The 144,179-nt window shown below is 39.1% G+C and overlaps 2 protein-coding genes and 1 long non-coding RNA gene across 7 annotated transcripts; 1 reads left to right on the plus strand and 2 right to left on the minus strand.

Annotated features, from left to right (window-relative positions):
- Window positions 1-19,366: 19,366 nt before the first annotated feature.
- On the minus strand, window positions 19,367-22,521 carry LOC306811541. The gene is made up of 3 exons (XR_013776690.1): window positions 22,468-22,521; window positions 21,397-21,488; window positions 19,367-19,529 (listed from the first exon to the last, which is right to left on the minus strand). It is a non-coding gene; the product is annotated as an uncharacterized lncRNA (long non-coding RNA).
- Window positions 22,522-22,722: 201 nt separating this feature from the next.
- On the plus strand, window positions 22,723-100,516 carry AKAP7 (A-kinase anchoring protein 7). 5 transcript variants are annotated; one of them, XM_079325270.1, is made up of 9 exons: window positions 22,723-23,039; window positions 27,159-27,308; window positions 28,316-28,461; window positions 31,739-31,875; window positions 32,839-32,951; window positions 42,614-42,726; window positions 52,609-52,753; window positions 98,284-98,482; window positions 99,246-99,396. In XM_079325270.1, exons 1-9 carry the CDS (start codon window positions 22,889-22,891, stop codon window positions 99,256-99,258), a joined length of 1,167 nt encoding a protein of 388 aa, XP_079181396.1. In that variant the 5' UTR covers window positions 22,723-22,888; the 3' UTR covers window positions 99,259-99,396. The 5 variants fall into 5 exon arrangements, 4 of the variants coding, with proteins under 4 accessions (XP_079181396.1, XP_079181393.1, XP_079181395.1 ...); XM_079325267.1 differs by lacking the exon at window positions 32,839-32,951 and adding an exon at window positions 35,959-36,119 and having other exon boundaries at window positions 22,727-23,039; XR_013776682.1 differs by lacking the exon at window positions 32,839-32,951 and adding an exon at window positions 35,959-36,119 and having other exon boundaries at window positions 22,730-23,039; window positions 98,284-99,003; window positions 99,246-99,385.
- Window positions 46,833-49,966, minus strand: MSH5 (mutS homolog 5). Its single transcript, XM_079325171.1, has 2 exons — window positions 49,917-49,966; window positions 46,833-49,452 (listed from the first exon to the last, which is right to left on the minus strand). The coding sequence occupies exon 2, from the start codon at window positions 49,449-49,451 to the stop codon at window positions 47,016-47,018; it is 2,436 nt and encodes an 811-aa protein (XP_079181297.1). The 5' UTR covers window position 49,452; window positions 49,917-49,966; the 3' UTR covers window positions 46,833-47,015.
- Window positions 100,517-144,179: the final 43,663 nt, after the last annotated feature.

The raw sequence follows: 144,179 nt of genomic DNA on the forward strand, positions 1-144,179 counted from the left end.
CACTTTTCAATGTGTGATTCTGCTTTGTGCTTCTGTAGTAGAACAGAGCAGTGGATTCTCTCTGACCCCAGATTATGACACATCAGATACAGCCCAAAACAGGAGACAAGTTACATTGCTGCAGTGTGAAGACAGGAGTTTTCTCACAGCCTGGTTGAGGTGCTGACAGGGAGGATAAATGCAGCAATCCCACTCTGACATCTCTTGTGTGGTGATTATAAGCGGATAGATGTAACTGTGGGGCTTTGGAATTAATAAGATTCTGGTCTTGCAGACACTACTGGTTAAGGACTCATTCCTATGACTGCATCTTCTGAACTGCTGAGATTCTTCTTGGTTACAGCTATACTGGCTTGAGGGCTGGCCTCAAGTTAGGACATGTTTCTGTCGATATTCATTGTTGGACCATCCCATTAATGAAAAGAAGCCTGTTTTTTTTTTTCTCTGAAGAAATGGAACATTTTAAGGGCCTTTGCACCTTTTATAGCAATAGAAGTTGTGGAGTCTGGAGTGTTAAAACAAAGCCATAAAATAACAAAAAATCCTGAAGATGATAAGAACGATGTAAGATAAACACAATGATTTCAACTTTTCATTCAACTAGAGAGAAGGGGTGGAGGGGGGGAGGCTGGGGGAAGAGGACAAAGGGATGAGAGAATCACATGGGAAATACACCACGTTGGTCATGAAATTAATGCCCATATGTTATACTTTTTTTTCCTTTAGATTGCCTGTTTGATTTTGTAGTATTGTTAAGTGTCAAAATCAAAGCCACAACATAAATTCCACTGAACAGCAAAAAACAACAAGTAGTTCAAAGTGACTGCTGATGTGAAAAGCCTGTGTTCTCTTGATGCTGCTGCTTGGCATCACTACCGACTGGGTAGTGAAGCGGATAACAAATATTGGCATGGGTAAGTGGCAAGTGTTGCTGAAGACCTAGATTTTGTTTGTAGAGCAAACATCCCACAACAGATGGAAAGATCCAACCTGGCAGGCCAAGTAGGTCTCAAAATCAGTTATGCCTAAAGAAATGTAGTTGAAACATGATTGTATGGTAATAAAGTAGAGCATGAAGGTCTTTAAGAAAAAAATAAGTTACTTATTTCATAGCTGCTCCATAGCAACCAACTCCAGAGGCATCTTAAGTGAAGCAAAGGATGTGTATCTTTTGTAACTTAGTAAAAACATGATTTTTCCATATCTGAGATTTCAACTGCAAAGCTGGTAATTCTTAATTTGTATTAATTAACGTTAACATGTCTAAAAGGTTTCTGATTCTAATATAGTAAGCAGAGATGAAAGCTTCTGGACTCCAGCTGGAGAGAACTTGTGCCATCATCAAGTTTTGTGAGAGAGGGCTGTAGATAATTATCACATTTGAAAGGCATTTTCATGGAGCTGATAAATAGAATTGTGAAAATGTAAACTGGGAGTGATGTTTTTTTATTTATATTGGAGTCTCGTGACAGCTGTGCCAAACAGGTTAAGGTCCCACCCTGTTCCCATTGTCCTCAATGATATAATGGATGTTTACATCAACATCATAGTGTCTGTTGTATACATTCCTAGAATCATCCATCTTAAGATCCTGAGATCAAGATGTGGGAAACCTTGCCACTTAGCAAAGACCAAAGAAACTGGGAGGATTGTAGTTCAGTATAAATCACTAAACACCTTGTAGGAAGACATTATTTAAATAAGTTTTTGTATGACAGTGTCCTGTGGTAGGAAGCCAACCCATTCACTAAGAACGCCTTGGATGTGCATATCACAGTGTGACAGACCACACAGTGAGAAAAGAGGACGTTGGTTAATTAGATGAGTTCCATGCTGACCCCACGACTGAATGGGAGCCTTGGCACCACGACTTCAATAAAGACAAATCAGAATATAGATCAGAATGCCTTTAAAGGAATAAAGTCAATTTTCTGCAAGATTTTTGAACAGAATATTTCTTTACTTTCCAAAAATTCTAAGTTTCTACCTCTCGCTGACTATTTTCTTGATAAGTTTTGAAACTTTCCAATGGCAAAAAGAAAGAATTCACAACATAGGCACAAAATCAAATCAGCAACACCCCCCCCCAAAAAAAAACCAACCACCAAAAATCCCCAAGTAGCAATGGTACTTATCCATTTCTTTTCATAATTCTAGCAAAGGAGGAAACCCAAGTGTGATACCATGAACAACCATTTACCTGTTTTCTGAAACGATAACTTTTTCAAAATAAAAAGCATATCCTGCATCCATATCTTTTTCAGGATATGTGCTGAGGCTGTTCTAAAGCAAGCTTTCCCAGGACAGAGTACTGGTGGCATTCCAATGGAAAAGTAATGTTAAGAAAGTATTTAGTCTTTCCCAACTCTTCCAGCTGTGGTTCTGGCCTTCACTTTCTCTGTGAGGACAGTGCATACAAGAGGCAGTTAAGATACTTATATCTGTCTCATTCCAAGTGCTTAAATAAGATTCCTGACTTTTCCTGGCTACTCCTCCAAGTATCTGGAAGCAAGAAAGCAGCGCTATGCATTCTATCAATTATCTACAGACCATTAGAGAATTGCCTGCTGACCCCATCTTTGAGATTGCTGCTATAGAAAACACAAAAGTTGTGTGTCTGTAAGTGTGGTAATAAATCCACTTCACTTGAGTGTGATGTAGAAATTCTCCAATCATTCATGCTTATCGATAGCTCAGTCCACTGCTATGAAGATCCAGATATTCACAGAAATAAATTTTTCTCATGCATGTTTTTAATAGGGAATGCAGCTGTAGCAGCTGAAGAAGATAGAAATACTAAGATTGGTGTTAATATGTAAAAATAACTTAAAGTTTCCTGATTGGGAGGAAGGGAGGGAGGGGAGAGGCATTTCTCTTCATAAAAATATGTCACTGGAAGTGTAGCATATAATGTGTGTTTTGTGACACTTCATCAGAACTAAGAGATAATTTTTTTCTTCCAAATAATTGTGGGGTTTTTTTCACAGTCTCAGTGTTCCTCTCTCAGTTTATCCACATATTTTTCTTCAATTATGTGTGTTTTTGTAAGCACACAATTCCAATATCTCTGAACTTGCTTCCCAGGGTATGACCCAATCATTAAGGCTGAACTAGTCAAGTGATTTAACATACAAGGATTTCAGGTAGGGTGTAACCGGAGGAGGGAATGCAGCCCACCCAAGTCTGAGACTGTTAATGCCAAGTTCAAGTAAATTTACTAGCAGGCTTTTTCCTTTTAACCCCCCCCCCCCACCAAAACATAAAATCAAAAGGTGAAGAGTTCAGTTATGGAACAACAGGACCTCTTTAAAAATATGTAGCTGGCTGTAGCCAAAGACAAACTATGATGTCATTGGGTGGGAACTTCCCCTCACTGTATGCAAGCAACTTTGGAGTGATGCGTTGCAAGATGTGAATAAAATCACTGGACTGATTTTAGTAAATCAGTGATTTTCTGTTTCATACCTTTGAATGTTCTTCATTTTCTACAGATTGGTGCCCACACAATTTTCCATTCCTAGCCATCCTACACTCATAGGCAGACTGAAAGCTAATCTGATTTGCAAAGTTGTCAATCACAGCATTGATTAGATAGTAGATAATGGTGTTAATGCAATCATTAAATGGCAAGCAGCTTTTGCAATATTTTCTTTGAATAGCTTGTGGGGCCCCATCTGTGTTACAAGCGCAGTTGATTTGGGGAACCTGGCTGTGGACAAGCTACCCTATAGTGAGTGTTAACATTTATATTGATTGGTCCTGCAGACAGTTTGGTACCTAGTTCAGATTTATGTCTATTTGCAGAACTGGAAACTAGTTTTGCCCTCAAGAGATTTCCCATGCAGCCAGTTAGGTTTAGCTACCTTTATAGCAAACTGCTTGAGAAAAGGCTGTATGTGCTGCTGTCACAAAATGTGTTGGAAAAATGTGTTTTAAAGGAAAAATGGTACTTGTGTTCTTATTCTCAGTATTCCATGGAAGATTCCATGGTCACAAAAAAAAACAAGGACAAATCTTGGCTTCACTTAATCACTATAAATCAACCTCTCTTGACAGCACAGGGGGCCTCTATTTTATCCTGTATGTTTTACCCTGTAATATGGCCAGCAGTGTGAATCAGCTGCTTTACTTTTGAGAGCTTAGGCCAAAATAAGTTAAAGTAGCAAATTAGCTTCATTTTTTATCCTACTACAATATGGGTGTAGAATTCTACACAGTCTTCTTTAGAATTGACTATTAGAAACTTTTGTGGTCTGTGGTGAACTACATTATTATATATGTAGTTCAGACATGTAGATCTAAATAAAATATCCATCTCTTCTTCATTTTGCTTTTCCAAAGGAGAATGGAATGAATGCTTCTTTTTTGATCAATTTGACTTTTCAATTTCACTGACGTAATTTTTTTTTTTTATTAACACACTCAGGAAAAAACATTGGATAGATAACAAACAGCTTCACAAGTGGCATTGATTTTCAAAGAAATCTGTTAGCAGTTTTCAAGTACTGTATTCACAAAGGTCAATAAACTTGACAAACTCATTGTCTGAGCCTATAGACTGCTGATGGGAAAATGTGCTTCACAAAGAGCTGATCTCTTTAAAATCATCTATCTCAAGTCTTTGCCTCAGGTAACTTTTTAGCATTACAAAAGCATACCACGTATAACCATTAAATTGCCAAGACATCTGTGATGTCTTATATAAAAAATAATGAATAACTTGATTTTCAGATAATGTAAAATTCACCTGACGCAAAGCCAAGCACTTCACATTCTCCTTTTATAAATGTGGATTATTCATTTTGATCCTTGAAAGGAAGAAATTACCATGAATATCAATATTGGGCTCAAATATCCAATTTCAGTTTTTTAAATACTGCATGTGTTATTAAAATGTTTAATCAGCATGATTGCTAAACTGATATTTTATCATGACACTGACTATTATCCATATGACATTTAGCAGTATTTCAGTTTTATATGAGTAAAAACATCTTTCACAGTTAAAAGTGTATGTGACTGGTCATATTGTTAGTAAGGAAAATTATTTTACTGTATGCAATTCTAGATTATTGTGAATTAGGGAGTGGTATTGTCTTTTGGGTGAGTGAAACAGTCATTATATATATAAAATCAGAAACAATGTATTTGTTGATGTCACTGTTGTTTAGCCTAAAAACTCTCAGAAACTAACTTTTGCATTGCACATACAAAGCAACATCTGTCCATGCCAGCTGTGCTCAGAGCAGGTTAGAATTCCTTGCAAAATCCATATGCACCATATAATTTTAATTTAATTAGGTTTGAAGTGTCTGCACAGAAGGTGTGTGCTAAGTGCTTAAACTGATTCAAGGGAGACTAGGAGTGCAATTCCCAGTTTGGAGCAGGCCTACTACAGCGTTTGAAAAAGAAGCACTAGCAGCATCAGCATGGCTCATAATGTCCTTTGGGGCCAAGCAGAGTGGAGGTGCCCCTGGCAGCTCCTTGCAGTGACAAGCATTCCACTGCACTACAAGTGGAGCAGAGAGTTTGCCCTGAGACACGGCTGAGTTCCCCTCAAATGCCCTCTCAGCCTGTAATCCACAAACCCCACTAATCTGCACTGGGGCTTCCCTGCATTACCGTGGATTAGTGACGTGCTGCTGTATCATATAGCATATTTACGCACTGTTTACAAACCCTATGCAGTTTAACCCGTGACAAGCATGGGGCTGTGATCTCCTGTACTGCCAGCCTTGTTCAGCACAGGTATAAAAATATAGATAGAAACAGTGTTATGCTTACTTCACAGGAGAGTTTTATACAACCTACTGCATGTATCCTTTATAGCCAGCTTTTCACATCCTTGGAAAGGGAGGTTAAGTATCACTCGGCGCATTCAGCCGTTCCTTTGCACAGCAGCAGCCTCTCACAAATCTGTCAGGAGGCGGTGGTGTTCAGGGACTTCGCCTGGATTCCCCTTTACTCCACAACTCTTTTCTAGTGGCTTGGCTTCTAGCCTAGCAGGTGTTACTTATTCTTCCTCTCTCAAATAAAATCTGTAAGCCTCTATCCTTCAGGAAGCCTGACAGCCTCAGACTCCCTGCTCCTGAAGGCTTCAATCACCCTGTTTTTTAAGGTCTACTAGTAGTGTTCTGCCAAGCATGGCTCAGTTCAAAAGTAGTTGTGACTAATTCAAAAGGAGAAGCAATTTAAAGGATGCACTGAGTTGCTTTAATCTCACCATTTGTTTGCTCTTTTTGCTACCCATCACCATTGTCTTGTCTCTTTTCCTTAACTTTTCTGTGATGAGCCAGCGAATGAGTTGCTGTAGCAAGATCAGGAAAATTGCTAGGTTTTTAAAATTACTTCTGGAGTTTCTGTGCCAGGTGCCTGGCACCTAGGGCCATGGCAGCCCTTCTCCTCCCCCTTCCACCCCAGTAGTCCAGTCTCTCTGTGCAAAGCTCCCACACGTAGTTGCCACCACAAATGCAAAAAACCTACCCACAGTCCCTACAGAGGGATTGGCAGCACTGACCTGTTTTCTCTTGCTCAGTAAGAAGGGCCAGAGCCAAGCAGTAGGGTGCAAAGTGCAAGATCCAGTGAGGAGTAATAGGGTGCTGTGAGAAGGACAGAGGGGCAATCATGAGAGAAAGAGTAACCAAATGCATTCCTATAAGTCTGCTTAGAGCATGTGGATATGCATACAAACAGCTCTGCATCTCTGCACCTCACAAACACATTATAAATTCCCTAAGTTGCCCTTCTTCATGAAGAGAAAGTACCATACCTGGAGTTTCTGGGAAAGTCCCGTCTGTCCATTCCTTCAGGGCCCAGTTGGGGCACACCTTTTCCTTTTAAAATTTGCCCCTCACTTGACATCACCTCTCTCCTCTGCAACACGCTCCTTCTCTTCCTTTTCCTATCTGACTGCTGCAGGACCCTGTATTCAGACTGTCCTCTGCTAAAGCTTCAGCAAAATTATAAAATGTGGTAAAAACAAGTGTAGGGGAGATTCTGACACTGATAAGATATGCAAGCCTGAGTCACATGGATGACTACTTTTTGTGGCAACAAACTTCTGACTATTGCTGTAGTCTTCAGTTCTAACACTAATTTCACCATGAACAAGTTGCTGCTTTTTCTATAAAATAGATTTCTTCTCTAGGGATTTTGGTGGCTTGCTGAGCTGTATGTACCATTTTTCATTAGCAAACTTTAAATAAGGCCAAAAGAGATGTATTTTTCTTCTCTTTTAATGTGGATGTAATTTTACGGTTCTTCTTTGGTACATCTTACTTTTTTACCAGGATTGTAACTACAGTGAAGGCAGGAAAAGTTAAGTCAATGAGATTTGTGGCCTATGAATCTCTGGATTACTTCATCAGAGTGTTTGGTGATATCACCTCTTTCTTCTTCCCCTCTCACTCCAACAGTTGGGGTATCTCTATGGTGCACAATTGTCCTGGGAAGCTGGCCTCAGGAACAAGAAGTATATCAGGATCACCCATGTGCAGTAATGACAGAACTGAACTGCATTCTCTTTGAAAAATGTAAAGCTTTAATATGGGGATGCTGTATTTATGAAATCAAAACTATTAATGCCTGTTGAAGTTATCACCCTTATTGAAGCTTTCTTTTTTTTTTTTTTTTTTTGTTTACTTCGTGCAGCAATCTGTTGAATTTTATACTAGATGCAGCATTTGCCAGCATTTCTGAGGAAATTTCTAGGCAAACTGAACTGCAAATTTGCTTTATGTGCGACTCTGGCATACTCTAAGAAACCACCTACTTTGGAGAAGTAGTGGGAGCATTCTTCACACAACATGCATAAACCCTCTTATGATTTAAATGTGAACAGACTATGTATCTTTGCCATGTTAGCTCAATAATCCAAACTTCCCTCGGGCAAGTTGCCTGTGTGTCTAAACAGCACACATCTGTTCTTTTCCACCACTTGTTTACATGTTCTTCCTCTCTGTGTGCCTGCTCCATCCTAATTTTAAAGACATTCCTTAATGCTTTGTTTATTTCCCATGTACATTTCACAACTGCATGCTGTAATAGTAGTATGTGTTGAGCACTGGTTTTATATAATTTATGATCCAGTGTTTGCTTTTTAATGTAATAATGTGCATGAAGAATAACTCCATGAAGTCATTCAAGGTTAAAATCATGCTTTCTGGGCAGCATCATGAAATACCACATTGCATGGTAATGTAACTAATGAACCTACAGTGACACATACTGTAATTCAGAGTAGGGGATTTAGGATAGGAGAGAAAAATCTGATTAAAATTAACAATTTAATAGTGTAATGCAAAACATTAATATGTTCTTTAACTAAGCTTAATTAGAGGAAAAATACACATTGAACTCAGAATAAACATAAATATTTTTAAAATATTGACATCTTCAGTCTTCTGTTCTCAGGTATTAAAGAGTCTGATTTTCAGAAATGCTGAGTAAATATTTGTTCAGTAGCACTGAAAAAAATAATGCTGGATAGATGGGAGGGAAATTCTATATAAAGCCCACCATTTTTGCAATGTTAGTGCAATGTTGTACAAATATCAGGATGATAAAGATGCTTATTTTACCCTACAGCTGAAGTAAAAAATTGCTGCTCTTTGAAAATTGTTACTAGAGCAGCCCAGTTCTGAGAAGTATCTTACAAACCTTACAAACATTTTATGTTGTCTTTTTACTGTTTAAAGTGGTCTACAATTAATAAACCAGATAGCCTGAAGTGGGTTGTTTGTTCCTCTACTGAAATGACAATTGGTACTACCAAAACAAAGCACTCAGCACAGGACTTGTTTACATGTTTAGTCTGCTTGCTTATATTTGAGTGCTGATCAGTGCTGCCTCAGTCTCTTTTCCAGAGTGTCTGGTTGCCAGACTGGAGTAGAGCCTGCAGTGTGGGTTTTTATGAAATGCTTAACAATAAAAGTAAAATTCACAGAGAAATATTTTCCCTTTTTAATGTAGAAATCTCAGCAAGCTTTTTTTTATGAAAAAGTCTATGGCATTAGGAATGGGCACATCTGACATTTCATTCCTGTAAAATGCGCCCACAGACTAACAATGCATCATTCAGAAAAGAAAGCAAGTATTTTCAAGGTAGAAACATAAGCAAAAAGGTATTCCTGTACATAAATGAATATTACTGTAGTAAAAAAAAAGGTTTTTACTGATTGATCTGTTGGAATTACAAAACCCTACTATTGGCAGAACAGAAGATCAGTGTGGAACTAAAAATCAAACACTGAAGAACTCATTGAGGTAATGACTCTGCTCCTAGGCTTTTTTCTTTTTTGGGGGGGAAAGTAACTTAGCAATGCAAGTCTCTTCTATTTGTGATGGCTATTAAAAATGCAAAAATATATTTTGAAATGTGTATAAATACTATTGCATAATGCCATGTTGATCTCTGATCCTTGTGAACGCAATTATTTCCTTTGGACAAACCCCTCTCTTCATTAGCACTGAATGGTATTTGTCAGTCTTTTTCCTGTTTAGATAATTTGTTCAGTGTTGATATATTTAAAAACATTCAATTGGTTGGAATAGTATCTGCGGCTTTCCATCAAAGGAGAGATGGCAGTGGCTGTGGGTCTAAATCTCAAAGCACCACTCTGTAGACTTCCTAAGTGATTAGTGCAGAGTATTATCGCTCTCCACCATCTGGCTATCTAATATGGAAACGATATTAAAGGAATCAGAAGACATATACAGGCTTCGTCACTTTGGACATACAGAATCTCACAGCAAAACTGTGGAAGCCACGTTTAAAACAACAAGAGATATGCTTAAACATAAAAGAATTATTCCCACTTGCAGGGAAGATGTACATCTGTCCTCCCTCCTTTTAATTACTTGCAAGTATATAAAGCCATACATATGATACAGAGATAATGCAGCTTAGCACATATACGCAGGCTGCATGTTTAGCATGCTAGGAGTGAAACCTGTTTAAATTAAGAGTCTTATTTTGGTTTTGATGTCACTACAATTAGTTGATGTGTTGGATGGTTTCTGAGGCTTTGATTCATCTATGCTTTAAAGGTTTTGAAGTTAAATGCTTTGGGTAAGGCAGAATTAAAGAATCATCAGAAATTTCTGTGCTGAAGCCTCAAAATCCAACACATAAAAACTCTTGTAATTCAGTGTACTGTATATCTTTGTGTATAAAAATATCCCTTTATAAGGAAGAACAAAAGATACGCTTCTCCACTCCAGGAACATTACATGGAATAAAGAGCCTCTGAAAACCTCTGAAGCACAGAATGCAAGCTTGTGCTGCCAGACAAAAGTGAAAGCCTATCCTGTTTTCTCTCTCCCTGATGTAGTTGCTGTGTCAGATGAGGGCATCAGGGCAGATTCAAAAGTCAGAATGAAGAAAAGAGAAACAGTGCAGAGAGAAGTGTGGAGAATTCAGTCCTATGAACACCTAGGTTTTTCCTGTGCAAGCCCAGCTGTAGGCTTTTTAATCTGTTTGTTTTACAGAAGTGCAGACAAAGACAGTAATTAAAAATGGGTTAGCAGATTCTACTCATTTGTAGGTGTTATGCTCCGGGCTATTGTAAGCTCTGTATCCGGCAAAGAGGAAAGCAGAAAAAAAAAAAGGGAGGCCTTTTCTCCTGTTTCCTTCAAGCTGTTTAGGAAGTTATTTCTTTACTTCTTTTTAAACGGTTTTATTTTTATCTCACAATGAAAATCAGTTTCTTTGCCTTGCCAGAGAATCCTGAGCTAATGGGCTTTCTACCCCAGTCACAAAAGTGCTGTAGCTGCTTATGAGGAAAAAATACATTTGGCTGAGCAGCACAACTAATAGAGTCTGGTTGGTTAAAGATTTATCCCTTTTGGTCCTGAAATCTCCTTCCCCACTGCAGTGGTCTTCTGTGGCACCTGCTTCAGACAAAAGACAGCATGAACTGCAGCTAACCTGGAGGAAGGACAGCAGCAGAGCTGAGAACCTTTCCCTCTGCTAAAGAATTATTTTCCTTTCTTTTCTTGGTAATTGTAGAATTTTTTAAAAAAGCTTGTAAGGCATTAATTGTCTTTAGGATGACTATCCTCTTGCACATATGGCTGAAATTGGTCACTGACTTCAAATGATAAAGGGCAATGGCTGACAGCAGTCGCATGTGCTTAAGGAAACTATGCTATCAAATCACTTCTAATATGTGTTTTTATATTCTCTGTACTTTTGACCACAGTTCTCTGACCTTTGGTTATGTTTTTCATGATATGCAAAGAGCATAGTAAGTAAGAAAACTCAACGAACATCATATTCTTATCCAAAATTTCATTTCTTAATGCATCATGAAAAGAACATGGCATCTTTTCCCTTTGTGTACAAGTTACTTATTATACACATGAAGGCTGTGGAACTATGCAGCACTGTTTTTGGCAGCAAAGCCAGCTCAAGCCTAGTTGATGAGCTCTGTTTACTGCTCCCAGTCTGATCAAATCTACATTGTACTTTGCATTCACAAAGAAGATGTGTGGACAGAGCTGTCTCTGGACTCCAGGATAAGATGGCTTGTTAAAATGACACACATTAAAAAACCCACAAAATTTTTTTTTTAAGGTTTTGTTAGTCCAAATTCTTTCAACGTTCTCATTCTTGTTTCTTCTGCTTCAGTAGTGCAGGGGCAAATGTGCACTGCTGCAGTGGGGAAAGGAGCTGAGTCTTAAAGCAGATCTGCTACCAAAGTGGAATAATTTTCAGTTATTTCTAAAGTGTGAAATTCTGTTCTGACTGAAGAAACAGCAAGTTTGTCTTTTACTGCAGAGTGGATAGAATTTCATCTTGGGCAGCCACAGCACAAGGGCAAGAATCCAGGCCCTACTGACATCAGGAGTAAAATATCCCATGAATCCAACATTGTGGCACTGAATAAACTCCAATAGTTGCAAGTCTGTTCTAGGAGAGCTGTAAAACCTGTGAAACGTTATCTGTCACTTGAATCTGCCCTGCCATTACAAATTCCAATCATAACTATGGAAAAAGAATTATTAAAGGACCAAAAGATAAAATTAAATTTGCTCCATAGTTAACTGTCCCAATCTTTTCAGAAATTAGGATAAAAATAACTTTCAAATCTATTGCACCTACATTTGCATGCATAGTTTGTGCAAATATTTTATGAGAGTATTTGAAATTTTCTGATACAATTTTTTTTTAAAAAGCTATTGTCAATTAGTACAGATTGTGACTCATTTTCCATAAAATTGGCACTAACAAGGCAGACAGGGGCACAGAGTTTGGCAGTACTAAAGACACAAGTTCCACATACCTAAAAAAATTCAGGTGCTGGTAGAATATACAAGGAGAGAGAAGAATTGTCAGCCTCTGTCTGCAAAGGACTTATTAAATATTCAATTGTCCTCATTGTAGAGAGGCAATATACACATTCCCTTTTTATGGTGTAAATAAGAGAAAGAACATAAAAATGTCACTTTCAAAAAAGCAGATTTAAATATAAACCCCTTTATAAAAATTCTCTAGACTATTCCTTACAGTAAAGCTTTTATTACAGCTTTACATCCTAGATTTCTACCAACATACATGTCATCTCATGCAATTAAATTGGACTATTTTCAATTGTGTTGGATGCAATAAATCACTCAGAAATCAACTTTATTTAATATACCTGGGGGACAGTAAACTTTTTAGGTGATAATACTTTAAAAGATTCAGGAATAGATATTTACAAGAAGACAAGTCTTTTATGACATATGATTTACTGGAATTCTTATGGGTTTTTTTCTAAATTATCTACTAGTAAATTAAAATGAGATTTTAAAATGAAGATTTACGAAGGGTACCAGCTCTTTTGTCAAGGCTTGATACTTATCACAAACAAGAAGTTACCTTGTCCAGTTTTCATTAGACAGATTTTTTTGGTGGTGATTTCTTTAGCTGTGAAGCAGAGAGGCTCCATCTGAGATAGATACACTGGCGTATACACCAGGGAGCCATATGACAAGCATTAAACGGCTTAGAAGATTGTCTTAGTGCATTATTAGTTCAGCAGTTGTAAGGATTATTGCTGTTGTTGTTTGGGATTTTTTTTCTGGCAATATCATAGTAAACAAAAGTTTAAAGGAGAACGACAAGGTAGTTTTGCTGGTACTAACAGCAGTATTTTTCCAAACAGAAGAAGGAGTGCAGGAAAAAAAAAAACCAGATTCCATGTCTGCACAGTACTAACACAGCATTGTCCACAGATATCTGAGCTGCTTCTGAATGACTTAAATTCACACTGAGAGCAGAACAAATTAATTAGTGCAGTATTCTCTTTGGGCTGTTTGCTTGGCTAAGAACCCAAGTATATTCATCCAGATATTCAGGCACAGTAAATACAGCTATCCAGGTCCCAGTACACAAGGACAGTTTTCAAGATCTGGACTCTGCTTCTCTTGAGCTATGTAGGCATACATAATAGCTCCCGTTTAAATTACAAACCTTTCAGAAAAGATATCAACATTCTCAGTATTAAACACAAGATAATTAAGGCAGGCATTAACCATAAATAATAAAAGTCAAGATATCCAAGTTATGTGCTAAAATACAGAAGCTGAGGAAGAATTTAAGATAGGTTACATTGCAAAAGCTGAAATCGTAGAAAAAATTACCTTTCCAAAGACTTTCTAAATTACTGTACAGGGGAATGAAATTTCATTTTTTGAAGGAAAAAAAAAAAAAAAAAAAAAAGTTCCAGTACTTGAGACAACTTCAGACACAAGGTGAAGATCTGGACAAGAATTTCAATAGTAAGCATTGCAGTTTACATTGATAAGACTCTATCTTAGCTAAAAAGTTAAGTTCTGCCTAACACATGACAGATTGAGAGAGGAGCTTTGAGAGGTTTTAGACAAACCTAACATTTATGTGATAAATACTAACTGATAGGAACTGTGCTTCTTAGTGGTTCAAGGAGTATACAGAGTGAGGATGAGGACAAACCATGTTTAATGATGTTGCACCTAGGGTGAAAGCCATACATCCATAAGCAGATGATCAAAGCCAGGCTGAGATCTTAATTTGAAAAATATGAAGGAGAGAAAAATCTGAGAGTGAATTTGATAAAGATGGTAACTTGTTCATTGGATGAAAGACTGTAAGAAATTAAGGGTATACACAAAGGGGTCAAGGAATAAAACAAATCCTCCAAAGGCAATGCGGAAACAGGAGATAATCATGAGTCAATGTTATCACAAAAATCAACTCAGACAAGATTTCAATGGCAGAAATTTGACCCTGATTTGAAAGATGTCAACTAACCACAAAGAACAATTATGGGCCTTGTGTCATTTGAGACTGGAGTGAAAAGAGAGTCAACTGTAAGGCAGACAATGGACTGTAGAACATGCAATTTTAGAAGAACTTAGACAGCAAATGTAAACAGAATATTGACTGAGGCTGGAGCTGAATGGGTAAGACATAATATCTACAAAAGCAAGTACATACAGGGCTATTTTCAAAGGCACAAAGGCCCCTTAGGTTGCCAGATCCCATGAGAAGTCAATGAACTCTACCTAATCACACTCACTTGTTCTAAAATCTCCCTAATCATCATTGTAATTGCATGGATATGACAAATCAACTGTCATTAGTGGTACCTCCCATGAGTCTCTGGAGTCGTGAAAATTCCAAAGTATGGAATTGGTAAAGCCTACTGTAAACCCACACATAGATTTGACACAAGTGCAGCTCAACATATCCTTCAGCAATTCAGTTTTCTTTTTCCCCCCTTGTTTTTCTGCTGGTCCTTCTCCTCATCATTTAAGGGAACTGGTTCTTGCCATACTACATCACTTCAGGAAAGTACACTGAATGTACCTCAAGTGAGGGATCCTATTATAGCCTTCCCAACTGTTACAAAAGCATAAAGCAACTTTTTCTGGGTATGATTTCACCCTTTTAGAAAGTCTCCATGCACTTTACCTGTCTTAGAGAGCTATGTTGTGAGGAAGATTGTTCTTAGGATTGTAGATACCAGTTTGACAAGACATTGCCAAGAAAGACATTTATATGTCCCATAGTATTATTTGTCTACTATTTTCAATTTTCTTGTTATTTTCAATTTTGATGCTTAAATGTTTGCTTAAAATCAGGATGATGTTTTTAGGAATCTGTGCAAATTAGAAAGAGCAGTTAAGTCACTCCATCATGCTATGTTACATGGGGAATTATAGCATTTGGTCAAAACTCAATGCAAGTATATTCATTATGAATATTTTGAACTGAGTATGTGTCAAAAAACTCACTGATTCCCTGGATGCTCACCAAAAATAGTTTTTGATAGAGTGTATTTTAATGTGTGCCTGAGCTCCTTCCTTTCAGTGTTTCAAAGCAACATTGTTGTGTAAGCTTTCATGACTTTTAAGCTGTAGACTGATTCTCTTACATATAAGCAAGTTCAGCTCTCTTAAAATGCAAATCATCCAGAAAGTAAATAAAAACAACACCACATAATACCTTTTTCTTTGCTTCCCTACATGGGTACAAGTTCTTGTGGTAAGACCAAATAGCTGTTTTGATCAGACCAAACGAACTACAGCTTTTCCAGAGTCCTGGGGAGACGTTTTCCCCTTCGTCTCCTCACTTTATACTAGCTGTATCAAATAACTGTTAGTCCACTATCACAGATATATGATAATGGTCACATGTTGGCTTATGGAGACAGACTGGATGCCTGACAAAATGACCTAAACTTGGTTCTTTTCATCGGACTGCTTTAAACATTGTTCTAACTTGGACTGAAAGTACTACTGAAAATGAAAATGTTTTCCTCCCTTTCAGTTACTGCAATTCATCTAGTGTCAGAGTATGAATGTGAATTGAAAATGGCTCACTGAAAGTCTGCAGTATTGAGTTAGAACTGCATGATATAATCTATTAAAGACATAGCAGTGTTCTAAGCTGGAGAATTCAAACGTGTCTCTTTCCCCATTAGTCAGAATGTGTTTTTCTTTAATTGTGTTTGGGTTTTTTTCATGCATGGTCATACAATAATGTGGACATGAGTTAATGTCTTTGATCTAGGTTAAAATCATTATTGTAAAAAGGGGAGCTTTGAACTGGTTCATCCTTGTGATTTTATAAATTAAAACCTTGAGCCTCAAGAAGACGATGAGGAAACTCCACCGTCAGCAAAGAGGTGTCAAATAGCCTCAGAGACATACATACAGATGGATCCAATACCTCTTAAGAGATTTCAGTGACAGAAACTGGATGCCACATCACATTGCTTAAAGTGTGAGTGGTAGCTAAACTAGTGTTAGAATTGTTTCTCTTGAGGTCAGGGGTGCTTTTCTTCTTCAAACAATAAGTTACTCTTTTCCTGAATATCTTTTAGGAAAGGTATTTTGAGCATCATTGGTTTTTTGCTTTAGACTTTAGGTTAAACATAAATAGACATCTTAAGAGACTGCTTATGTGGGAGGTGGGTTTTTTTCATGGTTATACCCAGGAACACCAGGGGTAAATCAATTTCAAAATTCATGTGAAACATAAAACAACACCGCTTAATTATTTCTTCCTAGGTAGGCTCTAACTTGGCAGGATCACAAAACCTACACTGCGTGAAGTTTCCTGTGCACTTGAGCTTTGCAGCATTAGCCATAGCCATCAGCAGGTTCTTCCAACCTGATGAGGGTTAGCATAACAATCAAGAAAGGCTGTTTTGACTCAAGTGTTTCCAGTTAGAGAGCAGATGTAGAATTTAATTATCTGGGCTTCAAAAGGCTTAGCCAGAGCAAGTATTGGGCTAAAGCACAAATATTTTTTCCTAATTCTAAACCAAGTAATAACAAAACTCGGGCCTTGATCCTTTTCACCCAACTTCAGTTTCTAACCACCATGCAGGTTAGAGGTTGTGCCTAAACAAGACACAATCCTGGTTGTTCATGGAGAGAGTAAAGCATCTCTAGAACAACTGTTTACTTATATGAATTACAGTTCACATAAGCCTGTCTTTACTGACTACTGAAGAGTGCTAAAGCACATAAATTCATACCTTAGGCTAAATGAGCAACTGTCAGAAGTTCTGGTAGTGCTTGTGAACTAATGTCTGGGCTGCTCTTAGGAAAAACAGCAGGTGCACATCAGAAATGCATGAAGAGAGAAGAATGATGAACTCAACTTCAGGAAGAATTCGAATACTTTCTGGCAATAAGGAGCATAGATTTGTTTTTTCTTATTTGGACAATGGGCTCTGCAAACATGCAGGAAAGATACTGCCTCAACTCCACAGACATGCTAACTTGACAGAAAATCCATGGATAAAATAATGAAATAGATACAAGGCCACACACAAAGTCTGCATAATGGTGATAAACACAGTGTGTTTGTGCGCTACCTGGAGCTTGAGAAGGTAGGAAGCTAGAGCTAAAAAAATAAGCTTGTGACTGAAGGGAGAGACAGACAGAAGAACAGGAGAGAGGAGACCAAGAAATGGAACAGTATGACAGCGTAGAATCATGATTTTTCAATTTACTAAGTGAATATGTATTTCCCCCACCCACATCTGGAATAATATGAATTCTGGATTCAAAACTGCATTCTTTATTTGCCTAAGACTCCCAGTAAATGTGTCTTTTGCTCAAGGAATGCAGGATCTTGTTAGTGTCTCAGCTGCATGATTTCTGCATGTAGCTGGCCATATTCACTCAAACTTTTTAATTGCAGGCAATGTCTTCTTTTACTTAAACACTTTCCATTCACTTTTCCCCTGCACATGCTTTTTAAAAACCTCTTTTTCAGTCAGGATAAAAGAACAGCCCCACGAAAACTGGACATTCCAGACCAAACCTAACTTGACCTCCAGAGCTAAAAAGTGAAGTGGGTTTAATAAAGTTCCAAAAAGTCAAATCTGCTTTTATTTCAGTGTACAGTCTTTCGTATTGCAGGTGTATGAAGGTTTCCTATCAAACTGAATGTTGTCTTCATCTTACAGACTGGCATACCTAATGGTCTCCAGGACAGGCAACTTTTTGCTTAAATCCACATTATACTTGTCAAGAATAAGAAAAACAAGATTGTGATAATCAAAATCACTTAGAGTTATTTTTTATTTTATAGTTTTGTTTTCGTGTTTATAAATATTTCGTAAAAATAAAGCTGTTTACTCACATTACAAAATATGAACTACTAGAAATATTCCATTATATTATTTGTATTCTAATTACCTTACTTTTTGGAAAATGTAGTGATGTATATCACAGAGATAGAATTTGTGTTTCTGAGACAAAACTAAAAAAATTAATAGCTTCTTTCAACCTGACAATGGAGCAACACAGGGAACACTGGTTTTGTTGACTAGAAAAGGATGACATAACTCTGCTGGAGCAATTATTTCTGGTGGATTTTCTGTGCTGAAAAGTGAAAGAAAGATTAGATTAGAAAAAGTATAGATTAGTAAAGCATGTTCTATGTCTGCTGCTAAAGTGTTGAAGAGGAAATATTAAAACTAGCCAGTGAGATAGAGTTTGCAGGGTGAATGAAGAAATAAATTAGCTTTAATAAATGCTGTGTACAGGGAGCAAAGACTATAGGAGCTCAGGCTAGAGATTATACCTAACAATAACACCCAGCAAAGAGTCCAAGTTGGTAAAATATGTCATGGACCATTAAGTTAGTGCAGATGTGCATCCAGCCATTTTTGCCAAAACTCATCAAGTCCTAGATGCAAGGTTTTACAATTGTCCTTGCTGAATTTCATGTAGCAAGCATCTGCTGTTCCCCTTCTCCAGCCTACTGAGGTCCCCCTAAATGCCAGGCAATCTCTGCCATCATGCTATCCTGAACCTGCTTTCCCATTATCTACCACTACCTCTTTGTCAGCCCACCAACTTTTAGCTCTTCCAGTTCTCTTCCAGTTTAGGTCTGATGGGACTACTTCTCCATCCTTCAACAACCTAGTTTAAAACCATCCTTATGAGGGTGGCAAGCCAGTTGGCAAAGATATCCTTGCCCCACTTCATTAGGTGAATCCTCTCTCCACCCAACAGATGTAATTCTTCAAATATCCTAGAGAAACCTGGAAGTGTCTGGAATACTACACTGTCATTTACAGCATTTGTTTGTCTATGCTGATCTTTAGCCCACAACCCTCACAACAGGTTGCTATCCAGAGGGTAGCAAGTGAAGAACTTGCTGCTCTTAGTAATTGGTTAATTTTTCAGCTGCTTTTCACTGTTCTGTTCCCTCCTTCTGCTTGTGATCAACAGATCATGAAAATATCCATTTATATTATTTTTTCATGTCAGACGTCAATCAAGTACAGTTTCTATTTATTAAGTACATGTGATAGAATCTTCATGCACTTCTTCCTTTTATATCAGTCATTGTAGACACTCCAGACCACTTGCTTTTCAAACTTTGCATGAAATGACCTTATCCTAGGTACTCCTCTACCTCTCATTTTCCATTATCTGTAGTACTGCAGCTCAAATTTTCTTGGTTTCTCTGTCAATCTCTTATTACTATCAGGTCATGGTCTGTTACTCTTCTTTGCTTGTCAGAAAACAAGATGCTGCATCAACAGTGACAGTAATGAAGACTTGTTTTATATCAGTAATGTCCTCCCTTCTTATCACAACAACCCAAGCTTCCCCTACAGCTTCCATGCCCTCATTGCAATAACTTCAACTCCCACCAATTTCCTACACAATATCCAAATTTCTCCTCTAGGCTCCCTGTAACACACCCCATTCCTGCCTTTTCACTACCTAACTTCCCTCAGTGAGTCATGTCCCAAACACTCATGGCTCATAGCTCCCCCATATCTCTTGCTTGACTAAGATAAGACATAATATGTATTGATAATATGTGCCATACCTATAGTGTAATGAGCTGGGCAATACTCATGGACAGCCACTCTTGGAAAAACAGACATACAGCATTGTTTCTTCTTTCCCTAATTTGGGAGCTAAATGGGTCTTTCTTCTAAATCATCCACTTTCAGGAAAGGTGTGGGAATATCATACCTCTAAATCCTCTAACACTGTACAGAATTTGCCTGAAATTAGTGGGTGGATTAAGAGAAGGAAAGGTAGGTAAGAGGCTAACAGGCACTGGCACTACAGTTGTGTAAGCAAATACAACCACAGAGCTGACCCTGCTTCCTCTTTCTGCTAGCGTCACTCAGTTGTCATAATGTGATTTTTTTTTTTCCTTTGAAGGGACAACTGTACTGCTGAGAGGTTAATCAGAAACTTTCTTTAATAAAGGCAAGGCCACAGAAAATTGATAAAAGGGCTGGCTTTAGCCCAAACCTAAGCAGTAGTGAAAAGACTTTCTGCCAGGCACCAGGTCAGTGACCTCTGTGAAAGTTGTGCGGTATTTAGGCAGGCAGAAAAATCACAACTTGTTACTTCATCTTTCCAGTCCTCAGTCAAACATTTCCCTCCAACATCACTTCTGTGACTTGTAGGGACAATTCATAGGAACTGCTACCAGCTCTAGCTAAGATCTCACTTCCTTTTATCCTAGAGGTAGTATAGTCAGGCAGGTCGTGTGACCAAAGAATACATCTACAGGCATAATTTTAAAGCCAGGCTAGTGGGTGCTGGTTACAGACAATTTTAGCTCCATAAAAATGCACTGCATTTTCATTTGTAAAGAGCACTATTAAATGCTACCTTAATTTAAACATTGCATTGGACTCCCCTGACAATTTTACAGATAGAAGTGGTTTTTTCCTAAAGTTTTCTCACTGAAGATTTCTGAAAAAAACCTCAGTGAATTGATTTGGAGCAGTTTCAGATCCAAATTGCTTTCTAAATTCACATTTATTAAAAGACACTTAATGTCAAAAATATCTTCTTCCAGTATTTGATCTATAACTCTAAAATCAAAGTTTTATGGAAGCACTGTACTTGACAATGGAAATGGGCTAGGAAGATGTAACCACTTATTCATTTAGTCTGCTAATGATAGCTGATATTCAAATGAAATGTGAATAAAAACCGCCAGCAGTCTCACCCTAAAGCTTCTCTTGGATCCCACAGAACTTGGACTTCTGCATCACATCCAACCTTTGGCCTCTACAGAAATATGCAAATCAAATTAAAATTCCATATGAATGGCAAACACAGCTCAAAATGGATCAAAGTAACAGCAAAAGGAAGAGCCAAATGCAGGAACTGACCTCATTTTTCACTCTTCTTTCAACCAGCTTCTAGCCTCCAGTAGGCAGGCTGTATCCTCCAACCATCCCATTTTATTTATTTGGTTTTGCCATCTAGGGAGAACCAGACAGGTATGTTTTTGTCTCAAACATTGTGCCTGTTACAATGGGAAAGGTGTGATCTACAGGTGTAGAGGTGGGGCAGCACTGTTCTGATCCCACTTCCTGCTCCACCTTGACACCTGTGCTCAGTGCCCCTGTTCCCACTCACCTCCCATGGGAGGGCTCCAAGGGCTGGCTGTGCACATGTGAGCACAACAGGGCAAAAGATCTGGTTTACATAAGAGGCTCACACCAGGTTATCTATAAAAGAAAGCTGGTCAGACCCTCTCACACTCTTTTCTTTCTCTTTCTCATGACCCCAGCTCCAGATCCTCCAACACAGCAGGACCAATGCAGAATACGAGGATTGATGATCTCTTCCTTTTATTTCTTTCTTTCTCTCCCCCCTTGCTTTGCCTGGACAAAACAAGGCTGTCATATTCTACCTCCCATATTGAACTTTGTTGTAGGGAGCTTTTGGAAGTGTGTTGTGGCTTCCAGGCCAGCACCTTTGACTGCAAACCAGTTTCTTTTGCAAGCTGAGAACATAATGAAGTGTATGGCATAAAATTAAGGACTAGTTAGCTGCTGTGTTTGTGGGAATGTATTGTAAGAATTTAAGGACTTCTAAGCAAACAGCTCGGGAAGAGAGGCTCAACTATGGGCTGGTTGCCAAAGTTAAAAACACAAGAGATCAGCTTGATGAGAATTTACAACTAACATCACTCCTCTACTGATGAGTGATGACACCTTCCCTACTGTATTTAAAACTGAAAACAGGAATCTTTATGTGCATATATATCACCTGCTCCCCAGATCTGGTTTACATGGATAAGCCAATCAGCAAAAGCACCAGGTAGCATTTAGCTTGGCTTCTCCCATCAAACACCCTGACAGGATTTGGCTTCCAAGAGGCACCAAGTCTTTATTTAACAGGAAAGGACCATCTCCCCTTCCTTCTCTCAGACATGCAGCCTCCGGCTCCAGCCACTCTGAGCATCCTTTTATCTTTCTTTGCTAGTTAGTTTTTAGTATCTACTGGGCAACTTCAGGAAAACTCAAAATTTCTATTCTCCATGTAATTTATCACCCTTGAGGCCATTTCCAACACGAGACTGCACAGCCAGAGCAGAGCCCTTAGTGCCAGCGGTCAGAGCGCCCGGGGCTGCTTAGAGCAGAGCACGGTCAGGGCAAGACCGCCAATTCTCCCCCAGACCGCTGCTAAATTACTGATCACTACCGCTTTGCCGCCCTAAACTACAGCCGGTTATTTTGAGGGACGCCACTCCCGCTGGCTGCAGCCCCCCATGGAGGAGAGCGCTGGCGCAGCCACTTTTAGCTTAGACACCGAGCGAAAGCTGCGCTCGAACTGCCGATCTCCGGCTGCAGGCCGCGCCGCTCGCTGTGAGGGCGGCCCCGCCTCCCGCCGTGCCCGCCGCGGAGCGTGCCGGGAGCTGTAGTTCCACGGCCGCCCGGCCCCCGTCCCCGATATTTCCCCGAGGGGCGGCCCCGCCTCCCGCCGCGGAGCATGCCGGGAGCTGTAGTTCCACGGCCGCACGGCCCCGTGCCCCCGCTGCTTCCCCGAGGGGCGCGGCGGCTCCGCCAGACCCGCTGCGGCCCCGCGGCTTCCTGGCGGGCAGCGCTGCTCGCCCCGGCCGGGTATGCGGCCGCTGCTGCAGCGGCTCCTCCCCGCGCTGTGCTCGGCGGCGGCCCGAGCCGTGCTCGGCCGGAGGGCCGTGCCCATGGCGCTGCGGCCGGCGGAGGGAGCGGAACGGGCCGGGGGCGATGGCCGGAGCGCGGCCCCGGAGCACGGTGAGAGGCGCGGGGCGGGGGCAGGGGCCGGGCGCTGCGAGGCCCCGCGCCCGCCTCCCCCTGGGCTGCGGAAGGACGCTGGGGCGCAGGGGAAAACTTTTAAACTTAATTGTGGCCTCTTGTTAATAGGGCTCCGGCGCTTCCCTGCCTGCCCCGCTCAGTCCGTATGCTTGCCGACAGTGTATACATCCGACCTGACCGTTTTCCCCCCTAACTACTACTCATTTTCTTTTTAGTTCCCTAACTGTTTATCTGACCTGGCTGAATACTAACCCCACAATTTTTTTTTCCCACAAGAAACTGTATTATTAGTATTATTTATTGTTATTTTTTCGTTAGCTGTGTAAACTGTAGCGCCAGCACTGGAGGTTCAAAATGCATCGACGCTAAGACCATCTACTTGTACAGCAGCTCTCAGACCAACTGTCTCTAAAGAATCCATTTGTTATTAAAAATATGAAGAGAAAGCAGCGGGTGAAAGCTCAGCCAGAGTCAAGGAGCCCCAACCCTCTTGCCATCAGATGGAGGGGAATGGAAAAGAGTTGCTGCTCTGAGAGGTAGAAGAATCCCCTCCTGGCATCCCCTGCCTCCCCAGGTGCTCTTATGGTATATGTAGGAGGCTCTGGATCCTTAGGGTCAGGCGAACAACAGTGGTTTATCTGGAGGATCTTCCAGACCAATGAAGTCAACCAGGCAGATCACAAATACAGGTATTAAAAAAAAGAGTAGCTGTAGTGGGTGATTTGCTTCTGAGGGGAACTGGGGGCCCTGTATGCTGTTTGGACCCATTGCACAGGAAAGTCTGATGACTTTCTGTGGCCCAGGTAAGGGATATTACCAAGAGACTCCCTGAGCTAATTCTGCCCTCTGGTTACTACCCACTGCTGGCTGTCTAGGTTGACAGTGATGAGGTTGGTGAGAGAAGTATCATGGTAATCAAACAGGACTTCAAGGCACTGGGTTATCTTGTTGAAGGGACAGGAGCACAGGTAATGTTTTGCTCAATTTCTTTGTATCAGGGACGAATGCCAGAAGGAGCAGGAAAACCCATGTGATCAACAATTAGCTTAAAGATGATGCCATTGGTGGAATTTGGGTTTTTTTGATCTTGGGGGGATTTATGCAGCACCAGGCCTGCACCTGTCTAAAAGGGGCAAAAGTATTCTAACAATGAGTTGGGAGGGCTGACTGAGGTTTGAAGTGGGAAGGGGATGAGACCAGGCTCACTGGGGATGAGCCTGGGTGCATGCAGTAGCCCAGCTGAAGTGCATCTACACCAGTGCCTGCAGTACAGGTAGCAAACAGGAGGATCTGGAGGCTATTGTGCAGCAGGAAAGCTGTGATGTAGTCACCATCAGGGAAATGTGGTGGGGTGACTGCCATGGCTGGAATGCTGCAGCAGGTGGCTACAAGTTCTTCAGAGAGAACAGGTAAGGAAGAAGAGGCAGTGAGGTGTCTCTGAACCTCAGGGGATGTTTTGACTGCACAGAGCTTGAGGATAGTGATGATAAGGTTAAGTGCCTAAGAGAATTGGGGTGAAGGCTGGTAAGCCAGATATCCTGGTGGGAGTCTGTTACAGACCATCCAGCTGGGATGAAGAGGCAGATGGAATATCATGTAGGCAGCTGACTGTTTCACAATTACCAGACCTTGTTCTTAGGGGGGGACTTTAACCTTCCAGTGTCTGCTGGAATCCCAGCATAGTGGAAAGGAGTCAGTTTAGGAGGTTCCTGGACCATTTGGAAGGTATCTTGGCACACCTGGTGAGGGAGCTTGCAGGGGCAGTGTCCTGCTAGACCTGCTCTTTAGGAATAGAGAAGGGCTGGTGGGAGATGTGGTGTCAGAGGCTGCCTTGGGCAGTGTAACCACAATGTGATAAGAATTTTCAGTTCTTGGTGAAGTAAGGAGGGGCAACAGCAAAACCTCTACTTGGGCTTTCAGAGGACAGAGTTGGCCTGTTCAGGATACTGATTTAGAGTGTCCCTTGGGAAGCAGATCTTAAAAACAAAGGGGCCAAGGAAGACTGGACATTCTTTATGAAAGAAATGCCGAAGGTGTAGGAGCAGGCAGACCCTGTGTGCTGAAAGACAGATTGGTAGGAAAGAAGACTAGCCTGGCTGAGCAAGAAGCTTTCACTGGAACTTGGGTTAAAAAAAGAGGGTGTATCACCTTTATTGTGATTATCACAGCAATCCCCCATAGCACAGCAGTCTGGGGACAGAGTGGCTGGGAAATGGCCCAGTGGAAAAGGACCTGGGGGTAATGGTTTCGATGGTCAATGAAACATGAGGCAGCAGTTTGCCCAGGTGGCCAAGAAAACCAATGGCATCCTGGCCTGGATCAGCTATAGTGTGGCCAGCAGGACCAGGGCAGTGATTGTCCCAATGTATTTGGCACTGATGAGGTCATGCCTCAACTTCTGTGTCCAGTTCAGGGCCCCTCAATTCAGGAAGGACATTGAGGTGCTGGAGCTTGTCCAGAGAAGGACAATGGTGAAGAGTCTGTAGTACAAGCCTGATGGTGATTCTGCACTGCTAAATTTTGAAGTTTTCTGCCCCAGCCTGACCTACTTGTCTGTCAGTTTCATGGACCTCTGTCTTACCTTTGAGATCTCTTTGGATCCGGATTTCTGTATGCTTGTGGATACCAGAAACAATCTGTTTTGTGTGAGCTTGAGTCTAAATGTTAAGTAATAATTTTATTATTGCTTTGGCATCTGTTTGTTATGCATAGTTCTTAAGTGTCTGCAGGAGGAACAAGTAACAAAGCTAAATACTTTGTTTCCTTTGAATAGCCTGGGGGATAAAGTTAGATGTCAGACTACAACCACAGAGTGATTTATTCCTCCCCACTTTGGCCTGGGGTGAATTAGCATTTAATCAGGTTGTTCTTTTATTTATCTTCCCTAGCATAAAGTGATACGTGTAAGAAACATTCCACAGGGTGATAATCACCCACACTGGGTCTGTAATATCGATTTTATACATGTGTAGCCTTGCATGCCTCAAGAACATAGTGTACACTTTTACTGCTGAATTTTCCTCTTAGGCCAAATTTGGGCCATCTGCACTGTTCATGAGAGGAGCTCTGAAAGTGTGTTGTCTGTAGTAATGAGCTGTCCTGGGATAAACTGCAATTCTAACATACTGCTCCTTCCACTACAGTAATCCTATTGTGGAGTTGTCCCAAAAGAGTATTGCTGGGTGCCTGATTATATGCCCGTTGTTTGCTGCTAGAGAAGATTTTGCTTGTTCTTTTTTTTTTTTTTTTTTTTAAGGTATAACTTAATATGCCAATATTAGAGTTTACTGATGCAGAAGCGTGAAGTAGACATAAGGAAATGACTCATGCTCAGTTAGTACTCTTGGGGAAAAAGAACTTTCAAAAAACCTGTTAGTGGACATTATTCTGTCCTAACTCAAAATATTCTGTGATTGTGGTATTACTCTGGTGTAGAGCTTCATCTGTATCTTTGTACATGCAAGATGTGTTTTTATTTACACTGATTTTCTTTTTTAGCTTAAATACTAAAAGTCAGTTTTCAGAATGAGAAATTCAGATTATTGCTGTCTAAAACATGCTATACTGAGTGGGAGATGCAGGAATAGTAATCATCTCATTCCTGAATGATAGAGTCAGCTGAGAACCCTTTGTTATATGTGCAATGATAGGATTCCTGTCCTACTTCTTTGTGCCTCATTTTTGGTATGTTTACAGTGGAATTAATTTGCCAATGTTTGTCTGCACTGAATTTCATATGTCATTACTGTTATCTAAAATGAACTATGTGATGTCTGAAGGGTTGTTTTTTGTTTTTGTTTTTTTTTTTTGCTCAGTTACAAGTTTGGTGCTTTTTGCAGTAATTTCATTTACTTGGAACCAAACAAGACCATAGGCTATTAAAATATAGGAAGCAAAACTATCCCTATTTGCTATTTCGCATAAAATGTTAAGATATTTTTACTGATCTGTTGACAAAGGAGATAGGATCCTTGTGGGGTTATATGTCAATATTTGCTGATAATTAATGAAATGTTTACTTGGTATGTTGCTTATGTATAATGTCTCTAAGCTATTTATATCAAAAACTAAGACCCAGTTATTCTAAAAATATTACAGATGGGCTGGAAAATGTACAGCACAAGAAAATCTTTGAAGAGAATAAGGAAGAAACACAGCAGAGAGAAGAGTCATGTGCTGCTGCTTCAGTAGACTCTCTAATGGCAGAAATGCCATTTGTGGACACAGATATTGAAGATGAATGTGCTAGTACGTACATTAAACAGAACTAACATGAAAGTGTAGACACATCATGCACCCAGTTCTTGGTCCTACCTGTTGTCATGGACACTTGGGCTACCCACGTAGAACAGTCTCCCTGCAAACAGGTTACAGTCCAGAGCCTCTCTTATTAGTACTCAGTCCTGCAGGATTTGAGCATATTAAGAATTCACCCTTTTGTTAGCCTGTGGAGCAATGAGTCACAGAATTTTGTATTGTCATTACTGTATGTGAGCTTCTCAGGTGATGGGCTTTGTGAGCTGTCTTTCAATATGTATATTCCCAGCATGGGGCTGGAAGTACTTCTAATTGGGTACTGGAAGTCTGTAGCCTGGTCAGCTTATGGGTATGTATCAGGCCATGTGGTGGAAGAGGGTCAGTAAAGGCTCAAGGAAATGAACCGAGAAAAAAACAGTTATGTGCAAAGGAAGAATTGAGGACAGGCACGTTTCTTTCACTACATCAGAAGGTCTCTGGAAAAGGAGGAAGTAGAGTGCAGATCTGGCTGGGATGGTATTTTCTTCTGGGCTGGCTTTGGTTCCTGTGCTATAGGTTGGTCAGTCTACTGCAACTTTTTGCTTTTATAATCCTATGCGTTACTGTGTTTTATATTTCAAAATGCAGAATGCATGGGATTTTTGAAGATTAATATTGGCCCTTCTGCTCAAAAGTCATATCCATGTTCAGGTGTGGACAATTTGCATATGTTCGCTAAGGGAGGCTCAGTTGTTTGGAAGCTGTGTGTCTGTCTATGTTAGCAGCCTATAAACCTTGCTTAGAGGTGTAGGCTGTTAGTTTATGTGTGGTACTTCATTTGTATGGCTCCATTAATTCAGGTCAGAGTTGGATTCCAGTCAGTTCAGAGCATGGGCAGAGCAGGTGAGTGGGAAGACATTTCAGTCAGTTGACTGAAATCCAGCTCCTGTTGGTGTGATATTAAGAGTGTCTTTGTTTAAATGTCTGTGCTGGAAGTAACTTTTTTTTTTTCTCTTCAGTGCATGCAACTTCTGAACTAAGTATTAAGAAGAAAAGAAAGCGGACTACTGGAAGGGAAATTGAAGAAGGCACTGAGAGAAAGAAGAAAAAGAATAAACAATATCAGCCAAACTATTTCATTTCTCTTCCAATTACTAATCCAAAGGTAATATTCTTTATTATGCTAATTTGGTATAACCAGAATTACTTCAACAGCTGCATGTGTTTATAAAAAGAACCGTGCTTGATATTATACAAAGCAATTTTTTTCAGATATTTTTAAAGAAACATTAGCAGTCTATTCAATGACTAATGATATGTTATGTAACATTTTTGTGAATAAAATTGCTTTTCTAAAAAAGACTGGGGGAAAAATACTTACATTTTTATTCAGTTTGTCAGTCTTATGGATGTTACTGAAGCTGGCTGAAATTTCCCCTCTGTAGTGCTACTGTATTGCCTATTTTGTTGTTCACGTAGAATAAGGAAGAGAGACATTCCTATTTAATTTAATAAGAAAAACTCTAGCAATATTTTTAGATTTCTTTATAGATACAAATTTCTATGTGGATGTGTTACTGTTTTAACTTGGCAGTTTGTAGTTTAGATTTTCCAGTAAAATGATTCATGTAATTTAAAATTCAGTAACTGTTTTAGTGAGATGTTGTTCACGTGGATTCAGGAAATGCAAAGAGCTCTTTAAGAAAATGTATTTTCTTAAAATTACATGAGTTGTCTCATTTAGGCAGTAAATGAAAATGATTTCTTATGTGCTGCAGACTGGTACATCTTTGATATCTTTCATGTCTGAAAGAAGGAAAATAGGTGCCTTATGTTTAAAAAGTTTAACCCAGTAGTTTAACCCCATTTGCATTTTGTTCATGGATTTTTTAATGTCAAGAAGTATCTCAGATGAATTTTAACTATCCTATGTCTGTATTATCAGTTTTCTGAAAAAGTAAAAGAAGATTAAGAAAATACAAAATGAGAATAAAATAGGTTTGAAAATGACACTGCAGGCTTTGACTCTTCAAAACGTAATATGTGAAGAAGAGATTGTAAAGGCTGGTTTTGTGAGATCCAGGATAGCTGATACAAATATTGTAGGATATCTTTTTGTGACATCTTATTCTAAAATATCTTCCAGATCTGTTTAACAGATTCCATGATTTAGCAAGTGCAGGAATAATGTGGGGGTTATATAATCTGAAAATTGAGAATTCCTGCTGACAATTGTTACTATGCCCAAGGGTTGATTGGGAAGGTATGCTTAAGTATGCTTGTTTTTTATATGTCATTATTTAGTTATATCATTTATAGAGATAAAGAAAAAACTCTTTAAATTAAATCTCAGAGCAATTGGGAATTCCAGGATTTTGCTAGAAGTTTTGTTTATAATTGCCTTAGAAGTGGAGTTTTTCTGAAAGTAGAAAATATATGTTGGAATTTTTATAGGCAATATTAGCCAAAATTTAGACACCTGGTTTCTTAATAGCTGGAGTAAATCTGGTAATTGCTGGCAATATTTCAGTTGGTAATGAGAGGCTTTTCTTTTTTTGAAGATCTGATTTTATTCCAATGAAGTATTTTAAGCATTATTATTATTTCTTTGTAGTTTATTGGTAATTTAAGCTTTACACAGAGGACATTTGGTAATAAAGGATATTTCTGAAATATTTAATCTATTGTTCTTCTTGGAAAATTAACAGTTTCCTTGGTTTTCATTTTAATTATTTTGAATCTTCAGATATTAAAAGTGTTCCATTAATTTTGAATTTATATTGAACTTGGCATTATTACTTGTGCAAAAATAGTTCAACACACTTCCACTTCTGTACTCTGAAGGGCTTGTACACTTACATTTATATTTTTTTCCTTTGCCAGCTAACAGCTGCATATTAAATTTAGAAACACTAGTTGAAAATTGAATGAAATTGTAATTAGTATCACACTATTTGCTATTCGTTTCTTGTTTTGCTTTAGGTTATAAACTTGAATAATTATTCAATCAATGATTGTAATTAGCAGGGATCACATTTACCAGTTATTTGCTTAAATATGGGTTAAATTCCTCCTGTATCTGAGACAATGATAAGATCAGTTATGACATATGAAGGAAGATGGTCTTATTACAACATGATTTATGATAAAACATTGGTGGAATTTTCTTCATCTGTCCCACACTACTTAAGACACTTGCGGTTTTGTAAATACCATATCCCCTTTTCTGGCGAGTAGCTTTTACCTTCCATCCTTCTCCCTTGCCCTAGCTAGCATTGGTTCCTTTGAGTTATAGTTTAGTTATATGACACTACTAGATATCTATGGCTCATTAAGTTAAAATCCTGCATAGCAAAATTCAGCTTAAGAAATTCAGTCAGAAAAATCTCATTAGATTGTGGGGGTTTTTCCCCAGGAAATTTGTGTTCCTTAACAGAGCAACCAAAATATATCAATGGGCTTTTTATACCCAAGAGTTACTTGTGCTTATCTCATAAAAGTCAAGTCTGTACAGTACATTTGTGAAGTATTCACCACTGAATTTCAAATAAATAAACAAAAAACAAGTGAGACTGGAGTTTTTGGCATGCTTCTTTTAGACTTTATACACCAAAGACGTATAAAGTCTGTATTTTGTCTGTAATGTCTTTGCTCACTGGGCTTTAGAAGTAATTAATTTTGTCAATAATCAGGTTTATTGGACTTGATTTAATTTTCACTAACATACTAAAGAATTGTTGCAAATTTTTGGTGTTTTGTTTTTTAAATTGCTACAATTCAACTAGCATAATGTCAAGCACAGTAAGCATTTTGGATACAATTTATAGAGCATGTATAACCATATAAAGGATTTTTAATAAAAAAATGTAATTCCAGTATTTTTAAAAAGAAATTTTTATTAAATTAGATCTCTACACCTATTAGAAGAAAATTTGTCTAAATACATTTGAAGGTAGTATATACATTATATCTATCTATTGGACAATATAATCAGAATTGCAAATCAGATATCTCTACAAATTATTTATTGAATATTCTGGTTTTGTGTGTCCTGCAAAGATCAGTTTTTTCCAGTCGCTTACCTGTGCCTAGCAGGATAGATGTTTAGCAGAGTGGGCAGAGAAATTCCTTGAAGAAGCTTTTTATTGGTATTACTGGCAGTGTGAAACTGGACGATCTTAATCTGCTTCAGGAGTTTATGATACTTATGGAAAGAAACTCATATTAAGACATTATAGGGAGTGTCCACACTCTATTTTTATCCACTTTGGGTTCACTCAGGTCAATTAGCACAGCTTTGTCAGAGGGTAAAACTTTCCTATGCTAGAATGGTTTTTGCATAAACGTTTGTTTTTAGTTTGTGTGCTTTCTTGTTCACTTGCATGACGGGATACAGAAATTGTTGTAGTGGCTAACTGTTGTTTCTGTGTCTTTCTTCCCAGATTACTGGCAGTATTCAGGCTGTCCAAGAGGCAATAATACAAAAGGATCAAAGGCTTTCCAAAGCAATGGTTCGCTCTGGCTCATTGCATGTCACCATGTTAGTGATGCATTTATCCAGTGAAGAAGAAATTCGCGTGTAGGTATTTAGTGTAAATTAAGTATATATTAGTTTTTTTGCTTGATGTGTTCATAAAGAGACTAGCAGGGGTAACTGACACGTTTTTGTGCCATACACAGCCCTAATTTACTAAGGTTATTGAATAGTTAATTAATGTTGTTTTTAAAACTCTAATCTTAATATTAGCTATTTTCATAACTTATGGTATGTCATAAGTTGTGAACAAAGTATGTGTTTTTCCTACTGTGTGCTGAACTTGCATCCACAGATCTTGTGTTTGCTAAAGTAATTATTTTAAAACAATGTTTTGATATAGGGGACGGGGGAATTAAAAATCTGTTGAAGTGCTCATAAGAAAGTGAGAATCCAAGGTAAAATGTAGAACCATTTGGCAGTCAATGTCATGCTTCTAATACGTAGAAGTATTTTGGCTGAAAGTATTTGACACACCTAAAAATAATGAATTATCAGTATGTCTTAATCAGTTGCCTTGTTTTTACACACTTGTTTTCTTTGAATACTATATCCTTGAGATCTCTGTACTCCTACCTGTCCTGTGAAGATGCAAATTTTTCAGCATCTTCAACAGCCTGATCTAATGGAAGAGAAACAGCCAGGAACAGAGCATAAAAAGGCAAGCAAAGGTTACTAGATCTAGTAGATTCCCTCCCCTCTCCATGTGCCTGGTTAATGAGTAAACTGTGATAGCACCTGCAAATTGGTGAGATCAATCACCAGCTGTTTATGCGAGATTTTTTTTAAGGGTTTGAAGTACAAACTTTAAAAAAAGGAGCATGGGATAATACCCTGAAGTACATGTGCCTCTTCATGACTATTTTTTAAGAGTCCAAAACTGTATACCAAAACAAATATTCTCAAATTCAGGATATTCCACTACTCTGTGAGCCCCTTCTCAGCTTGCACTGTCTGAATGCCAACAAAGCACTGACTTACAGAGTTCTTCTCTGCCTCTCCCACCAGAACTCTACAGTCCAGGCACTCAGAACTGTCCTCTAGTCAGCAACAGCTTCCTCAGAGATTCACCCCTTCCCTGGCCAGATGCTCCTGTAGGTTTCTAGCTCAGCTATCCTCAGGTATTCTAGATTGCATGTTCTTTTAAATGAGATTTTTAAAAACAAATTCATAACTGGTGTATTTTTGTTTAATCTTCTGTGAGATCTCAAAGAGTAAAATGCTAATTTGCCTTTTTTGCTTCACCAATTTTTGATACCAGGTTAATAGAAAAAAAAACAAGATCCAGTGTGTAATGTGTGTAACTCTCAAAAGAAGTACAGCTAGTCAACTGGACATCTGAGAGTTCACAGATCCTTAGGTTTGGATTGATTAAGTTACTTAGATATCTACAGTTTTTTAACTGTGTTTGCACAATAGTGCCTCTGTCTATACAGAAATGAAATGTGTTGAATGCTATTTGAAGTCAGATGCGTGATAAGAATGTACTAAACACAACATTCAATTCAGCACAAAGCCCTTTGTATGGTATTTTAGTACATACAGCTTTCACTCTGAAAATGGAAGATCTGTATTCTAGGCCAATCTTTCTAAAGGAATCCAGACCTGCAATTCCCATGTGAGTTTCATAACTGATTGACTGTGGTCTAGTCTTCATGAATACACTATGCATCTCTTTCTGTACTTCATGCAGTATGACTGTATGAAATCAAGAATGTGAGATTTTGAAATTAGAAAGAAAGCAATCAAGAGTCATGACAGCACTCCCTTCAAGCCAAGAAGTTCTACTTTATGCTAACTGTATGCATAGTTATAGGATCAGGTGCTAGAAATCAGGATACTGCCTTTGCAGTAAATGCCTAATTATGCTATTATAGTGTCAAGCTTTTCTTGCCAGTTTCCTGTCAAAGACTCAGTGAAATCTCACCTTTGCATTACAAATAACAGAACTGATGGAATTGAGTTTGGCTTTTTTCATGCGACTGCTTTTTCTAACAAGTGATCCAAATTGAAACTCAGGAATTTAAAAAAAAAAATTTGTGAATTTTAAGTGCTACAATATTTACATTTCAACAATATACAAAGAAAGCAGGCACTGCTTCTATAATTCTAGGTAGTGTTCACTTAGAATATGCTGCCTTTTTTTTTTTAATTTCCTTTTTTACTTTAGATCAAAGTGGTTGTAAACTTTTGGGGTATCTCTGTGGATTAGTTGCACCAAGTGTAATTATTAGTTGGCATTGTAAATACTATTTGGTATGAATAACAAGAAAATACCACTGTTGTGTTTTTAGCTATTAACTTCAGTGGAAATGTTTGTCCTTGTGCATTATTCTTACAAAGCAATTGTTAGACATTATGAAGTGGTTGATAGAATGCAAAAGGCAAGATAGCTAGAGTGAGTAACTATTTTTCTATATATTTTAGTGTTTGCAATATTATAAATAAAACTAAAAGTAGAACTAGATCTTCAATGCCACAGTGCTAAACTGAAAGAACACTGCACTGTGTGGATTGACCTTTCTTAGAACTCATCGGGCAGACTTAGGCTGGTCAGTGAGTTCTGCAGCAGATCCTACAATATGAAAATATAAATCTTTGTTCAGCTGAGGAACAGAGCCTGTCATGGACATTCTGTGGACTATTTCTCACATGTAAAAAATCCAGAGATGAATTTTAGATACATTAATGTATCAATACTTAAAAGCCCTCTGGAAGCTTTAACTTAGTTTGACACAGTGTATTTGAAATATCTATACTTGTTTTGGACTAATTTTTAGGTTCATGTTGGTAAATAAATCTATGCCTGCTTTTGTGTGAACTAATCTGACAGGTAGAACCAGTATTAGGAGGTATTTTTGAAAGATCTAGAAGTACAGCACATAGGGAAGACACAGGAACAGGCATGTCTAACAGTGATAAGAGGGTAGGTAAGTGAGAGACTATGCTTAAAGTAATATATCTTTGACAAGGAACAAGTAGTGACATTAGTGTTTAAAATGGTTTAAAGGTGCTAAAGTACTTCTAGCTCATAGATTAAAGTCCTCTAAAAAGAGCACAGGAGGGCTCTATCAATGAAGGATATTTTGTCATGTAATCAACCTTTGTGTGTTTCTTAACTTGGCCTAGGTTCCAGTTAATGCACAGTTCACACCATTGTTAAACACAATGGGAATCTGTCGATTCATGGAATTGTAGGCTTCAATGAAATCATTTAACCTTCTGTAGAAATCATAGTGATTGCTTTTATTCAGTTTTGACAGAAAAAGTAAAAATACCTCTTTTGAGTATTTTTAACCTATTACTGCCATCTAGTGTTTATAAAGTCTGCATCCATTTGGGGAATAGATTAAATTCAGGTTCATTGAATAGAATTAAAACTGTGAGATGTGAGACATCTTTTAGCAAACACTAAGAATGTTTATGTGGTTTGTTCAGAATTTGAATCATTTTAAGTGCAGGTCATATAACTGTACATAGACTTGATGTGGCTAATTAAGATGATTATTAAAAGTTTTGTACCCTGTTATTGTGTGCATGCCTCTGTGCATACTTTTACAGAAAGTAAATGTGAATTGCGATAGTACCTCTTTTAATAACAGTTCTCCATGAGCTTAATTGTAATTGCCAAATAATTTTGGCCTTATATATGTAATGTCACATCTGTTTATAATTTAACTAACACTGTAGTAACTTTGACTGAAAAAGAATCTTAATTCAACTGATATATCAGGAGAGGAAAAAATTCATGTAAGAATGGAAAACTAAATACTTCTGAGTAATCATCTTATTTAAATGGGATGCACAAAGTAATAGGGGCACTGTCATATTAGTATCTGGATACCTTGAGGACTGAGATAAACTCTTTTGAGGAATTACACCCACTAAGTCTGTCTTATTATTTGTATGGTTTTACAGCACAGTGTATGAACCACTTTTCCTTTATAAAAAGGTGGTGGTAACAACAGTAAGAACAATGACTGTATTGATAGGAAGTAGTGCAAAAGTACCATACTAGACAATAAAATGATACTAAAAAAGATTTGTTACATTTATTGATATAATGATTAATAGCAATGTTAACAGCAGAAATATATTTGACATTAGTATTTTCTTTCCTTTTGATAGAGCAGTTGGTGCTCTTTCAGACAGCAAGATTTTTGTAGACGACCTCCTGAAAGGAAAAAGAGTGGATTTGTGTTTTCAAGGAATTGATCACTTCAGGAATCAAGTTGGATTTGTGAATTTGGCAGAAAATGATCATACAACACTACTTAAGGAAATAGCAGGTACAACTTGTCAATCTAGTTCAAGTGTTTTAAAGACTTCTCAACAACCTAAATGAGAATAGAGCACAAAGATAAGTCAATGTTAATTTAGTCAATATTAATTTAACAACTGTAAATGCTACATAATTAATTTCCTGGCCTACTTTGCGTATTTCAAAAGGATGTTAGTTACAGACAGTACTGTTCTCTGATAAGTTTTTATTTAGTATATGTAAAAAACATAGCGCAAATTTGTAAATGGGATGTAAAGACTCCATGCTACCTTGTTTTGGTCTCATTTTTATTCGCCTATGAGTCTATACTTAAACTATGTTGTTTACAGATATCTAATAAAAATTCTCAAAGAACAGTACTGTCTGTAATTTGTTGGTGTCCTTTAAAACTATCCCGGCAATTCCAACTATTCCTTGGAAAGACTCCTTGAAAGAGTTTTTCAGTATTGATGAATTATCTTTTGTGCTCTGAGGAATGTGAGGTCACACCATTTTTTAATAGAGCAATAACCCATATAGGACATTTTGTAGAATAGCAAAGACTGCTGCTGTCACACTACCTAGTTGTAATCCAGTAGAAAGGGAAAAATTGAAAAAGTCTTTATTAATACAGTGTTTTCTCTAGCCATTAATTAGTTTCATTTCTGAAGTGCAGCTGGTTTGACCTTTTACAAAGACCTCAACTGAATTTATTAAAGAATCACTGTTTTGCTAATTCAAGGTTATGTATGGCTTGTGCTATGTTCTAAGGTGAATTTTGATTTCATGTTGTTCTTTTGTGTTGTATGTGAATGAAGGAGAAATATTGATAACATAGGCAATAGAAAATACATTAAATAAGTTAAATAAGCTTCTAAATGGTAGGAGATTATTTAGTTCCATAAATTATATAGATAATTGTTTGATAATATCTGTACATGGTCGTTGCATGTCTCCTAATACCAGTGTAAATGTAGGTTTGAGAGAGAAGAGACAGAAGTCCAGGAAAAGCAGAGCTACTGTGAATCTTCTGTTTGTTCAGATTTGCTAGTTACTTCCCAAAAATCCTTTAAAAGACATGAGCATAATTTAATTATCTACCAGGAATCGTGCTAAACTGTTCTGACAGAGGTTTGAGGAGTATTTTAATAACTCTTTGTCAAAGTCTTCTTCGAAATTGTGTGCTTACAGTGGCACATACAATCACAGGACGTTTTAAAAAACTTTCTTTCTTATGCTTTGCTGCACCCCAGAATATTTGAAGGACTGTTGTGGTTTAGTCCCAACTGGCAGCTCAGTCCTGCACAGCCGGGACTCAGTCCTTACTTACTCACTCTTCCCATTTAGGCTATTTATGGGAGAGAATCAGAAGAGTAAAAGTGAGAAAACTTGTGGGTTGACATAAAGGCAGTTTAATAGGGAAAGCAAAAGCCATGCAAAACAAAAATTCCTTGCAAAACAAGGAATTCATTCACCACTTCCCATGGGCAGGCACATATTCAGCCATCTCCAGGAGATGCAGGCTCTGTCACTAAGGGTGACTTGGGAAGAGTGCTTTCCCTAGCACTCTACATGCTGAGGGTGATACATATGGAATATGTATGGAGTACCTCTGTGGTCAGTTGGGGTCAGCTGTCCTAGCTGTGTCCCCTCCCAGCTCCATGTGCACCTCCAGCGTGCTTGCTGGAGAGATGGGCTGAGAAACAGGAAAGGTCTTGGCTCTGTGCAAGTGCTGCTCAGTAGTAACCAAGACATCCCTAAACAATCAAACTTCTGTGCAGTATAAATCCAAAAAATAACCTCTACTAGGTACTATGAGGAAGATTACCCAGCCAAAACCAGCACAAGTAGTAAGTGAATTTTGAAAAGGTAATGAATTGCTTGGTTTTTATTTTTACTTTGATAACTATATTGTAAATGCTGCTTGAAGCTGATAAAAGTGAGTAAGTGGATCCTGTTTTTTACCTACAGGATTTGCAGATGTTGGTGTTATGATGTGACCATGAGAGGGAGCTTGCATTTCATGAACAGAAAAGTTACTCTTCTGTTTGTATATACAAATATTTAATTTGCTTTTGGTCCTTTATTTTTAAGAAATGTTGATTTGTTTCCTTAAATATTTTAATACAGTAAGGACTGTACTGTAATACAACAGTCAGTTAGACTGAGCACAACTAACTTAGTAATTTTACTTAACTTTAGACTAAATGTCATTTATACACAGCTAATCTCTTTGAATTGGTTTCCTAACCGTCCACACTAGAGAACGAGAGAAACAGAAAGTGAGTCATACTGCCCATCTTCTCTAGATGCATTACAGCTTTACTCGAGCATAAACTTACATTGCCATCACACCAAAGCAATCTGATCCCTTTATGCAGCCTCATGGAGAATTCAGCTGTGGTAAAATTAACATTTTTACCTTTGTCAGCTAATTTTTAGCCTATTCAGCTCACCTATGAACTTTACTGTGTAATGTAACACAGGAAGGATAGGAGCAGTGGCAGGCATGGGGCTGGAGTGGAACAGTCTGTTCTGGCAAGAATGATAGTTTATGAGCTTCTTTAAAAATTGTGAAACCACACATTTAGCATCCATTTGAGGGTGAATTGCATTGCCCTTCCTTCAGGCAGCCTAGGGAAATAGTTTAATTCAGTTAATTTAGTTCACTTTAGTTACAGATGGCTGAAGCTGTGATAAATGAATTTTACCTCTTGTCAGTTGTTCTTAGGTCATTTCACATGATGAAAAAATTGGAAACTCAAAGGTATTGTAATTTTCCATTTGAACAACTGATTTGTACAAAGTGAACAAAAAAGTAGTCCAAATTGCTGCTGTTGTTAGGTGAGATTGGAAGTATGATTCTCTGAAATCATACTGAAAACAAAGCAAATGCTTTTAGATTTTAATCTACATTCTTTTTCATATTGTGCTGCCAAAACTGAATTACAATAGCTCTGATAAATAGCTCACTAAAATGAAGCAGTGTTCTTATTGTGGTTTAAAAGAAGGTACTCTTATCCACTTCTTTTCGTGATCATAACAAACTTATAGAATTATTAGAATGGATTGAAGCCAGTATAAGAAGCCAGTTGTATTAGGAAGTTATACTTTTTCAGTTTAGAACCTTACCTTTATATTGTCACTGTCTTGTAAGGCTTACCTTATGTACTGATGTTCACAAAGTGGGAATTGCCTGGCCCAGCTGCTCCATGGATGCCACTCTATGGACAAGCTCATCTTTTTAAGTATGTGTGTGTGGTGATGGAAAGAAACAGAACAACCCATGCATACTCCTGATCAGTGCTTCAAATAACAGTACAGCTTGCTGATACATGGCAGTGGTCAGGGACAGTGACAGCTCACTGAAGAAAAGCCTAACTAATACACAACCAAGGAGCAGTGGAGGAACTATTGGGAAATTGGCTTGACTCTGGCTTGGCTTTTGGCCCATCTCTTAAAAAAACCTTAAGAACATAAGAATTTTAGCACAGCTTAATATGATAGTTCTAATGCTAAGTTATCTATGCTCAGCTTTTCTTCATTTCCAAGTGTAAAGTTAAAAAAAATTCTATAGAAAGACAGAATACTGTTCCTTAATTATCAGCCTTTTAATTGAAGGAACATAGTTTTGAGATAAGCAGAAATTAATAGTCTGGAAGTAAACATACATATGTAGCAGGTTTCTGTATCTAATGACATCTTGAGAAAGAAGATGGCCATTTATATTATGGAATATGGCTCAATATGCAATTTTAACATGAATTGTTCTGTATTGATCTAGTTGTTGAATTTTTGAGCTTTTTCCATGTAAAGTGGTTCTGAGTAAGATTCATATACCACATTTCCATTCTAATTATAGGGAAAGAGTTGTCTAATGGATTCAGCTGCATCCAGTGTAAGAGGAAGATGACATTCAGTAATTTTGACATTATAAAAATGAGGTACAAAATGATATTACAGAGTACTTCAAACTGCATGAAAGGCAGTCTGAAAGCTGTCCAAAAATTTGTTCCAGGAAGTCATTGAGCTTGTAAAAATAGCTTTAACATTTCTAGGGTATACTTTGAAGCTGGAAACATCAGTCAGCCTGAGGCTAATAAAGGAAAACATAGATTTTGTTTGGTTTTTCAGTCTAAATAGTAATGATAATGTGTGGAGGAAAGATGGAAGATACTCATTTGTCAAGACCCCTGGGCATTATCTGTCTATTTTTCTCATCACTGGCCTCTAATTTCTTTCAGTTTAGGTAATCTCCATCATAAACTCTAACTTTTGTGTATTTGCCAGTCAACAAATCCACTTTTATGCTGTTTCACAATTGCAGAACTTTCTCTTGCCCACAGCATCCGTGTGTCCTTTCCAGTTTCTGTTAAATCCATTCTTGTAGCTACTTCTTCAAAGAGGTTCATTGATATTAATAGCATTACATTATCTTGTAACCTTCCTGTGCTCTCAGGAAAACATTTCAGTTTTTCCCCTTCACTTACTCAGATTTAATTCTATTTTAGTTATTTTTGAAGAAGGAAACATTGTGTTAATTATGTTCATAAATTACCCTAACTGTCACACTTTCTGTACGTGTCAAATTCTACAAAACTGGGGCTATCTGTAGTCCCAGCAAGCCCAGTGTCTTGAGCCTGTGATGTTTAATATATGTCTCTGCCATGACAAAGGTGTGTGAGAAGTCTGATGCCTGTAAGAACATGTGAGACACACACCTACACAAATGTAGATCTGTTAAGTTTAAAACTGCAGTCTCTCACTGGGTGCTTTTCTCTTCTGACCCAGGTTTTCATTGTTTTTTTCTTAATTGGAATTGCCAGGTATAAAGAACATTTTGGAAAGAGAAATCGAACAGATATTGAACAAATCTATTTTGCACAAAACAAAGACAGGCAGGCCGGTGGTTCTGTTCAGCAGGGTAAAGTGCAGGTGCTCAGCTGAGCCACCCAATTCCCACACAGTCACAGCACTGTGTGATTGGTCTGCCCTTCTAAGATCCCTGGGCTCAAGTCCCATGATCAGAGGCACATTGGCAAGCTTCTGCTCTGATACTAAGCTCTTACCAGAGTTAGGAGGGGACACCTGGAGAGGTGCAAATCTTCATCAGCACAGATCCTAATTGCAGAGTGTGAGATAAGACTGCATGGACTAACGTGATGGCAGAAACAAAACCTGGAGTTTTCAGAGGGGGAAAAAGGACTGCTATGCACAAGACTGAGTCAGATCATCACATAGTAGTGTAAACCTGGGTCTGATAAGATTTATCCTTTGTTGGAATGTCAACGTCAATAGGTCCCCAAATTGCTCTTCAGAGAATAGATACAGGAGCCAGAAAGTTTAGTGGGGATTCAGTGTAAACTTAGGAATGTCTCCCACAGACAAAATTTAAAATAATACAAGTAGATCAGGTGTACTTGTGTTGTTTGCTTCCCATTGTAATGTTGTTTCTTGTAGGTATCAGAAAAAGGACTGTTAAATATCAAGCAAAAATAAAATAAAATTAAATGAACATACATTGTTTTGTTAAGTGATGATTAAATTTATGTGATAGGATTGATAACTTTTCCCCTATTTTTATTCTACTTTGATTGTATGAGTGAGCTAGACTTGCACCTAGTGGAAGTTGTACTTACAAAGAAAAAAAATCTTAAGGATGTGCAGTTTTTCTGTTTTTCAGCAATAAAAATACTGTTTGCCAGTATTACTTTTACCAAAGTTTTATTTTTATCTAAACCCTTTTTCAAGCAGAAATTTTTCATGTTGAAAGTATTTAATCTAAAAAGAAAACATGGAATTCATAAGTTACACTGAAATTTATGTCCAGGAAATTAAACATTACATTGGGCAGATGAGTTGCGAAATAGTAAATTAGGTCAGTGTTGTAGAGTTTTTTTGGCCCGGACTGTAAACAGATAAAGTAGGAAAAAGTACATTAAAAGTAGGAAATTAGCTCAGAAGACAACAGTGACTCTTTAAAATGCAAGCAAAAATCATCAGCATGCCTGATATGTTCTCTAATGCTGGCATGTAAATTCAGTACCAAAACTTAGAGCTTTCACTTCCAAATCTCCTCTGGTCTGAGTGGGAGATTACCCAAATACAGATAATAGAATTCACCACAGAATATTGTTTTTAAATTGAGAATTCTGTTACATACTCAGAGTTTTCCTGAAGTTTCCCACCCTTCCAGTGAGAGTGACTCCTGAACAATGCTGATGTTGAATTTCTATTTTGACAGCAAAATTGGACAGCATGAACAGCTTTCTAATTGCTGTTACTTAACTGATAACTTCAAATATTTAACACGAAATATTATATCCATTTTCACATGAAATAATACATACCTCTAAAGAATAATATGAACCTTTGAAATTAAGTAGAAATCTCCCTACTTTTTAGTATTCATCTTGTTTCTTTCATGTTAAGGACCCATGACTAAAATTGCATTTCAAAGCACATTTTAAGCATTATATTATGTAATATCTTTGCATTTATACACTTTTCTCCTCCTGCCAGAGACTATGAAAAAGATATTTCAAGAAAAGGGGATCATGACAGGAGAAGAAAGAGCTTTTAAACCACATCTGACCTTCATGAAGTTGTCAAAATCAACAGAGCTACGTAAGCAGGTGAGCTCATATTTCACATAGCTCAGCAGCAGTCTAGAAAGTTTAATTTGGTGATGAATAGTGTTGTTTATGCTGTAGCATCATATTTGCTACTTTGTAACCAGCTGAAGAGATAAGACTTTAATACTTGGTTTGTAAAGAAAAAATTAATTAATGCAACTACTGTAAAAAGAATCCTGTACTATAATTGTACCACTCTTGGTGCAGTAACATCATGATCTTTTTTCTGTTGGAAATTAGGCAAGACCAAAGGATAGAAGGGGTAGATTGTATGCATGCAGTTTGTTTGCTGAGTTTTCTTACTGTATAGGTGAAAATGAGCAAATAAAACAGTGGAATTTTTGTTTGGATTATGCATAATAGGCAGACTGTTAGTTCCCTTATGAATATGCTTTGGTGAATTTCAGAGTAGTGAGGAAAAACTATATTAATACATATATATAACTGAATATATATTCTATATTCTCTCTTGCAGGCAACTATTCCTTGCCTATTTATTAGTATTTTTGACAAAATGCACAAATACATGAAAATAGGATATAACTGTAATTGAAATATATAGAAGCAATACTAGTGTACCTATTTTTTACTTCATTCTAAATTAACTGGAGTACTGTATTATTTAACACAAGGTATAAGTTCATGCATTTTTTACTCGCGTTGTATAGAATGCTTTATGTGATTCTTTAACATTTTGTAGGAGAATAATTTTCAGAAAAAAATATTTTAAATAAGAATTAGAGTACATAAAACATTTAAGTTGATTTTTCCTTAATAGTGGGCATTAAAAAATACTTTAAAGTTAATTAGAAATATCTCCAAAAATTCTGAAGGGGCATGTTTCAAATAATTAATATTTTGAAATCAGTAAAAAGAAGGTAGTGAGATTTGAGATCCATCAAGAAAATTTGAGGGTATGCATACTTGCTGTAAAGTAGAAATAAGGACTTATCCACAGGATACTGGTGGTAAATTATAGATATGAAATTTGTAAACTCACAGAAGCTTTTGCTTGAAATGACAGTTGGGTTTTTTAAAATGCTAGTTTAAAAAAATCCACAGATCTTCTAGAGTATCAGATTTAACTGGGTAAAACATCTGAGACAATCAGGGTGAGGTTTTTGCTATTCTGTATTTTTACTGTTTTTTGATGGTTGGTTGTTTCATTTACATTCATCTACTTCCATGAAATATTAGCCAGGATGCATTCTTTCTGTGTTCTGATATTCACTGCTGCTGACAGAACCAGGTCAATGTCATTCCAAATCATCTGCCTGAGCCCTCCATAATGCTGGATAATGCATATGATCTATTGTATAGAAAGATACTGTGTATTTAAAATCTATACATTTTTCTCTGTCAGTTTAGTGTCAGGCATTAGCATCAGTCTTTACTATAATTTTTTCTTTCATTGTGTTCCTACAGTTAGTTAGGTAGTTTCATGCATTTACAGAAAACAGTAAATAAAAATATGTATCATAAAAGGAATAATTATTTTGCAGCTCATTTTAATATGATGTCTAATTGCATTTTCAGATCATACAACAATATGAAAAGGAAAAAAAAAAAGGGAAGTGGATGAAGGTTGCATGAGCAAGCTTATAAAAGAGCAAATAGTACTGAAGTAGTTGAGTATAGTTCTTAGCCATAGCCTTATAAGGATATTAATTTATTTTCTAAATGTAAGCTTCCTTATTTGAAACAATATTCTGTTAGTCACCCTCCTCTCAATGACATCTAAATTCCACCAAAGTTATATTTTGGGGGGAAAAATACTGAAATATTGAATTTTTAAATTTTGAAATGCATATATTCTGAATAAATTTTAACTTTTCCAAAGTTAAATATTATATTTAGAAAGCAAAGAGTTTGAGAATTCAGAACTAATAAAGATCTCAAGAAACCAGGCTTTCACTTTGAAGGCACATCATTAAGCTAATAATGGTAAATCTAAAACACTTGGAAACAGATACTAATAAAGGATGAAAGTGTGAAATAAAGTGGATTAGAAAAGAGCTATCTGGTTTACTATACCCCCTCCAGCTTCTCAGACAAAAGGATTTATTTACCTACTCAGAAGTGGGACCAACATTTCTCAGGTTAGATGTGCCACTGAAAACTTCCCCAAAACCAGGAGGTACAATGTGTTCTTAGATGCCCTCATGGAAGGGAGACAAAGAGATATAATTTACTTGCACATGTTCAGCTATTTCCAGAATTATCTGAATGATAAGAATCCTGGGTTAGTATCATAATCTTCCATGCAAAGCACCTAATGAAGCATAATAAAAGAAGCAACTGGAGTTTTGCATATGAAGTTAATGTTTCTGTTCCTCCTTCCCTCACTTGCCTCCTAAGTTGCCACTGGTCAGTCACAAGCCCTGTGTTTTCCATGTGTCTAAATTCCTGTTTATTTCAGGATGTGTTGTGAGGCACTGGGCAAATGCTGTATGAGGTTTGAAGTACTAGTATCCTTTGATACCTAGTGCTGCCAGAACTGCAAATGCTATGAAATTAATTTCATAAGTAGAAGATGACTGACAGCTAAATTGCTCTGATGTCATCTGCTTAATTAATATATCCCTATTAGAGTATATCCCTAGCCTAGACAGTGGTTGACAACATAAAATGCCACAATTATGAATCATGAATTTTTTGTATGGTGTGTCTTTAAGATGCTGCATGTATAGTTAGTAAGAGAATATATTATTGATAAAAAATGTTTTTATTTGCAACACTTCAGAGTATTGTTCAAGGCCGGATTTACTGTTGCCATTCACTTCAATAGTAACATCACCATGAAACCAGATGTTACACAGATGGTATTATTATGATGGCACTGGAAATAGCATTAAATGCACAATTCAGGAATTTACTATTGTATTTTTTAATGTAAATTATGTTAAACTTCTGTCACTTTCCGGTTTCATACAGAAATAACATAAGGGACTTATTTGATAATAATAATAATTTCCTTCATCATCAAGGAGGAAATTCCACACTGAAACAGACCCAAAACAGTGTCTCCAACTTCAGATCTTTTTGATGTATGATGATATTCATCTTTTTGCCATCTTTAGACAGATACACCACGTAACATGTTTAATACTGATAATTATGAAGGGATTTAATTTTTTTAATGTAAATTTTTGCTCAGTTTATGTGACATTAGTATTTTTGGCTTCTTGAAATGACATATAGATGACAGATGTTGTATGTCTTTTATTTGCCATAATGTAAGTGGTTAGAGCAAATTTTGGCAGATAATAAGCTATCTAATGTCTCTTCTGTCTTACATAAGGAATCTCAGGCACTTGACTGGCTGCAGAAAAGGTTATTGCTTTTGTAGTATTTAGATATGGCTCTTGCATCATTAATTTTTTAATGAATTTTTCTTGCATACACATACATAAAATACTGTGTTCAATAAAGATCCTCTGCATGGCAAGAGAAGTGAAAGGGAATCCTCCCTTTGTGTGGTATTAATCCTCAAATGTTATTAATTGTAAATAGAACAATAAATGTGAATTTCTCACATTCCTAGATTTGTAATTTTGCCTTTATTTATACCCATGTGCCATAGACACATGGTATGTATGATACAGCTGTATCATAAAGGACCTTAAAGAACAGTTTTCAGTAAAACCAAGGTACTTCTATTTACTAGCCCCCACTGAATCTCACCACCAGCATTCTTTTTGTAATAACTCCTAAGATCTCTTGGCATTTGGACAAAAAAGCTGGTATAAGAAAAGCCACAGAGCCATAAATCCCTCTGCATTGTCACTTATCTGCCTCTATGTCAGGTAAGTGTCAGATAAGCCACTATGTCAGTAGTTTGTTTTGTGGCAACTGTTTTTGTTGAGACATGTATGTATTTGGAATCTTTGATGCTGATCCTAAAATGGCTGAAACCATCGCTTTGGCACAATATGAAACATAAACACATTCCTTTAATAGTCTTCTAAGACCAGTAGAAATGTGTTGTGATTTTTCTACAGTATGTTTTTTAATCTGAGGTTCCAACAACAGGGCAAAAATGCACAACCTGGATGACCCAACAGCTGGAAGAAGTTCTTAAAATTCTTCCTCTTCATACACTCATATGATATACCATATTGCAGGGATATAAGTACTTAGTTTAAACAAGAAGGACAGACATAACTGCAGACAGTTTGTTGTTACAACCTAAATGTCCTGTGAGGTGTTATTTCATAGTGATCATTCTTTAAAGTCCCAGACTCTCCATGGTGGATATGATGCAGTCTGTGCATTGACACAGACCACTGCTACAGGACTGAGGCTGCAGAAGCCAACACTTCTTTAGACAGGAACTCTTCCAAGTCCACTTGGGGATCGTCAAGGTCTATGCAAAGAAACTTTTCCACAATAGACTTGCATTTTTCCATCCTATCATCTTTTGAAGGATGATCAAGACGTTTGATAGGTTTTCCGTTGCGAATCAGTTCTGATACTTCCACCCCTCTTTCAATAATTTTGGCTGGCATTCCTGCTAATGCAGCAATATTGGCAGCATGACTAACGGTGGACATTCCCTCTTTGATCTGATAGAAGAATATCAACTCCTCTCCATCCTGATGGGTCTCCATGGTCAGGTACTCCAGAAGAGGTGTGTCAGGCAGGAGTTCTAGTTGCATTAAACTGTGAAAGTTAGTGGAGACAAAGACCTGTGGACACTGTGTTCCTTGTCTGATCCAGTACCTCAGGACAGCAGCCAGAAGGGACAGGCCATCCAGCGTGTTGGTCCCTTTACCAAACTCATCAATAAGTACCAGGGACCTCTCTGTGGCATTGTTTACAGCCTTGGCAACCTGGTTAAGATCAATCATGAACGTGGAGAGCCCTACAGAAACTGACTCTCTACTGTGGATTCTTGTGTAAATCCCATCAATTATTCCAATCTCTGCCTCTGCTGCAGGGACATAACTGCCAATTAGAGCCATGAACACTATAAGACCTACTTGCTTTAGGTATACACTCTTTCCAGAAGAGTTGGGCCCTGTGATGATCTTTATTCGTCCGGTAGCCTCACCACTGTCCGCAGGATTGGCCACGAAGGTCTTTGCACATAGTTCCATGAGTGGATGTCTTCCGTCCTTGATGTGGAAGCCGTGGTGGTGAGTGAAGCGAGGTCGGCAATAGGTGTTCTCCCGGGCGATTGCTGCCAAGGCTAGCAGCACATCCAGGTGTGCAGTGTACTCAATCACACTGTAAAGCACTTCAGACTTCTCCAAGATCTTTGTCTGCAGCTGGTGCATGATTAGTGCTTCTTGGTCTCTGATCTCAGAGAGCAAGTCACCCAGCAGGCTGTCTAGCTCCTTGGTCCGGGCACTTTTGTAGTACAGTTTATCATCTGACAAGAACATGAAGTCCAAGCCTTCAACTTCAAGGTCAGTCTTATCCCCCATATTTGGTAGGCATGGAATGCAGAGAAGGAAGCCAATCAAAGGAATGTAGGTCACAGAACACATGGTAATATGATTGTCCAAAGCCTCTAGTTCTTTTCGTGCCACTTCTGTAAGGAAGCCTGGCAGTCCCATCAGCTTTCGTTTCTTCTCATCAATCGTGGCATCCACATTGGATCTAACAGTGAAGCGGCTCTCTGCGAGGCTGCCTTCAAAATCTACCACTTTGCTGATTAGGTTAGCAATGTAGTGCAGATCATCAGTGAAAACACGTGAAATAGTCTGAAAAAGTTCAATAGTATTGGGCAGAGAACGACATGTATCTCTAAGGCACACAGCATTGTACGCTATCTTATACAGTGCTTGCCAATCGCTAACTTTTGTATTGGAAAGAGTCATTCTCTTTAAAATAAGAGGCACATTTTTAATATTCTTGAGGCAGTTTTGAAGAGTGAGGACTGTTTCATAGTTCTGAGCCAGCAGGAAGAAGTTGATAACATCCAGCCGTTTGTTCAGCTCTGTCAGATTTCGGGTAGGTCGTGTGAGCCACAACCTCAGCAGTTTTTCTCCCCATTTGCATCTGCAGCGGTTTAAAATTCCATATAAGCTAAATCCTTCTTTTAGTCCACTGGATAGCTTGTACACAGAAGGATGGATATCACTTTTAAATATCTGCAGGACACAGTAAGTGTCTTGGTCCATATCCACAGTATCTGACAGCACAAATTTTTTAAAGGCCAAAATAGGAACTGCTATACTGCTGTCTTCAAGTTCAACTCCAACCCTTCTTCTGTCTAGAAACTTAAGGAGACCCCCTAAGGCTCGTATCATGAGTGGACTCTCGAAAGGGATGATTGAGGACAAATAGAGAATTTTCTCTGTGGCAGTCATATGAGATGGGATAAATGGAAATTGCCTGGACAAAATCCTTTGCTTGCTGACTTCTAGACCAAAATCTGTGTTAGGAAATAGGACAATTTCTGGTTTTCCTATGTCTTTTTCAGCAGCAGTAGCTGTTAGATTGGTCAGGAATTTGGCAATATTCTGGTCCTGTTTTGCACTGGTCACTATGCATTGAGGGTTAAGTTCCCCAATCACTTTTTGCAGTAGCTTGAGGTCTTCATTATCAGGTATCTCAGGCATGAAGTAAACGGAGCAATTTTCTGTATCATAGTAAGTAATTGCCAGCTGACCTGCATACCAGAGAACAGACATATGTGTCTCCGAGCCCTCCTGCTCCTCTTGCTCTGCCTCAAGCGGCGGCAGCAAGGCACAGCTCGAGGCTGATGTGGCACTCATTCTGTTGCCAAGAGGTATTTTTATTCACAATTCATCCAAAACGTCCTGAGAAGTAACTTCAGTTGACAACACTTTTCCAACCCTGTAGAATCTAAGATGCTACCAGGAACTATAAATGTTCAAGTGAAAAGACACGGCCACTGTCAGCTTCCTCGGAAGGTGTAACAGAGCTAACTACCAGCATTAGTTTTACAGTTTTCTTGGTGTCCTTTATTTTTTTTTTACAGTATCTATCTACACCCAAGTACCCATAAATACTGTAACGTGCAGGGACATGTATGTCCATGTACAAATCATCCTCTCTCAGAGGTTCGTGACACGCACCTGCGCCGACCATGGCGGCCTCGCCATCATTTCAGGGGCGCAGCCCTTTATGTATGCTATCCATCACACAGCGCCATTTCTGTACAAGCACATAAATGCAATCCCTGTCGGCACCTCACTTCCAATTGGCTCGCTGCTCACCTCCTCAGCACAGACAGGCAGCTCGTCTGAGCTGCGGCCCCTCCCGGCAGGCCGAGAGCCGTGTGCTGTCCCTTTCCCTTGCTCTCCGGCCGGGAGCGCGGGCCGGCCCCTGCGGCCGGGCCGCGCGCACAGCGGCTGTGGCGGCTGGGGGAGCCGCGGGCCCCGCCTGGCTGGGGCGGCCCGGGCTGTGCGGGGCTGTGGGGTCCGGCACGGCTCCCGGAGCTGCTCGCATCTCTGCTCCCTGCGCTGTCACCGCTGGAGCCTTCCTGCCCCCGGTCCCAAGGCTGACTGTGGCAGTAGCCACGGCGACTGTATGGGATTCAACTGCTGGGATAGCGGGCTGAAGCTTCCCAGAGACACGGGGAGAGAAACCAGACACTGCAGGGCTGCCAAAGACCCCCGGTGCTCTGGCAGTCCCACAAGAGCTCCTCGTGCCGTGCCTCTCCAGGCCCACGTTACACAGCCATGTCCTTTACAGGCATCATCCATTAAAGTGCTCCCCTTCCAGCCCCACACCCTCCAAAGCGGCCTCTCAAGTACTCTTGTTTCTCACCTCCCCCATTATAGCTTATATTTTTTTATCAGCATCGGTACTATTCTCATGTGGTAACAACTTTTCTCTTGCATCTCTACTGCTCCAGACCCTTTCACTTAAGAAATGAGCCATGACCTTCCCATACACCTGCATCACTTCATCCTTTCACATCTCACTGCAACCAGCACTCCAGAAATTGGTGCAGTTACTAAAAATATCATTGTTTTCCCATAGCTGCTTTTCCAAATACCTTTCAGTAATGCATCACAAGCACAACTCAATTCCTGAGCATTCAGCATTTGATTCATACATTACCAACCTGTCTTTGACAAACAACATCGCTGCCTCTTGTGAATGTTATTTTTTTATCGGAGCATGAAGTTGTGATGTTTATCTTAATTTCATTCCAGAAGTACTCAAGGCTTCACATTTTGACAAGTGTTCTCCTGGCCGAAAAGGTCTTTTTTTTATTAGTAATTGATGTCTAACTGTATTTCCAAGAACTGTCAGCCAAAAAGCAAGGAATGATGATTTAATGTCAGAATAACCTTAGTACATAAGGACTAGTCTAGCCGTAGAATATACAATTTTAAGTAATTACTGTGAGGATGGAATAAATGTGGATGCCCAAATTTCAATTTCCTCAAATGAAAAGCATCCACCACTAGATGTCATCATTTCAGAGATTAAGGGTATGAAAAGACATTCAACCTTGCTGAAGTAGACTTTACTTTTCCCACTGATGAGCTGCTGAGAAATCACGCACAACCCTGGGTTTTGCAGCTGTTGGGATGTCCAGCCGAGGGTCCAGGATGTTGGCAGGCTGACTGCAAATGCATGGGGGGTGTGCAGGGGGAGAAGCTGGGGAAGAACACAGAACAGGAGTGGCCAGCAGGCTGCAAAAAGGGCCAGTCTTGTTTAACATGAGGCTGGTGGGTGCACTTGTCCAACTGATTGCCAGGGGCAATGTTTGTATCCTCCCCAAACTGTGTGTGTGGGGAGTGCAGGAGTTCACAGCCAAACCTCAAGCTGGGGCAGCCAGCGAGACCTGTGGGCTCAGTAAGAGGCTGGCAACCTGGGCAGGGGTGCCGGGGGGACAGAGGGGCCAGGATGGGGCTTCAGGAATGCACAGATGTGAACATGGAGAGAAAGTCGTGCATGCTGCCCTGCTGACCTTCTGTCCCTGCCAGGACTGACCTGCACTTGTGTTTGCTGTGAGCCCCATGTGCAGGTGCTGGTGAAGGCAGTGGCATCCATGAAGCCAGCCTTGTCCATGTCCTGTGAGCATGGGTGTGTGTCTCTGGGAGGAGGAAGCAGCAGGTACATCCATCAAAGACTGAGGCTCCCACACACTGGACTGGAGTCCAGCAGCCAGGCAGTAGGGAGCACTGGGCTGGAGCTGCTTGAGGCTCCTCATATTCCTTAGCAGAGAGTGATGATATTTAAATAGCAAACAGCATTATTAGGAGGTAGATTGAAGGAGAAAATACTGAATTTCTACAGAGATCATGCATTTTTATTGACGATACAATGGAATGAGGACCTCTAAACTCTTAAAATAACTACTGAAATTATGTTTTTTGAAAATAACCTAATAGAATATTATGTTCTATTTCATATATGCAAAACTGCATAATAGTTCCAATATTATAAATCCCAGAAAGTTTTTAGATTTACTGAGATAAAAAGTCCAGTGATAGTAAAATACAACCATTTTTTCCTGTGTGCTGATTTTAATGACTCAGAAAACTGCCCTTGATTATCATTTGAGATTCTTCCTTGTAGCAGCATGGCCACCTATGACATCAAGAATTTTTTCCAGTTACACATTCCATGAACACTGTTGCAAACCATTGGAAGTTAAAGCAGTTGTAGCATTGTGGATGTCTATTTGTTTCCTACAGGACAGAAAAGGAAGTGGTAGAAAGGAGGACTAATGACACTTTTATTGTTAACTTCTGCAGTAGACAGTGCTTCCCTAAAACAGAAGATTATGGACATGATTATTTCTGTATTCTTTTTGCATCTTGAAGTAGTTTGCCATACTAACTGTACTTACTGTTAAAATGAAAACTATAGAAAAACTATAGAAATTAAATACGAAAATTCAGTCTCTTAAGTGAAATGCCTAATTGAATTTTATGTTTCTTTTTACAGGTGAAAAAAATTGACTCTAGTCTCTATGAGGATTTCAAAAACCATTATTTTGGAGATGAGATCTTGCACCGCTTTGATCTTTGCTCCATGTTGAAAAAAAAGCAACCAAATGGTTATTACTACTGTGAGTCCTCTATTGTTTTTGGTAAGTATATCTTACTTCTGGTCAGTTGTGTCTCTGAGTTCAATGTGCAAAAAGCCATTTTTTCTGGAGTGTGTGTTAGGCAATTCTTGTAAGATCCATGGAGTGTCAAAGAAGTCTCTCCCTCAGCCTTGGCTCTGCAGGAACTCTGTGCAGTGGTTCTCACTGACAGCTAAATTTTATGTTCAATTATCCATCTCCAGAATCCTGTTCCATTTCTCATCCTAAAATGAGTGTTTGAGATAAGTGAGATGTATCACTCCCCAGAGCTGTTCATCTCTCTGTTGACTTTAAAGACAGGCTGTGTGACTAAGTCAGATTAGACACAGTACTTATAGATGATTAAAGCTAAGTGAAATGTCTCTGGTTTGGCAGAGATGTGACCTTATTTGAATTACATTCATGTACAGACAGAATTTCAGTGGTACCACAAATCTGATAATAACTCTTCTTTTTAAGACTTTAAACATTGTACAGACACCTTGCTAGATTATTACAATGCTAGGAATCACAGTTGTGTCTTCCTGCTTTGTCTGAACAGAAATACCACTGATAGAAGTTAATGCTGGTTTCAGGACCATGTGTAGGGCTTTGGGGATGATTTGGTTTCTGCCTTTTAAGACTTCTTTGGGCCACAGCATTGCTGCAGGAAGTGCTTACTGGTCTTGAGGATTGTTCTGAGGACTTTTTAGTTAAATACTTAAACAATACTTTAAATATGCCAGGCACTTCACAAATTCTAGTTGCTGTTAATGTTTTGTTTGTGCTTAGCTAAGTTAAATTGTTACCAAAAATTCAAAAGCAGTACAGAGGAAAAAATTATGGGAAGTGGCAAAACTATTGCAAAATCTAGATCAGTCGAAATCAAAATTAAATATATTTATACATATTTATTTATCTATATATCTGTTTTATCATATTTATTACCTTGTACTATGTAAGTCTCATAGTTATGTTTATCTTTGTGTATATATAACTATATATAATGTCTTCTGTATATGGTTGTGCATTTAAATATTATTTATATGCATCCAAATGCTTCAGAGAAAGAAAAATTACAAGATTGTTTAACATGGTATAAAATTTTTTGATTTGGGTGGAATTGAGGCTCTGCTATTTACAAATATTCTTCAGACTCTTCTGGAATATGATTAAGGAATTTGGTATATAACTCATTACAAAACTTTAGTAGTATATTTGGTAGATATGTTTTTCCCAAACATTTGTTTAAATCTGTCTTATTGAACTTGACTTCTTACTGACATCTCAGATTGCTAAAATGAGACAGTCTTTCAGCAGTCTTTTGAATGTGAGTCCTATTAAATGGTTTACAACATCAGTCAATCAACCAGTATTCAAAGCAAGAATCAGATGCTTGTTTGACTTTAGCTCAATCCCAGTATGACCATGCATAAAGAATTTATGTGTAATTTTCACAGTCCAAACAAAACTCTGCTTTGAATTACTTTTACATGAGCACTACATCTGATTTTCTCTAGCCATAGAGAGAGTGGATGTTCTTCACTGATACTAGTTTAAGAAAGGGCACTGTTTTTATCTCAATTTTTCTCAGTTCTACATGGATTTAGATTAATCTTGGTGAAATATATGCATTTAATTTCTTGATTTTGTACATGTTAATATGTATTTATTTAAAGCCAACAAGTGAAGGAAGACACTATATTGGAATGACTGTGTTAAATGACTTATTTTTTAATTTCAGTGTAGAAGAAATTGTATTTTAATGAATTTTGAAAAATTCCTTTTGAAGTGTTAAAATGTGATTTGAATCGAGTTTTTTTAATGACTGTAAGTAGCTAGGACATTAAAATAAGAGATAGTTCTATTAATATATCAAAAACAGTGACATTTGAAAACTGCTTAATACAGTTACCTGTGCATCCAGGTCTAGTTCTTCCTACATGTACATGTATGCAAGCACTTATCTTTTCCTTGAAGTACACAGAAATTACAGAAGCAGAATTTCCATGTTGCTTAGAGTTTAGTCAGAGTTGAGTGTTTTGCATTTAAAAAGATGAAAAGATCTGAAAGGGGATCAGAATTAATGTTAGAAATCCATTGACAATGGAGACTTGCTTACTACCATGTCCTGGCAGCCAGGAGGGCCATCCCTGTCCTGGGGGATCAGGCACAGCATCTCCAGCCAGGCAAGGCAGGGGATTGTCCTGCTCTGCTCTGAGGCAGCCTCACCTCCAGTGCTGGAGGCAATTTTGGGTGCCACAAGGTAAAAAAGCCATTTAATCATTAGAGAGTGTCCAAAGGAGGGCAAGAAAGATGGTGAAGGGTCTTAAAGGGCAGCCAGGGGGAAGTGGCTGAGGTCACTTGGTCTGTTCAGCCTTGGGGACCCACTGCAGTTACACCATCCTTGTGAGGGGAAGCAGAGGGGCAGGCACTGACCTCTTCACTCTCGTGACCAGTGACAGGTCTCGAGGTAATGGCCTGAAATTGTGTCAGGGGAGATTTATTTTGGATACCAGGGAAAGATTCTACCCCCAGAGGGTGTTTGGGCACTGGAGCAGGCTCCTCAGGGAAGTGGTGACAGCACCAAGCCTGACAGAGTTCAAGAGGCATTTGGACAATGGTCTCAGGCACGTGGTGTGACTCTTGGGGTGTCCTGTGCAGGGCCAGGAGTTGGACTCAATGATCCTGATGGGTCCCTCCAAACTCAGTGTATTCTATGATTCTATGTCTAATAAGTATTACAGCACCTATCAGCTGCACACTTATTTCAAAATGTGTTTGAAAATAGGAGAACCGAAAGAGATTGATATGAATAAAAGGCAGAAGTACACTACTTGCTGAACTGCATCAGTATGAGCCATAGGTAATTGGGCTTTGACAAAACATTACAGTGCACTAACATCCACTGTTACATCCACTAACTTTAGCAGAGCCTACATCTGCACCAGAAGCTTTCTCTGTGTGCATGCCCCACAGGGTATGTGTTCAGGAGTTATAAGTTGATGTGATAGTGAAGGTAATGTTAAAGCTTAATCTTCAGTTTGCTGTTTAAAGCAAGCAAAACAGCAAGGCAACAGTGTCCTTCTTTGGACCACCCACCTCATGGCAGGTGTTATATGTCACCTCAAATCCCAAAGAAGATGGGTAAATACTAGAATGAGTTGAGCTTTTCAATGTATACTCCTTCACCTGAATGATTGGTCAGTTTTTGATATTGTGGTAAAGATGTTCAATAGATACTCTGACTGTCAGAAGAAACATTATGTAAATCTTATGTCAAATATACCTTTTGCATTAAGTATCTCAAATATTTTCAGGATGTATTAATGAAGATTTTTGTAGATATGGTTCAAAGAAAATTCGTTTGTAGTATTCTAATGTAAAATGAGATTATATACACATTAAAGAAAGTTATCATATGCCAAGCTGTTTTCTGTGATGTTTCTTCTGAGTGGCTTTTAAGAAGTTTATAAATCAAATTTCCCCCATGCTATCTCTGAGGTAGAGAAACTTCAAGAAGTCTATGTCTTGGTCGAAACCACCCAGCAGGTTACTGTTACTTTCTGCACAGCCAAAATTCATATTTCTGAAATGTGGAGGTTAATGTACTCTCACATTCCCCTTTAATCCTTGCAATCTAGCAGCAGCAATATGGAAAACAAAGTATCACACTACAAACGTCTGTTTTATCTGCATAAAAGCATAATAATATGGTAAAAGGTAATGCTTCTTTGTGCTCAAGTAATACCTCAGAGATGCCTTTTTAATTAGCTGAACATTAGTGGATCAATTTGGTTTTCAGTAGGTCTGTGTACAGGTTTGGTGTCCAGTCTGACCTTGTCACCAAGGTCATTCTGCAGTCTCTCTGAGGTGAGAGACACCTGCAGAAAGCTGTTCTTCTGATCCAAAAAGGAGTGTCTAAGGCAGGATCTAAAAAGTGTCTGTGATAACCAAGCTGTGAGTATAGGATACACTGCTTGAGCAGCAGTTAACATTTGCTAATTCCATATATGGGTATATATAAAGATACAAGTTTTAAACAAAATGGCAAGAAGATGCATTATATTTGCAATCTTTAAGTTTCTGAGGGAGATCAATAGCAGTGTGCACAGAACTTGTTGTAATAAAAAGTAATTCTTGCCAATTGCTGATGTTAGGCTATTTAAGCCTTTTAAGTAGCATTTTTGTTGCTTTAATGGACTTGATTAGGCTTTCAGGGTGCAGTTTATATTTCCACATTACATTGTACAATGCTAGCCAGGCAGCTGCTCAACACCCATGTCTCAAATAAAGAGTAAGATGCTTCTTGTGTATGAGTCCTCCAGACTGAAGATGAGTTTGTCAGCAATAGGTTTGGGAATACCCAGAGGGGAGAAAGAATTACAGAAGAAAGAACAGTAGAAAGAATCATCTGCACCTGAAACAAAAAATAGATATTATGTCACTCTATGAACTCTGAATAATACTGAGAAGAAACAGAAGACTGAAAATAAAAGAATTGGAAACCAGTTGATAGTTGGATAGATTATCAACATCCCTCAGTTTGCTCTTGATAAAAATGCACTTACAGTGTCAAGCAAAATCTACAGTAGCATTTCACCTTCCGCATCAAGGACGAAAACGTTTCAAATACAGCATGAAATTTAAAGTATTGCCAGTTTGTCTGAAAGCTTTTTATAGTGGCACTATCTTAAATGAAAGACTGCCATTTGTCTCCTGTAGATGATCTGCTTTCCTGTTTACTGGTGGTTTGACCTCAATGTCGTTGATTTTATTTATATGGCAATTGAGCATTTTCTCAAATTGGGAACAGACATGGTAAGCAGGTCAATGATGCTTTAATTGTCCAGATTCTACACCCAGCAAGATTACACATATTATGGGTTGGCTTCTTTTCATGTTCCTTCTTAATTGCATGACAGTGAATCACTTTTTAAAAATAATGATACATTCTTTAGTTACCTGTTACATGCCTTCTTTCTTCTTTTTAATTTCAAAATACCCTTAGGTTTGTTTCCTCCACTTCTTAATTTTCTTTCCTTGCTAGTCTATTTGTAGCCTAGCTTCTACTTTCTCCACCCTATTAGTTTGTGAATAACTCTTTTTGAGATTCTTGGATATCTATGGCACTTCTTCCAAATTTTAATTAATTATATGGTAGTCATAGTGCTTCTGGATAAAAATGTCTTGGGTGGTTTCCAATGGGTTTTTTCTTAGCATTTGAAATTAGTAATTAAGTCACTGTTTGTGTTGAGTTTATCCAGAACTGCTGCAATCTTGTACATGCAGTGTGCTGAATAAGTATTTGCTTAAACAAAAAGCAACAGGTGTTACGTGCTGATGAGTGAAATCTTTTACTAAAGCAGTGTTTCTTAACTGGGCTGTGGTAGAATATTGACTTATTAAAATGATGCTTTTAAACATGGCAAAGAAAAATTCACATATTGGTTATTAACCTAGAAGCCAGTCTCTTTACTGACACCAACTAGAAAGTAGCAATCCAGGGGTTTCCTACACACAACAAATGTTTTTCAGTTTCCTAATGACAACAGAGCAGTGCCCTGTTGATTCCTTTTCACTACTCCTGCATTAGAACTTGATGGATGGGCTCTAGCAAAGTATCTCATCTTGTATTGCTCCGCTGGGCAGTTGCTTTTGTATTTGGTAATTTTCTGCTATTGAAACACTGATCATTAGTATCGCATTTTTCATAATGAGATAGCATTTTTATATTAGTTTTGTAATACCAGTTACGACCTAAAAGCTGTATGGATACTTACTGTGACTGGATAAGGAGAAGAGGCTAATTAAGAGGGAGGTAAACAATATGGTTTGAAAGTGAAAGTTTTTATTTCAGAATAATATTTCATTGTTCTGAGGCAAATTTTAATGTTTGAGCTTTGATGTTGGCAAATGTATGACAAACTCTTCATGAGACAGTGACAAGGAGCTTCAAAGACAGGACCATGATGTTTGGATTTCAATCATTTGTCTCCCAGTACTGAAAAGAAGCAAAAAGCCTTCCCATCACTTTCTGTGATAATGAGATTTATTTTTTTGTATTTGATGATGAGATTTACTTTATTGTATGGGATAATCTTTGCTATGCTCTTTTTAAAATATCATAATGCAATTCTGTTCAAAAGACTATTTTCCTTTGTTTTTCAACAAAAAAAGTATTTGAAGTAGTGATGTGTTTTTGTGCCAGAGCTGTTGTCAGTAGTTGAAAATAAGTCAAAATAAGATTTTCCAAAATGATTTCCAAAAATATGCGCAAACAATGGGATAAAACTAATGAAGTAAATCTAATGGGAGAGCAAAAACTCCTATTTGATGTGAGATTGTGATTCAAAACTGAAAGTTTAGTTGAGTATATGAAGAAGGCAGAATTGATTTTTCACAGTGTAACATAGTGTGCTATATAAATACAGTTTAATAACATCCAGCAGGATTGTAGTGTCTTAAGTATATTTATGCTTTAAAGATATTTTCCTCAGCAGATTTAGTGTTCAAACAACTAATTTATTTCTAAATTTAATATATTAAAAATACCTTGAAAACACATAAAGCATTGATAGCAATATACCTTAATTGCAAAAGAGTAAACAGACCACTTAGGTGGTGTGGAGTAAACTAAATATGTAATACTATATATTGAAGGGATCAGTAAATATAAAATATTCTTTCATTGAATGGATCAGTAGAAGATAATTAATTTATATTCTTAAAATTTTCCTAGCTAGCAAGGTGCTTTTGTTGATGCATGTTACTTGTATAGTGTTGAAATCAAATAAAAGGTATGTTTGATTTACCATAATCAAATTAAGCTCTTTCTGCAGTTTCTGAGGAGTCTTTTTCAGTAGTTTAAAGGACCTGGAATTAACAGTTTTCCAGTGTTCAAATGTCACCATTTTTAGTTGTTTCTAGTTAGTGTAGAGCTCCTACCTAGTGTGCTGCATGGCTCCACAGAGAGCCTGTAGACTTCCTACCTAATCCTTATGAGGTATTCTAATACAAAATATGGTTACAGATCAGTAGAGGTCTGTACCTCAGGGATAATGACAAATGATGACATAAAAATGTAGCTGTTGGGGAAAAGGGCTTGTTTTGAGTAATACCACAACTTGCATTGTCTTTCACAACATTACTCAGCAATTAATTGAAACAGATGTTTCTAGGATAGAAACAATAGTTTTATTCTAAACTGTACATAAAACATTTTTGAGGCCCCTAGTATTTGTAAAAGTAGGTTCTTTTAGTGAAAATAATTTCAAGATGAAATGTGACAGATTTTAAAGATGCATTGTTAATGTGGCTTGTAGTGTCATTTCTTGTTTCCAAGAAAGCCACAATGTGCTTTTTCTCCTGGAAGCAGTAGAATGTAAGAGCAAGATTACATCAACCACAAGCTAAAACATGACATCATTGTTTCAGCAGTTGCCTGCCAAATTACTTGGTTTTAATCTGTTCTTAAACACAAGAGGGGGTTGTCACAGTACCTGCTATGACAATAGTATGTGATCTATTTTTTAAATGAAGATACTTAAAATCTGCATTAATATTTGATGACACCTAAGAGACCTGAACCACTTCTCTGATTGTAGGATAGTAAGGCAGATATGTTAGGTACAAAAGGTTGGAGATGTCACTCAAGCAATATAAAGACCTTTCTGGGAGGGTGCAACATAGAATTCACAACCTTGTTGCTATATTATGTATGTGAAGAGTTTTCATTTCTTCTTGGTGGAGTATGTCTGAGTCTGCGTGTGGACCATTGTTTGTCAGCCTTCCAGCATTGCACATAATCCTCCTGCCCCACACTTACCAGGGGATGTGGGGTTTTACACTGCCTTTCATGCTAGTGGCAATTCTTACCTGTTCCATTGCAGGATTAACTGTGCTAGGCACCCATGGCATAAGCTGTGTGGTATTACTCCAGTGTTTGATGTACTTGCTCTCTTGTCTTGTGGAAGTGACAGGGAGTACTTGGGATCATGCAGAGATGACAATGCTAAATGCAGCTGTTCCTCCTGCTTCTCAAGTGTGGGTGCCACCACTAAGCTGATGCCATAATGTTCAGCTGTGTTCTGATTTCTGTACCAGCATCAGCAGTTCAGGAGGTTTACATGGCCAAAGCCATGGTGCCCATGCATAGGTTGAACATGCAAACATACTTACCAGACACACTTACTGACATCTGAAGGTAGGCTTCCAATTTTTTTACTTTCTAAACATGCCTACTCTTTATTTTCTGAGACAATGTGGGTGTACACTGCTTGCATTCTAAGCAAATATCTGTGCTAAAGTGCTGATCTTGGCAGTTTCTGTTGGCAGCACAGATTTCTGTTCACCTTGATTTGGATCAGCTATTGGTACAGCAAGAGTGTCCTCCCTAGACTGCATGGTTTTACTTTGGGTAAATAGTTTACTTTCTGAAGTCCCAAGACATTACAGTTGACCCTTTGACACATACTTTTAAAAGCCTCTGCTGTTACTTCATGTTTTGTAAACAGCAGGTTTGTCTTACAGAATTCTGAGTAGCCATCCACAACCTAGGGATTACATCAGAAAGTAATTGCTGACTGAAGACTGTTTGCAAAACCTTTTGCCTTTTAAATCATTTATTTAGAGAAGCAGTGAAAATGCCACTATTGAATTTTAATGCCTAGGCTACCACAGCTCTTTTTTTTTTAATGTTTAAGATGTTTTGAATCTGAAACCTTAGATACTGAACTTTATTGTTTTAATCATCAAGAGAACAAACAAAAGCTTTTTTTACACATATAAATGCTCCTAATTAAATGGTTTTAGAAAGTGGGTCAAGCTGAACAGGAACAAAGCACTCTCTTATTCCAAAATAAGAGTGTTCACGTATGGAATTATTCAGAAACAGTTCTTAGTACTTTAAAATTCCCAGGCAGTGTTAATCTGGCTTATCTTTCAAATGCAGGCAAGCTCTATAGTTTTCCTTCCCCATTCCTATCATATTGCAGACTGAAAACACATTAGTGTTAAAAATTTTCATCACTTGATTAGGTTGTTACACCACTCTGGAAAAAGAGGAGATTTGTTAGTGTGTCTTTAATATTAGAAATGTTATTTTCACATGAAAGCAAGTAAAAGTAATCTTTATTTTGCATGGGATGTACTCTTTCAGATGATTATGTTGAATTCTTTGTAATCTTTATTATTGGTAAATTCAATTTTCTATACATTGCAGTTTCCTTTCCTGATGTATACAATATTTCAAATAACATACCATCCACAATCCAGATTATGATTACACTATTTCTGTCTTCCAGTTGTCTTGCAATTAACTAGTCAGTCATTTTTATTTTCAGAAATATGCAGAATATCTGGTTTAACTTTATTCACAATTCATTAACTGGACTGGTCTGAATGTACTTAGTGGTTATCTCTACTCTTGGGATAGCTTTTCTTAATTTCTAAGAACACAAAACACATGAAGGTATGCTGTGTCTCCAAATGGAGTTTAAAATATTATCGTGCAACTCTTTCTATATAGACACAAAACCCTATGTATTTCAGAGCAAACCAAAATCTATAATTTGAAATACAGATGTGTAAACCCTAATGCCCTAGTTAATTGAGAACTATTGCAAATATTTCCCAGATAAAGAATCATCTGTATTTTTACTTCTCTGTATCATGGTGCCTTTTATTGGCACATACCACCAATTTACACAATGATGTTTATTCAGGTGCTATGAGGAACAAGGACTAAGGTTTTCAAGATTTAATTCTTTCTTACTGTTTATCTGCACATTCAATTTTAAACTCTCCACTCACTTTCAGTCCTTTTCTTCTCTTCTTTCTCTGTTTGGAACTTAAGTAGTACAGGGCCAGTGGTGGTGACGCTCACCTAATATGATTCTAAGGAAAGAAAATTATTTTGGGACAACATTGGTTTGTGCTAGTAGATTTTAAAGGTGAGACTTATAAAGTAGAATGCAACTGCTGAGTACAATTTTTTTTTTTTATTATTTGGATATATCTGAACTGTTTGGTATCCCTTTTGTTTAGAGAAGGGATCTTGTCTAAGTGAGTGGCACTGCTCAAACACATGGAATTAGTCAGCTGCATACGCCTGATAAGTTTCTCTTCTGTAGCAGTAGCTATTATGACTGTTGAATTTTTATTTGAATACTTTTTCTTTCTGGTTTATTTAATATAGTGGAAGAATCTGGAAAGGTTTGTGTTTTGTCACATAGTTACATTTTTTCAATGTAAATTTGCATATGTTTAAATTCAAGTGTAGTGATCTGTCAGTGCAGTTTTATTAGTAGCTTTGTACTAGTAGGGTAATTACAATAAGAAATCAACAGATCTTCAGACTCTCTTTTAAGGGCTGTTTTCCCAAACAAATTTTGATCCACAATGCTGCCCACAGTCTCTTGTGCTGTGAAATATAACATATATACTGAGTGTAGTTACCTACCTAGCTAAAAAGTGTGTTTCATAGGTGTATTAGGTTGAAAAGTCCTTCTGTTTTGTATTAAAGGAGGGGGTTGTTACATATCCTTGTGTATAAATAAAATTTACAATTTAAAAAAAAGGCTTTAGATTAATATTCTTTGTAGTAATTTGGCCCCAGAATGAGATACCTTCATTTCCAGTTGTGTGGAGTCCAGTATCTCAGAGTAGAGTCAAGGAAGGCTGAACTGAATGCTGCATTGAACAAGCCAGGCATCAACACTTCTTTGTCTTACTTTGATTTTTGAGTTAGGCATCTCACCCAACTGGGATCCACAGCCTCTACTTATGATACATGGGTACTTAAATCAGATTTCACTTGGAGGAAATACTTTTTACATACATAGTTTTCTTGCAAATAAAACTGGACATTGGGACTTTTTTTCTTCTCTCACCTTGGGGAAATTCAAGCCCCCAAAGACTAGCAAAGCCACAAGTGGCAGCTTAGCATGGAAGCTGAATGATGCACCAGTGTTCTTCAAGGAGCTTCACCAGAGCAGTGGATAATTCAGACATCACAGAGCCAAAGAATGAGCTCCAGCCCTGCCCCAAATCAGACTCTGTAATCCTGTGATTATTTCCTGGAGTGTCTAGTCTTACAGAGGTCACAAGCACAATGCTAAAATGCTCACTGAACTCTTAATCTTGTGGCTGATTTAGAAAAGGGAGTGTCCAGTTTCTGGATCCTAAGCCTGAGCTGTTCAAACAGATCCAGTTCTGAACATGACTATTTCTGTTACTGGACAACAGGAGAATATGTGGGGTTTATTCAGTTTATTCAGACTTTATTCAGACTTTTCACTCCCGGCTAAAATGCTGTTTGGTGCTTGTCTTTTTGTGCTATTCATTAGAAACAAATTATCAATATATAGGATTCATACATACACACACATACATACATACAAATTGTATTTTTGTCCCTGTCTGTTTGCATGTTTGCATGTAGTGCACATGCATGCTTGTTTACTGTGATGCAAAACTCTGCTTTTAAGCAGCTCTTTTCTTACTGAAATCCTTGTAATCAATTCAGCCACAGCAGTGGGTGATGCTCATGCTCATGCACTGTGCTATAAAAAGCACAGCAGAAAAGCATTGAATACATGTAGGTTTGGACAGCCTTTGTCTATGGGACTTGTATGGTGCCTTGACATATATCCAAACTGCTTCCTACCAGTTGCACAGTAGATGCCCCTGTGATGGGCTTTGGATTTACTGCAGCCCAGATGTTCATTTTCTCATATATTGTTAGTACATATTTCATTGAAATGTTCCTTTTCTTTGCAAACAGTTTAGACACTCTCATACATGTATGTCCATTTAAAGGAACATCTTTTTTGACTGCTGTATATTGTAATCTTTTGTATGTGAGCTTATTTTTCAAGCTATGCTAGCTTTTGCATTCTTATGTTAAAGTTTCATTAGCACTTAAAAAATTCATGTTTAACATCATAATTAAAATGCATCAGTAAATCCTATTTCATCAATTAGTATAAAATAGCAATTTTAAAATCAGCACAGATATTGGAGGTATTACCAGTCTCCAAAAATATTTATCATTACTAAGGAAAAAACAAATATCTCTTTCCCTTCTCAAGGAGTACTGCAGTACACAGAAATTTTATGGAAATTAACAGAATGAGAACAAATAAAAGAAACTATTTTATTTTATCTAATGCCTGCTAAGATGAGTAAATTTTGTAAAGAAATACTTTTCAATACATTGAGGCAAAAAGAAGGAATTTGTTATTTCACTTAGTTGATATTGTATCCTCTTGTTCACAGTGCAGATGCAGAATCACATTCCCTTTTTTATGACCTTTATAAATACCACTGTGTCCTTCGAGTATAGAAATATGTGGGAATGCCTACTCAGTTAATTACATTTTACTCAATATAAGAGTCTCAGTCTCCCAATTCTTAAATTCCTTTTTGAGAGTGAAAATATTTTTCTCAAAATGGCGCAGGTCTTTGTACAAATAGATAATAGGTATTCATATATGAAACTAAAATCCCAGAACACACTTCCTTCATATTTATAAATCTTAAATACTGAGATTGAAAGGCAGTAAACGTATTTCTAGGTGAAGATACAAGAAAGTCTTTTAGGTGTAGTCCTGACTGGCTATTTTTTTGAGAACCTTTCAGTAAATCACTCCTAGCTATTAGATCACTTTTGACTCCATAGTTTTCTAGGACTTTGAGATTATGCACTTTCAGTGTTCCAAATTCTATATTACGGAGATATCACTTCTATATCTTTTTATAGAGATGTGATAGAAAATCACAATGCATAATCTTTGCTTCACTTGTTTTTACTTTACATTTTACTGCTTCCAATTGTGCGTAACATTCAGATTAATTATTATCAGTAATCTTATGTGACCTACAAAGAAACTGATCACTTAATTTAAAAATACATATCTTTTAATTTTAAATCTGTAAGCCTATTCTGTAAATGTCTGAGTATCTTGGGTAAGTCCTATAATTACCTCTACATTATTTTATCTTATCTGTAATTGGACGCCAGTGAAAAACTGGCAGAACTATTTGTTTAAATCAAAATTAGGAGGCTGTTGATCTGTAGCAAAAGAATGACCAGGTTCTAGATGAAGTGTCTATTAATTTTAGGTCAGGACTTGATTTTTTTTTTACTTAGGGGGTTTAGAGAAGAATGTATGAAAGGAATAGCAAGAATCTGTGTATGACTAACCTAAACGAGTTTAGTTCACAGTCATATGAGAAAGCAAAAGCTGGCTGGCATTCCCAGTTCTCCTTTTCTTTCCATTTAGAATGAGTTTTCTGCTTTGGTCTTAAGAAAATTTGGAGCAGAATAGCATAAGAAATGAGTCAGTGTTACTGCCTGTGCTGATCCTTTAGCAGAGTCTATCTGGCACTTCTCTTTGTGATGATAAATCTGGTAGATTCACACACAGGCAGTCATGGCAGTGTAATGCCTTTTGGCTGAAATCACAATAGCAGTTACCCAGCTTTCAATCCTTTGGTGTGTTTATGATGTGTTGGTAGACCATATGCTAAGGGGTCAACTGGAAGTGATAAATGCAGATTAGTCACTACACTTACTGCGAAGATATATTAATAACCAATGCATTTTTTTGCCCCGGTTTTTTAGATGAACATTTCAAATTCCATGCTCTTTTCCCCTTTCTTTTCATAGTGTAAATTAAAACAGTGATAAGAAAAATGCAAAAAGAAAGAAACAGCTTTTTAAAATTACAGTCAGTAAATGATTGCAATATTCAGGAATATGTGAGCTTTCTCCTGAAATATTTTGCATTGTCCAATTCCTGTCTTTTTAGGAAGGTGTGAGAACAAAGTTTTTTTGAAATAAGTTTTATTTTAACTGGTATACTCAGAAAAGAGCATAACAGTTTAGTGCATTTGTTGTCTGCAAAAGATTGTTCTTTGTTTACCAGTTTTAGCTGAACACAGATTTGAGCTTCAGCTGGCATGTACTGCTTTAAGTGACATTGTGCATGTCAGCTGAAAGCCATGGTACTGCACGTTCATCAGACAAAACAATCCAAACAAGAGGGTGACCTGAAGGATCCATACTTGGTTTCTCTATGAAACTCAAGGTAGCAAGCCCTTTGCTGAGGTGGATGGTTTTAGACAGCCCAAAAAGATGATATTCCTGAGGAACCTCACAGATGTGTGGTCAAGTGTGGGATGGGAATATTTTGTTTGCTGCCAGTGGCCAAAACCTGGGCACTGGGGGAGAGTTAACTGCTTGGCAGACCAATCTGCTTTCTCATCTCGTTGGCATGGAGGAAACTAGAATTCTCTGGGCATTGACTTAGGCCTGACTTCTTGCCAATTTTGTGTGTATATGCCAGTCAAGCTCTTAAAATTAAGGATTGATCAGGACTGAACATGATCACTGGTCAGAGCATCCTTCTTCCTCCCTGCTTCATTTACACACCTGCTTTCCACTGTGACTGATCTTTTTTGAAGGAATGTTGGCTATGGAAGAAAAGGCTGTATTTAAGGATTTATTCAAATCTAGAAATTTGTCTTCTAAAAGGTTTTGAGGTAAAATGTGTAATTTCAAAGGACAGGATTAATCCTTTTCTTCCAGAATATTTATTTTCTTTATAATCTGACCAAAGAGATTGGTTGTGTTCCATGTACAGGTTACTGAAGGAAATGGCAGCACACAAACAGATTTCAGTGAACCATACTGAGGTGCAATCTAGCTGATGACTACCTTATTAATCGTGGGTTTTAAATGCAAGTTGTACATGGATTTCTTTTTTCCCCCCATTGATCATAAAAAGCCTTTGATGCAGCCTTAAAAACATAACTGTAATGCACAGTAACCAGTATTGGTCCCTGCATTTATTTTCTTAAACGCTAAGTACTAATTTTCACAGTACCAAATACCTAATTTTCACTGGCAGTCAGGAATAATATGACAAAAAGGTTGAAGAATTATGTAAAATGCAGGGTATTTGTTCTCACTAGAAAGTCAGAAAAAATTACCTCTTACTACTGATTTCCAGAATTTCAAAGAGCCTAGGGCATCTGTCTATTCAACATTTAATTTTTCTTCAGACTGTAAAAATACATATTTAAGGAGCCTTCTGCAGTTGTACCATCAAGTACTTCTAAAATAAATAAAAACTTTTACAGAAAAGACTGCCTTAAGTATCAATTCTGTCTTGACTTGCATTCTTGTCAGTAGTTTTAATAAGCAGGGGAAAAGGAACTTTGTAATTTCTCAGAAAATTAACAAATGGGCACTGGAGTGCCAGATACAGGAGAAAAGCTGCAATACTGAGGAGTGTTGCAACTGGAGTGAGAAGGGGACTACAGTAAGGACCTCCCTGTGAAAACCTTATGCCAGCTAAATTTTTTGGGCATATTCAGTGAGTTATTTATGTATTTAAGGATTCCAAACCCAAGAATAATTTTAGTAAAGAATGGTAAAAGAGCAATACATCAGCAATAAAATACTGACTAGGGTCAGTGGCAGTAGCAGAACAGATACACAAAACTGTGGTGCAGTGTCAGTGCATTTCAGTGACTTGACAGTCTTTGACGGGAAAGAACATTGGTAGTCACAATTAATTGTAATTTCTTGTTTTCCTTTTTAAAAAATGTATGCAATTTTTTTGTTCTAAGTGGAAAACTCATTTCAGTTTTGTTTTGTTTTTTTTTTAACAAGAAATGTTCTTCTCGTCTATGCACAACACTCAGCATTCCAGAAAGAAAATTTTAATACAATGTGATCAAAAATATATGTTCAATGCAAAAAATATCTCACTTCGCTGTGTGCATAATGCATTTTATTTTGAATGTAAAAATTTGTCAATTTTGAATGGAGAACTAGGGAAGGATGTACAAGAACAGAGCTCTAACTTTTCTTTCTTGGTTAGCAGGGTTTTCCAGTTCTTCAAATAATAATTCAGAAACACTACATGTAATCGGGAAAATAAAACATTCAAAACAGCATTTGGGGAAAAAATGAAAGTTCTCTTAAAAAAAGGCGAACAGCATAAAGATAATTTGTTGAAAATTAAGATTTAGCAATGTAGATAAACAGTAATGTCAGAACATAGTCATTAGATTCTTACCACTACCACATCTTACTCGTTTTATTTTTATACACGTGGGAAAACACCTATCATTATTTTCCTATAGTAAATAATTTGAAAGTGAGAGGAATCTTTTATATTCTCCTTTGGTGCCCTCACAGTCAGGTTAACTCTCAGTAAACCATCACTAGACGATAATAGCTGTGTGCAGCCACTGACCTCTTTATAGAATTGAGAGATCACATACTAGGAACAGAACCCTTTTTCAAGCCTTATTATCCCAGCTGTTCAGTTTGCCTTATTTCACAAGGAAAAAGTATGTAAATGCCAAAAATTTTTCCCTTGACTTTTATTACAGTTTTTTGGCCACATGGCATTTAAAAATTTGTATTAGGATAAGATAGTCAGGATTTTGATGGGCGTTTACCTCACAATGACAAATGCATGCTTCAATTTCTGGTCCTCATGTTTTTATATATTCTTTAATCTTTCTTTTCCACAGAAACAGCAGGAATTACCTGATTATTTAATGAAATGAATGCTTAGGAGGTCTCAGAGGCTTAGGCTTGTGAACTGAGCCTTGGGAAGACTCTGAAGTGTGAGGTATACCTTGCCCTGGTTTTTCACATTGTCATTGTCATGGGACTCATCTACAAGTCTTGTATGTCAAAGGGGACACATTCTTGTACTGGCAAGCCAGTACAAAAGTCCCTCTCATACACATCCTCCCAGTGAGGCCCAATCACTTCAGGAATAGATTGGAACGTGTGCACTATAGGTGGTCACATCCACTCTGCAAAGAAGGGTGTCATGATATGTTTGTGGTTTGCACCCAGAAGTGCTGAATGGCTTATTCTAAACGTGGCTCTAAATGCTTTCCTGAGGGGTAACAGTTTGCAGGTTTGGTCTTGAGCCTTGCCCTCAGGTTGCACTTAAAATAGAAGTCAGACTCATTGGTGGCTGGTATCCCAGCCTTTCCTGACAGGTACAGTGTGTTCCGGAAATGGAACTCACAGCAATAGTGATTTGCAGTGAGTAGGAGCAAGATTCTCTCTCTAGAAGGCAGTGTTGTAAAACACATATTAGTGATGAGAGCTCCCTGGAGGATTTTAATGTGCTTTTAAAAAGCATAGCTAAAATATGCACTCCTGTATTATAATGCAACTGCCAACTCATTATCTTCTTCTTTTTCCCTTTTTTTTTTTTTTTTTTCATATAATGCATGTTTCTAGGATTATTCTTAAGCTATTGAAAGAAAATAAAATACATTACATTTAATTTAGGGTCATCATTTAAGCTTTTTCTCCAGAAAAATTGAATTGGAAGTGTTTTCAGAAAGACACAATTGAAGCAATTATTAGAATTATCCAATGCATTGCAAACCAAGTATCAGAAAGAAGTGGAAGCATAGTCTGCACTGTCAAACACAGTAGGAAAATGTTTGTATATTGGCAAGTACAACAGATCATTTGTTTATCCCTGTTTTATCTTCTAAATGGAGATTGTAATTCTGATTTGGTAGGTACTCCCAAAACAAAACTTACAGTGATATGCTGTCTTCTGCACTCTGTGTGTATGTATGTGTGCTTTTATACATAGGTTTGGGAACAGCTTCAGTTCTCAGTGCAGAAATACTTTTAAATTGAAATGCAGATCAGCTTTTCCTCCTCACCCACTTTTTACATAATTTGCACCACAAGCATCATCTAAAAAAAGCTAGGTTCCTTCTGATCAGCTCAACAGTATTCAGGAGCATTAAGAAGGCTGAAATTGCCTCTGCTTAAAATGAATGTATTTTAGTTTCTCTTAGTCTTTGCTGTGAGGAGACAGACTTTCCAAGATTCAAAACGATAATTTCTACTTGGAGAGGCCAATACTTCTGTTTGCTGGTTTTGTTTCAACCACTTTGTTTTGGTATTCTGAACAGCCATCCTTGATAAAGGATGGTATTTTGCCATTCCTTACCTGGAAAAATTTTTCCCCTCCATTTCAATCCCAAGTCCTTCAGTTTCTCTGCCTCAAACAAAATATATACCAGTATCTTTTGAGGCCTGTTCATTTTTAATAACTATTTAGCTGTTTAGGCCTCATGTGGCTAGAGTTATTATAATTCTTTATCCAGCCACATGTGCCTGAAACAGCTGAAAGCTTTGCTGCTCTGCTGTAACTTCTGTCAAAAATGTACTTTGTGTATCTCACCAAAATTTCAAGAGATGTCCAAACAGAACAAATGGCAGGCCTTGAGCTAGCAAAGCATTGAAAATATGATCAGATTCTATTTGTTAGTGAATATCATATTTAAAATATTTAAGATGGACCCTGTCCAATTCTGGAGGTTTCAATGGACTTGATGGTTCCTACCCTCATCTAGGAAGTTGGAATGCATGTAGAATGATGGGGTCAGTGTTAAAAGACCAGGGCCCTCCTAAAATCCTCTGTTTCTTCCTTATATACACATTTGTGCTTATGTATTTTACTAGTTTTGCCTAAAAGATGCCTTATAGATGGATGAAAGAGGTCTACCACTGGTTGTGACTATTCCAGAATTGCTCAATAGGTTATTGTCATCCTGGCATCCATGGATTGCTGGGACTGCTTAGAAAGTGATCAGTGAGAACTGTGGTTATTGCATGTTTTAACAGAAGGATTCTTGGGTTTAAGTTCAAGAGGACTTTGTGCTTCTTAATACTGCTTAGTTAAACACACTTGTGGAAAGATGAGAGCATCAGGAGCTCTGCATTAATTAAGGTACTACGTAGATGTGATCTGTGTATATAGAAGGAGATTATGCTTATGTAAAACTGAAAAATATATGGTAATGTTGTTTTATTACTTGAACATTTTCGACTGTTTGGGTTTTTTCTCTTTAAGTTTTTTTGGTTGAGAATATTTGGAAGGTTTGCCTAAAATTATGTCTGTCTTCTTGTTTTGATCCTGAACAGAATGGAAGATACTGCTCGCTTTTAGAAAAATTTTCTCAGTGCTTAGATGACTGTCTTCACTTATGCCCTGTAGTATTCATGTTTAATTTATTTCTCTTGTAGAATATGGGTCATGTTCTTTTCTTTTTGCTCTGGGTTAGGCTGACAGCAATTCCTCAAGTGAGGGAACTACACAGCTGGAAGGAATTTCATTGAATATAGATCTTAAAAATTGTTACAGTTATTTTAAAAACTTGTGTACTACCCTCATGTTTTGTTTCTGCTAATGGAAGATAATTAATTAAACAGTAGATGATCTAGTTATTGTTAATAACAGAGTAGTAAAGGAAATACCACCTACCAACCTTATGCATTTTGGTTTTTAATATTATGTAGCTTAAAGACAATTCTAATTTTATGAAAAACCATGCTTTACAAACATGTTTAGTATGTTACAGTTGTTCTTCTGAGATAAATTGATTTATCTCTGTAAAAAATTTGAAATATTAATAGGATTTTCCAGTCTGAGATTTACTTTTGGCAGAACAAACATGTAATTTCTTGAATCAAATGGTAGTTTGAATGTGAAGTAGAAGAGATTTTTGTGAAGAACTTCTGCTACTGGTTAAATTATGGGCTTTAAGGAAAGCATATCATATGAATTAGAATATTTTAAAAGTGCAGATTAATAGTAGCAGAATTCATACCTTCACCTGTTTGGTAACTGGATTCTTTACTCATATGTAAGTATTAGCCTTTATAATATAAACAAGAATAATAAAAAGTCGTCTGAGCCTTATGCTTTACTTCATCAGTGTGATGAGGAGAAACTTGCATGTTTTAACATCCTTGATATTAATATCAGATGTTAAGAACCATTGCTGTCACATGCTGCCTGTAATGGTGCTCAGGTGTCAGTGACTGCAGGTATCACCAGAGGAGGTGTGCAAGATTAGGTCTTTTAATGGAAAGTAATGGTGGATTTGGTTTCTTCTGATTTATTTTTACCTCTGAATGTAGAAAAAATTCCTTTCAAAAGCAAATTGAGTGCAGTCATGAAAAGCCAGATTTCAAGTGCACATGGATGATCTCTCAATGAAACACAGTTTTCCTGGATCTCTTGGAGAATTGTGTTGTTGTTTAACCCCAGCCAGCAACTAAGTACCACACAGCTGCTCACAGCTGCTCCCTGTCTACCCCCACCCACGGTGGAATGGGGAGAAGAAGCAGAAAAAAAGTAAAAGCTTTGGATTGAGATAGGAACAGTTGAATAATAGAAATAAGTTGTTGTTCTTGGTGATGATGATGATTATAATGATGATAATAATAATAATAGTACAAAAGGAGAATAATAAAAGCCAAAAGCCACTGGCAAATGGATTGTCAGCCTGCCCCCAAGCAGCCATTGGTGCCTCCCAGCCAACTCCCGCTGCTTCATATACAGGGCACAACATTCTAGAGTCTGCAATATCCCTTTGGCCAGTTCAGGTCAGCTGTCCTGGCTGCACTCCCTCCCAGCTTCTTGTGTACCTGCTCGCTGGCAGGGCATAGGAAACTGAAAAGTCCTTGATTTAGAGTGAACACTGCTCAGCAACAAATAAAACATCAGTGTGTTACCAACACTGTTCTCATCCTAAATCCAAAACAAAGCACTGTACCAGCTACTGAGAAGAAAATGGAACTCTATGCCAGGATAGCATGCAGACTTTCTAGTCTGTAATCCCACAATTTCTATGTACACCTGCATTCCTTCCCTATTAGCCAAATGGTAGAGGATCTGTGGAATGCTTTGCTGATGTGTATATATGTGTATCTGCCCATTACAACACTAACTTTAAAAGTTGCTGGCAAATTTCTAGTAAACTAATCAGATGTAGGAAGCTTGAAATATTCAGTATCTACATCCTGATAGAAGAGAGATATATTGTATTAATTCTCACAATGAAGCAAAAATTGCAGTATGAGTTTGAGTTTTAAGAGCCACATGGCATTAAGGCATCTTGCCATTATGGATGGCTGGCCATCCATGAACTTCAATACAAGTTCATTGGATACAAGAGAGCTTCTTCTCAGCCACCTGTCATGTACATTCCTTGTTGTTTAACAGAATGTCAGCTTGTGCTGACAGCTAATTGCAGCAAAAGCTGGAATATTCACATAGATTTACCCTGCGAAGATGCTTTGATAGCCAAGTGTGTGAGCATCCCAATAGTGTTTGATTCCTTTAAGTTAAAGGAATTTAAGGAACCACAAGTCAAAATAAGTAGAAAGCTGGGTGGTTTTGGTTCTGGTGAGGGGAAGAATACTTAAACAAGATGTATGTCTTTTCATTGTTTTCATTGACATACTCTGGAGGAATAGACTCAGTTTGCCAAAGCCGTACAGGCTGTGTTCATTTACTATCCTTTCTCTGTCTATGCCAAACTTTCACTTCTAGGTGTTTTATCATTTATTTACTTTCAAGTCAATAATGACTATTGAGTAATGTTAGGTCTAATACTAATCCTTGTAGGACTGGGTTTGATTCTTTTTTATCTTTAATCACTAACTAATGTTGCATCTTGTTAGTATTTTATTGCCTTAGAAAATCCTAAATTTATTACATTCACCAGGTGACCTTCATCAGCCACACTTGCAGTACGCCCCGTGTTGAGAAAGGGGGACTAGTAACCTGAAGTGAAGGTGGCCGGCTCTATTCCTTCTGAAGTCGGTGGCAAATCCCCACCACAGCCAGAGCGTTAATCCCAGTTTGTTTCTCAGCATCTCAGGCTAGGGCTGCTGTGCCGCTCCTCCAGCTGCTTGAGCAGCTTTCTTCCTTTCTTAGTCTTATAACTTAATTTTTCTTTATGGGGGGAAAGAAAGAGAGGCCATATATTAACTATAAATACTAATATATATATGTAATGTGGCCTTCACTATATTTTGTCCCGTTTCTCAGCACACGGCTGTGGAGCGCAGGGGAGCAGTGGTGGCAGGGGCGCTCAGCCCCACTGGTCGGTGCCGTATTTAAGGTCGCCAGACGGGTGCCTGTATTTTCTAGCGCCCATTCTTCCCGTAATGTCAGGATGGGAAAGGAAAGATCTGTCTTTCAGCTAATTGAGCGTCAGGGAGACTGGCGCGGGATGCCAGTGATCCCTGGCTCCTTAGGCTGGGGCTGGGGTTTGGGTCGGGATTGGGGCTGGGACTGGGATTTGGCTGGGGATGGGCGGGGGCTGGGGTTTGGGTCGGGATCGGAGCTGGGACTGGGATTTGGCTGGGGCTGGGGTTTAGGTCGGGACTGGCGCTGGGGTTTGGGTCGGGATTTGCGCTGGGGCCGGTTCTGGCGGGGGCTGGGGTTCGGGTCGGGATTGGGGCTGGGGCTAGGGTTAGGGTCGGGATCGCAGCTGGGGCTGGGGTTTGGGCCGGTGTTGGGGCTAGGGTTTGGGTCGGGATCGTGGCTGGGGCTGGGGTTTGGGTCGGTGTTGGGGCTGGGGCTGGGGCTGGGGCTGGGGCTGGGGCTGGGGTTTGGGTCGGGATCGGGGCTGGGGCTGGGGTTTGGGTCGGTGTTGGGGCTGGGGCTGGGGCTGGGGCTGGGGCTGGGGTTTGGGTCGGGATCGGGGCTGGGGCTGGGGTTTGGGTCGGGATCGGGGCTGGGGCTGGGGTTTGGGTCGGTGTTGGGGCTGGTGTTGGGGCTGGGGCTGGGGTTTGGGTCGGGATCGGGGCTGGGGCTGGGGCTGGGGTTTGGGTCGGTGTTGGGGCTGGGGCTGGGGCTGGGGTTTGGGTCGGTGTTGAGGCTGGGGCTGGGGTTTGGGCGGGGGCTGGCGGTGCCGTGCCGGGGGCGGGGCGGGGCGGGGCCGCTCGGTCCCCGGCTCCCGCTCGCTTCCCGGGAGGAATAAGCAGTTTTTGCACGGACCGCCGCCCGACTTGCAGGTTTTGCGTAAGGTGCAAGCAGAGGACGAGGGAGAGGCTGAGGCGGCGGTGCCATGGGCCAGCTCTGCTGCTTTCCCTTCTCCCGAGGGGAGGAGAAGATCAGTAAGTGCGCGGCTGTGCGCGGCGCTGGCTGCCGCTGCCGCGGGGAGGGAGCTGCGGGAGCATTCCTGCCGGGTTTTTCCTTCTGAAATTAACCGATTGCCTTTTAGAGAAGGGGTTGAGACAAATTAAGCAGTATTTCCACTAAGTAGATGAATATTTCTTTCTGATAGAGATAAGTAATCAGGTCTAATTTTGTGAGCATTCTGTCAGTCCATTTCTGCAAGCAAATGTAGCCCGAGTATTTTGATTTTCCTTTTTGGCAAGTGCAGTCTACAGTGAGAGATGAGAAGGTTTTGGTGTTGTTAGCGTGTGCATGTTAATGGTAAAGCTCATTAGCAACAGATAGAAAGAATGGAGATTTGTTCTTGTCAATGTTGACAAATGACAAAGGATTTCCATTTGGGTGTTGGTTGGATGTGTAGTTTCAAGGTGACCAAGTGAGGGAACAGTCACACTTTTTGTATGGATCTGGTAGCGTCTGGTTTTGCTTTCAGTTGAGTAAATATAAGTTGAATCAAAATGAGCATTTCTGATCTCTTGATCCTTTGGTGTACTGAGTCAAGCTAGCTGATTTGACTGGAATGTTGTTTCTGTTAAATTCTGTGCTGAAAATGATGTTTGTCCTAAATTTGGTTACACAATAAAATATTTACTCTCGACTTCTTGCTCAGTGAAATACTTTCAACCTTTCTTCTAGAAGATGCAGCCAAATTTCTGTCACATTGTGTCTGAAATCAGTTCTAACTAAATTCACATAATTCATTACTGTAGGCTAGAAAATCCAGTTTTCTAATCTGGTTTATATTCATTCTTGTTTCTCAGGAAGCTGTCTAGGCATAAATAAAGTGAGAGTTTATACCATAAATTAAACAATAAATGTTAACCAATAGTGCAAGAATCTAGAAAACAGCATCAAGAAGATGAGTTGGCAGTTATTTTAAAATGTTTTTTCTTCCCAGGCATGGTATGAGGATAAATGTTACAAATTTTGCACTGGGGAAATTACTAGGAACATTGTATATTTCAAAACTATTTTTTATCTAGCCAGTACTGAATGTCTTTAAATGAAGAGCAAGTAAGTGGTACATCTCAGTTCTAATATATGACTTGATGAAGATAGAGAACAAATACAAATTGAGATTTTTAATTGTTCTGTTGACAGAAAACAAGCAAAAGAAAAAAAGCATTATATTCTGCATCCTGCTTCTATCAGTCCCTTCACTTCACTGCTTTTTAACTTTTCTTTCTGACATTACCTGCCATGCATCAGCTGTCTTTGTATGTGCTCTTGTGAGTGACTGGAACATACACTAAATATAACATTTAGCACAGCATGACCTCAAACTCCGTGTAATCAAAAAAAGATCATTCAGGAGATGTCATTATGTATGTGCAAAGCCACAAAGGCTTTTGAAAGATGTCTGCTTTTGGCATGTAGCAACTGAAAGGTGTGGCACCCCTTCACCCCTCGAGAATGTGGAAAGGAAAAAATGGGTAGATATAGGATGAGGGAATCTGAAGCAAGGAGAAGCTATGGGTGAGGAAAGAAGGTGGTGTCTGAAATGAAGAGAAAAAAGCAGATATAGCAATGTTTTACCAGTGTTGATGGGGGAGTAACCTGACTGAGCCATCTTAAAAAGGGAAAGAGAGAGGAAGTGTAGGACGAGCATGGTGAATGTGATTGGTTTTTCCCTTCATTCAGCACTGACTGAAGAAAAGGGAGAGAAAGGAAATTGCTTTCCTTTCATCTGGCCTCCCTCCCTCTCTTCTGCCACATCTGTTTCTCCCTCTGTGTGCTGGGAGGAAGCACTACTGGGCATCTAGCATGGCCCTGGTTTGAAGCTGGCCATGATGAACAGGCAGAAGGGAATGTATCTCTCATCCATTTTTCCTCTTCATATCATATTTTCATGGTGACCTCTAAACTAATTGTGTTTAGAAATTAACCCAGGTCTTTTATTGCCACTAAATTATCCTGGTTAGGAAATATGCAGGTGCAAATCACAATCATGTGGCTGTTATACATGAGAACTAAAAAGTACTTTATAAAAGCATGTGCAGTAAACTAGCTCACTGTGCTGCTTGACTCATTTCAGTTGCAGTGAAAATGAAAATGTATGAACTTCATTATGGTTTTCCTATAAGTTTTGTTTCAGCTGAGGTTCCTCAAATGAACTCAGCCAAAGATTGAATTGCTGAAGGTTTGTTCCTTATGCAGTAAGGAAATGTTTTCATTTCCTGTAAAGCATAGTCTCAAAAAGTGTTGTAATTATATTATCTGGTACTGTTGCATAATACATCTTTTTATTGAGTGAGGTGAAATCTCAGTGCTTTCAGGGTGTGCTTTTTAAAATTTGAGTTTAGATCTATTTCACATCAAGTGTGAATTGAATTTCGCTTCAACGAAATCTGCATTGTTAAAAAAAATTAAACTATTTTACCTTAGAAATTAATAATAGGTGCTTATGACTGGAACACACTAAAGTGCTGACAAGTGGAAGCTGAGTTGTATTATTAAGTTTTAACAGCCACTTGCTTACATCTTGTATCTACACAATTAGGTATTTCACATCCCTTTCTATTCTCTTCACATTTAGGTATAGCCATGGAGAACATTTAACCAAGTTTTATGGGTATGGTAAGATCATAAGAGTTGTTGTCTAGACCAGTTTTAGAATCCGTCTCCCTAGCACATGCCTAACAAAGCCATTAGAAAAGGGTAGGTGTGTAAGAAGGTGTTTCCTCAAAATAAAATTTTGATGCTGCAGCAGTTCAAGATTTGTGGACTTGGTGAAGCAGCGTGGCATTTTGATAATCATGAGTGTTTAATTATATTTTCCAGTCTCTTCTTGAATCCATATCAATTTTTAATATCTGTACTATCTTCTGGCAGGAAGCTTTGTGGCTTAAATACGGTTAAATATGCAATGAAGGAGAGGAAAAAGTATCTCTTCTCACCATTGATTGTGGGATAGGCAGAAGTAAAGCATGAGTGGAAACTGTTAAAACTTAGACGTGTAGGACCTTAGGGCGTGTAGGAACAACGTGTTCCTTCTGTTGTCTTAGTGAATGGTCATGTACATCCACTCTAAGGATGAGAAAGCTTTCTACAAGGATACAGACACGCAATTCAGCATAATAAGTTCCAGTGAAGTTGGCTGGTGTTTCAAAATTTGGCTCAGTGTGTTCAAGGAAGAGCCTTTCAAAGACTATATATTTTAAATAAAGACTAGTGTTTAGTCTCACAATTAATTCTTTATATTCCTGAGATCATGAAGCAATTGCCTCCATGATAACCCTGTACTTGCATTGATTTGCTTATGCCAGTGCTTAGTAAGTGTTTTTTCATTTTGGAAATGGTCTAAAATTATTCTTAACTGCTTTTTGAAATCATCTAATTGTAAGTTCATTTTGAGTCTGAAGTTGTTTGTTTTAACTTCACAGCGTGATACTTTTTAATCTGACATAAAAGAAAGCACTTTATAAAATAAGTATTGTTACACCTCATTATAGCTGCAAATGTGGTAGCTCATTTGCTATTTGATAGGAAACCAAGGAACAGAGACTTTGTTATACTGGCCAGAAATTGTTTAAAAAGGCTGTTAAATATTGAATGCATACAAAATTCTTATATTATACAATTACTTATGTGTAGTGACACTGGTCATATGATCAAAATAGAATATGAAACTTATTTGCATTCTAAAAAATGTGATTTCAACTTAAAAGGGCAGAGGATAGCACTTTTGCATGTTTTAATTTAATGAGATTAAACAATTTGTTGTTTGATAGCTGTTAGAAACAGACTGAGAGCAGCCCTGCTGAGAAGAACCTGGGGTGCTAGTGTGTGGGAAACTGGACATGCCACAGCCATGTGCACTCACAGCCCAGAAATCCAGTATCCTGGGCTGCATCCAAAGCAGTGTGGGCAGCAGGGCAAGGCAGGGGATTCTGCCCCTCTGCTCTGGTGAGACCCCAGCTGGAACTCTGCATCCGATGCTGGATGCAGGATGCACGGGAAGGACATGGACCTGCTGGAGTGAGTCCAGAGAAGGCCACCAAGATGATTAGAGGGATGGAACACCTGTCCTGTGAGGAAAGGCTGAGACAACTGGGGTTCAGCCTGGAGAAGAGATATCTTTAGTGTGAGTTTATTGTGGCCTTCCAAAACCTGAACCTGCAAGAAAGGTGGAGAGAAACCTTTTAAAAGGGCATGTAGTGCCAGAACTAGAGGGAATGGCTTCAACTGAAAGAGCATAGGTTTTGATCAGATCAGAAGTAATTCTGTATTGTGACAGTGGTGAGGCATTGGCACACATTGCCCAGAGTAACTGTGGATGCTCCTTCCCTGGAAATGTTCAAGGCCAGTTTGGGTGGGGCTCTGAGCAGCCTGGTCTAATGAATGGTGTCCCTGCCCATGGCAGGAACTAGATGATCTTTATGGCCCTTTCCAACCCAAACCATTCTATTATTTTTATTATTTTATTATTAGATGTTAATACTCTAGTGCATATTTAATATAGAATGGGTAAATAGTAGTGAAAATGAGTAAATAAACACAGGACCTGGGGCTGTGTAGCCTGTGCAGAGGAACCAAGCAAGCTGGCAAGTTCCAACATACAGCTGGGCCAGCAACATGCACTCCAGATCTTTTGGGCCTGACCAGAAATTACCCAGCTGTATCAAATAAGGATTGATTATTGAAGGTAAAGCGAAGTTTAGTGAACAGAATGCAGCTACTGTATTTAAGTCTTAAATTGATTTTGAAAATACTGTAAGTTACATATGCAAATCAATTACTTGGTCAAATTTTCAGTTTGGGGTAAGTTACCATGATTTGTTCTGTGTTTACGTAGCTGTAGTACAAAAGTTGCATTGTCTGGCTTTCTGTCATGAGAGACAGGACAGGTTTGCCTACCACAAATAGTAAGTCATTCCCTGTTGTTAAACAGGTCTTGAACGTTTGCCAGGTTGTCCAATACTGATTGCTCCCTGTCCTGCAGATTGTGTCCTTCTCACTTCTGTTTTGTGAGGTTTTAACTCTTACTTGCTCAAAGTGATACCTGCTGTGGTACTATAAAGACACTATTCTTTTCCCTTCTTCCTGAAATGTGGAAATGTGCTCATAGGCTGAGGTTGGTGAGTCCTACTTATTCTCCATGCTTATGTTCTGTCTTGCCAATCTCCCTGTGTGATGTTATTTCTTCACTCCTACACATACGTTCACACAAGATACACACAAAGAGGTACATGATGTGGATGAAAAAAACAAACAATTTGAAGGAAAGGTATGTTCCTTGAAATGACATTTTGAATAACAGCTTGGTGTTGTTTGTCTTTTTTCCTCATAGTACTTCACAATGCCTGTGATTAGATTGCTAAGATTGTTTCCAATCTCTATGGGAAGAAAAGAAAGAAAATTTAGCGGTCTGAACTGAAAACTAAGTATTCAATACTTACCATGTCAAAGTTGAAAGTTACACAAGTCTTCATCTTCCTGCAACCAACATTGGGTTTAATGACCAAGGCAATAAGTCCAACCAGGGCCTGAAGGCAGCCAAGACTGTCATTAATGTCAGTAGAATCATGAGTATCTTACATGTATGTCCATTCTTGGGTCTGACAGCTGCTGTCAAAAATAATCCCTCAGTAATGCAGCGAGATGCTAAGAGAACACTTAGTATCATTACACTAGTGAAAAAAAATCTAGGAGAGGAAATAAGGTGTTAGGTTCACTTTCACTGCAAGGTGTCAAGTAGATGGATGATAGAAGGACAGGCTTTTAAATCTGAGGAATGACATTTAAGAAAGCCATCAGAAGTGGATGCCTTTTTGTGGCCTCAAAAATGAAGAATATAATATAGTCACCTTGAAGTGAAGAGGATAAAAATACTGGTGACTGTGAAATTAGGAAGTTTTAAAAGTTGTGTTGGATATTTCCATGTGTCTTAGGCAATCCTCCTTGAAATTAAAATGTGTCAACATACTTGGGGTTGTTTGTTGGGTTTTTTAATTAATAACTCCATTTAGAAAATAGGTCCTGCATGATAAGAACACATATTACTGAATTTTCTTTTATGTCTGATCTATAGTAATTTTAGGTGGCATTTGACTTTATTTGAAAAGTGGAATTTAATTTTTTCTCCCTTTGTGTTTGATACAAACATATGTAAGCCCAAATTTAAATCCTACCAGCATATATGGTCTGTGGAAAGAAATTAAATAATTGTATTTAATTTTTATACCAGCTTTTATTTGGGTATAAGGAATTTTGAAACATAGAATTGTATTTTTTAAAAATAGGCTATCTTTTACTATTTCACAAGTATGCATCAGAGTGTCTTGCTCTATAATCTATCACACTGCAAAAGTTGGGCTCCCTTCCACCTTCCTGACAGGAAGTTTTGTGTAAAATTAATTGCAGCTAGAAATTCTGGAGATGGATCAAGTCAAATCTGATTGCTTTGTGATTAGGTTGTGTTACTGATGGCAGGAAAAAGCAGGAGTGTCTATTATATAATTTATTTAGGGGTATGACAGAACTGCTTCTTTTCCTGAAAGGAAACATGTGCAAAGTCAGGGAGTTCTGTGGTTCATAATCAAAAAATGCTGAGGTTAATTTGTAGCTGTTCTAAAGTAATGAACACTGTAAATTCAGCTAAAAGTCTAATGTTTATGTAACATACACTTATGTATGAAGTGAGGCTGTATCTGGGGCTGAAGGCCTTATATGGAGTACTGTTGGCCACAGTGATCCATAACTACACTATGCTGAGAAACTTCAGGAAAAGTCTTAACTAATCCTGTTTGTATTGAAGGACTTGAAGAATAACTCATGAGAAGATAGGAAGAGATTTCATTTCATTTCAGCTGTAGCAAGCAGCAGACCAGAATTAGCTAGATGGAACAGGTACCAACCACCACTTCTCTTGATCCCAATAAGACAGGATGAGACAAAGTGCTGGAGTTCATAAGACCCTGATGAGAGACTTTGAAATGGAGCTGAGGTTGCTGAAATTGGCTCCATGTTGATGGAGTTGGGACTTTAATGAATTTAATGATCACTTGTCATAAAAAGTGTGTCAGCAGAGAGCCAGTCTCCAGTGAATTGTGACTGTGTAGCAAGATGAGAACTGCCCAGGTAACTGTGCAGCCATTCTTATTTTAATATACTGTTTCCTGTCTTCCACTGATGCCAGTGGGAGAAAATATCTGGTTAAGATTTTCTTTCAGTTTCCATTTAGGATATTGTTATGGGCACTTTGCACTGTGTGTTGTATTTAGACTGTCCATTAGCTTAAGTGTTCAAGGGCCATTTTACCTTCAGCTTAATTGCCAAACCATCACTCTGCATAGGTGGAAAAGTAAGCACCATTTTGGCTGTCAGGTGGCACATCATATTGTGCAGAAGTATTTGCATAGATTTGTCCTATGTTATTGAAATTGTATTTTTTTTCTACACTGAGGCCAAGTGCTCTGTCTTCCATTCACATGCTGATATTACTTTACAGTCGATGCCTCTGGAACTGTATTAGGTCCCAAACATACTGGGATAGAGTATCTTTTATATCAGTTTAATGACTGACAGAGGAGAATTTATGTAACATAATTGTTTTTTGCTTTCACCCTCACCATAACCTCAGTCCCTGATGGGGAGTTGTGGGATCTTTGGATAAGACTACTGAAGTGAAAACTGGCCACACTTTTTATAACCCTATCCGTGGGAGGTTGCTACAGGCTGCCATCTTTCATTGTGAGTTCTAGTGAGAAATATGTGATCACGTGCAGTTAACCTGGCTCCTTAGAGATAAATGTTGATAGAAACTAAGATAAGCAAAACAATAATGGTTTTATGACCATAAAACCCTATCCCCTTCTAGATTAAAAAGTGCTGACAGAAGAAGTTGCAGATCCCATGGAATCATTGCTTCCACCACCCCTGCTTGTTTGCACTGTGCACTGGTGATCTGTGCTGTGTAGACTGATCCATAGCAGAGCAGGTTTTATGGGAGTCCTCCTTTAATAAAGGCAAAAACACCCCAGTGAGGGTAAATGCTTTTCCATCATTAGCTGACTAACCTGGGAAATTTTGTTGTAAGTGAATTAAGGAATTCTCAAAAACCTGGAGCAGCTGATGGTAAGGGTCACATATCCACAGTAGCTTCTTCCATTGTGTGACTGATCTAGTGAAGAGTAATGCACAAGAGAAACACACAGCTCAGTTTTGTGAAGTGCTGAGCAGCTTTGATACCCAGTAAACATGCACAGGTGGAGATGCTTCCTACTGCCAGTAGCCCCTGCTGGAGTGGCAAGGAGTGATGTATGTAGAAAGGACTAGCAGAGTGAGAAGAGGAGACATGGACGAAAAAAGCTGATTATAAGGTCTTTCTCAACAGAATATACTGCTGCCTTGGTGTAATTAAAGGGTTTTTACTGTGTTTAAAGAAATGAGCTCTGTCTCTGTGCAGATTGATCCATTGGTACATATGGGTCAAACATTAAATCATATAGATGTCAGATGGGTCAGCCTTCCTGCTAAGTGTAGCAGACTCAGGACAGTGAAATGGTGTCTCTGCACCTGCCCTGGACTCAGATGGAGAAAGCAAGGAAGACTTGGTTGTAGCCAAGTGCTTTTCAGAAACTGCAGGAAAAAGAGCTGGAAGGGCAAAGCTCTGAGAGGTGTATGGACTCTGTATCACCCTCAGCCACCCCTCCCTGTTGTGTTGCTTCATATGGCTGCTGCTCCACGGGATAAAGTCCTGTACTTCTTATTGGTTGGCCAGCTTCCAAGGACCTGTAGCATTTATCATGCTTATATTTCACAAGAAGGTTATCTTTATATTTGTGTGCTTTCCCATCCTCTTCTGATCTGCAGAGCTTTAATTCAGAAATAAGTTTACTGACAAAGAAGTTAATGCCAGTCTGGAAATGTTAAGAGACATGAAAGAAAATTTAAAACTTATGCAAGGTTTTCTGCTGTGAAGGGCATTGTGTGAGCCATCTGTGGATTTTTTAGATAATCACTGTTTAGTCCTGTTAGTACTGCAGTGGATAACTCTGTTATGGGACTTTTCATTGAGTGAAGATGAGAATCAACATTAAAACTGTTTTGTTTACAGCTGAAGGCTTCTCTGCAGATATGGGAAGCAAGCCTGTGATCCCAGTGAGTCCATACAAAGGTCACCACTGCTGGAACTAGCCAGCATGCTTGTCAGGCTGACAGAGGCTGCTGGTTGAGGGGGTTGTGGTTGTGAAGAATTTATTAGAAGTAATACTGTGGTTTTGTAGTGTTCGGAGTGAAAATAAAACACAGGTGATGATGAGTGCCATGCAGTGTTGCTGCTGTTGTGTGTATGGTAAAATGTTTATTTTACTGCACATAGATGCAATTAATTATTTCTGTGATTTGTTTTCTTGATTTTGCTCTCTATTTTAAAATTTGTGGTCAAATAGCATTTTAGTGTACTTGGCTACAAGGTCAGACAGTCTATGTAGAGAAGTAATACACTGGAAAGTTGCTTATATGGAGAAGTCTCTAACCATGACATTAGCCAGACATTTTGTTCATTGTTTCTGGATAGTATCTCATTCAAAAAAGCACATGAATAAAACCAGCAGATTCCAAAGGAACAGTAGTGTTTTCTTAAACTCCTTACTGAGCACATTGATGCTGCGTCAGTTAAATTGATTGACAAAAGTTTGGCAAGACAGGAGGCTTCAGTAGATGCAGAATTGAATCCTGTATTTCTTATGTTATATAGATATTGGTTAAAATTCCATCCACCACAGAAAATTTCCTTGACCTGTAAGGGGGGAAAAAAGGTTCAAAAATATATTCAAACACTCCATTGGCAGTCGGAAAAAAGCTTTATGATGATCTGGAATATGTGCAAATTCTGCTGCAATCACACTGAAATAGCCCTGAGCATTACTGTGGGCCACCAGCTGCAGTGGCAGATTACAGATGAAAGTTGCATTTAAAATTCCAAACTGTGCTGCTTTTTGGTTCAAAAAACCAAACAGACCAAAGAATAGTGAATGCAATTTCTCATGGGGCTAAATTTTTCAAATGCAATTAGGTTTTTTGTAAATCTCTAGCATAAAGTTAGACAAAAAGCTTGAATAGAAATTAATAACTCTTTTAAAATATACTGTAATGAATAATTGCTTTTCATCTTTTATAAATGGGTAATAACTGACAGTTAAGTATTGTCTATCAATTTGCAATATAACATAAATAAGAGTACATGGGTTTTTTGCCCAGAAAATGTATTTCTGTGTAATAAAAATAATTATGCAGGTAATTTTTCTGGTAGTGGTAAAATCTCAGAAAACTTTCCAATGTCCAGTAACTGAATTTTTAATTTTATTAATTTTTATATTAATTAAAAATAATAATTTCAATAAAAGTATACCATTTAGTACTGCAATGCTTGAAAGCTGTGTAAAAGGATGCTTCTCTTGGAATATTCAATTAGAAACAAGCTAACAGTGTTTAAGGATTTTTGCTAAACATCCAAGTAAAACCATGAAAGTGAATCAGATTAACTGGGGCATGAATCAAGTGGTACTGAAAATGTCAAGTGAAACCCTTAGCAGCAGTAAGCAGGAATAGTGCTGATTTATACCAACCAAGGACCTGGCCTGCCAAGTGTCGTGGCTGTGACAGTCCACTGGCAGCCCCTGGAGTCCAGAGCTGCAGTGAGATGGATGAGAATATCAGCCAGCCCATTTAAAAGCAGACCTTCTATAAATAATATCAGAAAGATTGGTTCAGATGGCAAGCCAACAAATTGCCAACTCCATCTGGAATCCTCTTTCTAAGTACATACACAGCAAGGGAAAGAGCCTGGGTAAAATGTTGTTTGTGCAGTCCTGGGCATTAAAAATCAGACTGGTAGTTTGCTCCCTTGGCTCCTGCAGGAGACTTCCAACACAATTTCTTCAAGAGAGAGTGAGCCTGGAAAGAAGATCACTTTTAAGTCTATATTTACACTGGTTTTTCCAAGCAGTGTATCTCCTGCAATTGCATTTTCTTTTTTGGTTTAAAAGGGAAAATAAAGGCCAAAAGAAAAGGTAAATGTACATAAACATGTCATGGGTGAATCAAAGAGCGTAATTTCCTTGATGGCCCTGTATGTAGATGTTCTACTTAAGAGAAAGTGGAACAGATTTGTCATACTTCTATAAGTATGGAGGTTAAACATTATTGCTCATTAGTGGAAAATATGTTTGGTATCCACCCCATATCCACCTAATACTAGATATTTTGTCTTTTAAGCTGTTGAAATTATTTAAAGATTATTTTAATAAGACCATTGCCACAGCAAAAAGAAAACTGGGTTCTCAGAGGAGCTCTGTTTGCTTTGCTCTGGATATATTTGAATAAGGCAAAGGCTACAGCATTATATTTTTATTGATTTTCAGAGGGTAAATTACAGGTCATTGGTATCAGATGATATTAAAAGCTGCCCTGTATTCCCAGTGAATGATATCCAAGTACCTTATTCTGTATTACGGAAGTCCTGTCAGGACTATTTCTCTCCTTCATGATTGCATGCACCTGTCTCAGTTACTGAGATTTGTGTGTACTCTGGCACAGTGCCTCTCTCTATTCACTATACAAGTTGTGTTACTCTTTACACACCAAACAGTAGAAGGAGCAGCATGGTTTTCTGAAGTGCTGCAAGGCTTGCTCTGAAAAGTAAAAAGCATTAGAAGGTCTAAATGTTTAGAGCTATGAATTTTGCTTTTTCATGTCATTGTTTCTGCAGGTTAAATCAGAACTAGTGCAGTCAAGATTTCATTGTAGTAAAAGAGGAAATGGAAATTCTGTTGTTCCCACAGCTTTACTGGAGTCAGGAGCCAAATCCTGTCCTCTGGCACACATGTTGCTCTAGCTACTACTGCATTGCTCTCTGAAACTGTTCTTAGTTCATACTTCTGTTTTCATTTGTGCTGGGCTGCTTTGGAGTTATGATTCAAAACCTCTGCCAGGAGAAATCCACTGAAGTAACTGTTTCACGAATGCAGAATTTGGCTCGATGTACTTCTCAGCTTTGCTACCTACAGACAGCCTGCTCTGTGACTGCTCTGTGCCTTGGATTCCAGTGCACTGCATGCTGGCATGTCTGGGGCTGCACCTGGACACTGGGACTGCCTTGCCCATGCCATCACCCTGGCATTGTTCTGGGCCTGGCAAACATGCTGCAGAAACTCCTGGGCACTGCTTAGCAGTTAACACCCACCTAAGTACTTTTTCAGCAGGCAGTTTGGATCCAGCCACAGCATTTCAGAGGCCCACAAAGCTGGATGGGATGGACCTGAGTTGCTCTGTGCTAACTGACCTTGGAGCAAACAAGTGCTGGCATTGTAGAGCTCACCTATGCAAACATAGGCAGGTGCCTCTGCATGAAACACCAGGTTTCAGAGATGCTTTCTGTGTTACTGTGAGAGCAGGTGTTTGTCTAATGTCAACATAGAACCTGAGCTGAATTTTCCTTCACTGCTTGAAAGTGATCCATAGGCAAATCCATGTTACAGCCAAATAGAAAGTGCAATGTACTAAACATGAAATACCATTCTCTGTTAGTGTATGTGAACAGCTACCCCTTCAATTTAGAAACTTATTTGCTTCAACCTGTTGTCTTGCTATATGCCAAGGCCTACTGTAATCCCTGTGAGTTTAGAGTAGAGCTGCTCACAATGTAGTAATTGTAGCATATGGATGAAACATCTATTACAGAAATAGGATAGCCACACTGGAGAGTGGGAAAGTGTTTGTTGTACAACCAAAATGTGGTAGTTGTCTACTTCTTCCTAAGCTGATATTGTAAATATACTATTTTCCATTTCTACTGTCTGATTTGTGATGCTTAATGTTAGGTAATGGAGTGCTTTGTTTGCTAAGGAGAGTGATATTCCTGGAAGCAGACAGGCATGTTGTAACCTTGATTCCAGAAACCATTAAAAATTATTTTAAAAAAAAAATTACAAAATTGGTCTGCACAGCCTCCATTAAAAATGCCATATAATTAAGAAAGAAAAAAAAAAATGCTTGTTTTATTAAAGGTCTCTAGAAACCAGAATGGACTAAGAATCAGACTCAATTTTGATGTTTCTATACTAACCTGGAGTGATCAGGAAGCTGTATTCAGTCCTCTTTCAAAAAGGGGTGAAAACAGATTTCTTCTGTGAAAAAGGTTCACTTCTGGGAAGGAAAAAACCAAGCCCCCAAACCTATCTCTTTTTTTTCCCCCTCCAGCAGGGTCGTGTGCCACCAGACCTATAACCTTTTGGCAGAAATGGCATGCATGCAGTGCTAGCTAAATCTGTCCTGGGAAGATCAGTGTAACTTTTGTCCTAGAAGCTCACAGAGCAGAGGAAATAGATGTTTGGAGGAAGTACTGTGTTTCCAAAAGAATATAAAGTTTGAAATGTGAAGTAGGAGCCCAGGCTGTGCTTGAGAGAATGCCTGGGGAGCTGTGGAGCTGCATCTTGGGGAGCTCTGAGAGCAGAAGCTGGCTAGTTTTGGGAGGGGGGAAAATAAAAAAAAAATGCTACAAAGCCAGGAGGAAAGAGGAGGAACTGGTTAACATGATTAAGCAACTGTTAGGATAGCATGGGATTACTTCTATTGCATCATGTGAAATAAGAACAAGAGAGAACATTTTGTATATATTTCAGGGAAAGCTTCCTGTCAGTGACAGATGCTGGGTTGCAGAAAGTCTACATTTTGCAATGTTGTGACCAAGATTTTGAGATTAAGGCAGATAAACAAGGAAGGCAAGACAAACAGCAGGTCCTTGGTCAAGTGAGGGGTTGTCCTTTAGATGACATTGGTTTGTTATTATTTGTGAAATTATTATAGGCAAAGTGGAAAATAAGATGACCTGAAAAGTATCACAGTAAGGCATACTGATGCCTTGTTCAGCAGCTGATTATTGATGGTTTAATAATGTTTTATGCCAAATCATTTTCCATTCCTAAAATATGAGTGGCCCTGGTTACATAAGCTTAGAGTGGGGATTAGAGGAATTTGGGGTATATGGTTGTATATGCTGTGTAAGTTAGCATGGTGTCCCTCTCCATGGCAGAAGGGTTAGAATTGGATGATCTTCAAGGTCTCTTCCAACCTTAGCCATTCTATAATTCTGTGGAGCATGAGGTTGGAAATTGTCTTAGTAGGAAAATGGACTGGGTGCAGGCTTGAGCCTTAAGTAGCTAGAAATACACTGTACCAATGACCAATTTGGCATTGCCAAACTTGTACAATAGTCAGTACTTTTAGACTTGTAATTCTGGTGTTGGCATACACAGCTGAACTTTTGTCAGGCTCTTGACCCTGCCTGAATTGTTGTCCTAAATTGGTGTAGGGGAAATTTACATATTTCCTCTGGATCCTACTCCCCAGATCTCAAGATCCACCATTATCTTTTCTGCTCATGGCTTAATCCCTTTGAATATCTGCCAGTCTCAGGTGCATTTGATCTGGGCACTTGCTAAGTTTCCTGTGAGTTAAGATCCTCAGGCGTGGATAATTAATTTCACTCATTTGAGATTGTATCCTTTTGCTAAGAGGCAAATTGTCTTACCCCATGGTCTATTATTCTATTATTCTGTTTCAAATCCTAGCAATAATTTTTTAATGAAATTTATTCAGTCTTTCATTTTGTTGCGAAGCACAATGATTGAACAAAACCATATTAAGACTCAGACATGTTTTCTGTATCCCTGTGACTGAGTACAATCAGCAAATGTACATTTCTTTCTGTCTTAAAAATCCATTGCCATCTAGTATAGCCTAATGCAGTCAAAAAGGTTTTCCTTTCTTTCTCTCTCACATCCTCTTTTGCTTTTCACATACACCTCATTAATACAATGTGAGGGTTTTTCCAGCACATAATGATGAGTTTACTCTTGCAGTTCTGCAAACTGTAACCTGTGATGAGATGAATTCTAGGGATTGAACCACCTTCTAAAGTCAGGGTTTCCCTTTCCCTGTTAAAATAAAATTTACTGTAGTGTTTTTGTGTTTTGAAGCACAGTTGATCCTCTGATTTAATGACATAAATGTTAATTTATGTTGACCCCCCCACCTGTGTGCCCTATTCATACATTGCATGTGTGTTCTCTGCTACAGTTAATCTGAAATATTTGGAAGAGGTGCTTCATGTAATACAGCCCAGATCGTGGAGTCACTGCCTGTAATGCTTGCTTCAGCACAAGTAAATAGCAGTAAGAATTCTGTTTCCAAAGAAGTTCAGTCCTCAGTGCATTGTGCTGATCAATTGTTATATGTGCTGTCCTGTCTCAGGAAATCTCAAAATCATGAATGATCTGCTCTTGAGGAGAGCCATTGCCCATTTCTTTCCTGCTCCTCATCCTTAACAAAATTCTCTTGGCCCCTCTAACCCAGTATAGAAATGGGAGAACCTTTCTATATGGAAAACATAAAGGCAAAGTAAACTAAAGTACCAGCTTTTGACCACACAGTTGGTTCTGAATAGAGTGACAAGAAAGGCAAAAACTGGTTATGGCATGAATATCCACCCTTTATTATTTTTACTCAGGAATTGAGGAAAGGCTGAGAACAATACTGCTTTAAAATAAGAGGACAAAAAGTAGATGAAACTCCAAATTAGAAATGTTTAGCCTGATAGAAATAAAGTCCCAAAAGACCAGCTGGCAAAAAATAAGCAGTCTTCTACTGATGTTATGGGACAGATTTAGAATTACTGGTATGCCAAAGAGGAAGGTGTAGAACTCTGTATACTATATAGGTAGAGAGAAAACTTGGAAATGGAAAAAGGAGCATAAAGAGATGAGATCCATCAGTTTTAAGGCTTGGTAATGAGCAGTTCATTATGGTACAGAGTAAATTGGTAAAAATTGTGATGATTAGTTAAGTTTTTGGCATAGCAGATGTATTTTTCTGATTGATTGATTTCACTGAAATGTTGGTAGAACAGTCTCTGACTCACTGAGTTTGAGGAAATAGAAATATGGGGGAAGAAAGGGAGGGGGAGTTATTATTTTGCTAGAATGCAGTATTAGATCTGTACGGATTTACTCTCATTATAAAGAAGTGTTGCTATTAGGTAGGGAAATAGGTTTTTTAAGGAGTTTTATGTTGTTTCACAAAGAAAATGCTTTTTCAATATTTAGTATAGAAAGGATATGGAAGTAAGGCCCAGTGGTTTAAAACCTGTAATTAGGGCTCAATTATTCTTGATTTTTAATGGTGAAGCAGACTCAAGAATAATGTTAATTTTGATTATTAGGTGCTTGTTTAGCAAATTAGGTTATTTGTTATATTTATAAAGAACATTGGATGGGAAAAAATTAGTACTATCTTCTCATATTCTTTGAATTTTTTCTCATCCTAGATTATAATGTCGGTTTTTTTATGTGAAGGACTGATTGCATTAAATTTAGTTTTATGACATGGTAATGTTTCAGGATTTTTTCATCCACAGATTTTGTTCTGCCATGCTCTAGCAATGATTTTTACATTTCTGTGAATTAGATTAAGTGAACTGTAGTCATACCTTCAACATTCTTAGCTCTTTATCTACATTTATTTTGATTTCATGTCTGAGGTCACTTCCATGGCACAGAACAATTTATTATGACCAAGCACGTGCCTGAATTTCTTGTTTATCTTGTCTTTGGAATATTTTTCTTTGGAAATCAAGAGGGGCTTTTTGCAAGGTTATGTGGTGATAGGACAATGGCTGCAAACTGGAAGAGGGTGGTGAGTCCAGAGAAGTTGTGGATGCCCAATCCCTGGAAGTGTTCAGTGCCAGTTTGGATGGGGCTCTGAGCAATCTGGTCTACTGAAAGGGTGTCCTGTCTATTACATCAGGGGTAGAACTAAATGAGTTCTAAAGTCCCTTCCAAACCAAATCGTTCTGCGATTCAGTGTTCTTGAAAGTGGGTGTATTTGGATTTTTAGAGAACAATAGAAGTTGAGGAAGAGCTTGTTCTAAGGATGATCCAAAACAATGTTTTTCTGCATTCAAGGCCAGAGCATTTAAAGAGAGATCTAAATTTCTATGTACTAGTACTCTCCAAGTATCAAAAGTAAGCTTCATGTTTACAAACCTCTGTGTGGTAAAGCAATGAACATTTATACAGCTACATCTCACAATATCAGATTAAAAACTGATAACAAAATTGTGTGAGGGACTGTGATAACATGAGTTTGTATGGAGCCTTTTTCTGAGCTCAGGCAGAACAACACAGATTCAGCTTGTTAGGCTTCACTTATTAACACTCATTTAACAATCTGTCTTAGTCCAAAAAAGATTGCCTTTTTTAGTATACTTGACAGTAGCATGGAAAAGTCACAGCCAAAATAGCATCCCTTTGGAAGCTGTATAGTAGCACATGTATCCTAAAGGCACAAAACTGAAGTTGCCTTAGACTATTGGAAGGATAGGGAGACAGTCACAAGAGGTAAATGTTTATTAAATGACTTGCCTTGTCATGCTTGTGAGTAAACATTTGATTTTCATGGTGGACAGGTCCATAAGCAGGGACTTTAAGGTTTAATGTAAGCATTAAACTATTACAGGAGTTGGGGAATTTCTCTGTCAACAAGTCTCTTTTAGTAGAAAAATAAACCAAAGATATTTAATAGAACTCCCTCTGTGCCAGAACTACTCTTACATAACTTTTTAAATTTTGTTTGTTCTGGAGGCTCTTGCCTGTGGCATCACATCCCTCAGTGCTTCAGAGGGATGAGTATGTTTAGCAGATAGCATCCCCTATCTTCATTTAAAGGTGGTCAGAAAAGTTGTATCAGAGCATCACAGGGATTTGTGTGAAACAAAACAAACTTTTGCCATGTTTGCCAAGTCTTCAACTCAGAGTATCCTGTGGTTACTCCTGCTGTCATTACTGAATCTGGCAAGAGCACCACTTTCCCCTGAATAGCTGCAACACCCTTAATTTCCTCTGTAGCAGAAATTCCTAACTTTATCAGGTTTGTTCCATGGTGTGCCAAATTAGATAAAGAAGCCTTTCCAGTAAACTAGAAACCGTGTATTCAGCATGAAGGACAGATTGGTATTGCTTTGTAAGACAGTCCTGTATTTACAGAGCAATATATGTAAACCTAAGAAGTTTGTTAGGTGTCCCACATCAGGTGGGAGCATCCAGCAACAGAAATGTTATCATCCTCATGTCATAATGAGATTATAATTTCACTCTTCCTCCCAGTGCCTTAGTTGTGTCAATTTCTTAAGTGATTACTTAAGAGACTTTTCATGATTGTCCTTCTTAATTAACAAGGAAATGTTCAGAGTTGTGACTTTCCTGTCTGTATTTACTGTGTTGATTAGATATGGGCACGTGCTAATATTTGTGTTGATAGAGTTTGTAAAAACTGTATTAGAAATAAGTATTAGAATAACCCAAAAGGCAGATGGAGGCATGTCTGTTACCACAGCCCTCCCCAGGTCGCAGAGCAGAATCTCTGCCACCAAATTTCTCAGCTGGTCTCGGTCACCTATTCTAAATATTAAGGGTCTCTTCTATGATGTTCCCCATGTTATCAGTGTTTTGTTGCCAAGAAGGGTTGTTGAAGGAAAAACAAAGCCCAGTGTGTTCAGGCCACGAGGGAAGGATTGCAGAATATTGTCTTGGAGCATAGCTGGTAAAAGGTTGTAAAACTGGCTTTTCCTATAAAAGGATCCCCTGTTGCTTCCTTCAATTAAATCTGTTACAAAAAAATCACAATCCATGGGCTAATCATATGAACAATAGAGGGATTCAAACTGCCCTGCCTCTCTCCAAATCTGAGATATCTGCATACACTCTAAACAGGCTGTGTCAGGGCCATGAAAATGCTGTACTAGGACCATGATATCTGATTTGTTCCAATACAGTATTTCAAAATTCAACTCACAATCTTCTAATGTGTAGGGGGGGGTTGTAGACTTGGAGAGTAAACCTAGTCCAATAGAAAGATGCAGCAGTGAATTTTAATCCAAACTTGGCTGTGGTTGCAGGCATTTGGTTCGTGTCCATAACTGCTAGCAGTAGGATGTAGGATCATAAAGCCTCTTTTGAATAATTCTGTGGAGCTGATAGTTCCCTTTGTAAAAAATGATGGTCATTTCAGGATAACTGGTATGCTTCAGTTCTAGTAATAAAAAAACACTGCTCAGCATGAATGCATTGAGGTACATTCACAGAGTATGAATTGGTTTTCATATTTTGAAAATTATAGAAGAGAATTCTGGGATAAACAAAATGAAAGGTTTTTTCATTTTTTTTTCTGAGCAATATTGAGGAGAAGACAGTGTAATTTTTTTATTCACAGGCACAGAAATAAAGTAGTGTCACAATATTGATGCAAATACCGTGCTGTGGTATATCTGTTCCCTTTTCAAAACAGAGGAAGTGTGAATTTTTAAATCTCCTTTATGAATCTAAAGCATTCATATCTGCAATGATTTCTACAGATATTCCAATAATCCCAATAATGTTAGACAGCCCACTCAAAGAAGCATTTGCCTGCTGCAAAGGAATTGTATTCATTAAAGAAGCAGGTGAGCAGGAGCTGCAGCATGGAAGGAGAGATGTAAATAGGACAGATGTGTGTTAAATTGTCAAGTAGATGTAGATGACCAATACTCATTTTTATTACATGACCTGTTTCATTTTATCAACAAATTTTCATTTATTCATGAATAGGAATGATAGAGTGGTACCTTGCCAGCCAACTGTGGCATTGCAGACACTCCCACAGCTGCTATTTTGGGAGTATGAGAGTAGAAGCAGAGCACCAGGGAATCATATAGGCCCATGTGCCTGTCTGCCAAGGTGGCTGCACAGATAAATCCAGGCACAAACTTCAGGCAAGATGTGCATGCATTTGCATTCACATGTCAGTCAGATGTGTTTCCAGTGGGAGTGCAGAGCTCTCTTAGGAGGAGCTAGTCTTCACCCTAGACTTTTGATGAGCCATGAAGATCTCAAAATATTAAAAATAAACAAAAAAACCCCACAAGCCCATTCTTCTGTAGCTATATAAACCGTACTTTTAAAATACTCATTTAAGCAATGTGACATTTTTCATGCTTGAGAAAGTACTTCTAAGTGAGCTACCTGCTTATTTTGAAATAATAAACACAATAGTAGCTATATGGATTTTATACATATATCTGTAAATGAGAACTGTTCTGCAGAAAATATTCATGGAGAAGAGCTTTGGCCTTTTTTACGCCATAATACATGATGTACTGCAACTAAAATTATTCTGTGAGTAAATATAATCACTACTGTTGTGTGGAATCTGGAGGCCTCTGTGACTGATTAGTCATATTCTGCATATTAAGCACTACAGGGTCAAGTGTGAGAGTGGCTGAGCACCATATTTCCCATTGATTTTGTTCCCAGTTGCATGGATAGATCATTAGCTCTGTGTGAGTAACAATTTCCACAACCCATGAGTAATTCTGAAAAACAAGAAACTCTGCAACTGGAAACTAGTTTTATTTTAAATAATCAGTAAGTATTTTAATTATTTTTTCTAGTGACTATGTAGACTGGGGCAGCCAACACATTTTTGAACATCTTTACTAAAAGCAAAGGAAATCAGTAATCAAAAGGCTTCATTCAAAGGAGTGTGTGGGATCGATTCAGAAAAACTGTGAGGAGATGCTGCTCATAAATGCCTTGGATACCCTGAGTGAGAAGAGTCTGAATTAAGTCTGTTCTTTCTGTAAGTTAAAGGATAGACTTAGACCCAGGATTTAGAGATAGCAAAGAGTTATGGTAAGCAGTGAGTCAGAGAATGTGGAGTATGTAGCTATTTGGTTTTGGGAATAGTCTCTTTCTCTGCCTCTGTTGCATGGTAGCCTGAAATATTTCTCCTTGGAAATGATAATTCTGTTTTTAATGTAATCTTATATTTACATTCTTATAATGCGTCCTTATAATGTATTCTAATGTTTGGTTTTAACCAAAACTATCCCACTTGACATTCTTTTTAATATCTTTGAAATATTTATCTACACTTTTTCTAAAATGTAAAGAAATGCTTTACCAAAAGGTAGTCTGATGATTCTTCAGGGGGAAAGCAGTTCTTCCATGCCCATACTAACAATGCTCTGAAGAGCTGCTGTTCCAGAGCAGAATGATCAGATTAACAGCTAATAGAGGAACTGCCTCTGAATATGAGGGGTTTTGTTTGCTTCTCTCTCCTCCTTGAATCCCCATATGAATTATGCTTTATCAGTGAAATCACTCCCAGGTTGTGCGGTACATTAGGAAGAGTAATAAAAGCCTTTCATAACTATTATCTAAATGTGCTGGCAAACTTTAATAAATTTACATCTATGAAAAATGAAAAATTTAGGTAATTGAACAGCACAAAGCTTTGTGCTGAGAGTGAACAATAATATCTCTTTCACCAGATGCATGTGACTAAGCAGCCTCTTATTACTGGGTGCAGAATGTGAACACCAGAAGAGGACATGAAATGTATGACCTTTAAATATAGATGGAGGGAAACAGTATTTACCTAGTGCAGGAGACTCTGAAATAGCAAATGGCATGACCAATGAGAATTGGACAATGAGATTTGCTTTTCCTGGAACAAATTCTTTTTGAAAGGATGATTCTGCAGTAGGGTCTATGGTTTATTAGGAAAATGTTTCATGGAAAAGTACCATTTCAAATTGCATGTAATAATGTATGAGAATCTTTCCTATGTATACAGTTGGTTTGTTGTGTGTGTTATTCATAGCAAAACAGGAAGATGTCAGCTTCTTGTTTTTATCAGCAGATATTTAAGAGTGGGCTGCTGGATCACGCAATTCTTTGATGTTAGAGCTTTAAGATAGAAGACAGAAGAGAGGCAGGGAGGGACTATATGGTTTTTCTAAATTTTATGTTTTGTTTAGAAAAATATTTGTAACCTGTGCTTTGAGTGTTTTAGTAATTTTTCCTGTGAGAAACTCCTGAATTAAAAGCAATGAATAAATAGATAGATTTTAGATTTATTGAGCAAAATCACAAAATGGTGGCACCTAAATTTAGGAATGTTGCTAAAGTTTGAATATGCCTTATGCTATATTTGGCCCTGAGATTGGCTCAGAGCACAGGGCTGATAATGCCAAGGTTGCAAGTTTGATTCCCTCAAGGGCCATTTACTTAAGAGTTGGACTTGATGATCCTTATGGGCTCCTTCCAACTCAGAATATTCTGTGATTCTGTGATCTTTGCTCAGATGTCACAGGTGATCGTTGGCAGAAAAAAATAAATTTGCACACTTACTCTTCAAAGCTGAATGAGGGGCCTGTAATGTTAGCCAGAGATTTTTGCTGGAGTGTTATAGGAAATATGAGCAGTGAAATATTTTTGATCTAATGCGCTGTACACATCTTTATGGAACACTTTTGGTTTGGAGGTTGAGGAGGGAAAAACTTATTTTTTACAATCAGGAAGAGGCAGCTAATAAGTTAGAGTCCAGCTCAAGTCAGAGGCTCCTGATAGAATCACAGCTACTGTCTTTGCATGGCAATGAATTCCTTCTCTTGTCTGTTGTGACGCATAGGTGAAAAACAAGCAGCAGAGCCAGACGATGCAGAGCTGGTGAGCCTCAGCAAAAGGCTGGTGGAGAACGCAGTGCTGAAGGCCGTGCAGCAATATTTAGAAGAAACACAAAACAAAAGCAGGCAGACTGATGGGAGCCCTGCAAAAACTGAGGAAGCGGCGAGCGGCAGCAAGAATGGGAGTGACAATGATAACAGCAAGTGAGCACTGTGCACAAAGCTTGGGAGCAAATATCCCACCAAGAATAACTACAAAACCACGTTCCGCTCCCTGCTGAAGTTTGCAAAGTGGTGCTGGTGTCAGGCACTCTGCTTTGTGAGTCTCCCATCAAAAGTTTGTTCTGAATTGAAGGACACTGTCTACTGGTTTAGTTAGTGCGTGCACTGCTGAAAATCTGTCGAATGCTGGGGGGGATGGACGGTGGAAAAAAGACAAGAGTGGTGAAGCAGGCGGCTCCGGTCTTCACTGGCTCACGATACCAAGGCTCCCTTCCTTGCTTTTGAAGAGAAACTGAACATTTTGCATTTGTCATTTGGACTGTCGTGGATGGCTGTGGATGAGGCCTTGCCATGAGTGGAAGCGATGCCCTGTGCCCCAGGGTTTGGCAGCGCTGCAGGGCTGCTTGCTCTGTGTGAGAGCACGTGCTGTTTCCTAGTCAACAGCAGTCAATACCAGGCTAAAAATTGCCACTACAGGCACCCACCGCAGATACTATTACACAGTATGTAATAAGACAGGAGTTTCCCTTAAATGTGATGCTGTACTGTTCTTTACATTTTGGTAGCATTTGTTGATGTAAATTATATTTTTTGATGAAATACGTTTTTATATAAAATCAGTATGGGCGAAACACTGAGCACTTACTTCTGTCCAAACCCGATATGATCTCTTTATCTCTGTACAGTAACGATTCTAAATCACATTAGTTGTTACAAAATGTATTATATTGTTGTTTTCCTCTAGGAAAGAGCCATGAAGCAGACTTAGTAAAGGAAGCTTTACGCAGAGAAACGCAGGCCCTGTTACCCAGACTGAATCAGATAAAGGAGCTGTTAACGAGTCCTGAGATCCGCACAAAAATTAGCAAAGAGCTGTTTGAAGACAGGCACAACTCTAACAGTAAATGGAAAAGTTGTATTGACTCTGAGTCTCCAAATGCATGACTGTAAATTGCCATGATGGAAAATCTCATCAGGTTGTTTAAAGACAAAATATTGTGGCAAGAAATTTTTCAGGTTGGTTTGTTTGGGTTTTTTTAACTGAAAATGTGAATGGGTGTAAATGGCTCATGAGATACTTGCACAAAGGATTATATTTCATAATAATGAAGTATAGCCACTTCTCAACAGTGCATTGAAACATGTTTGAGTGTGCAGGTGTATGTCATGATTCCAAAGTGGAAAAATACTGGTTTCAAATAGATCTGAGCAAACACTGTGCCCTTCCTTTATCATTGTAAATAACTCAGTTTTTTCTCATATATTCCTTCCCTAACAATGATGTACAAGTACTAAAAAATTGGTGGTTTTAAATACTTCAAAATGTATATTTGGGAAAAAAAAAATCCTCTTTTAATTATCTGCCTTTTGTATATGTAATGGTATTTTGGGTTAGCATTGTATGTTTTTTATTGTTTTTTTAAACAGCACTTGAATACTTGTATAGATGCTGACATTTAGTTTCTGCTGATGTTTACACTAAAGCAAGAATGTTTTAAATTTCAGTATGAAATTCAGGCTCCACTCATTGATCTCAATGGCATACTTTCATTGGCTTTAATGGAGTCAGGATGCTGCAATTAAGATTTCTCGTGCAAATAATAATATTCCTTGGGATAATATTTGCCTTCTTACTTTTGTAGAACAGTGTTTTTGTCTTTTGTTTTTGATGTTCCTCCATCTCTGCCTTCTGCTGCCTGAGGTGGGGTGTCAGTTTGCTCTCATTGTTCCCTCCACACACCTGCAAGATTCACTGAAGGTTTGGATGATGGACAACAATACAGGTGTAGGTCCAATATTTGCAATTTTATAACCATTGTCATAAAAGCTATATAATATGTTGTGATTGGTATCAGAATTGTGCTGTTAGAACAGCTGTGTGCATATTCCTAATTTTTTTAAGCACTGTTCATTTATCTCGCGTCAGAGCTTTTTTTCCTCATTTGATATATAACAGTATATTCTGAAACGCATCTTATATGTGCCATGTTCACAATAAAACATTTTTCCTTTGCACTCTGTGAATGTTTTCACCTGTTTCCAAATGGACTTTAATAAAATTAAGTACTTGCAAGTAACAGGTTACAGGAGAGAAATAGTGCTCCAGTGAATCACACCATTAAGTTGATGACAGGGTGTTGTGACAACATACAGCTCTGGAGCTTGGCTGCTGAAATCATGCAGATAAACTAGGCCCAAGTGATTATTGTTTTCAAGGAAAAAAACTTTGAAACTCTTGGGATTAATTTATGTTCTGGGAAGGGTGTGTTTAGAAATAAATACTGGGTACAATTTCCTAGAGGTCCACTGTTGAAGTGTGAGTTAAAGGAGTAGTCTTAAAATACTCTAGAATGATAGATTTTAAAAAAAAAATCTGAATCTAAAATTATCCCTGGAGATCATTGGAAGGTACCTTTTTATAGGCTATCAGGCAATTTAAATCCAACTTGCACATAAAAACACAAAACCAGACACTCAGCTGTGAAAACAGGAAACAATTTATTGGATTGTCTCTGAATCATGGATTGTCATCTCCCATTCCTCTCTACAAGTCATTACCATGATTAAGGGCCTTTTTATATCATTCAGCTTGTGGAAATTAATCACTGAATTTATGTCACCTATCATTTTGATAGGTGACCTCATTATTAGAGAGCCTACTCATTCAGTTCCTGTGGATAACATCAAGAATAGCAGCTCTGAAAAATGTTTAGGAGAGTTAAGGGCCTTAACTGAGATGTACTAGAGTGGGTCTGCCAGAGGGACACCCCAGAGTCTCTAAAAATACTCTGGAAAAAGTTTAAGCAACCCAAACCCATCTTTAACTTTCAGATGTTTTGAGACAGGAAAATCAACAGGGCTTTTGTTTCTAAGGTATTCATGTTCTCTTAAAATAGCCATTACTTCTGGTTTTGACAAGAACAACTGTTAATTTACTCAAAATTCAAAACAATATGAGGGAAAAACCCTTGAATCTAGATTAATCTTTTTATGACAACCCTTCTTACTTTCTCAAAGTTTTTGTCTCCACTGGCACTGAAGCCTGGCAGCCAAATTGAAGGATAAATCTCATGTATGGAGCTGTGAGATGAGCACTGAAGAATGCAGATACATAAATACTGAACCTAACATAGGCAGGTGTGAAGCTCGGAGCTGCACCCACCAGAACAAATATGTTGCCTTCCTCACACTTACAAATCATTTTCAGACAACAATTTTGTTTCTTAAATAAGCCCTTCTTCTGGGGAATGTCTTAAGGCAGTGATGCACAGGTTATTCTAGGAAAGTGTTGGCATTTCAAAACAGATGGTGCAAGTTTGACCATGTTTTGTTTTCAGTTCTACCATCCAGTTTGCTCAAACTCAAAGGATATTTCTACACTGATGTTTGTAGAGCTGTCTGTGACAGATTTAAAAGCAGTAGCTCAGATTCCAGGACTAATCTAGCTGGAACTGCCCATGGCCTACTGAGAAACTTCCTGACATCTAGGCTTGGTCCAGGCATAGACCAAAAAAATTGTGGAAGGCATGCATTGGATATCTTAACACCCATGCCATAAATTCCCTACAAGGTTGGGCTGTGCATCAGAGCTGTTTAAGGGTTGACAGAGTGACCAGAGAGACAGAAAATCCATCTAAGTCCTGACTAACAGTCACCATTTCTCTGATGAAGGAAGGGAGACAGATGGGAAACCCCAATGTCTCCAAGCACAGGTGCACGTGCCATAAGGATGCTCAGTCTGGTAGTTAAGGGGTAATGCACCAGCTGAATGTTTGTGAGAACAAAGATAAATGCTGTTTCTGTGTTGACTGAAGGTGCCCTTAAGCTGAAATGGATTGGATCTTAAGGTCAGATTTGAATGCTGTATCCAGATATACAGATATTGGGACCCACGCTGGATAACTCTGTGTCTATTGATGGTCCTACTGAATTGTTTGCTCAAATACTACTTCTTGGCAAGGTTCTACAGTCTGTAAGTTTGGATTCAAGAGGCTTCATATTATATATTTATAGAAGTTTCTGATTATAACTGTGCACGCTTCTGTGTGTGCTATTTTAGCCTAAAGACCATGTGAGCATGTCATGGATCAGAGTGTGAGCTATGCTTCATTCTGGTGACAAGAATGATACTGCTTCATTTTTATGTCAGTCTAGACATGACTCACATATTCTTGTTAGAATTGACTTTTTAAAAGTCTTGAGAGATATCCTACACATTAATGTAGTCAGCAAGCAGGAAAAATAGCAGAGCAGGGCTGCTGCCCTCAGTGGAACTTGTAAGTTAAAGTTTAGTAAAAGCATACATTTATTTTTTTTTTTCCACTTATGTCCAAGATATGCTTGTGAACTTAAGTGTAAACTGAAACTTTTTCACTGCAGATGAAATGCTACCTGCAGAGTTGGCTGCAGCCCAGTGGAAGACAGGAGGAAATCTGGTTGCCTCAAGTGGAGCCTTGTATCCAGACACCTGAGGGTTGCTTCACTTTGCTTTTAGCTTCAGACTTGGTTTTGCACAATCTTTTTCAAAACAATGTCTTATCAGTGAATGCCCTCTGCCTCTGTTCAGCTGTTAATGGTATATTGTCTCGTCCTGAAAAAATGGGGGGCTGAACTGCTACTGTGGCATTCAGCTGTTTCCATCCCTTTGGAGGAGGGGAGAAGTTGTTGCTGGAATCCCAAAGAGATTGATGTCTGCAGAGACACCTCTGGTCAAAGGAGTGCCTACATGACTGTTCTCTGAAGTCTTCATCTGGCAGTGACCACTGTCTGATCCAGCCCAAAACCACCAGACAAAAGCAGTTCCCAAGGGATGCACCCTCCCAGAAATGACATGGTGAGTGTGTCAACTGTGTGATTTGTAATTAGTGAGCACTTGGATAAACTAAGTGATGTTTTAGCTTCATGAAAATTGTGTTAAGTTATGGTCATATAATAATTTAATTTTCAAAACTTTTTGGAGTTTCAGTTCTTGTGGAACTTTTCACGTAGTGACAGGGGGTAATCTCTGAAACTGATGAAGGTGCATTTGCTTTCAAAGAGCTCTTTAGTGCCATACCATAATCTTCTATAGAAATACTTTGCACTTTTTATTTCAATTAAACAAAGTCTTTCCTGGCCTGGTTTCAGAGGCAAGGACTCACACTATTCTTTTGGGAAAAGAAACTGTTTGAACCATGGAAGTAGGAGCACATTAATGCTGACATGTGTTTTACTCTGCTGTTCCTTTGATCAATAGTTTCTGTATAAGCAACTTCTTAGCATGCACTCATCTTCTCATTTATATTCTCCTCATGTTAAGCCTTTATAATGAGAACATTTGTACTGAATGAAAATCAGTCCCAAGGGACGGTTGGGCTGAGAAATAAAACACACTCATAGTGAAGCAATAATTAGAACAGTACAAGGGAAAACAAAAAGTGATATGCCTGCCATTCCTGGCATAGCAAAAAGGGCACTCTGGCATTGATAAGCAAATAATTCTGCAGTAAGAGACTGGAGTTTGACTGCTGGTTTGTGGTCTCTGCTCCCACTGCTGTTTATGTTCTTTGTTTAGTGACTCTTGGATGAAAAATGCATTAGCAGAGACTGGGACGTGGAACTGTTTCTTGAAGGAACTTTCCTCATTGCTGGAAGAAAAAAAAAAACCCTTTCCGCTCATGGTGATTAGGGATTAAACCAATCCAAAATGCAGAATTAGAGTAGTTAAGAGGAGATAATTAAAAAATTACACATGGGAATTTCAGTAGAAGCTTATTTGAAATAAAAGTTGCTTTTCTTTCAGATAAGAAAGGCAGAGATGATTTGAGGTCAAGATTGACTCTAGAGGTTCTGGTAGGATTTTTTAGCAAAACTTCAATTTGAATTAAAACTCGGAGAAAGTATTACATTTCAAGAATACTTTTTACTTTAATTCCTTTTTTCTTTTCTTTTCTTTTCTTTTCTTTTCTTTTCTTTTCTTTTCTTTTCTTTTCTTTTCTTTTCTTTTCTTAGCCATACAGAGAACTTCAGGCACTGTAACACTCAGAAGATAAGAAGGAAACATGGTGATATGATTTAACTTTGGTCATAACTCAGAAAAACAAAACATAATAGAAAAACAAAGCAAAGAAGAAATACCAGCAACTAATGATAAAATTCAAAGGTAGCGTAGCTGCTAGTGTGAAAAACATTTTGGAAGTCCAAATGTTTAGAAGAACAGAGGGTGCAGTGAAGCAAAAGAATAGTGTTCTCTGCATCTGGTCAGTCAAATAATGAACACTTGTATTTGTCACTCTGCTGTACTCTACAGGTAAATGTCCCATTTCCCAGTCACATTCTCCAGCCAGATACATCCGAGGAGGAAGGCTGAATGAGCATGTGGCTGTGAAATGCCACTCTAGCACAGCACTGAAGTGAAGACTTACAAGAAATATTGCAGGATAGAGGCTAAGTCAAGGTAAAGTCAAGGCAGAGCTCAGAAGGGATCTCTAGAGGAGCAGGAAGAAACAAAGGAACAAAGTGCATTTGAAACATCACTGTGTAGGTCCTCTGAAGATTCATGACTTTCAGAGGTTACCCCTTGTCACTAGCTAAAACCTTACAGAAGAGTCAAAATTTCAAAAGGTTTTCATAAATTAAGTTATTATGTGACCATGACTTGACACAATTTTCATGAAGCTAAAACACCACTTACTTTATCCAACTTCTGTCAAGGAGGAATGAGTAGTCAAATCCTTGATTGTGCAGAGAGCTACAGGAAATTAATTGCAAATTATCTTAAATTCTGAGGTATTCCTGCTGTCAGCCAGCAGAGCAGAGTGGGAAAAAAACCTCCCCTCCCCAGAGACAAATGGATGACTGAATCTTGAGGTGATGCCTGTAGCAAGGCTTGTTCTTGCTAGGTACAGGAAATTGGAACACAAACCTCAGCAAACTTTTTTAGGTTAATTACCAAAAAGGGTCCACAGCAAAACCAGGCAGAATGATCAAGTAAATATGATAGCTTAATAATTTAAAACCTTCTTTACCATTGTGCTCTAAAAATACCACTGGACTGGAATGGATCCTATTGTTTGTAGAATGATTGCTAACAAAGGGAACATGTGGAGAATGGTTAAAGCAACATCCTAAATTAATAGTTCTACAAAGGTGAGGAAGATGTTTCAAAAGTGAAGGTGAAAAAAGTAAAAAACAGATTAATTTTTGAGTAAGTCCTGGTATTCTTAACTTCATCCATCCATCCATTCATGTAACCGTCCATCCATTCGTCCATCCACCTATCCATCCCAGTAAAACTTCAAGTTGAGGAACAAGTCTAATGTATATAGTTCCATTGCACTTAAACAAATTATTATGTTAATCAAGGAAACATAACTGAAACTGCTTTTAGTGGAAGATGTAGAAAACATAGAAAAATAGATCCATTACTCATTGTGCTAACACTGCCAGTGACCTATCTGCTACAGATTTATTCTATAACTTTGCTTGTAAGCATAGTAATGCTGTTTTTCTAGAGATGCAGGGAAGACACCAAAATACAGAGAATACCCACTTAATTTGTACCTTAATTTGCACCTAAAATGAAGCAATGCCTTTTTTGAGAGACTGAGAATTAATTTTATTAGTTATATACTAGACAGTTTTTGCACTTTTATATAAGGGTGATATATACTTTGACAATGACACAGACAAAACACATTATGGAACATCACTGGATTTAGTGATGGATTTGGTTACAGAAAAGATGAGTATAAAGAAGCCACAGATCAATTTGTCTTGTCTTGTTGCCATCCTGTAACCTCAGATTCTTGGAAGACTGCTTTTCATCTGTCATGACTGCAGAGATGCTCCTTCATAATTATATATTAAGTTGCTTGATTTTTATTATTTCTGGATCATCTGCATGAATTAATAATTTATATACATTCATAATTTACACTAGGGACCATGATGGAATAACAGGCTGGAGGCCATGGGATCAAAGGCAAGAAGGATCTTCTCTGTAGTCAGTGAAGTCACCAGGGTCATGAAGAGAGGCTGAAACACTGTGTATGAGGAGCCTGATCTCTGGGTAGAGCAATGTGCTCTACCAAATCAAGGGAGCAACCTATACCACCAGCACATGAAAACCTGGGCTGGGAAAGTGAGCATGAACAGGAGCTAGCTCAAAATTTGTTATGGCCTCTCTTTCAGCTCAGTTTGTTTGAGCATCTTTAACCAGGCATAAGGAGACTCCACAAACTGGACATGCACAACTCAAAAGCATAAAGTGTCTGTTTATTATGCAACACGTTAAAAAATGGGATTTCACAAGCTGCTGAGCTAAGCTTTAACATGCTCCCCACCCCAAAGTCTCTCTGCTGGTCAGGCAGCCATGAATTGGGAGAGAGGGGTGGGTCTCCACAGTCCCCTGGACCAGTCCCCATGGTGCTGAGCTGCCACCTGGCACCCCCTCCACAGTGCTGGTGCACCAGCTGTGTGAGCCAGCAATTCCTGCACTGCTGACCTCCTGCCACCCCATCTCACACCCTTCATCCAGCCCCCATCAGAGCTGCACAGGGCAGCTGTCAACATGAGACCTTGTTCCAGGCTGGGGGAGCCACGAGGTGCCCAGCAGCCTCACCACATCCACATCTCTCATGTGGGCTGTTCTCCACACCAGCAGACATTTCCATCCAAACACTACATTAGCTTATGCATGGATGGATTAATGTTACTATTTGTATTCCAGACTCAAAACTGGTCCTTGCAAGAATTAGATTAAGGAGGTTTCAGAGAAATGTTAGCTACCATTTGTTAATCATTACTCTTGAATGTAATCTCAGAGCACTTGGCTCTGCCAAAATATTGGATATTTTCCTCACTCTGTCTTCTTTCCTCACTCCAGAGAAATCCAAAGAGAATCTTGCTTCAGCCACAGCTGGCCCCAGAGGATTAGTCACAGAGGCACAGGAAGCCTATGGACAAAATCAAGTGGAACTCTATGGCAATGACCACTGAACACACAGATAAAATCTTCATATTGAATGTAGCCTTCTCCTTCTTCTGGTTTACTTGGAGGTCATCCTGCAGTGCTCCTTTGGTGGGGGCTATGCCACATGGGAATGCTCAGTTTGGCTGTTTTGTGAAATTCATCCTTCACTTACCATGTTTAGATTTGGAGGTTTGTGTAAGACTAGTTTAAAAATAAACACAAGCCCAACATAGACCTAGCACAGTCTGGTGTGAACATGTTGTAGCATCTGTGTTAAACTCTCCCTTATTAAAGAAACTTCACAATCCTACCAACACTTAGCCTGGAAATCACACAGATAGACTAAGAAGTTTTCAAAATAAATCAGAGTGGATTTATCTGCTCTCTCTAAATTTTAATAATTGTACAAGCACACACACCAGGTTATGCAGAAAGCATTTGCATGCACTTTGTTCTGCTGCTGCAGAAGTCCATGCCATGTAAGTTACATGGCAAGAAGAGTTTTGCTCATTCATGTGAACACCATAAGGTGCTTTATTGGAGAGAAAAAGAGGCTCAGAGTGGCAGCACATCCAAGAGCTGAGCAAACCAGGGTTAGGAGACCCCAGATCTAGAGAATCTTTTTCAAATCAAAGTTATCATCATGAGGGTCTTTCATCACCCAGATTTCTTCATTGAAAGGACAGAGAGAAGTAGAATTCCAAAACTGAATCAGTAAATGTTTACTAGGCAGTTGTTTATAGAGTGGGCTGCTGGCATGATGTCTAAAATAGCCCTGTTTTTAATCAGACTGCTTTAGAATGTGTTTAAAACTGAAATGCCCTTGCTACCCAAGTGAGGTAAATTCCCCCAGCAGGGAAAAATATAACCAGGGTGTCACATTTGCATTAACAGAAATGAAAGTATACTAAGGCCAATACTGAATAGCTTTAGAACACCTGTGCTGAGCCTCTGGGATAAACACAGTTAAATAATGGCAAAATAAACCTGCAAGCATACTTACAAATTTATTCCACAAGTCACAGTGTTGCTTTTTATGGGATCAAAAATCATGCAAAAAATTATGCAAGGATATCCAGCCAAGTTTTTATGACAAACAAAACATTAGAGAAACTCAACATTTTTTGTCTGTTTTTGACTGTTTCCCTTATAGGCCCTCTCCAGCTCAGAGTATTCTGTGGTTTCAGAGCCAAGTGAGAATAGGAAACCTGTCTCCTATCTTAACAGGTATTACATATATCAAGCTGTAGTTTACATGCATTAACATATTACTTTAAAAGAAAAATTTCCCCCCTCTGCTTTACTCATGTGACTGTAAGAACTGATATAGCACAAAGAGCCATGCTCCCACTTCCAGGAGCAGTGGCTGCTTCAGCTGAGTGTTTCTTTCCCTGGCACACCCTCCCCAGTTTCCAGCAATCAACCCTTAAGGGACTTTGTGAGTTCCTTTGTGCATCTGGAACTGGAGGCTGTGATTGCTAGTCTGATTAGCAAAAATGAAAATTATTTCCAAAGAGCAGAGAAGAGATGTAAGATGATAATAAAAGACAGTTGCAGTTGTAAGTGAATTAATGAGCAGAAGGCAAACTCAGTCCTATTTCACAATAATGCTTTGGGTGCTATTTGATATAGTCCCAGCTCTCACAGCAGCAGAACTGGGCTGCAGAGTACAGAGGGGTTTGGGTTGCTCTTATGCCTTGCTAAGCCATGAATCTGTACCCACAGTGGGCACAGGAAACGGCCAGGCTCATACTACACCATGGTTCTTAGCATCCTGTAGCAAGCCTTCCCCAAAGCTCTTTGATACCCAAACTGACAGCTGTCCTTTCATTGCTGAGCCAAATCAGAAAGGTTTGGCTGCCAAGGTCAGGGAGATGCTCCCAGAAACAGGCTGGTGGGCAGCTCTGTTTTTCAGACAGGATTGCAAATCCTCACCCCCTGGGATGATTTGCCTCCAACTGAAGAGCAGCCTTGTGGTTGTGCCTGGCAAGATCACCTTCTCACAGGCAGGCAATCTGGGTAATTTACATCCTCCCAGGGCAAATATATTTCAACTAGACCAGAGAGTCTAATGCAATCCATTGGACCAAACACATGATGCATGATAAATTGTGATTGCAGAAAATAAAGACTTTTTTTGAAAGAAAACCTTTTAGTGTGCTATTAGATTAGGACAAAACATTGCCAGAATAATAATTACAATTGAAATCACACATTTGTTTTTCCACTTTGGGGTTTGGGGGTAAGGTAGCATTGCTAGAGCTAGGAGAAAGTGTGGTTCTTCTTAATTCACCAAAGCTGCTAACTAGAGAGAATGTATCATTCATATTGCTCTTCTGTTATGTTCCTTTCCTATTTATCTTCTATCAAATTATGGTCCTTCTTGAAGACATGCCAGCAGGCTGGGTCTGTGTTATTATTAGGTGCTTGAACAGCCTGGATCCTTTCAAAATATTGTGTTGCAATAAGGGACATCAGAGGAAGCTGGCAGGACACAAACAGAAGGGTTTAACATACAGCAGATAATCGACCTGTGGAACCTACTGCAGAAGGATCTTGTTAGTGGAAAATCTTTACATGGCTTGGAGGATGAATGGATGACAGGAAATCCACTGTGGGTTGATACCAAAACCACAGCCACTTTAGGAAAGTCCAATTGTAGAGCTCTTTCTGTCTTTTATAATATGAAATTTAATAAATGTTTCATTTGTCCAGTTTGTAAAACATGTGACCTTTGTTCCTCTAACTCCTTGGGCTTTGGAAAATTGCTGTACTATTCATTTGATTATATACAGGAAAAGCATTGTTATCAAGCTGAGATTGGATTACCTATAAAAATATAATCATAGGCTTGGTAAATTCACAAGAGGCTACTGAAGGTGATAATATGTGCAGATTGCTCTTTTAAAGCCGAAGGGGATTTTCATGCTTCAGCAGTACCCTTCCCACCACTGGCACAGGGAATTATTCTCATCCCTTGCACCTCTAGCTGAATTTAGAGTTCCTTACTAACACAAAAACCCACTTATTATTTCTCTTATATATGAGACTGTGTTTTTTTCTCATATGGGAATTGTTTTATATTTATTATTTTTATCCTTTCTGGCCATTGTTGTGCCTCTTCTTGTGCCCTAGGACAGACCTTCTGGACTGATGTGACTAGAACTGAAGAATTGTTATCATTCCAGAGTCATATATAGTCTGGCATGATGATGTTTTCTTTTATATTTCCTGTTTCCTTGCTAATAATTCATAACATTCAGTTTACCTTTTTCATCACTGCCATGAACTAAGGTGGAATTTTCCAAGAAATAGAAATATTCACAATGATTGCAAGATCTTTTTTCTGAGTAGCAATAGCTCATTTACAGACCATGATTGTGAATGTGTAATTAAGGAAGTTTTGCATTGATTTGTATTTATCAGTATGGATTTATTCAGCTATTGCATTATTTATTGATATTCTCATAAAATATTTTTACAGGTCTTGGTAAACTTAACTTTGACTACTGTGGTTAATTCAATATTATCACAAAAAGTGTCTCCTAAGTCTTCACATTATTTTCATTATCACTTACAAACATTTATGGAATTCTACATTTCCTGTTATTCTACTAATTTTATAATCATTATTGCTTAGTTTCTTAAATGCACTTTGAGAAGAGCCATTTTTAAAATTATTAGCTCATCCTCAATTGCATGTTTGTTGGTATCTTCAAATACCTCAAACAGCTTTTACTCTAAAAGCCATGTTGATTCATTCCATATATGACATATTTATTTTCTGATGTTTTCCCATTAATCTGCTCAGCGTATAAGGCACATTTATCTCCTTGTAATTCTCAAAATTTCCTCAGGGGTTTCATTAAATATTGATGCCATATTTACCACTTTCAAGTCCTCAGGATCTGAACTAATTTTAAACAATGAGGGACAGTGTGGTCATTTCAAACCATCCTGGAACTGAGTCATGCAGAGGTTACTCATGTTCTGGTAGCCAGACTTCATCATGTCTTGTTTGCTGCCTTGCTTCATTTCAGAGGAAAAGCAGTGCAGACTTAGCACCTCATCCACCTGCAGATGAGCAGCACCTTTCATCTGTATCTGTTGCTTTCAATCCCAGGACTTTTGGATTTGCCATGCTACTTACAGTGTCATGAGAGGAAGCAGTAAGAGCAAGCACGTGCTGCCAGTGACCTTAGTGGACTGTAGAGTGCCCTTTCAGCTGGGAGATTTTACTGATCCCTGTGCCAAAATATACTGTGAAAACTGTAGATCCTTTATCAATACAAGTGCAACAAAACCAGCATGGATAAGCTGATTTTCCTATGTGAGGATCCCAAAAAGTTGTGTTCATGTGCAGCTGCTTACTTCTCAATTCACGTTACCAGAAGAAACTTGGACCATACAAAATCTTTCAACTGAAAAGAAAAAGGGTCCTTCTTCTCTTTCATATGCACAATTTGGCTAATGAATGCTCCCAAGAATGGGCTCACCTCAGGGAAGAAAATAGAGATCCTAGTGGAGGTAAAATTGCATGGCTGTCTCTGATACTCTGCCAAGGCTCATGCAGGTGAAATTACGGCACAAACCCAGACAGGCGTTCATTGTGGGAAGGCAGTGATGGGAGATCTTCCAAGCATTCACAACAGTTCTTTTCTCTTTACTGCATTTAGATTTGATCAGTTTCAGGGGTAGGAAATGAGGTTCTGAGAGAGAAATAATTTAACAAAAAGAATGACCCTGCATGCTGAAGGTGATAATATTTTATACAATAAACTTTGTTTCTGGCCTTCAAAAAGAAAGATGCTTTCAATTTTCTGTAATGCTAAAGTCATTTTGCACCATCTGGACTTATGTTGCAGTTTTCAAGCAGGAAATGTTTTCATTCTTGTGTAACCTTCATATCTTAGTACAGTGATCTCTAAAACTCAGTTGCAGAAATACTTTATGAAATAGACTAAATATTAAGCATCAAATACCAGACTGATTTTCTCTTCAGAAATTCCATTTCTTTAATGTGCAAGTTATTTTGTCCTCACAAGGAGTCTGTTACAGCACTTTCCCTTCTGCTGGTGATGGAAACAGAACCCTATTCAACCCGTGGCTTGAGCCCAAACCTGCTAAGTGTACTGGCAATGCTGCCTGTGATTTTAGCACTATGGAAAGCAGGCTTGGAAGACTCAAGGCCCCATCAGCCTTCTGAGGGATGTGGCAAGAGTAACAGATTCAAGAATCCAATTTAAATCTTCATTTTCAAATGTAAAACTCAGCACTAGAGAGGATCTTTGGCTTATACCGATGTAGTTTTATTGACTTGAATTTATTCTACATCAGGACAAACCTACCTGAAAAGTTACTTTTAGGATTAAGTTTTCCACAATGACAAACAGATGTATCCAGACAAAAAAATTTCCTGTATATTTAGACACAGTCCACACAGTGAAACTCATTTGCAAGAGCACAAATTCTTGAACTTCAGTTCACAGAATCTGCCATCATAATATTTAAAGTAAATTCAAAGCAAATGCAACAGTCTCATGCCTCCAGTTATCTCAACTGCCAGCGGTAAGTAAGCCTGGCAAATCCACTCAGAGATAACAGTAGGTGTTTAGATACACAACTGAAAAAGCACCTTAACCTTGTTAAGGTTAGAACAAAGTTTTCCTTGTGATTACTTGGATTTCTTGCTTCCATTTGGGCTGAAACTACTTTGGGAACATTTTAGCTCAACTATGCAGCATTTTCAGTCATAGCAGCACCTGATAAACATAGAACAAAACATGAAAAAGCAAAAATTATCAAGTCCTAAAAATCCCATAATATTTGTTTGGCATTAGTTATTACTTTGAAATTAAAATCTGAAGCAGAAACCTTCCTTTGAGGAAAAGCTGCTCATACATTTCTTTTCTTGTAAAGGTCTTTCTTCCTTCAGAAAAATGCTGAAAACACCAAGAAACAAACAAGCAATCTCTCTAAGTTTTTCCAGCTGAGTGGCTTTGTTCAGCTAAAATATTGTTAATCTCTTAAGCATGATCTAATGCCACTTCTTTGCAGGCTGCATGAGTCCTCTTCTGACCTTGTAAATTGAGTTTATATGTATACTCATCTACATGTTGTTTGCAATGCCACAGGCAATTCAATTGTTTGGTACTTTCATTAGTCCCCTATTGATCAGCTCCTCTTCCTCCCTGCTGTGCACAGAAAGGTACATTTCGTGTTGCTATTTGCTGTTTACCAGAACCCTCTTTCTGTTTTTTGGCATTTTGATGGTATTTGATATTAATCTGACCTGGTTGTACTTAAAGCAGCACTTTAATTTAATATCTTATTTAAAGCAAACTTTGAAGCAACCTTATCTGGCCCTGGAAGTTCTACTCTGAATGCTTAGTCAGTCACTTCTCCCCCCAGCATCCATTAAATTGAGTACTGCTCTGAGAAGTGGGAGGCTTTCCTCACCTGGCTGAAGGCATTCCTGACAAATATTAATTTAAAACGAGATTTCTTTCATGCCATAAAGCCACAGCACTCACATCCCATTTCTCCAGCTTATGCCTTCTCTCCCAGGACATTTGCTGACCCATGGGAAAAGGGACTCTCCAGTTAACACCCTTTGGGGACAGTGTTCTTATGGATTGCCATGCTGGGATGCCTCTACCTTGTGGTTTGTGTTTTGCTCCCATTCTGTGGTCATCAGAGAGTAGGACTTTTTGTTTTCAGTTTTCAAAATAAAAATTTCATTCACTTCAATACTTTTTATTGCATTGGTTTGGTTTTGTTTTGTTTTAATGGGATTTTGAAATTTTGAAACAGCTTGGACATCTATAGGTCTGGGAGAACATGTTTAAATGCTCACTAGCACAGAGGAAAAAGGAAAAACTTCTTTCATTTTTTTTTTTTTTTTTTACAGTAAATTCCAAAAAAATCATACCATGTCTTTTAAACATGTTATTTTTAAATTGTTCATGCTTTCATTCAAGAGTCCTTAGGTGAGTTACTGGGGCAATGACCCGCTGTGATGTCTCACAACATATAATTTGAGAGGTGCACTAAACCTTAGGGACAAAGAACAGCTGAGTTTGCTAGTCAGGAAAAACTACACTAAATTTCCAGGTCTGTGTGTTTTCATGTTCCCCAGCCTGCACAGAACAGCACTAAAGTCATTGGAAGTGGCAACATGCCACTTAATTAGTGCTGAATCCTTCTGCCAGAATGACTCAACTTCAGCCATGTGATGTGTAAGTAAAAATAGGAATAAGCATGGATATTGATTTATTCTCTGAAAGATCAGATATTGAAAGTTAAATTGTTACAAAATTTATTTTAGTTTGAAAACTAATAGGACAGGCATGAAAAAGGTCTGATAGTGAAATTCTCCATTGCAAAAGCCTTTCTTGATGTTACTGGAAAATGTCAGCTGAATTTCTGACTCAGTCTCCATCAAGGAAATCATCCTGCCAAAGTCCCACAATCCAGCATGGAAATCCCAAGTGTCATGTAATATATCCCCGAGGGTAAATATCAATATGGAAACTGTGAATCTCTTTTTTTGTTTCCTGATGTTGCCCACACTTCCCAGAACTTCACACTTGTCTGTGAAGCTTGTTTCTATGGCTATCTTCTTTTTTCCTCAGCCCTACTTGTTGTATCTCAGGCAGAGTTGTGTTTTGTCCACCTGTGAGCACATGCAGGGGCACCAAACCCTCCTGCCCAGGAAAACCCCTCTCCCTGCTGCCATCAGTGACAAAGCCACTGCCTGGGACAAGCTGTGTGGCACACAGCTGCAGGGTGCTGCTCCATCTCTAGTGAGCACCTAGTGGGGAAAAGGAAGAGGAGTTACGACAGCAAGGTCAGAAACAGAGAGAGCTTCAGGGAAGGGACCCCAGCACCTGCCTCTTTTGGTTCAGCTTTGACCCAGTGACACAAGAGAGCATCCTGGAGTGCTTGGGGTATCCCCTTTCCCTGAGCCCAGCTCTGATGGACATCTCCTTTCCCTGCCAGCACTGTGGGTTTGACCATGCTGGGAGGGCAGTAGGCTTCCTGGAGGTAGAAGACCCTTCTCTCAGGCTGGGACATACCATTTCAATCCAGACTTGGCCAGAAATGGCTTGATATGGTGCAGAGCTCTTTCCTATGGGAATTAAATCATTGAGCTGATCTTGGGACAAGTTCTTCATCTTCATTCAGGGAAGCTGAATGTCTCGTGAGCCACAGCAATTCCTGAGCTGCCTGAGGGCCCTCCAACCCTGCCCCATGTTGCAGACACCACCTTTCTTGCTGAACCTCCCTGCAGAGCCCCTTTGTGCCATCCATCATTTAAAATGGCATTCCAGTTGTGCCCAAGAACCCAAAAACTTGGTCTCTAGGGCCTTGGGGGTTGCTCCTAGGCATACTTGAAGGCATCCAGATGATGGCAGCAAAAAGGACAGGGTACAGCCACACAGTCCAATCTTAAATGAAAAAAATATAACTACTCTGGCTTGTACAAATGAAGAAGTTTAAATTACATCCTGGGAAAAAACAACATGATCCCTACTGCTTTGAGAGTTTAGGTTTCTGCAGCACAAACTAATCCCTTCAGCTCCCCTGCCCAGAGCTGGGCTGCTCAGGGCTCCTCTGTTTTATTTTGTCCTCATTTCACTCTACAAAACAAGTGCTCAGATCCCCTGTGGGTGAGGGTTAGCCAAGGCAACATGGCTTGCCATATATTTGGTGCTGAGCATGGAAAGGGTTTAGTGTCTCATACTTGATTTGGGAAGGCGAAACTGAGCAGAAGAAATAACCACAGATTATTTGGCATGGGAGGAACCCTTGAACTCTGGGGTAAGGTGCCACTGGGGTCTCAGGGGCTACAGATTGTGCACTTCTGTCCAGTGGATGTGGCTGCCTGTTGCAAGTGGGATGACAAAACCAGAACTAAAGAAGCAAATAACCCAAATCACATTTTGAAGAGCCAGAGCTCTTGGAAACAAAGTATCTTCTCCCAGGCTGAAACAACAGTGGCAATACCATGCTGCAATTACTGCATGCAGCACTGGCTTTGTAGAGTGCTGCACTGAGATGGACCAGCTTGCACACAGGTAATGGATGGGTAAAAAGGACACTTACAGGAGCCATTCCCAACACGTTGTAGCAGATTTAAAGCCTTCTCCAAGAGACCAAAGCCAGCAAGTATTACATGCTGGAGAGAAGAGCAGAGAATTGTAGGCATTGCCCAGGTTTCAGATGCACTGCATTAAATGAAACCCCTGGACAATCACAGAAAATGGACCATAACCAGGCGAAAACAAACCCAGAACACCCAGTGAATTCAGTCCTGTCCCACTGACATGCTGGAAGGATCATCCAGCCAAAACCAGCTCAGTTTACATGGACAGTTTCTGGCATGTGGGGAGTTGTAGGTGACAGGAATACCAGGATGTCCATGTCTTGCCTTTGGGTGCACAGCTCTCCAAAAAAGGGAGATTGTTTATCTGAAGTAGGCTGCAGATCACCAAAATAGCACCTGTCAGACATCTCAAAGCATTTCCATTTCAGCCACCACCTGAACAAAAGCATCTATGCTGAAAGGCAGCAGATAAGATTTTTTGGGAACAGTGATTTTCCTCTCTCCAGAGTGTGGAGGGGTCTTGCCCATGCCCAGCAGTGTAGTGTGACAGGGCTGCTGTCACTTGCTCTGTCTCCCTACCCTGTGCAGTCACACTTATTTTGCATGGCCAACATGCACTGTGGGCTCCTGCCCTGTTTTCCTACAAATGCATCCAGCTTTCTCTGGAAAAGAACAAGAGATTTCTTCATTTCTGTAAGCAGCTTGTTCTACTAAGTGCTCTTGGTGGTAAGAATATGATCCTAATTGCTGATTGGATTTCTCTGGATTTGTATTCCAGGAAGGGGCTTTTACTGTTTTGATTCTTTTTTTTTTTTTTTTCTGATAGATTTAGGAAGCTCTTTCTATCTTTTATTTTCCTCTTGGAAAGATATATTTGTGCTGCAGTCATATCAGTATTACTAGCACAGTTATTACTTAATAACTGAAATGAATTGAACAAATCCTATCAGAGTGATTCTCCATTTTTATTTTAATTATTACTTTTCCTAGGACTTGTGGCATGCTTCTATATATATTGCATTGGATTAATCACAATGGTAGTATTTTTAAAACTATTGGCACTACATTATCACCCTTCCACAGCATCTGAAACTTCTGTTCTCTTAATACATAAAACCCTTCTCAACAAATTTTTTTGAGACGTGGATTATATCTACTGACTTTAATTTTTTCCCTGAATTTTCTTAACTTCTTTAGGAGTTACTAGTGGCATTCTAATAGAATACAGACAGCTTGAAATATTTCCAAATACAGAACGAAACATGGAATAAACATGCAGGATTTTTTAATTATTCACAGAAATGAAATGGTTGGTTAGTTGCCAGTGGGATTCACAGGTATATGCACCCATTTTTGTTACTAAGTCGCTCTGGTTTTTGGTGTTAAGTGGAAACATCAACAACAGCCAGGAATTTTAAGATCACTCATCTTACTCTGTGCCATAAGTGGGGTTTGTGCCAGTTTGTGCAACACAGCCAGTGCATGGGAGACCAAGGAGAAATGATGCTACTGCTATTTATCATCCATTTTCTTTTAAGGCAAAAGATACTTTAAAATAGTAATATTGTTTATAACTAATGGATACTACCGATCAGAGCATACAGGGAGGTGTGTACTTACAGACACAGACTGCTCTGAGCACTTCAGCTTAACTGAGCATGAGGCAAGTCCAGCACAGCATGTAAACAAATTTCTTCTTATGGCTCCTTTGCTCAGTCACAGAGATGGTTTTTGTCCTACCAGCCTAGATCAGGAACATAAAATAAGATATATGTTCATCCATTGACACAAACCCTCAGTATACTCTCTTAGTTTTGTTTCAGTCTCTGCTCTGGACTGATGTTGAGGGGTTTTGCCTTTAATGCAGAGATCTAAACCAGAATGTGTTATTTCATCATTCATTAATTCAGCCTATTTATTTCAGAATATTAAGAAATTGTACCAACGTGAGGACTGATAAAATGAAGAGATTCTATTGGCAGTAAAAGTCGATCAGGCTTTTCACAATTCAATTGATACATTTTGAAGACATATTTAACAGCTTCAAAGGAGATCTTTGAACACACACTGTTACACCAAACCATTGCTTCAGGCATTGGAAGGAAAATATTGCAAGCACGATTAAGTTACTGGGACACTGTGTAAATGTATTCCTTTGGATTTTTTTTCCCCTGGCCTATTTTATATATTAGAAAATCTGTGCAAGGCTTGCCCAATGATCACACAATTGTACAGCTGGGTAGCATGTGCAATTGTCATGAAGAGGGTGTATTCAGGAAGGGGAGCTTTTTCAGTTGTTATGAGCATAATGCAATCTCAAGACACAGCAGTCATATTTTTGTAAACATTCAACGACATGCTTCTGTCCTGAATGTGAAATGAAAATGCATTTTCCCAGGAGTGCTCCCAACTCTTTTTGTGAACAGATGACACCAAGGACAGAGAAAATGCTTGGAACTTCCTCAAACAAATCTTCCTGCTGGAGATCTCCAACCATGCTGTCCATTCTTCCAGGTAAACAGTTTTTGTGACTCTGGAAGGTGTGTAAGATTCAAAGGCTGAAGAAGGGACATGCCAGAGTCTCGTGTATCCAGCAGGTAGAGCAGAGATGCCTGCTGTCCTGGCAAGCACAGAGGGAATGCCATGAACAGGAACAGAGAGCCACATCCAGCATCTGTGTTAGAAACTGGGAGTGTGGGGAAAAGAGATGCAGAAACCTCTGATGGGTCATTAGTCTACTCCCACAGCATGATTAGATCAGTTGGGTCAGTTTTCTAAAGGCTACAGATGATTGAATTAGTCAAGGATAGGTCAGATTATTTCTGCCTTACTGCCATCATTACCGTGCTGTAAACATATCAATTAAAGGAGTTTGCTCTGACAGGACTCCTGCTGTTAATAATTCAGGGGCTCCTATTGTGAAGAAAACCACCTTGGTGGCAGCCCTGAGGAGGCTGTGGCAGCTGAGTGTGTTGGAATGCCTCAGCTTGGGAGCCAAGGAATATCTCTCTTCTCCTGGAAAGAGTGCACATGACTGGCTGTGATGTAAAGGAAGCAGAGATACAGGGCCAAGACCCCAGGTTTGGGTGCAAAGCTTTTATCTACCCAAGTAAGAAAATTCAGCTGTTCTTGCTTTTGAGAATTCTGGGGGCACTGCCCACCACCATGGGCTTGTTACCCCCCAGTTAGATCAGTCCCAATGCCATGCCACCCTCCCAGCTGGGAAATAGCTCTTTTCTCTGGACATTCCAGGAATGTGTTGCAAAGATTCAGTCATACCAAAATCACTGGGCTTTTCAGACACAAACTTGAACACCGTTTGGTCTTCATACCTAATACTTCCCAGTAGAAAAATTAAACCTTCAGACTGAAAGAGCCTGATCTGTATTTCCTCGAAGCAGTAACAAGAACAATGGTGTGGGATAGCAGTACTAGCATGAAAGTATTATATGAAGAAATCTCTATCTGAATAATTGTGGGTGAGCTAACAGCTCACTGATCATAGAATTGCTAGGTTTGGAAAGGACCTCTAAAATTATTGAATCCAAGCATTAACCCAGCACTGCCAAGTCCACCACTAAATCATGTCCCCAAGTGCCACATCGAAATGTCTTTAAAATATCTCTGGGGATGGTGACTCACCCACTTCCCTGGGCAGCCTTTCCAATGCCTGACATCCCTTTCAGTGAAGAAATTTGTCCTAATGTCCAATCTAAACCTTCCCTGCACAACTTGAAGCCATTTCTTCTTGTCCTGTCACTTGTTACCAATTAAGGTTTTCAAAAACTGGAGGACATTTCCAAAAACTACTTTCTGAAGACTTGCAGTTAAAATGCAGATGTGTGCTCTGACCTGGGGATTATGGGATCATAAAGCTTTCCAATCAGTCACCCCACATCAGGAATATTTTGTGGGACTCTTGAATATGTCATTTATTTGCATGAAATACATACCTCTTCCAAAGCACACTAGTTTTCTCACAGACCCTGGTGGATCTTTCTTCCTGATGGCTGAAAACTGTTAAATTCACAAAGAAAGAGTCAGATGACATAATTATTAGCATTACAGGCTGATCCACTAAGCAAAAACTGTGGAAAGAGCCCTTTTATGAGAGGATGGCTGCTGCAGCCAGGAGTGGTCTGGCCTTGCTATCACAGGCTGGCTCCAGCTGATGCCTTGCCAGTTCACTGATGCAGCACAAGAAATCACTGCTGCACAGCTCTGTCCATCTGGGTTGAAATCTTCCCTACTTGTGCATCTTGGCTACATGGGTGGTCACATTGATGATTCAAGGAGTGCCCCTATCCATCATATTGTCCTTCTTTTCAAAACTTCCTCTGTGTTTGCTCATTCTCCCTGTGCTCAGAACCAGCCTGCTTTCATATAAGATATTTCTGCCACCTTTCTTCAGCGCACTATGCCAAGGCATTGCTGGAATGTGAACCTGAGGTTGCATTTCCCAGGACTGACCTGTCTGGATGTGTTATCCCTGTTTCTCTGTACACTGCAGGCCTGGGGCTTTGTCGTGGTTTGGAGGACAGGTGTCTGCCAATAAAGGCAGGAGCTCCTCTTTGAAATGGAGAATGTAAACCCCCTCCCTCCAAATTATTATAGTTTTGAAATTAACAGCCTCTCAGGCAAAGATATGGGAATAGGAATAACAGTTCTTTACTATGAAAATTAAAATAGAAGTACAGTATTACAAAGAACAATCCCAAAACACTGACAGTCAGAATACAACCTGGCACCCTGTCAGTCAGGGTGTTGGTAGCAGTCCCATCAAATGGTGGCTGCAGTCCTCCTGCAGTGGCAGATGTGGTTCAGCTGAAGCAATGCTCCTGTAGAAGGTGCAGTTTTCCTCTGAAGGTCCAGGGATGATGTGGGAAGGTCCAGTTTTCCTCTGGAATCCAGAGGAAAAGGCTGCTTTGGTGTCTAAAATCTCAGTTTTTCTCTAGGTAGGAAAGGTTTGGTTCCTCCCTCTGGCTGAAGCATCTCCCAATGGGATGGTGTAATTTTATCAGTCATACAGTGGGACTGAATGGCCCAGCAGCAGATCACATCTTTCTGGAGGGAGGATGGGTTGTGGAAAAGATAAAGATGATTGCCCCACCTGGTTTTAAAGATGGCCCATTAGCGGATGGTATGTTCCACGAAGATAAGGAATCACTGCCCCACCCGGTTTTAACAGATGGTGATAGAATACACATTTCTGGCTACATCCTGTATTGCAACCCAAGACAGGCCTTCAGCTTTTTTTTTCTGCTTGTGTCACTGCGTCACTTCACCCTGTCACATGGCATGTGGTGGCATGAGGGAAGCCTGAGCTGCAGCATTGCTTTTTCTCTAGCACTGGGTGTGGTGGGGACCAGCAGCAGCTGCCCAGCACTTGCAGTACCATTAATGCTGGGTAATACAAGCTTTGCTGCCCTTTAACAGCATAAGTGCCAGAGAGAGAAGGGCATGTACTGAGCAGGAGTTTGGAGCACCCAAGTATGCTGGAAGAGGACACTGACCCTATCTTCTTACCTATGGGAAAAAGGTCACTTCTTCACAAACTGCAGGTTTCCAGGGCACCATAGGAAGGTGATCATACAAAAAAAAAAAAAAAAAAAAAAAAAAAAAAAAAAAAAAAAAAAAAAAGTCCATAATTCATTGACATTAAAATCTTCTATTCATTTTCAGAAAAAAGGTAGGAACATCTATAATCAGGCACCTCAGACATTTCCAGCTTTGTTAATTGGTTCATTTCTACTGGAGTCTGAATTAGGATTACTCATACTCATCAGATTACTCTTGCCCTTTCATGACCTAAAATGAAAACTATATGGCTCAGTCCAACCTGAAAATTGTAACCTAAAGCTGTTTAAAACCTTTCACTTTAAATCGGAGTTTTCAGTACAGAGAATTAACAATTGTCAAGTCACATCTACAGTTTTCAGAGGCCTTTTTGCTCAAAGGTGTCTGCTACAGTTTTACATTTCCTCACATTTTCAACATTTTTGCTCACCACCAAGGTGGTGGAGACAGCTGTGAATGAGGAGTAGGGGGAGGTGGAAAGAGACCAGGGCCCCAGGGGGAGCTGCCATAGCTGGAAAGCTCCATCTCATCAGGGACAAGAGACAAAAATGCAAATTCTGACAAGAAGAAAGCCCTGTTGGAGCTCTGGAGAGGCAGTGTCTGTGGTGTGCTCTCTTCCTGAAGGGAAGGCACAGCAGCCTTGGGGTAAGGATGTGGTGTGCCCCAGAAGAGAGATCTCCCACAGCACCCAGGGACCAGGCTGGTCATGCAGTGTGCTACATGGCTAATTAGAGACTGCTGAAGAATGCAAACCTACAGAGTCTAATTACTGCTAATTTATTGCATCAACCATTTACAATCAAAGAGTGAAAGGGAAAAAAAATACAACATTTTTTCAGGAAGTGAAAAGTATTGACTTAAGTAGATTGAGTCTCTCATCACTACTCTCTGTGTTGCTTCTGCATCTGCTGTGTAGGTTTAGCTGGAAGTGTTTTCTAGAGACAGGAAGACAATTAGACAAGTACCTGTGAAAGAGAGCACTGCCAACATGCATATGGAATTACAGAATTCTTTAAACTGAAAAAGTCTTTTAAGACCCAAGACTGCCAAGTCCAACACTAAACTAAGTCCCCAGGTGCCACAGCTACACATCTTTTAAATATCTCCAAGGCTGGTGACTCAACCCTTCCCTGGGCAGCCTGTCCCTGTGCTTGACAGCCCATTCAGAGGTGATTTTTTTGTAATACTCAATCTACCCCCTCCCCAGCACAGTTTGAGGCTATTTCCTCTCACCCTACCACCTGCTGTTTGGGAAAAGAGGCAGACCCCCACCTGGATACAACCTCCTTTCAGGTAGTTGTAGAGAGTGATAAAGTCTTCCCTAAGCCTCCTTTTCTCCAGTCAAACAACCCCAACTCCCCAGAAGCTCTTCAATGGACATGTGCTCCAGACCCTTTTTCAGAGGCCACGAAGAACTTGACATTTTCCCTGCTGCTGATGGGAGCAAAGTGCTACTGGGCTTTCTCTTCTTTCACATGTGGCACTGAAAAGGTTAAAGAGCATCCATTTGCTCCAGACATCCTTCACCTCTGAAGTGGGATCAGGTGGTGGAAGCCATCATTTGTTTTTGTTTTTTTTTTAGTGTCTTGCATGCTCTCCTTTGGAAACATAAAATTCTCATTTGAAGATGCACTTATTGCTTTCACCAGTGACATCAGCCCTTTCTTTCCCCCATGCCATGTCACTGCAATTTCACAGTAAGCTACTATAAAAAATTTAAAAAAAAAGTGTGAATGGCTCTTGGTTCACAGGCAGGCCCTGCTGTGCTGGGGTGGCAGTGCTATAAAAGGGATAATTGCAGGTAGGAGGCCTGCTGAGTTACACATGCTGAACATGGGGCTAATTTCCTGTGCCTTTCCCTCAGACTCCCTTGCTGCAGTGCCTGCCTAGTCCATCCCAGCAGTGCTAACAGAGATTTTTGAGAAGGGGCAGATGGGGTGGGGGCAAGGTTTCACTCTGCCCAGGCCCTGTGGTGAGGGTTTCCCTTCAGTGAATACTTTCCCTTTGTTTGCTCAGGTCAGGCTGCTTGGCTGGACAACCTGCCTTTTGGCTGAACACCACATTTTAAATACAAGGTCTCCAAATCTGCAGATCAAGGGTATCCTTAGTTTTCAATAGACCTTCCCACACAGAAAGTAATTTGAATTTCAATCAGGGAATAAAATATAGTGTATACTCAACAAAGCAACTGAAGGCAGGCTGAGAAAACATAAATGAGCTTTCATTTTAGTAGCTTTCAAGTTCCTTCTGTATAATCTTTTCAGTTCTTATTTACTGTAATCAACATCCATCTGATGGCAATTTGTAGGCAATTGTGCACTACAGTTTGTTCAACATTCAGAGAAAAACCGCATGTTTCTGAAACCTGAGGTAAACTCCACAAATACTTGGAGTTCTGGATAGAAGATGAAAAGGCCTCATAACAGGACACATTGTTCTGCTTCAGATAAAGGTATTGGGAAGAACAAAGTGTTTCCAAGCAGTTTTTTATATCAAGATTATTCCAAAGACAAATAAGTCCAAAATAGATTCAGCTCTTCAACCACTGTGGGCTGTGGCAGGCTAAGTCATCTGGATTCAGCACTTCCCATTGGAGAGGTTTTCTACTGAGCCTCTTCCTCTTGCCCTGCTCTGACCCATTTGCCCAGCTGTAAAAGCAGTGCAAAGTGCATCTCTTGGCATCACTTTTCTGCCCACACTGCTTTCCCTTCCCATGCAGCCTCCTCCATGCAAAACCAGGTTTTATTGCAGGAAGAATAACAGAGGTGGGAAATGCCTGGTGTTTAATGCTCTGTTATGATTGCTGTTTCAAGTGCTGAATGAACTCTTATTGCTCACGACACCAGGTGAGAGAGGCATTAGTTTGAGTTCTGCCAGGCTGAGATCAATAAACTCCCCCACATCCTTACACTTCTCCCTGATCACGGAAGAACAGCTCATTAGCCTTGCTCCAGCTATTAACCTGGCACGGCACTTTTTAAACTGCTCTGGTCCTTCCTTGTAACAGTAACGATGTGTTTATGTTTGTAAGGCATCGGGCACAATTGCAGCTCTGCCTCTGTCCTGAGCAATAACGAATGTACCAAAGGTCAGCCCAGCCCCAGGCTCCACATGGCTCTAAGTAGCAAGCTTGGTATGAAAAAAAGCTATTGCAGTTGCACACAGATAACCTGATCTTCTCAGGTAAATCCAGTGAGATGCTATCCCGGGGAGAAAATGGAGCAGTCAGTGTGAAACTTCAATTTATAGGGGCTGAACAGCGTGTGCACATCTAAAGCGGTGGCTGCAATTCAAGAGGGGCATTTTTCCTGCGGGTCTTGGCATTACTGGAAATTTTCAGGCACTGAGCTGGTTTAACATCTTGAGACAGGCTGTGATCTAATTGTTCTCTGCCTCCATGTAAAAAGTACTAAATTTCTATGCACAGTCTTTTTCCTGGAGCATAAGATAACTCTGAATTTATGATGTGATCAGGGAAAGCACTTTTTGTGGTAAGCTTTAAGTGTGACAGATCTAATTTTGAATAAACCATTCTTATCAGATTGATCAGCTACCCGCTCTGCCCTGGGCTGACAACCAGGTCCTTTTGCTTTGCATCCAATAATGTTTTAAATCTTCTTTGACACCCCAAATGCCTAGATCCTTGCATAAACAAACCCACAAAGCAAATTTGTGAGAAGTCAAATTCTCCATGGAGGTCTAAACACTCTGCAGCTGAGAGACACATATGAAAGCTGCTTTGGAACAGCTAAACCCATTTAAATCCATTTAAAAGCCTCACAATTAAATTTGCATGCAGCCAGCTACTGCTCTGTCTCTCCTGAGTCACAGTGGGCTTAGCAGGCTGGAGAAAATCAGGGCCACTTTTTCAGCAGCACAGTCCCAGTTGGTTTTCTTCCCCACTTTTACCCAGATGAGCTATGGGAAAAAGGCACTGCTGCCAAAGTGCCTTGGTGGGAAGATGATGGGGATAATTCAAAACAAGCAAAGTACAAACAGACACAAAGAAAGTGAGTAAGCTCTCACTCCAAAAGCTCTCCCTGAAAGAGCAAGGGGTGCCAAGGGCCAGGTGTGCCTCCCAGACAAGGGCAGAGGGGTGGGTGAGCACAGCATGCCCATGGAGGGACTGCAGGATGCCATGGGGCTGGGGGGTGCCTGGCACTTCAGGTAGCACGGTGCTGATGGAGTGAGAGTGTTTCTGGGGCACCAGCATGGACAAATGAAGAAGGCAGCAGGTAGCACCAAAGATCCAAGTGCTGCTGGTGAGCAAAACTGTTGGTTTGGGGACAGAAGAGGCCACATGTTAACTGGACTTCCAAACACCTCCAGTAATCACTGCTTCTCATTAAAAAACTGCTGACAGCAGAGGTGTCACTTGGCAGCTTTTTGTCTTAGGAGACAGAGAGGAAATATTATCTTTGCTGTGCAGATTTAGGGTCCCACCTGTCCTTGAGTTGGGTGCAAATGGTCCTTATTGAAACAGATGGCTGCTGTGGATTGATAAACTGCCAGGGGCTTGTGTTAGAAAAAGAACATCTTCCTGCAGCCACGCAGAAATCCTGGGGTTGGTTAAACAGGCATTTCTGTCTGCTTTCAAATATGGGCCAGAGCCATGTGTAACGGCAGCTGTGTGTTCCCAAAACAATTTCCATGCAATTAGGTTGCAAGGAGACAAAAGCAGCCAGCCAGACTGGCTTCTCCCTTTCTCTGCTCCAGCCTCAGGGACTTGCTGTGTGCTGACACCAGCCTCAGCAGAGATGCTGCCTGTGAGGCTTTCAGCGTTTTATAACCCAACCTTACTTCCCAACTCCTGGAGCAAGGAAGGCATCCATGTCCCTGTGTCTCTCACCCTTTTCCTGCTAGCTTTCACAGAAAGTTGATCAGGAGGTCACTGAGCATGCTTTTGTGATTTTTCCTCCCTATTTATTATGAGCATATTTGTAGCAGGTTATTCTGGATTTCATTCAGGAGGAAAAAGTAAGACAAGACAATGTTTCAGTCTGAAAAACACAAGCAAGGAAAGCACTAGCGACAGTTTGCATTTGGAAAAACCTGTGAATTTTAAAAGTTGTTTTTACAAGAGCAAAATGTAACAGAATATCTTTTTGAGAAACAAGACTAACCCCACCTTCATCCATCCTGTATGTGTCAGAAAGTATTTTATGCTTTTGTTGAAGGACATCAAAGTGCTCCTGTGCTCCATATGATACTCTGTATTCCCTTAGTCCCAAAAATGCCCTTTTTCTCCCCTGAATTGCAAGTCCTGTTGCTCCAAGGAGATGTGGAGCTGGCTACTGGATATGTGCTTTGATGGATGTGTGCCTGTATTACTATCACATTGAAAGGTATGTGACTATCTTTCAGTAATCTAATGATTATTAATCCTTCAGCTGCTCAGAAATATTGTCAGAACAAGCAGTTCTAGCAGAGAAGAGGTGTGTGCTTGCATGTGTATTTGCTACATCGTTCCTTCAAATTCTCCAGGCATGAAATCATTACATGTCTAATTAAGTGGCAATTACAAAAGCAACACTCTGTTGCGTTTTTAGTCCCTTTGGCACAAGGGATCTTTCTAGATGTTTTTGATCTCACCTTTCACAGATTCCACTGAAATTCAGGTTGAATTTCTGAAGTTTTTTTTGCCCAACTTCAAAGCGATCAGTCAGCTCCAGAGGGATGACGGCAGGGATGAATTCTCCAGGCCAACATTGGAGAGGCTGGGTGTTTAAATGGCTAGTCATAGGGGTAGTAATACAGCTACTGTGGATTCAATTTGTGGAATACATTACAACAGCAGTGTGAAAAAATTACTCTTAGGTTTTGCAAATTGATACACTAGAGGTTTAAACTAGGATAGGGAGGGGCCGATTTACACTTCAAAACCCAAACAGTGCCCTCGGATATATTTGCTGAGCTCCATCAGAAGTTAATAAGGACCGTGAAATCAAAGAAGATACAATTTAGCTTAACTATTTAGATGGCTAATCCATTTGACTCTGCCTATTTTACGTCTTCCACAACTCAGTTTTTCTACTGAGTTTCTAAATGTTCAAGCTGAGGCATCTTAAGCGGAAAAGGCAGTTTGAAGGCTTGTCCAGCAAAAGTCTCCTGAAATAATAGATACCAACAAATTAAATCATTCTCAAAACTCAAGGTTCTTCAGAGAAGAGGGTCTATGTGTCAAAAACCTCATTTCTTTCCCAGCTAAGCCCCTTCATTCAGTAAGAAGGTCAAGCCTGCCTACAAACCTTGTCTTATCAACATGCCTAAGAGTGAGTAATATGACTCTTTGAAATGTTCCTGATTGAAAGCCTCCAGTTTTCTGTGGAGTGAGGTTTTCGCTCTGTGTGTTCTTACTTCCTTTTTTCTTCCATTTCTTTTATATCAGTATTTTGACTGAAAACTCTTCATTGTTAATAGACTGGCAAGATTTTTTTAGCATAAACACAAATCTAAAATAAGCTTGATATTTTAATTAATCTTCTCATACCAGTAAAAAGTGTAGTGGAAAAGGATAAATGAAGTATTTCTTTTTCATTTCAATCCATTCCATACAAGGAAGTGACTTAGAGCTGGTATCAGATATTTCTAAACTCCTGTATTTTTGTGGCAGGTTGTGCCTAGCTGTGAAACACACAGAATGGATTTCTCTTCTGCAGAAATCAATTTCCAGTGAAGGATTTCTCAAAGTGGTGTAAAGTGACGTAAAGTGAGAGTGCAGGAAAGTGTCAGAGCATAAACACAGTGTTACCTTTTTCTGTCCTGCCTTGCTCTAGAAACAGGTGTGTGCAGCACTGACACATCCACCTTGATGGTTTCTCTAATGCTTGGAGGGCCTAGAAAGAGGCAGAAATAAGAGGAGGATCTCAAATCCCATTAATTTAAAAATAAAAAAAGTCTGACCAAATATTTTTTTCAACAACTTTTGCTTTTGTTTTCTTTTTGATATTTTTTCTGTGATGATAATGCACTACTTATTCCTCCCTTTCCCCTTTCTCTACCTAGGTTTTTGGGAGTTTGAGAAGCTGCTGCTGCCCCACAGATCTTTCAATTAAAAAGAAGCAAAGTAAGTCTGAGGGCCCTCCACATGGCATAGGAAAGCAGGGAGGAACAAGCATGGCATTCAAAACTAGAGCTGGAACAGTGTGAATAGTTCTATACAATAAACTCTAAAGCATTTCTGCAGTCCTTGGATGCACGAGCCACGATCCAATCAGTGTTTCTGGAAGCTGAGCTGCCATTGCTGCCTTTTGGCTCCTCATTCCCCTGATATTCAAGGGCCACACTGCTCACCTGTGTCCTCTCCCACTACAGCCATCTCTACATGGAAACTCTGGGATGCTGAGGATCAGAGGAAGATTTTGAGTCCAGCTCTAAATGATTTTGCTTTGCATTTTAAAGCCTATGATAGCAATTCTGAGGTTAGAATTTATGGGTGAGGGAGGCATTCTTGGTGCCAGAAGAGAGAAATAAAAGAAATAATTTTAAAATAGAATAAAATAAAAAAAAAATCAGCTTCTCTACTTCTAAAGAAACTCCAATCATTTGATGTATTCCAGGGCAAGGAAAAAACAAAAAGCAATAAAGAAAGATATGAGATTTCTGGATATTAAACTTTTTTCAAACTGAATACTTTAATACCAGGAACCAAACAGGAGAGGAAGTGTGGGGGATTTTTTGTTCTTTTAGGGCAGTTCAGGCATGAATTTCTCCTGTTGACGTGAGAAATCACCAAAGAGATGTACTATACTAAAGTAGAAGTGCAAATGTCTTAGGTGGAAAAAATACTTTTCTTATGTACCTAGATACTTGAAAATGGCTTATCTGGGTTCCAGAAGCAGCCTTAGGCACTGTACCAGGTCTTGTCTACCCAGGGTTATTCCTACATGTCAGTCAATGTGTCCAGCAGTGCAGCTTGCCAGCTTAGCCCATGACCATGCAATCAACTTGCAGTGATTTCCCCCTGTGCTTAGCCAATAAAGAAATTTCAACTCTGTAAGGACCCCAAGGCTAAAGGTACATACATATACTAAAAGAAGAGAAGTAGGAACAGATGGAAGATTTAAGGCTGATAATGCAACCTTTGACACTTAACAATAAAGCACTTCAGGAATCCCCTGGAGCTTGATGCTACTCGACTGCAGCCAAGCTGTGAGCTGTCCTCAGCAGCACAGCAGGAAAACATGACCTTTTTTGTCAAAACAAGTGAAAAAGTTTAGTCAGTTTACATCTATTGATTAATTAGACTCAGTAAAGCTTTTGCTTTCTCTCTAAGAAAAGAGTTTTCCAGCAAATTCAAATGCTAAGACCACTCGTTTGCTATGGTCTTGCTAAAATACTAATTTGCATTTAATGAATCTAATGTAATAGTACCCAGTATTGCATCTCAGTGAGGAGCCATGAAATATGTACACAGAACAATGTGAAGAAAAGCTTATTCTCTCAGTCAAAAATACTGTATGGGTTACATTTTACTAAAATGCTGCACTGAGAACTGTCCTTTTAATGGTGCTGCTAATTGACATCTCCTTTCTGGCAGTAGGAGCACTCTCACCTTTCAGGGTTCACATCAGTATTTATTACCAGAGAGACCATAACAATGTCTCCTTACAAATGTTTTGAGTAGTTTTGCCTGCTAGCTGCCTATTTTCCTGAGCTATTGGGTTATGAAATCATTTAAGATGGGAGGAGTCCTGGGGCAGGACTTAGATCATGCTGTCCAGAGGCTTCTGTAGTCTGTTTGTGAATATCTTCAAGGATGAGGAGTCCACAGTGCTTAATTAGTTAAAGCAGGTTAATTAATGATTTGAATCTAAAGAGGACTAGGTGAAATTTTGTGTTGTCATTTATCATTTACCACAGCTGCACCCTGCCTACTACCATGTCTTTAAATTAGTGTGCAGCATTAAATTAGTGTGCCTCACCTTTCTTTCCCCTGTGGTCCTGCAGTCCAGGACTTGGACAAGCCACAGTATGATGCTGACATCCCAGAGCATATTCCATGCTCTCTGTCCTCCTCCTCAGCCTGATGGTGCCTACATGCCATGGACACAGCAGAGCTGAGGCACAGCTGAGCACACAGACCTGTCCCTGCTGTCCCTGTGCCTCTCCTCCTCCTGTCCCTGTGCTAACCTGAGCCACTTCAGCTGGCACATTCAGCGTAAAGGGAGGCAGAAAGTGAGCTATGGTGGTTTATCCTGTGAGAAACATCAGTTAGTTTGTAATTTCTTGATGTCAGAGTCTGCTTCTCAGCCTTGCTGAACTGCAGGCTGCAGTTCTGAGATGTCCTTTGCACTCCAGATAGGAGGAATAGCTCCTCCTCAGAAACATTAGTATGTATTGCTGTCAACATTTGACAGCTGTAGGAAACAAATCTATTGTTGCTGCAAAATATAAGCTTCCTGAATAAAGTGGAAATAGATATAAGGAATCCCACTGAGCTTGAATAATCCCATGGTTCTGAAAAGCCACCTGGATCTGGTGATTAAAATACTGATGAGTTTGGTGAATTAATGCAGTGATGGTACAGCATCGCTTTTCAACATTTAGCTTGACTGCTGTGTCTGGTGTATTTACAGTGGGCTAATCCCCAGATTTACAAATGAAACTGAATTTCCTGGGGCACTATGTGTGAATTTACTTTTTTTTTAATGGGAGATGCTGAATTGAAAAAAGCCAGCTGTACCTATAGGCTGGGGAAGCCACAATACTTTTATTTATTCCCCAGGTGCAACCAGCTTGCAGCCAGCAAAGGTAGCAGGGTCCTTGTTAACCAAAATCCCTCAGTATCTGTTACAGATGCATCAGTGGAAGAAGCTTCATTAGATTTGGAATGAGTCCACAGCACTCTGAAGGCTGTGTTGGTGTATCTGGTACCACAAAGCTGACTTCCTGGGGGAGAGCTGGACCTCTTCCAAGAAAGGCTTCAATAACATGGGAAATGGAAGGCAGGATAAGAGATACAGCAGTGCTGAGAGCAGACTGTAGAAGATGGATCATCAGACAGTATAAATTCTGCTGGCATGGTGGATGTTAATGACTCATCAGGCCCTTTTCTTCCTCCAGGCCCAGTCTGAGTAGAATATTGATTGCTTTACAGTAAGTTCTTGTTTACTGCAGCTAGATTCTAACACAGAGCTGCATAATAATGTGGAAGTAGAATTAGAAGTTTTCTAGGAAGGAAACAACATCTTTTACTTAGACTCCAATTCCATACAGTTAGCCTTTAAAATGTTCTGTGTTTAAGGCACAGGCAAGAGCAAAGAAGAGAAAAGAAACCCCCAAAAGTGATCAGAAAAATCACTGACATTTCTGGCACTTTTGCCCGCACTTGTTGTCACAAAAACAAAACAAAGCCAACTACTTTTAAAGCTCCAGGGACTAGTGCTGTAACCAGAGGAGCAGGACTGCAGAACTGGCATTGTGTCACCCACGTCAGATGGCTGAAAATGCATCAGGCTGAGTGTCTGGCAGCACGTGGCAGTTGTCAAAACCAGGACATTGTTTGTGTGCCTACAAGCTGTCTTCTCCATTTGCCTTTTTGACTTCTGGAAGGGTGAGCAGAAATCAGAATTCAGAACAAGGCACTTGAGGCAATGCCTCTAATTCCTCCATTTCCCCATCTTTATGTGCAGGTAACAGCTGAAGCACATGAAGTATTTGTACATTTCTGGATGTAAAGTGCCATTGAGAACACATCTCTTGACAGTATTCACAGTCATTATTCATCTGTTTGTTTTTTGTTTTTTGCTTGTTTGTTTTTTTTTGTTTGTTTGATTGATTGTTTTGTTTGTTTTGTTTTGTTTTGTTTTGTTTTGTTTTGTTCTGTTTTGTTTTGTTTTGTTTTTGATGACAAGCCTCTGCATAGTGGAAATACTCCCAAACAAAAACATCCTCTACTATGTACTACCTGAACTTGCTGGTCCAGGCATGTTTTGTGCACCTGAGGAACAATACATCATTAGTTTACTATTTCTGTTTCCTCCCTCCTAAAGTTTCAGTGGACTCAGGGAACTTCAGGTCATAGAAACAAGAAGTTACTCTTTACATTAGGAATTTCTGACCCTCAAATTCCAACAGAACACATGGGTAAGCTAATAAAAAAATTGAAAAAAAGTCTTTAGAAAGGTCAATAAATTACTTTTATGCAGTAAGTAGTAGAATTTTAACCATAATTATTTTTTTCTCCATGAATTATTAACATATGCCATAAAATGCTATAAACAGAGGACAAACGGGACATTCTGAGAGAATTTCAGAGTTTGATATTTTTACCTAAAACATATCCTCTTTAATGATACAGTCATTAAAACAGGGGTATCCGTAAAAGCTGTTAAACATAAGGAATGTTACTCTCTTATGACTACTTTAAAATCCAAGGAGACTGAATCTTGCATGTTCCTGAAGTAGTAATGGTAAAGTTTATAATTTTACCATTACAATCAAGAAATTAAGCTGACTGCTTAGGAAAGTAGACAGACTGGAGTGTTACTAAGTGCCTTCTGCTGAAACTACTTTTCTAAGATACTGAATGAATATAGCTCTGTTAAAACATTTTTCTTCTTACAAATTGAACTCCTGTCATAAATACTTCCTGAGAAGCAAAAATGAAACCTTTCCTGGAAAATAGTTTCAATATTTTCTGAATCTTAGCATCAACAGCAGCAGTCGTGATTTGCCTTTTTGTTTTCTAATAGGCTGAGCAGCACAACCAAATAACTTTTGGTACAGAAGTTGCTTTACAGAGGTCACAGAGAGGGCTTAAGTGTTCTGCAATGTTTCTAGGTTTGCCTCACTCCAGGGAAAAACACAAATAACTCCAACACTAACCTGGAATAAATAAGGAGGGAACTAGTTGTTGCTTCAGCAGACAAAGGATTCTGATTGCCACAAGTAAAATGGGGAATCTTCCCCTGGCCAGCCCCAGTCAGGAGCAATCTGCCTTCCCAGAGATGCAGGCTTCTGAACTTCCATTTAGAAGAAATCCTAACCTGAGTACCTGAGTACCTAACCTGTGGCCTGAGTACCATACTGAGGAAGAGCAAGTCAGGAAAAGAACAAAAACCTGGACTAATACTTTCAGCTCCTTTCCTTCTCTAGACTGCAGTTTATATAAATGCCAACAATGACTCTAATTCCTGAGGCTATTGATTTTCTAGCACTCTGCCCTTAAATCCATCCAGGCAGAGAAGTACATGTGAGGAAAGAGAGAAAAGATGAGCTTAACTGAAGGCAGCCACTTTCATAACCTCTCAGTTGCTACAGACCAGAGCAAACAGCCTCGGATCATTTTTGGATTTTAGAGGACATCAGCAGCTTTGAGGATTGCAGGTGTGGATATTTGGTGAGTCCATTAGTCCTCTTTCCCCATGGGTTCAGCTTGCAGAAGGTACATCAGACGTACCCTGAGGTACATTGCAGCACTTAGACTGCAAAAGGTGAGAAAAGGCTTTTGACACAAGTCATCCCAGCCTTCTTCCTAGCTCAGCCTCCTGCAGAGTGGGGTCTCCAGTGGGGGTTTGAAAGCTTTGGTTTGCTTGATTCAAACACCAAACAAAGCCCTAGACCTCATCTGAATGACAGACCACAAAAGTCAAAGTTGCACGCAACAAAACCCCTCAGTTATCTCCATTAGCCACAGTCCTGGTGGTGCTCAAATCCTACCAAATGCATGAAAAACTTCTGGGGTTTGTGATAATTTTTTTATAACTCTCATAGAAGCCATAATTTGGCACAAAATCTCCTGAGAAAGAAATTAAAAAATCTCCTGAAGGTAACCAAACACTTCTGACCCACTGGATCCTGAAACCATGGTGAGTGCTGCCTCTTTCAAGCTGAGTGGGTGAGGGACAGCCCTGGCACAGAGCACAGCCAAGCACCTTCAGCATTTGCAGAGAGAATAACCATAATTTAATTTCCCATTAAGCCTACACAAAACAATACCCTAAAAGCAAAGAAAAGGATGAATGATGCTGCAAGTTCTGCTCAGGCTGACACTGAGGTTGTTTGGTCCTAGGGTTAGGGTTGGAAGAGAGAATAGCAGAAAGCTGCAAAGTGATGTGAGAAGAAAGCTGGGGTAGATGACAGCCAAAGGCTTTGTCCCTTGTAAAGGACAGGACCTGCTTCCTGAGCTTAGGAAGATGGTCAGAGCAATTTCCTCTCAGGTCTGGAGAGGCTGGAGCAGGTGCATGAATGTGTAATCCTAGGCTTTTCTTTGCTTGGTTTTGTGGAAGGTGTCTGCACACTGTGCAGAAATGTGCATTAGGCTTAGAGTAGAACATGGAAAATAATTCCAGGAGAAAGGTGGAGTCTGCTTCTTCTACAGGATAAAGTGAATGATGAAGAGATCTGGCAAAGTTTAGTGCCTGAACACTAGTTGTGCAAAAATTTTAAAAAGTATACTTTGATATCCTTTGTTCCAACTCCAGTGTTTTAGAATAATTTGAACAGATGTGTGTATCAAGCAGAAAAATAACACATCTGTGTGCTGTGCTGGCTGAACATGACATGGTTGCAATTAAAACTCTGCACCTGCTGCTTAAGTGATTGTATTGATCTGATATGAGCAACATTAGAGCAGTTAGCAGAGGTGCCCAAGGCACAGAATTTCTCAAGGCAGAGACAGTTCCACTCTGACCCAAGTGGGTGGGGAGGAAAAGGTGGCCAAACACAAGGCAAACACCCATGGCCTCTTGCGGGGAAGGGGGAGACCTTGCTTTCCAGAAAGAGTTTTGTAGGAGTGTGAGAGCTGTCTAAACTGGTGTTCTCCTAAACAGGGTGTGCATGCATCAAAGCTGCAAAATATAAACCATGGGGGAGCAGAATAATTTTTTCTTTTCCTATTGATTACCTAAATTTAAAAATAAAATAATTTTTTTAGCTTTATCTCATCCTAGTTTTATTTCTATTGTTGTGATGTTAGTACAGTCCTACATTTATGTCTACATAAATAAAAAAATAAATAAATACTGGGGGGAGGTGCTCAAAATTATTTTACTGCCCAAGCAAAATAGTTTTGGCATCACTAGTCTAGTTTCCCATTAGCAAATGCTAGGGGAGGCAGGGTCTAAAATCCTGCTTCTCACTTAACTTTAGCCATGCACTAGCAGTTAACATGAGACAGAAGCCCATGTCTTTATCTGGGTCCCAGCTTGCTGCTCTGGCTACAGATACCACTCTGCTTCTTGTTAAATAACCTCTATTCTACTGCATGTGGAAATTTGCAAAAGACTTAAAAGGGAGAACAAAATTTTCTGAGCCCTTTTGTTTCCTCATGTTGCTTCCCTGCTTTTGGTGCAGACACAGGTGGGAGCTACTGTCTGGCTGCTCTGCTCTCTCACTCATATAAACAACCCTGACACCAAACATAAAATGTGATGGCATAGCCAGCATCTGTTATTTTAGAACAAACATTACAGAAATAGGTGTGTGACCTGCTGTTGACAAATTCATGATACATTGCACTGGGCTACTGTTTCCAAGATTTACACCTTCCAAAAACTCTGCACCAAATGCTGCAGAGAGCAAAGAGACTTTCTGTCTTTATGGCAGAATCACAAAAAAGACAACCAAAAACACATGTGAAAACTAAAAGGACATTTGAGAAAAATTACATCTAACACTGAAGATTAAAAATTGACAAATGTATCATAGAGGGGAGCAGGGCTGTTTTGTGGTGGATTGACACTGGCTGCAGCCACTGGAAAGCCCTGCTGGGACCCGTGAGCCATGGTCAGAGCCTTTGCAAATCCACAGAGGCAGTGCAAAAACAATCAGCTTGGTTTTTATTGTACAGATGACCATGGCTGTAGGGCTGCATAATGAAGTGCTTCTTGCAGGTTTGCAGTTTTTTTTCTTGCCAGCCCTTTCACCATTGTTGGTAATTTCTACATCTTTTCCTACAGAGATATTGAGGGGATTAAATCAGTTGTCTATAGTGTATCAGTCTGTGTCAGTAATTGCCTACAATTGAGAAAAACTATCTACAGTCTTCTCTTTTTTCTCTTATCTAATTCTCTGAAATACATCTTACTCTCTTTTTGATGCAAGTTCTTTTCTGCTCTTCAGTAGGAAGAAAATACAAGCACAATTCCAGCAACTTCAGTGAAATTAAGCCAGCTATGACCAGTGCATGAGCTACCTATGCATTTTTGTAGTCCACATTGCACTCCTCATCTAACAACTGCTGCTGCCATGCAAGCATCTCATTTATAATTTTGTTATTAGATGCATCTCCACAAGGAATCCTCATTCTCCCTTTCCCAGCAGATGAAATGCAGACAAACTGCAGTACCTGATTTATAAATTTTATTCTCTCTATGGAGCCAGAAACTCTATGGAGCCAGAAAGCAGTAGTCACACATATGAATCTCAAGATGATTCCTGTCTAGAAAAATTAAATTAAAGCTTTTCAGTTGAAGTAGAAGATGCTTACAGTACAGAAATAGACTGTTTCTAGTCAGCAGGATTAAAGGAAAGAAAAGCTCAGCAAGAATGAAGTTGCATTGCAGAGTTATCTCTATCTAGGCAGCACACTGTAATTTCCATAAACTAAAGAGAAAATTCTCACCACTGCTTTGCAAGCCAAAGACCCATTTTTAAATTCCCTTATCTTATCTTTCTTTTCCTTAGTTCCCTCCAGTGTCTTCTCTTTTGTGCTTTATTTGAGAATTGAAGAACAGTAAAATGTAGAAAAACAGAGTCAATGATTTTATGGTACATTTAGTTGTTTATTTAATAGCATATTTTGCAAGTGCAAATTTAACAGAGAGGGTGAAATGCCCTTTAACAATACTACCAATTCAAGCCATGCTCTGAAAGGGTGTTATTTTCTCTTGGTCTCTTAAAATCAATACATGAGCTGTTTTTGGCTAAACTGGCTGTCACTATCTTCTCCTTACTCTCTTTAATTCCTCCCCTGACCCAGCCCTTCCTTTGTGCAGTCAGCTGCTGGAAATCAGCCGCTCTCTGGCAGTTACAAAAGTAAAGTTCAGCTATCATCCTGAATATAGTAAGAGAAGAAACCACCATTAATGAAACACTGAAATGGCAAAAATAAATGCCATTTTAGTCTTTGATTCAATGTCTCAAGATAGGAAAATTGAAAACAAGGAGTAAAATCCTGGATCTCTTATAGCCAGTGGAGGTACCAAGGCAGAGTCAGCTTTACACTCCTGAAGCAGTGATATGAACCTGGACAATGCAAGGTGTGACACTCATGGCTTTTCAAAAATCTGCTGAGATTAACAAGAATGCAAAAGATGAGAATTTTTCCTGAAGTCACAGGAGGAAGTCCTGGCAAACCAGAGTGTCACTGTCTCCCTTCTCCTGGCAGAGCAGCCATATGACAGGGTATGTTGTCCCCTGGCAGTGAGATAGAGCACTCTCCATCACACTGCAGGGATCCCCAAGACTCCCTGCATTATTTGTTAAAATAATTATTTTTGCTGTTGTTATCAATATTTTTTACCACTACTATTGCTTTTACTGTGATGATGCTGTATTTTTAGCACCTCAGTCCTCAATAATTAATTAAATAGTATCTTTGCTGATTTTTGAATTTCACTATCATTGTTCAAAAGAATAAATATAGGAAATGTTCAGTTTCTATTTTTCCATGATAAAAAATAATCTTAAGAAATTGTATACATCCCTTCCAGAACAATACCATTGGTAAAGTTATCCATGCACAGAAAAATGCAGCCAAATACTCATGCCTTTTCTGTAGTGAACATGTGAAATAACCATACTTTTGATGGAAAAAGTATTGCAGAATACTTACAACAAATGCATACTCAAAAACTAATTGCACTCTTTGTTTTATCCCAAATGTATAAGCACATGAACAAATATCAAAATATATAAGATATTAACTGCAATACACATGCATCTCTATGCAGAAGGTAGGAGAAATATACATGAACACTCATAAATTATTTTATGCGTATTTTCTATTGAAAATCTATTCATCCACATGCCTTGATACCCAGCTTATTCAATTAAAATACCATTGGCTTGTCAAGCTGGCACATTTTTTAACTAAATGAATAGCAGAGTTTTTGGACTCAGCCTCATTAAGCTATTTAGGGATGGTACTTAGCACAAAGGAAAAGCAAAAAAGGAGCAAATGATCCAAGCAGCCTGCAAGGCTGACACTTCTGAGTGCCTTTGGCTACAGCCCAGAGCAGCCACCACACAGCCTCCTAACCCTCTCCAGAGCAGCCGAGCTGGGATCTGCCTCTCTGCTTGCCTCATTTGGGAAGCTGGCAGAGCAAGCCTTCCTCCTTGCACAGCTTTCCATCAAGTGGATGGATATATCCTCTAAGTTTAGACCATCCCATTTTTGTCATGACATGGTTTTGCACATCTCTCTTTACTATGGGAGGTGTCAGAGCAGCCTGGAAGTTGCTGTGGTCCTGGCAGTTGGGGTGAGCAGGGACAGGGGAGCCCATGGGGACTCTCAGGCACCCACATGCCAGGTCTCAGGGCTTACTGCAAGCCCTCAGGATAGCAAGAGAGGATTGGTTTTGCTGACAGTGGTGTTCTGTTCAACTAGAAGAAATGAAAATTAGAAGAGGAAAGTATTATTTTAATAGCAGGAGGAAACACAACCATATTTTATACTAATGAATGCTGGCTGGGAAACACCTTTGCATTTACCAGCAGTTTTTAAACATGTCAAATATTGTATTTCTGTATACTACCTGAACTTTTGCACTTCTGCAAAATTTTTACACAGTGCCTGTAATGAAATTTTGACAAGGTTATCTGGGACTTTTATGCACAATCAGTGGTGATTGACTCACAGCTTCTGGGAGTCTAGAAAAAAAATATACATGGCAGTTTTTGTAGCTCTTCACTTTAAGCACAGTTACAGACATCCCTGTATGTTTGTATCAATGTGACTGAAAATGAATGCAAACAAGACTTTGCTCCTATGCTAGATCTTGCCACTATAAAGACACCACATGCTTGTTCTGCAAAGAAAAGCAGGACTACATGGCATATTTGTAGGTTAAGCTCTGAGCAAAAAGCCTGTTTGATAGAGCTTTGCACATAGCTGTTGTAAATTCTGTTTTATCCTTGCTAATTTTGTCTCTGCTTTTGACTAAATAATAAATCCCCATTGAGTATCTGAATCCTTAAATGCTGGCAGAACTTGTTGAGTGGAATACCTATCAGTGCTGTCCATGCTGCCAAAGTGGAAAGCAGCTCCTTTACACTGTACAGCTCAAATCCAATCACAGCCTCTTCTCCAAGGCCTTTCTGAGGCCAATTACAGGTATTTGTCAAGATCAAGCTAATGAAATTTAACAAGGCCACATTGTTAGTAAGGTGCAAATTTGGGCAAAGATCAGAGAGGTCTGGTCCTATCCCTCACTAACACATATCTCAGGGCAGAAAGAGATGTGTTCTTTGGCCTGAGCATGGGCAAGCATGACTGCTTTCTAAGCAAGCCTTCCCTTCTCTGCTCTGTGCAATTCACAGAGAGCCTGCTGCCAGCCCAGCTGTGGGAAACAGGCACAACCTTTCCCCTTCCCCACACGAGTTTTCCTTGGCCAACAGGGAGCAGGAGCATCAGTCAAGGGTCAGATTTAGTGCCTTTTAACAAGCAGAGAAAATCTGGCTTCAGCTTTTCTTTTCCTCCCTCCAATTCATCACTGACTTCTAAACAGCAGCTGGTATTTACCAATGAGAATATGTTGGCATTGGTCTGGGAAGGCAGAACAGGCTCAGAAAGAGAAAGAAACACAGGAGGCAGGTAGCATAGATGGAAGAGTAAAAGTTAGGACCATAAGGAGGTAGATATGAAGGAATTTAGTCTGATATTTAACTCTGTAACATGAATGTATACTGCTATTAAAAGATTTCTGGTTTTTAGAGGTGTCTCCTGCAGAGTTTTTCCTTTCTTTCCTGAACAAGAATTGGGAACATCCTCTTCTCCATGCACAAAAACTGCACTCTTCTTTTTATCTTATGCTTGCTAGGCTGACATGAAGCCTTTTGAGCTGCAGTTTTTTCAGGAAGAGTCAGCAACAACTGCAGAAGCCAGTGCTAGTGGGGGTCAACTGTTTGCTCCTTAGAGACTTGGAGAAACTGTCCTACCCACCAGCACCCTGTGAACTTCCTGTGTTTCAAGTGCAATAGACAACTTTTTGCAATGTTTCTAATTGCTATTAATTTGTGTACATTTACAGGAAAAAATATATTCCAGAAAATAGGTCACACAAAACCACCCTGACATGCTTCAAGGCTAGGCTGGTTTTTTGGCAATAAGAACTACTTTATCAGCAGAGTTGCTACACTGTACAAAAATGTTTATGTCTTAAACTTAAGTACAGTAAGTTTATGTATTAGCCTGAGCCAGAGTTGATATCTTTCTGCTCTGGGCTCATCCTGCACCAGCCCCTCCAGGACTGCATTTCTGGAGCAGTGACTGGAAAGCTGGGCTGTGCATGGCTTTTCTTCATGGAGCCCTGCAAGTCTGGTTACAAAGTGCAGGAGTGTAGGTGCCACCAATAATTCAGAAGCAGCAATACCTGCACTTTCCAGCTTTTTTTCCATCATTGTCTATGGCTTCAGATGACAGTTTTGAATTCCCATGAATGACTCAAGCTGGAAGATCAAAGGTGGAAGAGGCCCACTCAAAACTACAATTTCCCCATTTCATGTATGGTGAATACATGAGTTAACACATTGTTCCATGGATGGCTGTAATCAGCCTGAGCACCAAAGTCACAGGTACTCAAGTAAAACCAGTCTGCCACTGCACTTGCAGCAGTCCCACCACCCTCAATTCTATTTACTAAGTGTTTGTCTGAGACGGAAATTGAATAAATCTGTCAGCGACAGTCTTAAATTATCTCTCACTGCGTTTTGAGCAGTGCTGGATGCTGTTCCCTGGTGAAGGAGGTTGTGCAAACTGACACTTTGCCTCTCTGAAGGAGTCTGGCTGTGGAGGGCCAGCTCCTCACCAGCTCACCCCACAGCCCCAACACCCAGGGTGCTTCCTTCCTCCAGTGCAGACTGCTTTCCAGGAGAAATATTCAGGATAAATGAAGTGCACTAGGGAGAATCACTTGCTCACAGTATGAAACTCTGGTAGGACATGCTCCTTTGACAGTGAAAGGTGTGACTGCAGGTGCTACAGTCACACCTAAGTTAGTGCTAAATGAGGCAGCTTAAAGATGGGTGTCACCAAAGCACCTGTTCCCCTGAGCTCACTGCCTGGGGCTTGGGAATCATATTGGATTGCAGATTTGGCTGACAGTGCTGCAGCACAAGTGTTTCATGCCTGCCTCAAAGCTCCTTTATATTCTGGATTCTTCAACACTTTGCTCTTTCCCTTGTATCACCCACTCGCTAGTGCTGGCACTGTCTTGGATTTTATGAGTTAAATGGTCAGGGATTGAGAAACAGTGAGGCCAGATAGGCTACCACAGATATGTACTTTGATCTTCTGTAATAGACAGACCACAGGATTGCTCTGAATCAGTCTTTGCTACACTCAAGCTTTCAGAAAAATCTATTATGAGCCAAATGCATCACGTACTAGCTAACTGAGCAGTGTGTGTGAGCACTGGCCAGCTGGTGCCTGTGTTAGACACTGTGACTCACAGTCACAGCTGCCCTCCTCTGAGCAAGGACACGGTTCAGCACAGTGCTCTGCCCCATTGCTGGGTGTCAGGACACTTATGGGTCTGTCATATCTTTTACATTTCTGCTGTCCCACTGCCTCACCCCAGTAGCACTGGTTGCAACTGGACAAACACGCTAAAGATATTTTAAATTTGCCTGAGTGGGAGAGGAAGATGAAAAACAAGGAGTGGAACTGAAAGACGAATAGGCTTTGCTATGCCTAAGAAAGCACATGAAAAGTACCCTGTATCTGGCCAGCTCAATTTTCCATCTTTTGTATTTGTTTTTTAGTGTGAAGACTATCATATCTCTCTTCCCCATATTTTAAAAGCAAACAGCTCCTTGGCCAACACACACCTGAGTAAACTAAATAGATTAGATCCCTTGTTTTCTTTCTCAAGAGACAATTTCTGTGGCCCCTTCCTGAATCTTCTCCAGTTTCATCAACATCTTGCTTGAATTTGTACGCATCAGATGAGACAAAAATTTTAGCAGCAGCCTTCCTGTGGGAGGACACAAACCTCTGTTCCTTTTGCTTTGTACTGCTATGATCAGGATATAGGAAAGATGAGACTGAGTGGTTTTGCTATCATCATTCTGAACTCATGCTCAGCAGGTGATGTGCCAGGGCCTCCAGCCTCCACTGCAGCCCTCCCCAGAACTCAGCTTGCAGTCTTTGTAGAGAGATATTTCCATTATAGGCCACGCTCAAATATATATAATTTACTTTATTTTCTGACAGGTTCGTGTTGCTCTGCATCAAAGACCTGTTTTCTTCATAATTGATTAGTGCATCTTTCATTTCTTTTAATATTTGCAGATGACTGCATTTCTCCAGATTGTTACTGAAGAGTTTTAAATGGAATAATGTAAAAAAATTATCTCTGTGGGAACCACCTGAAATGTGACCATGTAATCAAAAGTCCCCATCACATTTTGAGACCTACCTGCCTCTTAATCAAAATGCCATGCTGTGCCACATCTTACACCCTGCAGAGCCTGCTACAACAACCTCAGCTGGATTTTACAATCAATCTCTCAATATTATCAACTTTTTTCATAATTGTACTTTGTTCAGCATTAAATATACCACTTTCTTTAAATTTTTTATTAGTTGACTCTTGGATCAGCTATAGAATATTTTACCTGAATTCATTTCAGGCTATTTAACTTATAATTGCATGGACTCTTTTATTTGTCTTGCCAGGGAACATTGGCAAGATATAGCTGATTACCTGGGGCTTTTTCCAAGGTTGCAGCAATAGATGTTTATGCAAGGTATAATATGACATTGGCTGAATTGGTGTGTGGAGACATCTGCCTTCTTGTTATCTGGGAAGCTGCTGTGTTTGGGTCCACTGCACAGCTCCTTTGCTTTTCCTGGGCTGAAAACTTTAGAAACC

This window comes from Erithacus rubecula (assembly GCF_903797595.1).
Source record: "Erithacus rubecula genome assembly, chromosome: 2".
Classification (NCBI taxonomy): Eukaryota; Metazoa; Chordata; class Aves; order Passeriformes; family Muscicapidae; genus Erithacus; species Erithacus rubecula.

What these genes read in the sequence shown, in the direction of transcription:
- AKAP7 (XM_079325267.1), top strand. Translation starts at nt 22,889, where the DNA reads ATGCGGCCGCTGCTGCAGCGGCTCCTCCCCGCGCTGTGCTCGGCGGCG. An exon ending in TATTGAAGATGAATGTGCTA is followed by an intron (nt 27,309 to 28,315) that starts GTACGTACATTA and finishes TTTTCTCTTCAG; the next exon opens with TGCATGCAACTTCTGAACTA. An exon ending in TGAGTCCTCTATTGTTTTTG is followed by an intron (nt 52,754 to 98,283) that starts GTAAGTATATCT and finishes TGTGACGCATAG; the next exon opens with GTGAAAAACAAGCAGCAGAG.
- MSH5 (XM_079325171.1), bottom strand. Translation starts at nt 49,451, where the DNA reads ATGAGTGCCACATCAGCCTCGAGCTGTGCCTTGCTGCCGCCGCTTGAG.